Source organism: Argiope bruennichi, chromosome 11 (assembly GCF_947563725.1).
Source record: "Argiope bruennichi chromosome 11, qqArgBrue1.1, whole genome shotgun sequence".
Taxonomy (NCBI): Eukaryota; Metazoa; Arthropoda; class Arachnida; order Araneae; family Araneidae; genus Argiope; species Argiope bruennichi.
The window spans coordinates 93,242,149-93,343,298 of NC_079161.1; the positions used below are offsets into that span (position 1 = coordinate 93,242,149).

Sequence of the window (101,150 nt, forward strand, 5' to 3'; positions counted from 1 at the left end):
ACATGAAAGCATGTAATATTATTCAAACCAAAGCACTTCGCATTGCACTTGGTGTTCCACAGTGGACACCAAATAAAACTCTCTTTTACATCTCCAATAAGGAAATTCTCAGTGAAAAAAATCAAACGTTTATCCTTACAATTTCTCATTAAGCAGATTTCTATCAGTTTCTTCTCCGCCATCTACAAATTAGATTTAGAACATTTCAATCTTGCTCGTATTCAACAGGGCAAAATTTTTTTGGGTAAAATTTTTTCTGATCTAAACATTAATTGGAATCGCATTATTTTTGATCAACATTTTTTACAACTTCCAAGAGAAAATTGCAGTGTTATTAATTCAAAATACCCTTTACAAAACAAATCTTTCCCACACAGCTGTTAATGGCAGTTTTCAAGAAACGCTACAAATGGACTTCAAACAATATATGTTTCTTATCGCAACTGATGCATCTAACTCGCAAAAATTAACTTCAATCGCCGGCATTTCGTATCTGTCTCAATTTGCTTTTTTAATCTACAACATCAACTCAATATTTACAGCTCAAGCTCTTGCAATTTGCAAGGTTCTGGATTATCTTTCCGTTTCTAAGAAAACTTTCCCTCTTCTTACAGATAGTCTTTCAGTTCTTAGAGCACTTCAAAAATATTCCTATAAATCCCGATCCATCATTCATAAAATTGTGGAAAAATCTCAGATTAATCAACAAATTACTTTTCTATGGATCCCGGGGCATTCGACAGTATTATGGAGTGAAAAAGCGGACTTGATCGCAAAATCAGTAACAGAAATCAGCCCATGCATTGAATGGATCGCATTGGAAGACATCACCTGACGTATCAAACAAATCTCAAAAAGAAAAACAACAGACAGCTATAGACAGAGCAAATAGTATTTTATGAAATTCTTGGAGAAATTCCAGACATAAAAAATATTGGTAAATGGGCAAGAAATAGAAGAGAAGACATCATTTGCGCTAGAATTTCTACCAAAACACTCATTACATCTGGCCTTCTACATCGTTTTAACCTGTCGAATCTACCAAATTGCGAAACATGCCTCTCTGAATTATTTGGATCATATCTTACTGCACTGCCGAAAATACGCAAGCACCAGACGTAGGCTCTGGTCGAAGTTGGGCCTCAACTCTCTTTCAACCAGAAATTTTAAACAACTCACGAGTAAAGCATTTGCAGATAAACTATCTCTCCATATTTTCCTCCAACACTTGAAATTTTTTGACATTTATTAACTGGAGATATTGTTGAACGCTGTGATGACAGCCTTTGTTGCCAAAAATCTCCTAACCCACCAATCAAACAAACAATCAAAGTTGTCGACCATTTACAGAATCGCAGGTATAACCAAGATTAAAAATATTTTAACATCATATATTTTTTTAATGCTGTTTACTGGTTTAATAAAATCTTTTTGTGGATTTCTTATATATTGACGTATATTCATGCAAAATTTGTTATTAGTATTGTTGTTAAACAATTAAGATTAATTTTGTTTTTGTTTCCCCAGTTTTTCCGTAACTGTTTGATTTTTGAAATGAAAAATTCAAAAAAATTTCGCAGTGTTTCAAACATTTGAAATATCTTGATAATTGGAAACAGCAAATTCTGTTAATTATTATTAATTAACTGTGCAGGTTATTATGAATTAACTGTGCAAGAGCCAAATGTAGTACCAAAACGCGCCAACCGATGAGTGAGCTTCTTACTTTTAAGTAGTAAAAAAGTAAGTATTTGTTTATACTGTTAAGAGAAATTGTACAGAGAGAAAGTGGTATTTTCGCCAACGAAATTATCGCCAATCCTTCACTGTTATTTAATAAGTACGAGGAGGGTTTCTGAATATTTTTTATTAAAATGAAAAATTTTAAACAACCTTGTAACAAATTTAAGTTTAAACTTCAAAAGTTAAAATTGAATTAAACGTAGTTAAATTTTTTTAAAAATAATTAAAATTTTGCCAGAATTATTGGTTTGTCAATTTATAGCCAACTAACGAAAGGACCAATCACATCACTCAGCAATGAATTTAAAAACGTGGGAAAGAAAATCTCTTGAATGATTTTCTAATTTTTATATGATATAGTATTTGAATACAGTGCCCTTGTGAATCAAATGACGGAAATTAAATTGAAATGCTCACTGTCATTTGTTTATTTGATAATTCAGTATTGGGAATGGCAAATACTGGCTTAGTTAACTAAAACATAAACCTTTATCTTGCTTTATTTCAGCATTTTTCTTTAACTTTTTGAAAAATAAGGGAAAAAATTATGCATATGGGTCTAGGTAAAAATTCAGTACATTAAATTTTGATCTTGAAAAATGCATACTCATGATTTTTTAGCATTTTCCGATTTATAACAATTTACATTTTTTTTCTTCTTGGGCATAAAACGAGAGGTTATTCAAGTATTTTATTTCAATAATTGTTCATATAACGATTTACTTACAGTAAATTAAAAATATTTTATAACAAAAAAAAAAAAAAAGACAGAAACAAAACTTTTATTTGATTTTGAGCTTTCATTTCAATTTTCTTCTTACATTATTAATTAAGTTAAACCATTTCATCATTTGTTTTTATTTACAGGGCTTTTTTTCTATGAAATTCTAAAGATTAACTAGATTTTTTTTTTTTTAAATCTCGCTTCAAATAGAAGATGGTTGAGTGAAACATGAACTAAGAGTGATATATGACTTACTAGAAAATAATAATTCTTTTTTTAGCAACTATTTAGTTTTTCAAGAATTTCTGATTTAGTAAGAATTGGGGAAGCACATTTCTACTAAACTTCTTTACATTTCTACATCATCTACTTTATTAGATGTGAATTATTGACTGCATTATGTGTATATAAATTTTATTAGAGAAATTACATTTGATGTACTGCACATTTCATTTCTGGAAAATTTCCTATGTATAGAAGTTTTTTTATGTATCTTTGTTTTAATATATCTGATGTGATTAAATTTACCAAAGATTTTCAGTAATAAATTAACTGATATGATTAAAATGCAATTTACTTTGAACATATTGGTTTTACTAGTTTACACTGAATATATCTTCTTTGTTTGCTTGTTTTTTAGCAAAAATGAAATCGGAAAAATGTGTATCAAAGTAATTGAAGTAAGATGTGATTGGAAGGAATTTTTCTCAGCTTGCTAATAGTATGTAAGTTTGTTTTTCACCCATTCCTTTTTCTTTTTCATATTCAGATATAACATTGAATCCTGATAGAAAATTTCCAGATGTTAATTTAGTGATATTATCAGAACCTGCTTTGAATATTTAATTATTAATATTTAAAATAAAAATAATAAAAGAAATTAAAGTGTGCTGTGTTATTAGAAAAGCATCTTGCATGTCCACATTTCAAAATTCCAATGAGAAAGTGAAGCAGCTGTTCTTTATTTGTGAAATTTTTCTAATATTGCATCTCAGTTTTATATCCTTTAATGCAGAAAAGACTTTCATATCCTCTATATTCAATTAAGAATTTAAAATTATCATAATTTTCAATTAAATTATATGAATTAAATTTAATATTTGTTACAAATATTTATATTTATTACTAATATGCCTTTCAGTTTGGGAATTTTTTATATTCAATTTAAATGATGTGATTGTCTCTGATTTGTTGCTGTTAATTGTGCAAATTCCTTGATTTTTTTAAACTTAACTGAAAGCAATTAAACAATTTTTAATATTTTATTGACATAGATATAATTATATTTCTTTTAAGAACAGTGGGCATGGTAAAATTGTGTTTATTAATCAGAAATTTTATTGCATAACTATTTATATCAATATTTAAATAATTAGCTTCCTTATCATTTTAATTTTTTTGAATAAAACTTATTAATTTTATTCATACCAAATGAAATAAAGTTTTTATTTTATTTATATAAGTTGTCAATTGTTAAATCAAATATGCATAGTGCATTTCTGAATATTTTTTTTATATATATATTTTTTTTATAAAATATTGTTAACAAATGAGAAAGTTCCTGTTTGAATTGATAATGAACTCATTGAGACAAATATATATATCTAAATATGATTTTAATATTTTATAGGCTAAATACACATTTAAGTTCATTTTTATTTATTTATTTTGATTTTTTGCTTTCAGGTGCTTTAGCTTAAAGGTATCAATCAATAATATATGAAGAAAAATTTTTTATATATCATTTTAATAACATTCCAAATCGGAAACTTTTGCCATATTAGTTTTTAGAGCATTTGCAAATATTTTCTATTTCTTATCGTGATGTTGTTTCTATTCCTAATCGCGATAGGCACAGCACATTTCATTCTATTGATCTTCTTCACCCATATCAAAATTATATGTATAAATCAGCTTTGGTTGTATTTTGTACGCCTTTTTCTTTTGTGCACAAGTATTTCAAGTATTATCTACTATTTTTTGTCAATAGATTTTTAAAAATTTGGAGGATTTCTCAATTTTATATAATTTCTTTTATGTTTTAGTCAGTTTCAACTAAATAGGAAAAAAAAGAGCATTTTTTTTTTTTGCACTACTTTTTTTATGTCTGAAATGTGATTTCTATGTTAAAAAAATCAAACTTTCAGTCTTAAATAATCATTTTATCAAGTCACTATGAATGATTTTAAACTAAATTTACAATTGATTCCTGATTTGGGAGCATTAGCCTTTGAATGATTGTCTTTGAGTGCTGTGTATTTGCAGAATTGAATTGTAAAACACCTGCTATGCTTATGGGCTGATTAATAAGTTTTAATTTGTTTGAAATTAAAATTAGTCCTTTTAAAGAACTTGAAATTAAAATGAAATTGGTATAAGTAAGAAAAGATTTTTTTTAAGCCAATTTTTTGGAAAAGAAGTTGATTTTGTATTTGATATTACTATATGGAAAAAGTATGTGTTTCATGATTTGATGAAGTTTTGTTTTTTACATCTTGACAGACAGGTTTACTATAAGTTACTTGATGAAAATAATAATAGTACAGATATATTATTATTATTATAATTATTTTTGTTTTGTTAATTTGGCATCGCTACATTAAAATTTGATGCCGACATTGGGCTACTATTTATACTGTGTTATTACTAGTATTTGGTGATAAGTGGTGTCAGAAATTTAGCTTTACATTGACTATTTCAAGGCTTTCTTTGAACCTATACCTTGCACTTTAATATGCCTAGGCCAGAAATTTAGTGTCTAGTTTAATGTATACAACCTTGACTTGTGCTCAATATTACTAGATTCATATTCAAGTTTATTAGATTTGTATCCAATGTTATTATAGTAATATAAAATAATACAATAAACATGAATAAGATTATTAAATTATAGCTGAATTTTTTCTTCTACTTTAATCTAATAAAATATAAGAATTTCATATTTTAGAAACATCAAATTTACCTACGCAATACTTCTTATTTATTCTTTGATATTTTTTATTGTAATATTTACTTTCTTCATGACTTTGAATTTAGCATGTGAGTGTGATATAATTCACTATACAAAAATGACTTACCGTTATGAATATTTATTTTCTTATGCTCATATTTTATTATACTGTCTTCCTGTGAATAATTCTTACAGAAAGTTTCACCTAATTTCTTTATTTGTTGAATGATTTTTACGATCCAATCTCAGCAAAGAATTATCAAATTTTAATAGGCTTGTGGCATGTGCTATTTTAGAAGTCTTATTTCTATTCCTTTTATAGTGTTACACTTTTTTCTCCATTCCTATCTAAAATTTTAATTTCAGACTGGAAAAGGAAATTATTAAACTTTATATAGCTAAATATAATAATAGGTAAATAGCTTGCTGAATCAAAACCTATTCTTGATATATAAAGGATAATTAATGAAATTATTTAAAATAAATATTTTTTTGTAATATTGAATGTGTTTAATAATCTTTGAAATCCGTAAAGAATTTTACTTTACTGATTAAATATGGTAACTAAAAAAATGCTGATCTCCAAGTTTAAAGAGTGATAATGTATTTTTATGATGTCAAATATATTACAGAAGAAAAAATAACCCCAATAATATTATTTTTAAAAAAACTATAAAAAACTTCATCATTGTTTAATTTTGAATTTAAATCATATGTTTAATTATTCAAAAATTATAAATAAATTATAAAATTATAAGGAAAATAATCCTATTAAAATAATGTAATGAAAAGAAATCCCAATATGCGGAGAAAGACCCCATCTTTAAACTCTGGCTAGCATGGAATATATTTTTGTAATTGTAGAAATTATTTGAAATTTATTAGAAAAATGAAAAGTGTATTCATAAAATACTGCATGAAATATTTTTTAAAAATAAATTTGGAAATGTATAGCAATGAAATTTCAGAAAAGCAATGAAATAGCAATGAAAATTGGAACCATAATATGTATTTTTATAAGTAATTAATTAAAATTCATTGTTTCAAATTACCTCTCTATAATTGCATTTTCTGGGCTGAGTTGCCATCAGTTCAATTCATATTTTACTGGGTTGTACCATAAAAATTGAAAGATACAATCCAATCCTATATTTTACTGGGTATTGGAATCGGTGTGAAATGAACATTTTTATACATAACCTTTCATTAATTGAAATTTAAAAAAAAATTATTATAATTCATAATTTATTAATGTTTTTAAATTAAATATGCTTAAGGCAGAATAGGCAGGTTTGTAGACTTGTCCTCAGTGGTGTACCTATATAAAAGGTCTAGAGCAAATAATGAAATACACCCCTTTTTTCTTTTTCACTTTTGTATTGCGGCTTTTATGTTTGTTCTCATTTTTTTTAAGACCAGAGGATGCAGAAATTGAGAGTGTAGTTGAACTTGTATAATAATATTTAAAGTATTTTGGAATTGATAGTATTTAAGCATTACAAATGGCTTTGCAATGGTCGTTATTTATGGACATTCCTTGATCATAAAATGTATCATAAGAATATTTAAAAAATGTTTGTTGTTTGATGTTAAATGTGCACAAAAATTTTCTTCATTCCTGTTTTAATAACTCAAATCAGGTTTAATAAAAAAATCAAATAGTTGTTAGTATGTAACTTTTAATGCATTGATGAATACAAATACAAATGATATCTATTTATATCATACTTTACCCTTCAGCAGAATCACCTACTTTTTGTACATTAGCACATGCACATGGTCATTTTGACCCCAAATTTTCAAGCACTTGCTGATTATCTTATCGGTTATTTGTATAAAAATAAAATATGATCAGAATATATAAATGTTTTTCCAAGTAAATATGTTCTTATCTAAGATTTCAATACAACTTTTAATGAGAAAACCCAAAATTGAACTTAGCCACTTTTTGCCATACGCCGTTGTAATCATTTCCATTTTCCATATATATATGTGTGTGTGTGTATGTATATGTATGTATGTTATGATATTTTAAACTTTAATTTCAATTTAATTAATTTCCAAGATTTTATCTTAATTTAGCCCATAATAACTCTAAAATATTCTCTTATTTCTTGATCCAATTCCACTGTCTCTACTTAATTTATTCGAGAGATGCTATGTAAAATTGTTGAATCGGCTTAAAGCCTAACTTTCCCACACTCCGCGTGAAGGGACAAAATACTGCTGACGAGACAAATTCATTTTTAAAACCTCCCTGTGTTTCCTCTATCTTGTCGGCGCGTGTAACGAAAATCCCTATCGAAATCTCATTATTTATTAACACTATGAGGAAATATTTTCCCTATCAATTTCTCTGGTTATATAAGACCAGGGATAAAATGTTCTAATGCTTTTTCATCATTAATCTCTGTGTCGGTCTGTGTTGTGTGTATGCTCATCGTTTGTACATATGCCTGCTTCTTCATAATGAAGTGAAATGACGTCACGAAATCGAAAGTCTTTTCACTGTCTTCAAAACTGCATCCTGCTTCGTGTGCGCGCGCACACACACACACACACACACACACACACAATAATGTGCACAATTATTTCATGCTCAAATTAAATATATTCATTAAAATTTTCAATTAGTTGCATTTAATAATATATCTAACACTGTAACAAATTTAAAATGCACTTATGAAACATAAAGGTATGTAGTTACAAGAAAACTGAAGGATGAATTAAAATTAACACTTAATTAATTGGTCCATGACATATAAAATTGTTCTTCATTATAATTTAGTAAAAAATATTATTTACTTATAAAAAAACTGTACAATACTTCCAGGAACATTTTGAAATGTAATAAATTCCCCCTCCTTACTTTTAACAATGTGAAAGTATTGATGATTGAGTTGAAATAAGTTTATACTAAAAAGGAATGAAACATGGAATTTTTTTTGTGTGTGTGTTTGTCACTGAAGTTCTGAGATATGAAAGCTGAAACGTCTTTCGTAGCGAGCACTTGTTGTTGCTATTGCCATTAAGTGTCAGTAGAGCTGCTTTATGTAATATAAAGAAGTAAATTTCAGAATTTGTATGTGTAGTAAAAATATCTTATTGCTATTTGTTATCATATCTATACCAAGTTCAATCATAGTATAGTACTTTTGTTGTTTATAATTTCCATGATAGGTCCTTTTATTTTTAATGAAAATCATTTTTGGTTTTCTCCTTTCAAAAGCATAAGTAGAAATTCCAAGATATCAATCATTCAGAATGGTGTTGATCTTTTCGAATTAAAAAAGATTTCAAAGAATCAAAGTATGGTTATCTTTCCGGCTTCTAGTTTGACACCACGGTTTTTTCCTGTCTTCTATTGATGCACAGAATAATAAAAACTGGGAAATTTAGTTTTATTTTGAGTATTTTCTATTCATTATTTTGCCTTGAGATGTTCATCTATTTGTATCAGTTATAAATATATTTACTAATATTCATGATTCAATTTTTAGGAACATAGTTTCGGATAATATATTTTATTTTCCAGCTATTTAAAAATCGAATCTTTTTTTTAAACATATTTGATACTCACACTGAAAATTTTATTTTATTTATACAATCTCCAGTTATCTTCTTATTTCTTTTCACATAAATCTGAAAGAATTAAAATATCTACTGTTTGCTTTTCATGCAATAAAGGAATTTATTGAATATGAGTTTTGTTATAATTTTTTCCTGTTTAACATATAAAATAACCATAAGCACTGAATCATAAGCTAATAACCTTAAGTTACTTATAATCCCTTATTCCCAATCAGGGAAGCCTGTTGCCAAAAGCTTTTAAACTTCTCACATTTTGCTGAGCCTGTTTTAATTTTTAAAAATCTTGTGAGTAAGGGTTCATTATAATAATTAAAAATATTCAAAATAAAAATTCAATAAAATAGAAATAAAAACTTTTTAAATACAACGAAATGAAATAAATTTTTCTTTTCAATGCAAAGAAATGATTCTTTAATTTTGTGCACCATAGCAACAGTGCCTAGGGCTCTTACCCTGCTTTGCGCATCCTAATTATATTATTTTTTTCCCTCACTGAAAACACCTACAGTTATTTCGTTTATTGACATGGCTGAAAAAGAGCCAGTCCTGCAACATTTTATTTTTAAATTTACATGTACTTTCTGCTTTAAAAAAAAAATGTAAGTTTTAATTTATATGTCTTGACTCCAACATAGGCTTGTTTATAAAATAGTTTATTATTTTATTTTAGTCAAACGAATTATAACGTATACCCTTAATTTCCGGCCGTATGAATGGTATAAAATACTTTCCGCCATTTGCAGAACCAATTATTTTTGCCTATAATGTTGAGATTTAATTTAATTACAATTAAGCGAGTTTTTTTGAATAGATCTTTCGTATTTCCTAAATTTCGCTAATAATATATTTTTATTATCTTGGCTTTAAATTCAAATATTAATTGAAACTATTAATTCAAATATTGTATTAACCAAGATAAAACCAGCGTACTGGTTCCCCCAAAACTTTTTCACACACTTTCTTTTAAACTTATCCTGCCGGAGAACGCTTTACATGGTATTGGCGTACGATAGTTACGAAACATTTTATGGCCAGAATTTAACATTTTTACTGAATCTGACGTGTCATTTTCGGCGATTAATCTCTGACATGCGATTAAAAGCATAGAGAAATCAGATCTATGCTTTTGACGCAAATTTCCGCAATCGATTTAAATAAAAATTTAACACAATACTACTTTTTTACAAAAATTCCATATAGAATTTGATATATTTAAGCCATTGAGACTTTGAGCTATCATGTTTATATGTTTCTAAAAGTACAGATCAACAAACAGGCAAGCCGTTGCTCAAGTTGGCACAAACTTTGTTAAGTGTCTAAATTGTAGATGTTAAATCTGTGTACCTTATCTTATCCATATAGTTCTCGCCGTTTCTTATTTATCATATTAACGTATATTCGAAATGCTGGACAGACGCACTTCCTCGGAACAGATTTTACTCTAAATTTGGTATAAAGACCGTATACCAAATTGCATTCTTCTAGCTAAAATCGTTTTTGACTTATCTTTGTGAAAGACATACTGTCTCTGAGTTCCAAAAACGTGTTTTTCGAAATCAGGGAATTGTAAAACGTGGAGATTCGACAAAATCTCGAATTTTTTGGCAATTACTATGTTTTCTCTATTCTACGTATACGAGAAAGTAAAAAAGTTGAAACTTTAAAAATTAATATCGTTCACTTGAATTTGGAATACCGACGTTCAAATTTCTCTTTAAAAGCCAATAAAGGAATAACAAATATAAAATATAATTAGTTAAGTTGAGATTTAAGTTAAATAATCTTGTTACATAATATCCGAACTGCCTTTCGATCTTAAGATCTAATGAAACGTTATATCTAATGTTGCCAATCGGCAATGCAATTAAAAATGTGCCTACATCAAATATTTTATAGCGGAATGATCAAAAACTGGGTTAAATATAATTTGAAATATTTTACTTTTCAAATAAGCATTCCTGATTCATCTTTGAAGAATAAAATATTTATTTGTGCACAAACAAAAAGACATGCAGACAAAGGTGAGAAACATGTAGTTAATTTCCCCCTTTCAGTACTCGATGTGTATATTGTAAATTCATTTAATATTATTTTCATTTATTGGCAACAACGGGATGAGAGCTGCAATTTCATCTTAGTAGTATTTCATGAGTCAAAATTATGTACATGACTCGAGATTTTGACGAATCTCCACGTTTTACACCTCCCTGATTCGAAAAAAATGCATTTTTGAAAAAGGGTCGCGTGTTTTCTGTGACAAAGATACCTCAAAAACGATTTGAGCTAGACGGTTCAAACTTGGTATGCGGTCTTTTCACCAAATTTGCAGATTTCTATAAAATTTTGAGTAAAATCCATTCATAGGAAGATCGTCTACCCGGCTGTTCGAATATAAGTTAACACGATAGCTACCAATCGAAGAGAGTTAGATAAAATTCTATCCTCAGAGTTAACGATTACAGAGTAGACACCTATGAAATTCTGAGTGAAATCCAACTAGGAATTGACCGTCTTTCGATCTGTCCTTCTAGAAACATGTAAACACGATTATTGAAAAACGCTAGGACTTAAATGTATCAATTTTGGTCCTGGATTTTGTAACTTCAAATGCAGTTTTGTTCAAATTTTGATTTTAATCTGTTGAGAAAAACGTGTCGATAACACAAATGCAGTTTTTCGGAATCATGAACTGTATGCCAGGACTTTATAGCTAAATTTCTCGCCAAGGATGAAACAAAAGAAAGTCAAAATGCTAAAATCACGACAAAAATTAATATTTCGCAGTTATTGTACAATGCTATGTAAGGCGTTCTCAGAAATAATACCTTTATTAGAGAGTGTGCGAAAAAGTTTGTGGGACACAACGTCTCCTTGATTTTTATATTTTCTTTCTCAATAATTTTGTTTGTTCTTTTTTTACAGGTACCAAGCATTATTGAAGAAAAATGCAGGCGATGAACTTAAAAAAAATGTCTCTCAATATCAACATCTACTATTATATAGACTACAATCCAGAAAAAAACTCCTACTTTTGAAAGATCTAGAAACGACTGTTTTATCATTCAATCAGCTTTTTAACGGCATCTAGAGGTTCACTTACGATTTAGTCCTTAGATAGTCTTAGTGGGAACGAACAACTTTGAAGTGTCAGTGTTTAAAAAAGTGACAATATTTCGATTGCCGGCTATGTCAAATCCAATTGATAGCCAACTCAAAAGTCTTTACAGTCTGTCCCTCGAAGACATTTCTCTAAGAAAAGTGGCTGTCCTTTTGGTTAGTGACCCTGTCAAGTATATATCTCCCTCTACTGTGGTTTATAGAGATGGCGAGGAAAGGTTAAAATTAAAACATGAACTGTTCAAAAGCATTGTAGCCGAACTCTGTTTACCTGAATCGATGAGGGAGCCGTTAGTTAATCTACTAAATCTTATTTTTATGGAAACATATAAATGGTCGAAGTACCACCAGTTTTTTTTAAAATCGAAGCATTCAAGTTTTCAGTGTCCAGAATATCTAAAACACTTGCATTGGACACATATGGGGACTATAAATTTTCGGAAAACAGCTGAGGCAATGATCCGCGATGAAAAGTTTGACATCAACATGCGATTTAAGTTAGCTTGTCTGTATTGCCTTGATGAAGATATTCAAAACATTTGGCAAAAAATGTCCCCGCTGAATAAAAAGTGTTTTTATAACAATGGGCAATTTCCTCCATGCAATGATACGGGAGAAATAATTATTTTTTGGACTTGCATCCTAAAAGGAAGAGTAGATAAGTTAGAAAACTATCTTATGGGATGGGTAGGACACGACTCTTCTATTTATCAACAAGCTTTTGAATTATTTGCGAAGAACGGTTATGAAACAGCGACTCAATATTTTTTTGAAAAGTTAACTAGCGAGGAAAAAGATGCGTCATTGGTGAGAACGGCCGAATATGTAGCAGAAAACGTGAATGGCAGCTTTCAACAATACACCGAGGTTTTCTGTTATTTGTTGACCAAGATGAATACGGAACAGTTTCAGTACGTTCTCGAACATTCATCGTGTGAGATCCTTAGAAGCTTTCTGAATTGGCCACGGCAAGATGCTTTTCTCGAGGTTGCACAGCTTGTATTGCCGTTCTTTGTAGAAGACGATTATGAAATGCTGCAGTTTGTTCTGTTACAACAATTTAAATACTTATATAATCCTTCAAAACTTTTTCGGAATCTTTTTCTGATCACTCCTAAAGGTTTCAGACATTCCATAAATTATTTAGATAATTTTTTTAAACGTAAAGATACTGAAAATATCAAATTTATGTTTACAAATATGGACCCTGAGGAAACGTTGGAACTTGTCTTGAGTCGTAAAGCACTGCACAATTGTTACGAACAAATAAGAGAAGGCAAGTTGGATTTTGTGGAATTTTTTATTCGCGAATCCAGGCTGTCCAAAGAAGACAGAGAGAGATTTTTGGTAGCATTAAATTTTTATGCTCCATCACTTTTTGAGCTGGACGTTGGTGCACATTTCATTAAGCTGGTGAACGATATTCCTTAACGGTACTTCTAAGTATACGGTCTAGATAACTGCACTTCTAACCGTGACTTCTCAATTTGCAATAAAATAAATTAGATGGATCCAATGGATTTTCAAGCACGTAGGCAACCAGATGAAGAACTAATAGAAGAAAGGCCAGCGACGAACAATAAAAACATTTAGGAAGCAAATAATAATAACTGGCAAAGAATTTTATGTTATTTTCTTACCACAGATTATCAAGATTATGAATCAGAAAACATAAACATTCCAATTTTCTAGGAGATAATTTGAAGATTTGATTCAGAAACCGCTTGTCTATTAATTTTCTTTGTAAGATCTGTTTGTATATTGTAACTGTATGTTTGTTGTCTGATATCGCAAAACAAAACTGCACAGTGTTATAAAAATGCTTCGTGATAGTTTGCTCTTTTGGAAACTTTTTTTTTTTCAAAATTGTGAATTCTAAAATGGCAATTGTTAAAAAAAAAAAAAAAATCTAACGTTAAAAAAAGAAAAGAATTGTATCAATTAAAAATTGTTTTGCACCACAAATTATCTAGATTGATGGAATTAATTGACTTACAATTTTCATTTAACAAATAAGAAAAATTACGGCATAAAAAATTTTAGCAATTATTTTTAATTTAATTTTTTAAAGAAATATTAGGATGATTTTAAATTGCTAAAACTCAAAATATTCCTGGTTATTTTTCAAAAGTGTTTTAAAAATGAAACACAGATATATGAGCTTTAATTTCGATTCAGCAATTGGAAAAAAAATGTTAATTCTATAAAAAATGAAAAATATTTCATTGAAAATTCTAATTTTTTTTAATTATATTTTTTAAAGTACACATTTTTTTTCAAATTTGCTGAATCAGAATTAATGTAAAATGTTTAAAAAAAGATATGTTCCGAATTTCATCACTTAATCTGATTACAAGAAATCTTGAAAAAATGCATTATGGGGGGGGGGGAAATGCATTTAAAATTTGAACACCTTTCCACAGATTATCTGTCGTTAGCATTTGAAAAATAGGCATCATTTTGGTGACAACTAGGGATTGCAATACCGGTATTTTGAGCCATTTGTACAATTTTGTAATACCGGTATTCACAAGTTTAAATACCGGTTTCTCGGTATTTACTAGAAATTTTAAAAATTTCTCCACTATATGTTCAGGTATCGCAAACATATCAAAATAGTATGCGTTTTTGTTTTTGTGTCTCCATAACGGGCGAAATTAATTAGCTAATTAACGGCTTAATTAATTGCTTAAATCTAAATTAGGGAAACATGGATTATCCCTGAAAGAAAATATTGTATCCTTAACGACTGATGGAGCAACAATTATGAAAAAAGCTGCAAAGTTGATAGGTGCAAATCAGCAGTTGTGCTATGCACATGGAATTCAATTAGGAGTACAAGATGTACCAAAAAAATAAAGAACAGAAGAATCCAAATACTGGGGATATAGAAATTTCGGATTCCAACTTTGAAAAGAGTAAGAATGAGAGTGATATTGACAATGAAGATAATGACAATGTAATTGTTGAAGAAGATATTGCTAATGAGGATGAAATATTAACCTATCAAGAATTGCTTCCTATAATTTATTGTTCGAAAAGTTGTTAAGATATTTAAACGTTCCCCTTTAAAAAGTATATTTTACTAAAATATATACTAACTGAAAATAAAACAGAATATATGTTAATATTAGATTCTAAAACACGTTGGAAGAGTTTACTCTTAATGATGGAACGATTTTTGAAACGAGAAGTCCAATCTAAAAAGCAATAATCGACTTAAACCTGTAAATTAATTTTTCAGATAGTGAATTCGACATAATATCCAGAACTATATCAGCTCTACTTCCAATAAAACTGACTATTGAGGCATTGTGTCGGAGAGATTCTAATTTTTAACAGCTAATGCAACAATAAATTTCATGTTGCAGTCACTGAAAGAACAGCACACATCACTATCTGAAAAATTATATATTACATTGAAAAATCGCACAGAAGAAAGGCACACCGAAACAGAAAATGTCTTACGGTATTTACATAATTATAATGTTTTTAAAAATGAAAAAGAAGAAAAGAAAATAACCAATTCAAATTTGATTAAGTTTAGAGTAAATTTTCTTAAACTTTTTTACCCACAATCCTATCCACATTCAGAAGAATTCGGTTCAATTATCGAAGATTATGATGTCACTACTGTCGATAGTGAAAAGGAATTGTCTCTTGAACAAAAATTAGAATTAGCGATAAAAAAAAAAAAATTCAACGAACCAAAGTACAATACAGAAATCAGCTATATCGAAAACCATCCGACGAGAAATCGAATTTATTTGAAGATGAGGGATTTAGAGGTAAATACTTGGAAAAAGTATATTCCGCATTGCTAACAGTACCACCAACTAGCGTAGATACCGAAAGAGCGTTTTCGACAGCTGGTAATTTTTACACAAAATTACTTTTCAGGCTTAATGACAGTACAACTGATCCATTATGGTTTTTAAGATGACATTTCAAAAAGTTGTAGAGTACTCCAGACTGAATAGCGATATTTACACTTTCTTGTGATTTAAATAAATAAGATGTTCCATTACTTTTTTGTGATTATATATTGTTACAATTTATAAGTTACAAATTATTTTTTGGGATATTTACACTCTCTAACAAAACTGGCAAATAAAACAAAGAAACATCTGTGTTTTCTTTCTTTTTCTAAAATTTCTAATACCGGTATTAAAACCGGTATCCCGGTATTAAGATTTAAAAAATACCGAATACCCGTATGGAACTTTTGGTCCGGTATTGCAATCCCTAGTGACAACATCATCTCGAAAAGGAGTTTTAATGACTCTCTTATGAGTTGTGGGTCTTTGTTTCAGCTGCAGGGCTCGATTACAGAAGCTCCCAGATTGAGGCCCAGCATGGCATATATGTTTTGTTTTAGAGTCTGTGGAGCTCCAGTGTTGCAGAATCGCATAAATATCCGTCTTTTTCCTTTTGACATTGTCTGTGTTTCTAACTACGCTGTTGCGATACTGTCTGGTAATTTTAGTATGGCTGCATCACTCAGGCGCCTATGCTTCTTAGCTCCGTCCCTTTTCTTTTCATGGTCTACTAGTTTATGGAGAACGTGTCAACAAGTCTTAGGTTTTCAAAAAAAAAAAAAAAAACACCAAAATATCATTTTGTCTCTAACATAGAAACATGATTCAAACGTCATTTTGAGCAGAAAGAAACAGATTATTTTTTATAAGAAGAAAAATGAATAAAACTTGGAAGATTTTTGAATTCGGACAGCTTTAATTTCATAAAATGTGTATGATTTTTTTTTTTCTTTTTCTTTTTTCCTGTAAATTGGTTCTTTGCTGTTTGATAGCACAAAACAGAAAGAAACTGGAATTTTAAAGCTGATTTGTGATACTTTGTTCTTTGAAAAATAATTTTTAAAATCCTTTCCATGAGCAAATTAAAATTTTATTATTACAATACTTAAGTTTTATTATAGAATGTAATTTGAATTTGTCCCATTAAAGAAAGTTGTGGTTAAAAGTTTATTTGTTGTTTGCAAAGTCGATATGTATTGAAAAACAATGAAATGATTTCATAAAATTCGTTTCTGCATGTTTGATATTTGATGTATTTTAGTGTGTTAAAGCATGCAAATCTTGTACATTTTTACTTAATCGTATACATAGTATATAAAGTACAGTAATCGTCAAAAAATTCGAGCTGGAGACTTTAACGAATCTCCTCATTTTTAGAGCTCTTTGACTTCAAAAAACACATTTTTGGGTAGTGTCTGTTCATCTGTGATAAAGATAACTCAAAAAGGATTTCAATAGTCGGTGGAAGTTCGTTACACGGTCTTTATACCAAATTTACTGATTTCTATCAAATTTTGAATAAAATATAAACGGAGGAAGTCCGGATGTTCGAATAGAAGTTAAAATGATAACTACAGAGCTGATTATTTATATATATATTAGTAATGTAATACTCTGTCTAGAAAGCAACTGAGTTAATTCCCTTTGATATTGAGGCAGGTCCACTTCATTTTTTAATCTTTTTTAGCCTACTCGATTTCGAATTTTTTTAGCTAATTCTTTGAGACTCGCAGTTTATCTCATTGCGTCTTTCACTGACACAAATTTTAAAACAGCTTTTCACATTTGCTTTTAACTTTTTATATAATTTAACCGCTTTTATTCCACTGGAAATACTGATTGTGTTTAGTTTCTTTCGAATCTCATATGCCTCTTCTAGATATTTTTGAGTTTATTTATTTAAACATCAGATTATAATAAATATGAAAGCCGTAGTATTTTTTTAGTCTTACAAAGCTGTTTTCTGTGAATTTACTTGATGAAGGCAAATCGCATCCCTCCCCCACCCCCTAAAAATTATTATTGTCTGTGTTCATAGTCTTGTACTGTTCGTTTCAGTGTCCTGAGACGACCATTTTTCGACGATTCTATCTCACAAAGGGATGAGACGCTGAATGATGAGGCGTTTCCGGGGTTGTTCGTCAATATTTGACCTCGAGTTTCGCTTTTACTTCTTCTTTCAATTCTTTTACCTTTTTTTTTTCCCACGTGTATGCAAATATCTGATCCTTTCTGACTGTATTATTGTATTTTAATTCAGTCCGCAAGTAATCCGAATTTATCTTATTGTTAAATGTAAAGATCTCCTCCTTTCATCTTTCCCTCCCCCTCCCTCCTTATTTTGGTGAATTAAACCCATTCTAACTCATGCGCAAGAGCGCAGAGGGTTTTAGAATCCTTTGTTAAACAATAATGTCGCTTCATTTTCCCTCATTAGCAGCTTTTGGCTTCCAGCTGGTTCGCAATGATAGCACGTTACGCAAATGTTATCTATTAATTCTTTTTCAGCGTATATATTACCATTCAACGAGGAGGGCGGAAAATATTTTTAAAAAAAATCAAGAAATTCGGGTCAATCTGAAATTTTAATTGAGAGCAAAAATAAGCTTAATCGTCTCCAAATGGATAATCGCCAAGACTGAACAATCGAAATTGTTACTCGTTTTCTTCCAAAACAATTACCTAATAAAAAATAGTCTTTGTATTATCTTAAGATTCAAAAAATCATCTATATAATTATGTCAATTTGATTTCCGTATGATCCCTTCCTTAATTTTAATAGTATTTTTTAATTCAATTTGATACAATGCTTTTAAAACTCATTTTCAAAATATTAAGTGTCCACTTATTTACTTTATAGTAAGATTTTCAATTCTTTTATGTGTTAATATTACAATTTTTAATTTGCAGGAAACTGATTCAATTGAATTGAAATTTTTTAGTCGTATGAAAGAACAAGGGGGATTTTTCAAAAGTATAAGCTTGAATTCTATGTGAATCGTTTTACAGCCTAAAAAGTCAATAACCTTGGCAAACAAGCTGGTCGTCAATACTGCTATTGACGACCAGCAATATAAGATATGGGCAATATTTAATTCCAACATTGTGTCGTTGTGCAAACGTAAAGAGTTGTAATCTTGCAGATTTTGGATCTTTTTTCTTTAAGAAAGGCAAAAGGAGATGATATAGAAAGTTTTAGAATAGGTATGCTGGAATTAATAGTAATAGAAAAGTATTATATTATGAATATCTCTTCCTGAGCTGCCAGTTTTACGTTTATTTTCTTTAGTCCATATACTTTAATATGTTTTTTTCTTTTTTTTGTAAACTTTATACAGGCAGAAGATTTCTACAAAAAAAAAGTTATAAAAGTAAATGCCCACAATATAACCTATTTTATTGATTTATAAAGAGATAATAAAATTACCATTCTTGATTTATTTTTATTTATTATCTGCATTTTTATTCATTATTTATTACCATTATTGATTATAAAATTACCATTATTTATTTAAAACCATTTATTATATCTAGAAAATATTATTAACTATTACAAGATTGACACAAGCACAGAAAAAAATATTAAACATTCAAGTTCAGAGCTCTATTACACTAGCAAAATTACAATAAAAGTTAGGAAACATTCTGCCATCACATCATATTAAAAGCATTAAATCCATTAAAACATATTAATAAAAAAATTTAAGATTCAATGAAATATAACTAGAAATATTATTTTATATGATTAAATTTACGAAATATGAGAGTAATTTAATAACACAAATGGAATTTTAGCATGTTCTCCAAATAAGGCAATTCTAATTTGTTCAAATTTATTTTCATATTTAATTTCAAAACAATTATTAAACATACCTGCTCTCATCAGAATGAAACTAGAATAATATCAATCCAGGTGTTCCATTATTTTCTTCTACAACAAAGATAACACCTAAATTTGCTCGCAGGGAATTTTCTCGATGATTTATCCGGAGTCACACAAGGTCCGGAGTGTGCATCCATTCAAAAATTATACAAAAAACACAGTACACAAGGACGAAAATTGTAAACAAATAAAAATGGAAAATGCTCAAAACAAGATAAATCCAAGCAAAATAATAATTTCAAATGCAAAAAAATAAATCAAAAGAGAAAAATCTTCAAGATTTCAACAACACGCTTAAAATGGCTGCGAGTTTTACTTTCGTTTCGAAAATTCGCGGCTTTTGTTTAGTTCCTGTATAAAGGCATCAACAGAGGTGGCGCTACAATCGTTTACCATACTTCGAAGTGAGACCTATGGGTCTCTTTCTCTATGGTCTACCCCAATATGACCCGAAAGGATGCAACAACTTGAAGGTTTCTGGGAAGCATATGGCCATTACCTACACTTAATTCATGTATGGAAAGAAATCGGGAAATATCATTGGTTCGTTCCTCCGGTGACGTCATGGTTGCTCTCGCTTAGATTTTCCATTCAACTTGGATTTAATGATCTTATATCTATATTGTATAAACTGAATGAATTCGACTTAATACTTTGCAATATAATGTTCAATAACTTAGTTACGCATACAGTGTTGTTTGCTATCTATATTTTTTATTTCGTTTAATAATACTATTTTTTTACTTAGACAAGAAAGCATTTTTCTGTGGCGCAATTTGACAAAATGCAATCTTTATATAAATGAAAGTCGTGTGTATGCATTTGTACCTCACTTCTCCTAAACGCCTTGCCTGATTTCAGTCAATCTTTGCATACTAATTCTTTATGGCAAGAAAAAAAATGTAGTTAATTTTTCAAAATACAAATATTACTTAATTAATTAATAATTAACAGAAAATTAATCATCTTTTCAGAAGTAACTTTGGTGACATACAAAAAGTATTTTAATATGTTAAAATTCAGAATTTGAAATGTTCAGTAATTTTAATTCATTTCTGCGCAATTTTTTTCTTCAGTTGTAAATTTTGTAGAAATTTAAAACAGACGATTTTAAAATGCGTAAGAGTAAGGCACTGACCTATTCTGCTACTATTTTTTTCTTTTGAATTTTTTATTTATTATCTTCTGGAATTTTTTTATTGCATTAAAGTATTTAATTTAAAAGTGTATAAAAAGCTTAAAGAAAGGATAAAAATGTTATATTTTTCATCTTCTAGAAAACATAACTGACCCAGAGCAGTCAGTCATGTTGTACGAAGTAATAAAATGATTATAAGTATTATAATTTACACAAAATACATTTTTACGTTAATAATATGCATAAATGCCTATTACTGCCAAGCAACAGCAGGTTTTCAGCTAATAATTTACAAATCAAATTCATAAAAAAATGAATTGTCCATATCATAGTAAGTTGTTTATAGCAAGTAGTAAGTTGTAAGGTAAATAACATATTTACCTTGCTTACTTCTGTGTTGAAATTTGTGGTTTCAGTTTGTTTGGGATTAGTTAGTTCCCCTTCCTAATACCAGATGGTAGCGCAGTCAAGGTTGTCTTCGAAGTTATGCAGAAAAGATTCCTTGTTCTGCGTGGCAGTGAGAAAAGAGAGACGTTCACAAGATAGTGTGAGCGATTAGTAGCTCTCGAGAAAATACAGAGCAAATTTATTTTAAAGATTACGCGGAAACCCAGCGAGTTTCTCGTGAAATCAGTAGTTTGTGAGGAAAATCATTTTCATTGTCTTAAAGAAATATTCGTAACTGTGATATGGAATGGCTTATCGAAAATTGTATAAAAATAAGTGAGTGCTTCGATGTAAATAAATGGATGACTAGTAAAAAAAAACAAAAAAAAAACTGTTTTCTGATTTTTATTGCGTAGAATCTTCTATTTTTGCAAACAGGAGCGCAGGGTATGTGCTGACGAACAGTGCAGAAATACTTCGTTGGGAAAATGTCCCCTATATTCGACATTTAGTGGCTTCCGCGACAGGATTCGACAGTTGCTCGCAGCGGAGCTCTTCTGCTTTTCAGTAGATCCATAGTATATCTTCTTCCGTTTTTATAATCCGATAGAACTGTTTGTAAAAGAAAAAAAAAAAAGATTTTTTTTTTTAAAAGAAAGATTGCCACAAAATGGATGTTTATCAGGATGTATTTGATAACTAGTTAAGGGCCGCGGTGGCTCGGTGGTAAGGTCCCGGCTTGTGAGAAGCAGATTTTCAGGTTCGAGGCCCGATTCCACCGAAGAACCCTCGTGTAAGGGGGTCTGTTGCACGTTAAATCTGTCATGCCATACGTCGTCCCGCTGGTGTGGAGAGGAGGGTGCCAGCTTAAGTTTCGTCTTCGTCATCTGACCGCAGTTCAAAATTACAAGGTCTGTCCCAAAATAGCCCTAGTGTTGCTTTACAACGGGACGTTAATATAACTAAACTAAACTTGATAACTGGTTAAAGGATAACATTATAGAAGAGGTGGGAATTGAAGAGACTCCTAATGAACATTATTTATTCCATCGCCTGGTATTTAGGGAGTCTAGTGACACTACGAAAGTCAGGCCCGCTTTTGATGCTTCGGCACATAGCAAAAGGACCATGTCATTGAGTGATTGTTTAGAAATCTGATTGAAATTATTCCTTCATTGATAAATAGTTTTTGTCAGATACGACAATAAATTTTCACCATTTTGTCCATTCATTTTCTTTATTCCAATTAATCATTCTCTGCAAACTTATAAACAAAATCAGAATAAGCTTAAATTACAGAAGCTGTTGCTACTCAAAACAAAAAAAAAGGAAATAATACTACACTAGTTGAGTGGCTAAATATATAGGTAGCTATACTTGACATACTCCCACCTTTTGCTAACACCAGTTTTATCAAATCAATCTTTTAACTGAACGAAAATTGAACCTAAAAGTCACTTTAAAGTTCACCTAAAATACTATTTTTGAAAGTTCAAAGCCCCAGAATCTTAATGTAACTTTATAGCTCGACCGCTTCTGGCAATTATGTCCTTTAATATATCTGGAAGAATTATGGAGATAATTTCCTGTTTAACATCTTCTTTTTCATTCAATTCCTACTATTATTTCACATTCTCCCTATACATCTCCACAATATATATATATATATATATATATATATATATATATATATATATATATATATATATATATATATATATATATATATATATATATATATATATATATATATATATATATATATATATATATATACAAAAGTATTAGAATCAAGTTAATAGGAAAAACAAAAATCAAATAAAAATTAAACCAAAAAAATTATTAAAAAAATATTAAAAAAAGAATCCGGAATTATATATATATATATATATATATATCTTGTTCAAATTTTCAATCGTTACTAAAATAGTTTTTATTCATCCACCCAAGTTCGAATACATTTTTTTAAACTTGTATTGGATGACAATTGATGTCAATACAGTTTTTTTCAGGTATCAATTAATTAATCCAGTAATTTCTATTTGGTCGCCAAATCCGTAACCATGTCGCCAAACTCTGAGATTACTGACGCGACACCCGATCATAAATAATATAAGATATATATAAATAATAAAAAGTAACTAAAATTAAAAAAAATTGTTGGCCTAAGTAGGAATATATATTTATATATATATTATTTGTTTAGGACTTACTTCGGATTCTGGTTTTATTTCTAATGGATATAAGCATTGAAGCGGTCTTAGAACCTCTCCATCCAATGTCGTAACTTTAACCATGATGTTATTGTCCTTCCCGGGATACAACTTGACTATTCATCTCAAAGCCCAAAATGTTCGCCTTTTATCTTCGTTTTCAATTAAAACTATGTCCTCAACTTTTAATTCATAAGCTGTTCATTCATTTGTTTGCTTGAGTATGAGATTTCCATGATATTCTACTTTAAAACGTTTTCTCAACTCTTCTCGAAGTTTTTGTTGATATCTTAATCTTCTTATTAAATGTATCTTGTCTATATGGTCAAGATCTATCATACCAACTTCTGGAATTTCTTGCAGGAACAGTGAAGGGACTATTGGTTTTAACTCGTCTGAATTTTTCGATACATAAGTTAACGGTCTCAATTCACATTCGCAAAGTAAACTAAGTATCTTTTCATAAGTTAGTGAGGCATTCTTCAAGATTCTTCTTAGCATTTCCAAACGATTTGGAATGAACGTTCCCAGAAACCACTCCACCGGCAAGCTGTGGATGAATGGGGTCAATTCACGGTCACGTGTCAGGTACCAAACAAACCGTTTCTGTTCAATTTTCAACCGTTCTGCGCATGTCGGGATGTCTGCCGATAACGTTGATAAACCGTTGTTTAATAAATGTTACGCTAGCCGATCAATTATTAAAAACTTCTGATTTTTTTTAAAGATATTATTTTGAATTATTTTCTTCAAATTTTCGTAGTTTTATAACTTTATTTCTTATATTAAAATTTTAATTAGTATTTTCAATGGAAAATACTAATTAAAATTCTTCTTTTTGTATAATTGTATAATAATTATTTAATTTTGTATAATTCCTAATTTTGTATAATTCTTGTTTTTGTATAATTAATTAACGTCGCTTTTTAATTCGTTTGCTACTGCTTTATTCTTTCCTTTCCCATATCCTTCCCCCCCCCTTTTTTTATTCAAAGGATACATTTTGACAAATGACTATGGCAGTGTTTTTGAAAAATTACATATTATTTAAATATTATTGAATGTTGAATCTTATAAATATAGTTCTTTTTAAAAATAAATTATTACACTTAGATAAGTTAATATTTTAAAGTCTATTAATAAAATTATTACATTTTTTTCTTATGTAATGATTTTTATTAATATTGAGACTTTGATGTTTTCATTTGCTCAGAGGAAAGAGCATGAAATTCAAATTAGTATATATTGAATAAATTATGTTTACAATTTCAAATTATGAAATATAAACGGTATAGATACCTTTTTTTAAATATATGCAACTTATGAATCAATTATTTCATTTTAATTTGTAGAGATCATTAAAGGAAAACAAACAAAATTACAGTTTCATATTTTTTATTTACACATTACAAAATATATATATAAAATATATATGATAATTATTTGAAAAAATGTGATCAAATGGATGTTTTAATATACGCACTAATTCAAAAAACTATTTATCAACATTTATTTTTCTAGACAGAAAAAATATAAACACAGTATGACAAGAATGTCAATGTAAATGCAGAAATCAATTTTATTCAACAGAAACATTCTAAATACTAAACAACAGTTTTTTTTTTTATCACGAATAAAAACTTTATGTTGAACAATATACTTTTAAAGCAGAACATTTATGAAATTTTTTTTAAATGTTAAAGTTACATTGATAAAAATTACATGGAATGAATATCATAAAATAAAACATACAATACAGTAAATTTAATAAACAAGAATAAGGGAATAAGGTCATGATATATATATATATATAACTTAAATAGGATATAAAGATAAGTTAGAGGAAACACTTTTATGCTTTTACAGAATTTTATAATTCAAAATTGATATGTTAAAAAAAATAGAAAAAAAAAGTGAAACATGCATGTAGCAATGAAGTTGGGAATAAAAATTAAATAATAAATGCTGATATGGAAATTGATTTTCAATGAAAAGACCTGTATTTATTAAAACAGAAATCACTGAGGTGCACAATAGTATAACAGGATATGATAACAGTCAATTTCAGTTTAAATACAATGATCTATTGACATTTCATTTTTAACAATAGAAAAGTTGTTTGATATAAATTCACTTTGAATCCATCACAAATCTGCAAATGTAATTAGAAAACTAGTAATAATGCTTTCTAGAGGCATCCATTTTGCTCCTTTGTTATTAGACATGATTACCCAGCAATAACTGAATAACATGAATTACTAAAAGATAAAGAAAACTTTAAGGTTCATAATAAAAAAGTAAAACCTCATAATGCATTTTATTATAATGCCAAAAACTAAAAATCAAATGCAAAAATTATTTGAGGTTAATTAATGGTTTTTATACTTAACTAATTTATATACTTAATTAAATGACATGTGTTTTCAAAATTTAAATATATATACAGTGGGTCCCAAAATTGAATATACACTATACTCTTTTTTATTTAATTTTATTCTTTTTGATCTTAACATTCCTATTTATGGCTAATATTTATAAGAACGACAAAATATACATTAACAAATATATTAGGCATTATTTGGCAAAACGGACTAATAAAACGGACTAACGGCAAAACGGACTAATCAATAATATTTTTATTACAGTAATTTTTATGTCAAAGTTGCAAATTCAAAAGTCACAAAATTGAGTATACAGTTTACAAATTATGCGACTTGACTACCATTATTTTTTTTTCAAATTAATAAGTTAAATAGTGTTGTTACTTTAATTGGCATTCATTGATTTCCAAGTGAAAATAAACGTTTTGGTTATCATAATGAGCTCCAGAAATGAAACAAATGTTGAAATTCGGAAACTTGTTATTCGATTGTCTGAAGATGGTACATATCTACGAGAAATTGCAAGGGAAATTCAACGCAGTCACAGATGCGTTCAAAAAATTATCCAGAAGTATACAATGTATGGACAAATTGCTAATAAACTTGGAAGAGGAAGAAAAGAAATCCTCAGTGAAACGACCAAGAGAAGAGTTATTCGGGAGGTAACAAACAATCCTAAGGTGAGTGGTACAAAAATTGCTACATCTACTTCAAGAACAATTGGAAAGTGTGTTTCTGCAAAAACAATTCGATGAGTAATCCGAAAAGCAAATTATAATGATCGCGTAGCCATAACAAAACCATTCATTTCCAAAGTAAATAGAGAGAAAAGAATTTCATTTGCTAAAAGTCATATTTCAAAGCCTCCCGACTTCTGGAATCAAGTAATATTCAGTGACGAAACTAAGCTCAATGTTTTTGGTAGTGATGGTCGATGTTATGTTTGGAGAAAGCCCAATTCTGAACTTCTTCCTAAAAACACCAATCCTTCTGTCAAGCATAGAGGCGGTTCACTTCTTGTATGTGGCTGTATGTCTGCAAAAGGAGTGGGAAATTTAGTTTTCATTGATGGAATCATGGACAAAATTAAATATTTGGATATGTTGAAGAACAATTTAAAACAAAGTACCCAGAATTTGGGTTTAGGGTCAAGTTTTTTGTTTCAACAAAATAATACACCATAAAACATACAAACATACAGCTAAAATAGTAAAGTTATGGTTGTTGTATAATTGTAAAATGCAATTGCACACCCCTCCTCAATCTCCAGATCTCAATGTGATTGAAAATTTGTGGGCAAAATTAGGAAAATCAGTTCAAAAACACGATATTAGGGGCAAGGAACACTTAAAAAGAGTATTACAAGAAGAATGGTCGAAAATATCCGGCGAAACAACTCCAATTCTTGTCAACTCAATGCCACACTGTTAACAAGCTGTTCTAAATGCAAATGGGTATGCAACAAAATATTAATTTATCTTTTTCTCTTTTTGTCGACAGATTTTGCTAGATGTATACTCAATTTTGTGACTTTGGAATTTGCAATTTTGACATAAAAATTACTGTAATAAAAATATTATTGATTCCTCCGTTTTGTTTTTTAGCCTAATACTTTTGTTAATGTATATTTTGTCGTTCTTATAAATATTAGCCATAAATAGGAATGTTAAGATCAAAAAGAATAAAATTAAAGAAGAAAGATTATAGTGTATGCTCAATTTTGGGAGCCACTGTATATTTCTTATATATAGCATTCAATTTATCAAATTAAGAGCACGTTTAATAAAATACATCAAATATATATATATATTATAACAGTCAATAAGAAAATTCAATTTTCAGTAGTTAGAAAAGATTTCACTTATTAAATAAATCTTTAAGCAATTTATTCACTTCCACCTAAGTTTAGCATTATAGCAGTTGTTATTTTTGCAGCAGGAGTTTGTTTACTTATATTAATTAAATTTAGATAAGATTATTTTAGAAAATGCAATGTAATATTCATGTAAACATTTTAAAACCTTATAAGCATATTCAAAATTATCAGAAATTTCATCAAATGTGAATAAAGTGAATTAGAAATGCTGTCACGATTTTGTTTGATTGTTTTTGTTGGCAAATCGCTTACCAAATTCTTTTTTTCGAAGAATTTTTCTAAAAAATTACTGAAACATTTGCGATTACTGGAATTCCATTTACGATTTAATAAATGAACACACACTGAATGAATTCTTCAAAATGATCGAAGCATATCACCGACTTCAATGGTTTGAAAAAAATCTATACCAAAGGTACCAACCCTAGACAGGATTGTTGAAAGGAAAATAAGAAAACATTTTATCATGACAGTCACTCTTGTGTTTCGCATTAAAGCATCCATCAGCACACCAGTATTTCCTCTCTTAACACATAATAAGAGGAAAGAAAATGACTCAAAAATTATAACTTCAAATGTAAACAAAAAAATCCGCTTCATACTCGGCGGAGAACGTTAATGGCAGACTAATCGACGAAAGCGGTGCGGATGAAACTTAAATGCCATGCGCGGATAGCTCATGGCATGTGACTTTTACGTCACATGAATTGACCCCATTGAACTTCCACGTAATTCTACTTTTAGCTGCTTCACCTTCAATTATTTTCCAATCAATAGCTTTAAAAAAGGTTACTAGCTCCTCTGAAGTTCGTGAGACTATCGCTGTAAATTACTTGAGGATGTCCACGCCTGTCAACAAATCTTTGTAAAGTTATAATTAAGCAATTTGTAGATGGAGAAGTTATCAATTCCAGATGAAAAGCTCTGAATACAGTACAGGTATGCAAAACAAACCACGCCTTTGTTCCATCTTTAAGAATAAGAGGGCCTGCTAAGTCTACTCCTAAGATTTCAAAAATTGAGGCCTCTCTAATTCTATTGTCCAGGAGTGATACAGAAATTGTCCTCATTGCTTCCACGCTGTGTCCTACAAACAATGCATCTAGAAATAGCTGATCTTACAGTTTTTCTTCCATTTATTATTGGTTAAGAGTGGATGAAGTCCAACATGTTGTAAATCAAATCATGTTCTAGGATGAGTAGTTTAACTCATTTATGTGTACTTGTCAATAAAATTGGATACTTAAAATTTTCTAAATCTTTCCTCTCTGTCAGTTTTGTCTTGACTCGCCAAATTCCTGTTTCATCTTTAAACACACTGATGGGCATTAACTTTTTTATATCTTCAGATGAAAAAGAGCCTTGTTGCTTCATCTTTGCTATGAACTTTTCTGCTCTTTCTAGCTCACGAACCTTGAGCTTTCCATCTTCTCTTTTCTTTCGTGAATTTTCTACGAACCTGTACATCCCGACCATTCTTAAAATTTTGGTGTACTTGGAAAAGTAGCTAAAAACTCTTGAAGACAAATCGTTGACATTATTTAATGCCTTTACTTCAAGCTTGCGCCTTTCAAAATCAACATTCTCTTTGTTATCAATTAATTTGGTCTGTGATCTTACAAAAAAAAAATTGTACATTTCTGTTATATTATGGTTTCGGTCGGATGAAAAAAAAAGGCGTAAAACAATATGAACTCAGTTATTTTGTTTCATTTTGTGTCAAAGCTATGGAGTAAACTAGTCTTCGTTTGAAAAAAAAAAAGATAAATGTATTATTGGAACATAGAAATAGTACATTATCACTTTAAACCTCTATCTCTGCACCTGTAGGGACATAAAACCTGCTCAAGAGTTTGAAAATGTTGCTTAGGTCATCGAGTTTACGCAACTGCACGAAATCTCAAATACAATAACAAACAGAAACCAATCAGATTCATTCTGAAGTAATATAAACTATTTATATTCTGAACTTGTGAATCTAGGAGGCAAAATGCTTCAGTTATAATTAGAAGCTTGACAGAAGTCTTTTTTCTAAGTTATAAAGATATTAGGAAACAAACAAGTAAAAAAATAGCAATTCTAAGTTGATGAATCATTAAAAAGGACAGAAATCAACGTATTAAGAAATGGGAATTTTAAGAATGAAATTAGTAAAACAGGGAACAGCAATCGAAAGAGAAAGGTTTTCTTTTTGTGTTGGATTTCAAAAATTCAGAATTATATCTGTGAGGAAGAAATGGAGAGCTATCTTCCTAAAAAGATTGACAGATGCATGTCAAGTTTTGCTCTTTTTTATTTGCTTGAACAAACAAGCAAAAAATAGTAAAAAGGAGAAGAATCAAGTCTACAGGTAACAAAATAACACTTGCTGAAAATTCAAAGATCATTTGCAGAATACTTCATTGAGAAATTTGTACAAGGTGGGTGAAAACATGCCCTCGGCTCATACTTATAGATTGGTTTCTGTATATCCCAACTTAGTATTGCATCTCTGCGTTACGCGAAACTACTTACAAATAAGCTGTACTACTTTGAAGTGGCCCTGATCTACTTAAGTTTTTTTTTTTTTTAAATTTTGTATGGGAATATTTTCATTTATAGATTAAGTAAAAATTGAAATAAAAACCTTGAATTTTAACCACACTTTGTAAAACTTTTCAAAGTTTATTTTTAGAAATTCACTGAACTGTCACAATACTATGGAACGGAAATTGTTCAAACCCATTCATAAAAAAATGCTTAGGTTTGTAAAGTAATAATTACATAACAACAGAAATATTTCAAGATATTTTAAACTTCTAAATTTCAAATAAATGTCATTTTTTATAACGAGTAAACAAAACTTATGAGTACTATGGGCTCCGATTTCTGGAATGAAGGAAGAAAAAAAATCCAACTGTTATTTCCAGGCAATCTTGTAATAATTCTGAAGTTAATGCTTCTTTTTTATGGGTATAAAAGTTCCAACAATATGCAGAATAATATGCAACAATATGCAGTGATCATAATGATGAATTATTTTTATATAAGATTTCTATTTTCATAAAAATACTTCATAAAAAGATAAGTTAAAAATGCAATACTGCTTCCTCTAATTTTTTTCGTTCTTCTTACAGTACTTTATTCAGATAATAAATTTTTAAAAAACTTTCAATTCTTTTGTCAATATTGACGTTAGTTTTATACCGCAATTTGAAATGAAAAGGAAGAGAAAAATATTGATTTTTATAAAAAAATAAGTTTTATAAAAATTGGACGCAGTGAGTGAGTCATACAGGAAAAAATTATTCAATACAACTTAAGAAATAAAACGCTAACTGACTCCTACTAGGTATTTAAAATATATTATAAATTATTGATATGATTGAAAATTATAATATCAATAATTATTAATATAGAATAATTTATTTTTTATAAAATATATTTTTAATTATATAAGTAATTAATTTACTAATTATTTGGAATTGTCAAGTACAAGAAACTTAATACGCATATTACTTAATTATTTTTATTCATTTTTACTAATATTCGTTTTAAATAATATCATTACTAAATGTAACTTTATACCAAAACGGAAGTACAAAAGTGCATTACACCGAGAGCAAAAAATTAAGAACTATTTTCTAAGGCGGCGGCACAAGAGCCGCTTCACACTTAACACATCTGAAAATTAGCACAGAAGAAATGATCGGAGCTGCCTCTAAGTTTGTTTTGTTTACTAGTTGTCGACGTTATACATATTGTTGGAATTTTGAAATTCTAAGATCGCCAAGTTTTTGAAAAAAACGAAGTTACGTTTAAGATTAAGGCGTGTTTTTTTCTCACGTTTACAGAAGGTTTTATTTTTTGTTTCTCCTCATATTTCTACTCTGCTTAAATCAATTTGTCCGAGGTAAGATTGTTCCTTTACATTTTATGCAAGACATTAGTGATGAGTCCTTTCAACTGAATTCTGAATCTCTCCCCTTCAACACGATGCCTCAAATTACTGATATTTATTTTTTGAATGAAAAACCTGCCAAGGACATTGTGTTAAATTTAGGTCAGAATCACTACGAGGAAATTAACGTTATTTTTTCTAATGCGAATGCTCCTTCTCAAATACCGCGCACAAACCCCATTCTGATACAAACTTTCGTAAAGCAAAATATCGACAGGCACTCAAGTCTCACGAACATGAGATTTTCCCGCCAAGGGAAACTAATTTTTATTACAGAGGATCCGGGATGCGCAAAACAACTTCTTATCTTAGAACAAATTAACGATACTAAGGTTACTTCAAACGTTATTTGGGAAGGAGTTACTTCTAGATTTCTGCTTATCGATATGCACACATGTGTTCCACTCAAAGAAGTTACAGACGAACCGCGAAAGTTTAATGATACTGAAATCGGAGAGATGAGACGTTTTCTCAAACAAAATTCGACACAGCAAACTTCCCCAATTCTCGTAACAATTCTGGGTACTTCCCTTCCAGATTCAGTTAAATTTTGGCTTACAATCCAGAAAACTCGACCTTTTTTCGATCGGCCTAGTTCAGTATTCAAAATGTTACAGTTTCCTACACTCATCTAGGATATGTTCGAAAGACCAAGTTTTCCAATTATGTGGAACAGAATATGTCTGAAATTGTCAAAAACCCAATTAAATGCATTGATTGTCAAGGTTCTCATGCAACAACATCTAAAGCATGTCCCTTGTACGCCAAAGAACAAAAAATTTTCTTTGGCGTACAAGGGACATGCCATTAAAATGTCGTAAAAAATTTTGGATCTAAAATGTCGTAAGTGAAGCACGACGCATATTTAATGCATCATCAAATACAACTTATGCGACTGTTACTAGATCGAACTCGGAACCCATAGACTTTGAAAAATCTTTAAACGACAAAATGGAATCCATCATCCAAAGCATCAACAAAAAGATAGAGCAAAGATATTGGAAATATTTTAAAAGACGGTTGAGTCTATGGTGCAACAGTTAATTCATGTGATCGACAAAGGGGAAAAAATTAAAAAGGTAAAAAAATTAAATCTCAATCCAGGAAGAAAAAAGGTTTACTTAATGCTTCGAAGAACTTCGCTAGTTCTTCTAGTCAACCCATGCAATAGGATGCTGGAGTCCCTGCTAAATTTTCGGATTAATATTTTTTTTTTTTTTTTTTGCGTTATGTTTTCTTTTTGCTGTTTTGTGTTCCTTTTCCGCTTTACTGCTTGTTATTTGTTTTATTTTTTGCAAAGCTCTGCTTCAGTTTTTTCTTTTCCAAATGCTTGGGTTTTTCTTTTGTGTGTTAGTGTGTGTGTCACCCCGGTGTTTTGTTGACCTCTTGCAGAGTTTGCATATTGTTTTTTCCTTTTTTGTTGGTTAAATCTATTAGGATGCGTTCTTTTCAGTGGAAGCGCCGTAGTATAAGGAATAAAAAAATCTGGCTTGGTATCCCCCACCCCCCTCTTCTCAATTTTAGATTTCGGGATTTTTCAAGAAAATTTCTTTATGCTGAAGAAGATTTTCGTCTCTATAAAAAAAGGTTTTTTTGGATCTCACAGGGAAGACAGACTGGGAGGGGGCCTTTTAATTGGAATCCCTGAACATTTGTCGGCATTCATAATCCCTTCCAAGGTACCTGAAAATTCGGACGTGGAAATCCTCACCGTTAAAATCATTACAGCTTCTCTAAATTTTTGTATAGTTAACATTTACGCTCCTACAGGTTTTGACATTGAAATTTTCGGAAGCTTTTTTAACTCGCTTTCTGAACCAACGTTCATCTTTGGTGACTTTAATTTACATCACCATTTTTGAGGCTCAACCACTTCTTCCAGACTCAGCAACAATTTTGTCGATTGGTTAACGGATTCAAATTTTGTCATTTTAAATAGTTCGAACCCGACTAACATTACTCCTGCAGGTAACCAATCACTTCAGGATCTTACCCTTTGTTCGAAATCACTCTCCTGTAGCTCAGATTGTTTTGTTGCTGAATCATCTTTTGACAACGAATATTTCCCCATAATTTCCTTTGTTTTACACAACAAGGGTTCCTCACAGAAATTAAATGGCAATCTATTCTATTTTAAACTGAAAAAATTTTTGAAGATACAAATCTTAACCTAAACTCAGTTTCATCAAACATTTCAGAAATTATATTGTTACAAACATGTAATTTTGCTTCCCATCACGAATAGAGTTATCGTTAGAAAGACCGCTGTACGATCTGTCCTGTGTGTGGTGAGCGGGTGCCGCGTCCGTGACCTCAGTGATTGGTGACCATTTGGCTACTTGGCGATGAATTTGGCGACGAAATGGATAACACTGGAAAGTTCGAGAATTTTCATGATTCATCCACTTGGAACCGTTATACGCCATGATTGGTATAGAAGATTCTATTTCCGCCTCCTGCGAATTATAAAAGGCTGGTAATTGGAAGTCGTGTGTGTTGTGTAGTCGGAGTCGCCGACAAGTAACAAGTCTTAGAGAGGATAGCGAAGCAACGGCGGATTGCCAGCGTTTTGTGAAGCTATTGCAGAATTGCTGTGTGCTGAGTCTTGTTATATACCGTGGAAGCAGCGTCATAGCCAGTTGTGAGAAGTAGTAAGTCGGCAGCTAAAGCGAGAATTTCAGCCGTTGGAGAGACGGTAGAGCGAAGCTTTTAGGATCACCTCTCCTGCTGGATTCTGTCTAGCCGTGTGCTGTGGACGATTACTACCTGTGGACTATTGTCGTCTGTAGTGTACTGCTGTGTACTGCCATGTGTTCGTCTCAGCCGTAAATATTTGTCGCATGTGTATTCGTCTTCTTTGTGTTCGTCTCTTCATGTAAATAAACGTCGTTGCTTTCTACTGAGGCCTGCTGATTGTGCGTTCTCTTCACCATACACTCACTATCTAGAAAGAACCCGATGCCACAAGGAAAATCCGTAACATTTGGTGTCAGAAGTGGGGTAGTGGTTAACAGTGTACGATGCTGACGAGATACTAGAGCAATGGAAGAAGAAATGAAAGCCTTTAAGGAAGAAATGAAAGTCGGACAAGATAAACTTTTGCAAGAAATGGAAGCCTTTAATGAATAATTGAAAGCCGGATATGAAGAAATTTAAGAATGAATTAAAGAAAGAATTTTTAGAAGATAAAGGTAGCAAAATCGAAGATGTCCAAGATATCACAAATGAAACTGAAAGAAACGGTGAGAGCCAAGTGGAAGAAGAAGAGACCGAAGACCGAATGGAGACCGGTGTCACTGAGGAGGAACTTAGCCATCCGGAAGATGAACCAAAGTTCAATAAGGAGATGCACGAGCAGGGAGACTGTCAAATAATTGCAGAGCTGAAAGAGTCTTCTCCGAATGAGTACCTTGAATTAGAATCGAAGGAGCAAACATTTGGGGATGGAGAAGATGAAGTCTCTTTGAACGGGTCTGTTAATGGCTACCCGTGCTTAATGCCATGGATGCGGGAGTTAATGCGACCCCGTTTGGATTGGATTCGTCCCAGAGGGTAAAGGGACAACCTCTCTGCAAGCCTCTTGATATTTCCTGGCATAATGATACGGATGAAGACTACGTGGCTTTAATCGCTGATCCCTGCTGTCTCGGCCTCAATTTCCTTCAAGAATTTGGCTACGCTGTGGACTTGGATACAAGTAGGAACCGAGGAATCTCCTATGTTTCCGGACAAATTACGTCGTCGCAGAGAAACCTTTAAAGCAAAGGCAAATGAGCTCTTTAGAAAATCCTGTATAAAGAGCTAAGGAAAATTCTCGAGTGCCGAGAATGAGCCAGGAGTAGGCGGAAACATTCCCATGAAAGCTATGCAGACGAAGGCGAATCCCTGGCTTTCAAGTGGACTCCGGAAAGTACTGTTAGACCATCCTGATATTCGGTTGGTTCGATGGAAGAAGTTTACGACCAACGGACCAGCCAGGCTAGAATTCGTTCCGGAAAGCTCAGCTACGACGCGATTGTTGGCTCCATGGGGCACCTTGCATTTTAAGAAGAGAAATCAAGTCTGGATGTACAATCCGAAACGACGAAGAAGTCCAAATCAAAAACATTGAGAAGGTTCGGATGGATCTTTAGTCGCCGCCAAATTAGTGCATGATGTCATCTTCGAAAGCGCGGAAGTCGCCTAACGCATCATCATCATCACATTGTTGGGAAGTCTACGCCTAGTGTGGTGCTGTGCGCTGTCCTGTGTTCGTCTCAGCTGTAAATATTTCTCGTCTGTGTATTCGTCTTCTTTGTGTTCGTCGTTGTTTTCTACTGAGGCTTGCTGATTGTGCGTTCTCCACACCATATCGCTATCAAAAGAAGACGACTACAAAAGAGAAATCCGTAGCAATTTCCTATAAATCCCGATCCATCATTCATAAAATTGTGGAAAAATCTCAGATTAATCAACATATTACTTTTCTATGAATCCCATTGCATTTGTCAATATTATGGTGTGAAAAAGCGGACTTGATCGCAAAATCAGTAACAGAAAGCAGATCAGGCATTGAATGGATCGCATTGGAAGACATCACCTCACGCATCAAACAAATCTCAAAAAGGAAAACAACAGGCAGCTATAGGCAGAGCAAATATTATGAAATTCTCGGAGAAATTCCAGACATAAAAAATATTGCTAAATGGACAAGAAATAGAAGAGAAGACATCATTTGCGCTAGAATTTCTACCAAAACACTCATTACACCTGGCCTTCTACATTTTTTTAACCTGTCGAATCAACCAAATTGCGTAACTTGCCACTCTTTGAATGATTTCTATCATATCTTACTGCATTGCCGAAAATACGCATGCACCAGACGTAGGCTCTGGTCGAAGTTGGGACTCAACTCTCTTTCAACCAGTAATTTTAAACAACTCATGAGCAAAGCATTTGCAGATAAACGGCCTCCATCTTTTCCTTCAACACTTGAAATTCTTTGACGTTTATAACTGGAGATATTGTTGAACGCTGTGATGACAGCCTTTGTTGCTAAAAATCCCTTAACCCCTCAAGCAAACAAACAAACAAAGTTGTCGACCATTTACAGAATCGGAGGTATCCCCAATATGGAAAATATTTTAAGATTATAATTTTTTTTATGATGTTTACTGGTTTAGTAAATTCTTTTTGTAGATTTTTTATATATTGATGTATATTCATGGACAATTTGTTATTAGTTTTGTTGTTAAACAATTAGGATTAATTTTGTTTTCGTTTCCCCAGCTTTTCCGTAACAGTTTGATTTTAGAAATGAAAAATTCTAAAATATTTCGCAGTGTTTAAAACATTTGAAATATATTAATAATTGGAAACAGCAAAAGTTTTAATTTCTGGTTACTTTCAACAAAATGGGGTATTATCAGTTTAATGTGGAAGAGTCAACCGATGAGTGAGCTTCTTACTTTCAAGAAGAAATTAAGTATTTGTTTATGCTATTAAGAGAAAGTGTACAGAAAGAAAGTGGTATTTTCGCCAACGAAATTATCGCCAATCCTTCACTGTTATTTTATATGTACCGAGGATGGTTACTGAATATTTTTTATTAAAATGAAAAATTTTAAAAAAGCTTGTAACAAAATTAAGTTTTAACATTACAGTTAAAATTGAACTAAACATAGTTAAAAAAATTTAAAAATAATATAATTTAAATTTTGCCAAGATTATTGATTTGTGAATTTATAGCCAACTAACGAAAGGACCAGTCACATCAATCTGCAATGAATTTAGAAATGTAGGGAAAAAAATCCCTTGAATGATTTTTTTTATTTTTAAATGATACAGTATTTTAATTTGATTCTATTTGAATACAGTGCCCTTGTGATTCAAATGAAAGAAAGTAAATTGAAATGTTCACTGTCATTTGTTTATTTGATAATCCAGTATATTGCTTACTGGCTTAGTTAACTAAAACATAATCCTTTATCTAGCTTTGTTGCAGCATTTTTCTTTAACTTTTTGAAAAATAAGAGGAAAAAAATGATGTATTTGGTTCTAGGTAAAAATTGAGTACATTAAATTTTGATTTTCAAAATTACATACTGATGATTTTTCAGCATTTTCCGATTAATAACAATGTGCATTTTTTTCCTTAGGATTAAAAAAAGAGGTTACCCAAGTAGCTTATTTCAATAATTGTTCATATAGGTATTGATTTACTTACAGTGAGTTAAAAATATTTTGTAACAAAAAAAGTAAGAAACTAATTTTTTATTTGATTTGGAGCATTCATTTCAATTTTCTTCTAACATTATTAATTAAGTTCAACTATTTCATCATTTGTTTTTATTTACAGGGCTTCTTTTCTATAAAATTCTAAAGATTAACTGGATTTTTTTAAAAAAAAATCTCACTTCAAATAGAAGATGGTTTAGTGAAACAAGAACTAAGAGTGATATATGACTTACTAGAAAATAATAATTCTTTTTTTAGCAACTATTCAGTTTTTCAAGAATTTCTGATTTCGTAAGAATTGGGGAAGCACATTTCTACTAAACTTTGCATTTCTACATCATCTACTTTATTAGATGTGAATTATTGACTGCATTATGTGTATATAAATTTTATTAGAAAAATTACATTTGATATACTGCACATTTGATTTCTGGAAAATTCCCAATGTATAGAAGTGTTTTTATGTAAAAAAAAATAATATAAATTGTTTTAATGTAATATAAATTGTTTTAATATATGTGATGTGATTAAATTTACCAAAGATTTTCAGTAATAAATTAACTGATATGATTAAAATGCAATTTACTTTGAACATATTGGCTTTACTAGTTTACACTGAATATATCTTCTTTGTTTTCTAGCAAAAATGAAATAAAAAAATGTGTATGAAAGTAATTGAAGTAAGATGTGATTGGAAGGAATTTTTCTCAGCTTGCTAATAGTATGTAAGTTTGTTTTTCACCCATTCCTTTTTCTTTTTCATATTCAGATATAACATTGAATCCTGATAGAAAATTTCCAGATGTTAATTTAGTGATATTATCAGAACCTGCTTTGAATATTTAACTATTAATATTTAAAATAAAAATAATAAAAGAATTTAAAATGTTGTTAGAAAAGCATCTTGCATGTCCACGTTTCAAAATTCCAATGAGAAAGTGAAGCAGCTGTTCTTTATTTGTGAAGTTTCTCTAATTTTGCATCTCAGTTTTATATCCTTTAAAGCAGAAAAGTCTTTCCCATCTTCTATATTAAATTAAGCATTTTAAAATTATCATAATTTTAAATTAAATTATATAAATTAAATTATATTTTTGTTACAAATATTTATATTTATTACTAATATCAATTTCAGTTTGGGGGATTTTTTGAAATTTAATTTAATTGATGTGATTGTCTATGATTTGTTGCTGTTAATTGTGCAAATTCCTTGATTTCTTTAAACTAAACTGAAAACAATTAAACAATTTTCAGTATTTTAATGACATAGATATAATTATATTTGTTTTAAGAACAATGGGCATGGTAAAATTGTGTTTATTAATCAGAAATTTTATTGCATAATTATTTGATATCAATACTTAAATAATTAGCTTCCTTATCATTTTAATTTTTTTGAATAAAACTTGTTAATTTTATTCCTGTCAGATGAAAGAAAGTTTTAAATTTATTTATATTAGTAGACAATTGTTAAATCAAATATGCATAGTGCATTTTTGAATTCTTTTTTTTTTTTTAAAATATTTTTATGGTATGAAAAAGTTTCTGTTTGAATTTGTAATGAATTTATTGAGACAAAAATATAAATATGTTCTTAATATTTTATAGGCTAAATACACATTTAAGTTTGTTTTTATTTATTTATTTTGATTTTTTGCTTTCAGATGCTTTAGTTTAAAGGTATCAATCAATAATATATGAAGAAAAAATTTTTATATATATCATTTTAATAACATTCCAAATCAGAAACTTTGGCCATATTTAGCTGAGTTTATGATGTTAGATATAAAAGTTTAATTCAATTTTGATCAAAAGTTACATAAAAAAATGAGAAAAGTTATGTGGAGGGCAGCATAAAAGACTTTGTGATTGCAACATTTTTTTTCATATTATTATTATAGTTATTTTACTCTACATTCTATGCATTGTCTTTGAATGGTGAATTTAAATAATCATTCTTTTGCAGTAATGCATAAATATTTACTTTTAGTCCTTTGTTGCTATTTGTAATTTGATCCAGCAATCCAATTTATAATTTGATACTAGCGTTTAGAGCATTTGCAAATAACTTCTATTCCTTATTGTGTTTTTGTGGAGATAGGTGCTGCGCATTTCATTCTATTGATCTTCTTCACCTGTATGAAAATTATACATATATCAGGTTTGGTTGTATTTAGCACACTTTTTTCTTTTGTACAGAAGAATTTCAAGTTTTTTCTACTATTTTTTATCTATAGATTCTTAAAAATTTAGAGGATTTCTCAATTTTGTATAATTACTTTTATGTTTTGGTTTTGGTCAGTTTGAACTAAATAGATAAAGAAATAAAAGCAATTTTTATGTTTTTTGTATTACTCTTTTTATGTCTGAAATGTGATTTCTATGTTAAAAAAAGTAAAACTTTCAGTCATAAATAATTGTTTTATGAAATCTCTATAAAGGATTTTCAAACAAATTTATAGTTGATTCCTGATTTGGGAGCATTAGCCTTTGAATGATTGTCTTGAGTGCTGTGTATTTGCAGAATTGATTTGTAAAACATCTGCTCTGCTTATGGGCTGATTAATAAGTTTTAATTTTTTTGTTTGAAATTAAAATTGGTCCTTTTAAAGAACTTGAAACCAAAATGAAATTGGTATAAGTATAAACAGAATTTATTTATTTTTTTATTTATTTATTTTGCATATTGGTCATTTTATAGTACTATTTTGGAGCTAATTTTTTTTATAAAAGAAGTTGATTTTGTATTTGATATTACTATATGGAAAAAATATATGTTTCAAGATTTGATAAAGTTTTGCTTTTTATATCTTGACAGACAGGTTCACTATAAGTTACTTGATGGAAATAATAATAATACAGATATATTATTTATTGTTTTTGTTTTGTTAATTTGGCTACAGCATCACTACATTAAAGTTTGATGCCAACATTGGGCTACTATTTGTACTATATACATATTTTAGTTTTGCATTGACTGGTTCAAGGCTTTCTTTGAACCTATACTTTGCACATTAATATGCGTAGGCCATAAATTTTGTGTCTAGTTTAATGTATACATCCTCGCCTTGTTCCCAGTATTATTAGATTGATATCCAATGTTATTATAGTAATATAAAATAAAATAATACAATACACATGAATACAATTATAAAATTATAGCTGAATTTTTTTTTTCTACTTTTATCTTATATAATAAGAGTTTCATATTTTTTTATTTCATTTTTATATTTCGTATTTATTCTCATATAGAAACGTCAAATTTTACCTACTCAATACTTCCTATTTATTCTTTGATTTTTTTATTGTAATATTTACTTTCTTCATGACTTTGAATTCAGCATGTGAGTGCAATATAATTCACTGCAAAAGAATGACTTATGATGATATGCTCTTATATAATGCTATGAATATTTATTTTCTTATACTCGTATTTTTTTCTACTATTATACTGTCTTCCTGTGAATAATTCTTGCAGAAAATTTCATCTAATTTCTTTATTTGTTGCATGATTTTTATGATCCAATCTCAGCAAAGAATTATCACATTTTAATAGGCTTGGGGCATGTGCTATTTTTGAAGTCTTATTTCTGTTCCTTTTATAGTGTTACACTTTTTTCTTCATCCTATCTCAAATTTGAATTCAGACTGAAGTAGGAAAGTATTAAACTTCAAATAAACTAGTAAATAGCTGCTGAATCAAAACATATATCTGATATATAAAGGATAATCAATGAATTTATTTAAAATAAATATTTTTTTGTGATATTGAATGTGTTTAATAATCTTTCTAATCTGTAAAGAATTTTATTTTACTGACTCAATATGGTAACTAAAACAAATGCTGACCTCCGAGTTTAAAGAGTGATCATGTATTTTTATACTGTCAAATGTATTACAAAAGGGAAAAAAAAAACTCTAATAATATTTTTTAAAAACTATAAAAAATTTCATTGTTGCTTACTTTTGAAATTAAATTATATGTTTAATTTTTCAAAAGTTACAAGGAAAATAATCCTAATAAAATAATGTAATGAAAAAAAAATCCGAATATGCAGAGAAAGACCCCATCTTTAAACTCTGGCTAGCATGGAATATATTTTTGTAATTGTCGAAATTATTTGAATTTTATTAGAAAAATTAAAAGTATATTTATAAAATACTATTTGAAATATTTTAAAAAATGAATTAGGAAATGTACAGCAATGAAATTTTTGATATAGAAAAGATAATTGTTTGAATTTTTTTAGTAGTGTAAGAATCTTTTTTTAAATGTAGTATTTTGGAAGTTATGAAAGGTCAAAGCCAGAATGCATTTTCAAATAAAAAAGAAAAAAAACTTTGAAATTTACTTTTCCACATTCCAAGTATATTTGGGTCCATTTTCATAGCTCTAAGGCATGAGGAGTTTGCCCTCCAAAAAAACTATCATTTATCAAGTCTCCCCAACTTAGCCCATACATTGAGTCTTTTTTTTTTTTTGTCAAACTTTTTCTTGTGAAAACCTGCAGCAATCACATAGCAAAATTGGAACCATAATATGTATTTTTAAAAGTAAGTAATTAAAATTCATTCTTCAAATTTGCTCTCTATAATTGCATTTTCTGGGCTTAGTTGTCATCAGTTAAATTTATATTTTACTGGGTTGCACCACAAAAATCCAAGGATCCAATCCAATCCAATCCAATATTTTACTGGGTACTGCAATCGGTGTGAAATGAACATTTTTATAGATAACCTTTTACAAATTGAAATTTTAAAAAAATTACTATAATTCAACATTTATTAATGTTATTAAATTAAATATGCTTGAGGCAGAATGAGCAGGTTTGTAGACTTGTCCTCAATGGTTTACCTATATAAAAGGTCTAGAGCAAATAATGAAATACGCCCTTTTTTTCTTTTTCACTTTAGTATTGCGGCTTTTATGCTTGTTCTGATTTTTTTCAAGACCAGAAGATGCAAAGATTGAGAGTTGAGTTAAACTTGTACAATAATATATAAAGTATTTTGGAATTAATACTATTTAAGCATTACACATGGCTTTGCAATGGTCGTTATATATGGACGTTCCTTGATCATAAAACGTATCATAAGAATATTTCAAAAAATGTTTGTTGTTTGATGTTAAATGTGCACAAGGATTTTTTTCATTCCTGTTTTAATAACTCGAATCAGGTTTCATAAAAAATATCAAATAGTTGTTAGTATGTAACTTTTAATGCATTGATGAAATACAAATACAAATTATTTCTATTTATATCATACTTTAACCCTTTAGCAGAAACACCTACTTTTTGAACATTAGCACATGCACGTGGTCATTTTGACCCCAAATTTTCAAGCACTTGCTGATTATCTTATTGGTTATTTGTATTAAAATAAAACTTGATCAGAATATATAAATGTTTTTCTAAAGAAATATGTTCTTATCTAAGATATCAATACAACTTTTAATGAGAAAACCCAAAATTGAACTTAGCCACTTTTTGCCATACGCTGTTGTAATCATTTTCATTTTCCTCATTCCATTCATATAAAACTTATTATTTTTAATATAAGTACTTTTTTTCCTGTATAAAAATATCGGAAATATAAGAAAATCAGCATTTTACAAATAGTTTATATTTGTAATTTTTTTAGAAAAAGAAGGTTAAACATACCACTTTGAAAATTCATATCTTTTGTCTTTCATTTCTATAAACATACTCAAAAAATACTTTTATTATTTCTCAATCAGAATAAAATCAATTATTAACATACATTTTAAGATAATTTATTCATATTATACAGGAATTCATTTTATATAATGAGTTGTTAAATTTGTATGAGCAGAAAAGGATTCCATCAGATTTTCTGGTGTGTTCAGAATCTGCATTTTGTTCAGTTCTGTGTCAGATTCACCCTTTAAGATTTCATGAATGCATGATGAATCTGAGCTGTCGTCATTCTGTCTCTAAGTAGGAAAACTTGTGAGAAACCCTCTTGTAAAAAATGAGATATATAGTTTTTTCGATTTTTATTGTTCTAATCTTCTTCTGCTGGCTCCCCCATGAAGGTTACGAAGTAACAAGAATTAACTTTTATAAATTCCTAGAATTTCTAAACAAAAGAGAAAGGATGAGTCAAAAGACCCAGTGCGTTTGATGATGGGTTAAGAACATATAAAATATGTTCAGATCTCTTAAGCCATCAAAAATGAATATATATATATGAAAAATATTTAAAAAAGTTTTATACACACACTCTTGAATAAAATATAATATATTGACTTAAATCTGAAACTATTAAATTATTGAAATAAATTTGTTAACACATATAAAATAATTCAAAAGTCTTGGTAATTAAGTAAGTACCTATAATAATGGGCACAATTATTTCATGCTCACCATTAAATATTTTCCAATAAAATTTACAATTAATTACATATAATAGTATATCTAGCACCGTAGGAAATTTAAAATGCACTTATAAAATATATAACTAAGAAGTTACACGAAAACTTAAGGATGAATTAAACTTAACACATTACCATGACATATAAAATTATACTTCATTATAACTTAGTAAAAATTATTTTTTACTTATAAAAAAGTGTACAATACTTCCAGGAACATTTTGAAATGTTATAAATTCCCCCTCCTTACTTTTAACAATGTGAAAGTGTTGATGATTGAGTTAAAATAAGTTTATACTCAAAAGAAATGAAGCATAGAAGTTTTTTTTGTGTGTGTGTTTGTCACTGAAGTTCTGAGATATGTAAGCTGAAACGTCTTTCGTAACGAACACTTGTTGTTACTATTACCATATGTGTCAGTAGAGCTGCTTTATATAATTTAAAGAAGTAAATTTCAGAATTTGTATGTGTAGTAAAAATATCTGATTGCTATTTGTTATCATATCTATACCAACTTCAATCATAGTATAGTATTTTTGTTGTTTATAATTTCCATGATAGGTCCTTTTATTTTTAAAGAAAATCATTTTTGGTTTTCGCCTTTCAAAAGCATAAGTAGAAATTCCAAGAGATCAATTTTTCAGAATGGTTTTGATCTTTTCGGATTAAAAAAGATTTCAAAGAATCAAAGTATGGTTATCTTTCTGGCTTATTTACTTCTAGTTTGGCACCACGGTTTTTTCCTATCTTCTATTGATGCGCTGAATAAGAAAAACTGGGAAATTTAGTTTCATTTTGAGTATTTTCTATTCATTATTTTGCCTTGAGGTGTACATCTATTTATATCAATTATAAAAATATTTACTAATATTCATGATTCAATTTTTAGGAACATAGTTTCGGATAATATATTTTATTTTCCAGCTATTTAAAAATCGAATCTTTTTTTTAAACATATTTGATGCTCATACTGAAAAATATTTTTTATTTATACAATCTCCAGTTATCTTGTTATTTCTTTTCACATAAATCTGAAAGAATTAAAATATCTACTCTTTGCTTTTCATGCAAAAAAGGAATTTATTTAATATGAGTTTTGTTATAATTTTATTCTGTTTAACATATAAAATAACCATAAGCTAATAACCTTAAGTTACTTATAATCCCTTATTTCCAATCAGGGAAGCCTGTTGCCAAAAGCTTTGAAGCTTCTCTCATTTTGTTAAACCTGTGTTAATTTTAAAAATCTTGAAAATAAGGGCTTATCATGATAATTAACAGTATTCAAAATAAAAATTCAATAAAATAGAAATAAAAACTTTTTAAATACAACGAAATGAAATAATTTTTTCTTTTAAATGCAAAAAAATGATTCTTTTATTTTGTGCACCATGGCAACAGCGCCTAGGGGTCTTGCCCTGCTTTGCTCATCCTAATTACACTATTGCTTTCCTTCACTAAAAACACATGCCAGTTATCTCAGCTAATGACCTGACTGAAAAAGAGCCATATCTGCAACAATCGGGGAGAATTAATTGCTATTCATATTTAAAAACATAAATCGAAAAGCTTATTTTAAATGAACGGCAATGATGCAAGGACGGCTCATATAAAGATTTAAGTCAGAAGATGTTTTCTCCGAGTTAGTTTAACCTATCAATACATAACAAATACTTTTTTTTTTTTTTTTTTTTTTTTTGTATCTGGGTAAAGTCCCTCCCTCCAGATTTCATTTTGCAATAAATCTGTCAGTGACCTGGGGGACGCCGCAACGTCACTTTTGAATGTACATGTACTAGTTCTCATTATCTCATTTGTCCTGAAGTTTCGATTATTCTTTAGTGTTCTCGGGAACAAGGTTTTAAGAGAATGATGATGAACACTTGTGATAAAATTATAAAATTTGCGATATTTTTGTGATGAATTTCAGAAAAAAATGAGGTTATAGGTCTGTGCTCTAAATTGCTTAAAGTGTTATTTTGTCTAATGTTGATAGTTCTAGTATATTTTTTTTTTATCAGCTCTGTGTTTTCATTTTCTATTTTAGTTAAATGGTTGTGCTTTAAATACTAATGAGTTGTTATTTCTGTACAGTGTATTATATCATCCATTGAGCATGGCGATTTTATTTTTAATTTACAAGTATTTTCTGCTTTTTAAAAAAATGTAAGTTTTAATTTATATCTCTTGACTCAAACATAGGCTTGTTTATAAAATAGTTAATTATTTTATTTTAATAAAACGAATTATAACGTATACCCTTAATTTCCGGCCGTGTGTGTTGTATAAAATACTTCCCGTCATTTGCAGAGCCAATGCTTTTTGCCTATAATGTTGAGATTTAATTTAATTACAATTAAGCGAGTTTCTTTGAATAGATCTTTAGTATGGGCTACATTTCACTAATAATATAATATGTTGACTTTAAATTCACATTGTAATTGAAACTATATTAACTAAGATAAAAAAAAGCGGAAGTGTTTTCCCAAAAAATTTCTCGCATATTTCGTAATAAAATTTTCGGGCCGATGAACGCTTTACATGGCATGAGCGTACAATAGTTACAAAACATTAGCTTTTGGCTTGCATTTAGCAATTTTATTGAATCTCACGTGCCATTTTCGGCGATTTATCTCTGGCATGCGATTAAAAGTATAGAGAAATCAGATTTATGCTTTAGACGCAAATTTCCGCAATCGATTTAAATGAAAATTTAACACAAAACTGTACTTTTATACAAAAATTCCATATCGAATTTGATATATTTAAGCCATTGTGACTTTGAGCTATCGTGTTTACATGTTTCTAAAAGTACAGATCAACAAACAGGCAAGCCGTTGTTCAAGTTGGCACAAACTTTGTTAAGTGTCTAAATTGTAGATGTTAAATCTGTGTACCTTATCTTATCCATATAGTATCTTATCCATATTATTATTTATCATATTAACGTATATTCGAAATGCTGGACAGACGCACTTCCTCGGAACAGATTTTACTCTAAATTTGGTATAAAGACCGCATACCAAATTCCATTCTTCTAGCTAAAAGCGTTTTTGACATCTTTGTGAAAGACATACTGTCCCTGAGTTCCAAAAACGTGTTTTTCGAACTCAGGAAATCGTAAAACGTGGAGATTCGAAAAAATTAAAAAAAAAAATTGAAACTTTAAAAATTAATATCGTTCACTTAAATTTGGAATACCGACGTTCAAATTCCTCTCTAAAAGCCAATAAATGAATAACAAATATAAAATATAATTAGTTAAGTTGAGATTTAAGTTAAATAATCTTGTTACATAAAATCCGAACTGCCTTTCGTTCTTAGGACCTAATGAAACGTTATATCTAATGTTGCCAATTGGCAATGCAATTAAAAATGTGCCTACATCAAATATTTTATAGTGAAATGATCAAAAACCGGGTTACATATAATTTGAATTATTTTAGCTTTCAAATAAGCATTTCTGATTCATCTTTGAAGAATAAAATATTTATTTGTGCACAAATAAAAAGACATGTTGACAAAGGTGAGAAACATCTAGTTATTTTCCCCCTTCCAGTACTCGATGTGTATATTGTAAATTCATTTAATATTATTTTCATTTATTGGCAACAACGGGATGAGAGCTGCAATTTCATCTTAGTAGTATTTCATGAGTCAAAATTATGTACGTGACGCGAGATTTTGACGAATCTCCACGTTTTAGACCTCCCTGATTCGAAAAAATGCATTTTTGGAAAAAAGCCGCGTGTTTTTCTGTGACAAAGATATCTCAAAACGATAGACGGTTCAAACTTGGTATGCGGTCATTTCACCAAATTTGCAGATTTCTATAAAATTTTGAGTAACATCCATTCAGAGGAAGATCGTCTGCCCGGCTGTTGGAATATAAGTTAACACGATTGCTACCAATCGAAGAGAGTTAGATAAAATTCGATCCTCAGAGTTAACGATTACAGAGTAGACACCTATAAAATTCTGAGTGAAATCCAATTCGATCCTCAGAGTTAACGATTACAGAGTAGACACCTATAAAATTCTGAGTGAAATCCAACTAGGAATTGACCGTGTTTCGATACTTCTAGAAACATGTAAACACGATTATTGAAAAACGCTATGACTTAAATGTATCAATTTTGGTCCTGGATTTTGTAACTTCAAATGCAGTTTTGTGTCAAATTTTGATTTTAATCTGTTGAGAAAAACGTGTCTATAACACAAATGCAGTTTTGGGGAATCATGAACTGCATGCCAGGACTTTACCGTTAAATTTCTCGCCAAGGATGGAACAAAAGAAAATCAAAATGCTAAAATCACGTCAAAAATTAATATTTCGCAGTTATTGTACAATGCTATGTAAGGCGTTCTCAGAGATAATACCTTTATGAGAGAGTGTGCGACAAAGTTTTGGTGACACCACTTCTCCTTGATTTTTATATTTTCTTTCTCAATAATCTTGTTTGTTCTTTTTTTACAGGTACCAAGCATTATTGAAGACAAATGCAGGCGATGAACTTAAAAAAAATGTCTCTCAATATCAACATGTGCTATTATATAGACTACATTCGAGAAAAAGACTCCTACTTTTGAAAGATCTAAAAACGACTCTTTTATCTTTCAATCAGTTTTTTAACGGCATTTAGAGGTTCACTTACGATTTAGTCCGTAGATAGTCTTAGTGGGAACGAACAACTTTGAAGTGTCAGTGTTTAAAAAAGCGCCAATATTTCGATTGCCGGCTATGTCAAATCCAATTGATAGCCAACTCAAAAATCTTTACAGACTATCCCTCGAAGACATTTCTCTAAGAAAAGTGGCTGTCCTTTTGGTTAGTGACCCTGTCAAGTATATGTCTTCCACTACTGTGGTTTATAGAGATGGCGAGGAAAGGTTAAAATTAAAACATGAACTGTTCAAAAGCATTGTAGCCGAACTCTGTTTAGCAGAATCGATGAGGGAGCCGTTAGTTAATCTACTGAATCCTATTTTTATGGAAACATATAAATGGCTGAAGTACCACGGGGAATTTTTAAAATCGGAGCATTCAAGTTTTGACTGTCGAGAATATCTAAAACACTTGCAATGGACTCATATAGGTACTGTAAATTATCGGAAAACAGCTGAGGCAATGATCCGCGATGAAAAGTTGGACATCGATCGGCGATTTAAATTAGCTTGTCTGTATTGCCTTGATGAAGATATTCAAAACCTTTGGCAGAAATTGTCCCCGCTGAGTAAAAAGCGTTTTTATAACAAAGGGCGATATCCTAGATGTTATCTAACGGAAGAAATCATTATTTTTTGGACTTGCATCCTAAAAGGACGAGTAGATAAGTTAGAAAACCTTCTTGCGCGACGGGTAGGAAACTACTCTTCTATTTATCAACAGGCTTTTGAATATTTTGCAAATAGCGGTTATGAAACAGCAACTCGATATTTCTTTGAAAAGTTAACTTGCGAGGAAAAAGATGCATCATTGGTGAGAACGGCCAAATCTGTAGCAGGATGCGTGAATCCCAGCTTTCAACCATTCAATGACGTTTTCTGTTATTTGTTGTCAGAGATGAATACGGAACAGTTTCAGAACGTTCTCGAAAATTCATCCTATGCGATCCTTAGAAGCTTTCTGGATTGGCCACGGCTAGATGCTTTTTCCGAAGTTTCGCAGCTTGCATTGCCCTACTTTGGTGAAGACGATTATGACCAGCTGCATTTTTTTCTGTCCCAAAAATTTAAATACGTATATAATTCTGCAAAACTTTTTCGGAATCTTTTTCTCATCACTCCTAAAGTTTTCAGACATTCCACATATTATTTAGATGATTTTTTTGAACGTAAAGATACTGAAATGATCAAATTTATGTTTAGAAATATGGACCCTGAGGAAACATTGGAACTTGTGTTGAGTGGTGAAGCACTGCACAATTGTTACGAACAAATGAGAAAAGGCAAGTTGGATTTTGTGGAATTTTTTATTCGCGAATCCAGACTGTCCAAAGAAGACAGAGAGAGATTTTTGGTAGCATTAAATTTTTATGCTCCATCACTTTTTGAGCTGGACGTTGGTGCACATTTCACTAAGCTGGTGATCGATATTCCTTAACGGTACTTCTAAGTATACGGTCTCGATAACTGTACTTCTAACCGTGACTTCTCAATTTGCAGTAAAGTAAATTAGATGAATCCAATGGATTTTCAAGCAAGTAAGCAACCAGATGAAGAACTAATAGAAGGAAGGCCAGCCAAGAACAATAAAAACATTTAGGAAACATATGATAATAACTGGCAAGGAATTTTATGTTATGTTCTTACCACAAATTATCAAGATTTCGAATCAGAAAACATAAACATTCCAATTTCCGATTGAGAAACCGCTTGTTTATTAATTTTCTTTGTAAAGTATGTTTGTACATTGTAACTGTATGTTTGTTGTATGATATCGCAAAAAAAAAAAAAAAAAAAAAAAAAACCTGCACAGTGTTATAAAAATGCTTCGTGATAGTTTGCTCTTTTGGGAACTTTTTTTTTTCTTTCAAGATTGTGAATTCTAAAATGGCAATTGTTAAAAAAAATCTAACGTTAAAAAAAGAAAAGAATTGTATCATTAAAAAATTGTTTTGCACCACAAATTATCTAGATTGATGGAATTAATTGACTTACAATTTTCATTTAACAAATCAGCAAAATTACGGCATAAAAATTTTTAGCAATTATTTTTAATTTATTTTTTTAAAGAAATATTAGGATGATTTTAAATTGCAACAACTCAAAATATTCCTGGTCATTTTTCAAAAGTGTTTTAAAAATTAACACAAATATATGAGCTTTAAATTCGATTCAGCAATTGGTAAAAAAAAAATGTTAATTCTATAAAAAAAAAAAAAAAAAAATGGAAAATTTTAATTTTTTTATGTCATATTTTTTAAAGTACACATTTTTTTTAAAATTTGCTGAATCAGAATTAATGTAAAATGTTTAAAAAAAGATATGTTCCGAATTTCATCACTTAATCTTTAACGGTTCTTGACTTACAACAATCTGATTACAAGAAATCTTGAAAAAATGCATTATGGGGGAAAATGCGTTTTAACTTTGAACACCTTTCCGCAGGTTATTTGAAGCTAGCATTTGAAAAATAGGCATCATTTTGGTGACATCATCTCGAAGAGGAGTTTTAATGACTCTCTTATGAGTGGTGGGTTTTTGTTGTAGCTCCAGGGCTCAATTACAGAAGCTCCCAGATTGAGGCCCAGCATGGCATATATGTTTTGTTTTAGAGTCTGTGGAGCTCCAGTGTTGCAGAATCGCATAAATATCCGTCTTCGTAATTTTGACATTGTCTGTGTTTCTAACTACAGAATTGCAATAATATCTGGTAATTTTAGTATGGCTGCATCACTCAGGCGCCTGTGCTTCTTAGCTCCGTCCCTTTTCTTTTCATGGTCTACTAGTATATGGAGAACGTGTCAACAATTTCAGAGTCTTAGGTTTTGAAAAAAAACCACCAAATATAATTTTGTCTCTAACATAGAAACATGATTCAAACATCATTTTGAGCAGAAAGAAACGGATTATTTTTAATAAGAAAAAATGAATAAAACTTGAAGATTTTTGAGTCCGGGCGCCTTTAATTTTATGAAATGTGCATGAATTATATATATATATATTACTGTTGATTGGTTCTTTGCTGTGTGGTAGCACAAAACAGAAAGAAACAGTGGAATTTTAATGCTGATTTGTGATACTTTGTTCTTTGAAAGATAATTTTTAAAATCCTTTCCATGAACAAATTAAAATTTTATTATTAAAATACTTAAGTTTTATTATAGAATGTAATTTGAATTTGTCCCATTAAAGAGAGTTTTGTTGAAAAGTTTATTTGTTGTTTGCAAAGTCGATATGTATTCAAAAACAATGAAATGATTTCATAAAATTTGTTTCTGCATGTTTGATATTTGATGTATTTTAGTGTGTTAAAGTATACAAATCTTGTAAATTTTTACTTAATCGTATACATAGTATAAAGTACAGTAGTCGTAAAAAAATTTGAGCTGGAGACTAATGAATCTCCTCATTTTTAGAGCTCCTTGACTTCAGAAAACACATTTTTGGGTAATGTCTGTTCATCTGTGACAAAGATAACTCAAAAACGATTTAAGCGATACGGTGGAAGTTCGGTACACGGTCTTTCTACTAAATTTACTGATGTCTATCAAATTTTGAATAAAATATAACCAGAGGAAGTCCGGATGTTCGAATAGAAGTTAATAAGATAACTACAGAGCGAAAAACGCTAGACAGATAAGACGGTACACAGATTTAACATCTATACTGAAGACACGTATCAATTTTTGAGCCAAATCCAACCAATGGTTGATTGTCTGTCGGTCTGTATTGTCAGCAACATGTAAATGCGATAGTTCAAAAACGTAGTATCTTAAATGCATGAAATTTGGCATGTAATTTTGTGTTAAATTTTTGTTTGAATTGATTTAGAAAATGTGTCTAAAGTATAAATTCGTTTTTCTGATACTATTAACGGCATGCCAGGGATGAATCGCGAATTAATTCGCCAAGGATAACACGCCAGATTCAGTAAAAATGCTAAATTTACGCCGAAATATATTTCCTAACAATTATACGCCAATGGCATACAGGCGTTTTCTGGGATGACAAATTTATTAGAGTGTATGCGAGAACGTTTCGGTGGTGGTGGTGGTGGTAGCGGCTCCCGCTAATTTTAAAAAGAGATAAAACCTGAAACCTGAGAGAGATTTTTTTCCAATAATCTTTATATATATATATATATATATATATATATATATATATTAGAAATGTAATACTCTGTCTAGAAAGCAACTGAGTTAATTCCCTTTGGTGTCGAAACAGGTCCACTTCATTTTTGAACCTTTTTAGTTTACACGATCTCGAATTTTTTTAGCTGATTCTTTGGGACTCGCAGTTTATCTCATTACGTCTTTCACTGACACAAATTTTAAAACAGCTTTTCAAATGTGTTTTTAATTTTTAATATAATTTAACTATCTTTATTCCACAGGAAATATTGATTGTGATTTGTTTTATTTGAATCTCATTTGCATCTTCTAGATATTTTTGAGTCTCTTTATTTAAACATCAGATTATAATAAATATGAAAGCCATAATATTTTAATAGTCTTACAGAGGTTCTGTTTTCTGTGAAGAATTTACTTGATAAATGCAAATCGCATCCCTCCCCTCCAAAAAAATCATTATTGTCCGTGTTCATAGTCTTATATTGTTTGTTTCAGTATCCTGAGACGACCACCTTTCGACTATTCTATCTCATTAAGGGATAAGACGCTAAATGATGAGCTCATTTCCGGTATTCTTCGCCAATGTTTGATCTTGATTTTCGCTTTTACTTTTTTGTTCAATCCCCACACACACACACATGTATGCGAATATCTGGCCGTTTCTGACTGTATTATTTTATTTTAATTGAATCCGCGTGTAATCCGAGTTTATCTTATTGTTAAATGTAAACAATGCTTTTTTTCATTTTCCCCTCTCACCCGTATTTTGGCAAATTAAACCCATCCTGACGCATGCGCAAAAGCGCGGAGGATTTAGAATCCATTGTTAAACAATAATATCGCTTTTTTATTCCTCATTAGCAGCTTTTGACTACCAGCTAGTTCGCAATGACGGCACGTTACGAAAATATTATCTATTAATTCTCTTTCAGTGTACATATTGCCATTCAACGGGGAGGGCAGAAAATATTTTTAAGAAATCAAGAAATTCGGGTCAATCTGAAATTTTAATCGAGAGCAAAAATAAGCTTAATGGGGTCAATTCACGGTCACGTACCAAACAAACCGTTCTGCGCATGTCGGGATGTCTGCCGATAACGTTGATAAACCGTTGTTTAATAAATGTATTAAAAACTAGCCGATCAATTATTAAAAACTTCTGCTTTTTTTTAAAGATATTATTTTGAATTATTTTCTCCAAATTTTCGTAGTTATACAATTTTATTTCTTATATTAAAATTTTAATTAGTATTTTCAATGGAATTATTGTTTTTGCATAATTAATTAACGTCGTTTTTTAATTCGTTTGCTGCTGCTTTATTCTTTCCTTTCCCATATCCTCCCCCCTTTTTTTATTCAAAGGATACATTTTGACAAATGACTATGGCAGTGCTTTTGAAAAATTACATATTATTTAAATATTATTGAATGTTGAATCTTATAAATATAGTTCTTTTTAAAAATAAATTATTACTCTTAGATAAGTTAATATTTTAAAGCTTATTAATGAAATTATTACATTTTTTTTTCTTATGTAATGATTTTTATTAATATTGAGACTTTGATGTTTTCATTTGCTCAGAGGAAAGAGCATGAAATTCAAATTAGAATATATTGAATAAATTATGTTTACAATTTCAAATTATGAAATATAAACGGTATAGATTCTTTTTTCTAAATCTATGCAACTTATGAATCAGTTATTTCATTTTAATTTGTAGAGATCATTAAAGGAAAACAAACAAAATTACAGTTTCATATTTTTTATTTACACATTACAAAATATATATATAAAATATATATGATAATTATTTGAAAAAATGTGATCAAATAGATGTTTTAATGTACTCACTAATTCAAAAAACTATTTATCAACATTTATTTTTCTAGACAGAAAAAATATAAACACAGTATGACAAGAATGTCAATGTTAATGATGAAATCAATTTTATTCAACAGAAACATTCTAAATCCTAAACAACAGTTGTTTTTTTTTAACACGAATAAAAACATTATGTTGAACAATATACTTTTAAAGCAGAACATTTATGAAATTTTTTTTTAATGTTAAAGTTACATTGATAAAAATTACATGGAATGAATATCATAAAATAAAACATACAATACAGTAAATTTAAAAAAACAAGAATAAGGTCATGATATATATATATATATAGAACCTAAATAGGATATAAAGATGGGTTAGAAGAAACACTTCTATGCTTTTATAGAATTTTATAATTCAAAATTGATATATTAAAAAAATAGAGAGAAAAAAAGTGAAACATGCATGTAGCAATGAAGTTGGGAATAAAAATTATATAATAAATGCTGATATGGAAATTGATTTTCAGTGAAAAGACTTGTATTTATTAAAACAGAAATCACTGAGGTGCACAATAGTATAACATGATATTATGATAACAGTCAATTTCAGTTTAAATATAATAAACTATTGACATTTCATTTTTAACAATAGAAAAGTTGTTTGATATAAATTCACTTTGAATCCATCACAAATCTGCAAATGTAATTAGAAAACTAGTAATAATGCTTTCTGGAGCCATCCATTTTGCTCTTTTGTTATTAGACATGATTACCCAGCAATAACTGAATAACATGAATTACTAAAAGATAAAGAAAACTTTAAGGTTCATAATAAAAAAGTAAAACCTCAAAATGCATTTTATTATAATGCCAAAAACTAAAAATCAAATGCAAAAATTATTTGACGTTAATTAATGGTTTTTATACTTAACTAATTTATATACTTAATTAAATGGCATGTGTTTTCAAAACTTAAATATATATATATTTCTTATATATAGCATTCAATTTATCGAATTAAGAGCACGTTTAATAAAATACATCATATATATATATTATAACAGTCAATAAGAAAATTCCTATTTTCAGTAGTTGGTAAAGATTTCACTTATTAAATTAATCTTTAAGAAATTTATTCACTTCCACCTAAGTTTAGCATTATAGCAGTTGTTATTTTTGCAGCAGGAGTTTGTTTACTTTCATTAATTAAATTTAGATAAGATTATTTTAGAAAATGCAATGTAATATTCATGTTAACATTTTAAAACCTTATAAGCATATTCAAAATTATCAGAAATTTCATCAAATGTGAATAAAGTGAATTAGAAATGCTGTCACGATTTTGTTTGATTGTTTTTGTTGGCAAATCGCTTACCAAATTCTCTTTTTCGAAGAATTTTTCTAAAAAATTACTGAAACATTTGCGATTACTGGAATTCCATTTACGATTTAATAAATGAACACACACTGAAGGAATTCTTCAAAATGATCGCAGCATATCACCGACTTCGGAGGCTTGAAAAAATCTATACCAAAAGTACCAACCCTAGGCAGGATTGTTGAAAGGAAAATAAGAAAACATTTTATCATGACAGTCACTCTTGTGTTTCGCATTAAAGCATCCATCAGCACACCAGTATTTCCTCTTTTAACACATAATAAGAAAAAAGAAAATGACTCAAAAATTATAACTTCAAATGTAAACAAAAAAATCCGCTTCATACTCGGCGGAGAACGTTAATGGCAGACTAATCGACGAAAGCGGTGCGGATGAAACTTAAATGCCATGCGCGGATAGCTCATGACATATGACTTTTACGTCACATAAATTGACCCCATTGTCGCCAAATGGATAATCTCCAAGAGTGAACTATCGAAATTGGTGCTCGTTTTCTTCCGAAACAATTACCTAATAAGATAGTCTTTGTATTATCTTAAGACTCAAAAAATCATCTATATAATTATGTCAATTTGATTTCCTTATGATTCCTTCCTTAGTTTTAATAGTATTTTTTAATTCAATTTCATACAATGCTTCTAAAATTCATCTGTCAAAAGTGTCCACTTATTAACTCGATAGTAAGATTTTCAATTTTGCTTTTATTTCTGAATATGTACAATTTTTAATTTGCAGGAAACTGATTCAATTGAATTGAAGTTTTTCAGTCGCATCAAATAACTAGGTGAATTTTTCAAAAATATAAGCATGAATTCTGTGTGAATCGTTTAACAGCCTAAAAAGACAATAATCTAAGCGAACAAGCTGGTCGTCAAAAGCGGCTAATATTGTCGAAGTTCATTTGTGAAATATCATTACAACAATTCACTAAATAAATAACTCTGAACGTGAGAGCGCATCTGTATGAGCGAGATTCGCTCCTGGGCAATATTTAATTCAAACATTGTTGGGCAAACGCCCAGCGTTGTAATCTTGGAGATTGTGGAGCATTTTTCGTTAAGATAAGTTAGGTCAGGTTATGATCAGTGTAAAATACTGTTTCAATTCCAAAACCCCATTCTTTAATATATACATATATATATAATGATGATATTTTAAACTCTTAATTTAATTCAAATTAATTTCCAAAAATTTATCTTATTTTAGCCCACAGTAAAATATTCCCTTATTTCCTGATCTAATTCCACTTTCGGTTTAATTAGTTCCTTTGTAAAAAATAATGCGCCATCAGTACTACGTATCAAATGTAAGTGATACTTCCGTTGCCCTTGTCAAAGGTCAACACATATATTCCATCGGTACGTGGCCGGAAATCCTATGTTATATAAGACTAGTGATCATTTGTTTCGGCCCTGTTTGAACTTTTCTTTACTTCTGCTTTTGTGCTGCGCTGCGCCTTCTTGTAAATAATCATGCCTGTCTCATGGAGAGAATAAAACGAAATTAAAAATACAACATATTTTCTATGTCTTCAAACCTGCCTTCTGCTGCAAACAAAATAATGTTACATATATGTATATATCTTTGATATGACAACACTTATTTATGTAATAACGTTTGACATTACCGTGTGTTGTTTGCGATTGGATGATAATATTGCATTCTAAATGATTAAAACCTAGTTATGGTTTTTATAATGTTAATCTTCTATTACAACTGGCATAACATAGGATAACATTTTTATAAGCGTTTTGATAGAGACTTGAAGCCACTTCTATTTGTGGAGCACCTTTGTCTTGGTCTACCCCAATATGACCCGAAAGGTGTAACACCTTGAAGGTTTCCGGGCAGCATATTGCCATTCCCTGCTCTTAATTAATGTACGGAAGAAAATCGGACAATATTATTGGTTCGCTTCTCCAGTGACGTAACGGTTGCTCTCGCTTAGATTTTCCGCACAACTTGGATTTGATGATCTTGTATCTATATTGTATAAACTGAATGAATTCCACTTAATCCTTTGCAATATAATGTTCAATAACTTAGTTACGCATACAGTGCTGTTTGCTATCTATATTTTGCATAATTTTCCATTTGATAATACTATTCTGTTACTTTGATAAGAAAGCATTTTGCTGTGTCTCAATTTGACAAAATGCAATATTTATATAAATGAAAGTCGTGTCTATGTATTTGTGTCTCACTTCTTCTAAATGTCTTGGCTGATTTTAGACAATCTTCGCATACTAATTCCTTATTGCAAGGGGAAAAAATGCTGTTAATTTTTCAAAATACAAATATTACTTTATTAATTAATATTTAACTGAAAATTAGTCATCTTACCAGAAGTAACTTCGGTGACGATTATCTTAAAAGAAATATTTTGATATGTTAAAATTCAGAATTTTAAATTTTCAATAATATTAAATTCATTTCCGTGCAATTTTTTCTTCAATTGTAAATTTTGTGGAAATTTAACGCAGACGATTTTAAAATGCGTAAGTGTAAGACACATGACCTACTCTGCTACTATTTTTTTTAATTTTCTATTTATTATCTTTTGGAATTTTATTATTGAATTAAAGTAGTTAATATAATAATGTCTAAAAAGCTTAAAGAAAGGATAAAAATGTTATAATCTTCGTCTTCCAGCAACCCTAACTGACCAAGAGCAGTCAGTCGTGTGGTACGAAGTAATAAAATGATTGTATGTATTTTAATTTTTTTCAAAATTAGATGTTACATTTAAAATATGCATAAATGTATATTAATTCCTTGCAGCGGCGGGTTTTCAGCTGATAATTTATACGTCTAATTCAAAAAAAAAAAAAAAAAAAAAAAAAAAAATTAAAAAATGAATTCTTCGTATCGTAGTAAATTGCTTATAATCTTTCCATTGGGATAAATAACATATTTACCTTGCTTGCTTCTGTGTTGAGATTTGTGGTGTCACTTTGTTCAGGATTAGTTCCCCTTCCTAACCCCAGATGGCAGCGCAGTAAAGGTTTTCTTGAAAGTTATACAGAAAAGATTTCTTGCTCTACTTGGCAGCTAGAAAAGGATACTGTTACAAAATTTTCCTTGTGGTTGTATTGGAGGCAATCCAATTAGCAGGATCTTACAAAAATAAAGCTCTTTATTTTCACGAAGTTTAACAGGAAAACTCTGAAGAAGCACAAAGCAACAGAAATATCACTATGAACAAATATCGCCAATCAATCGGAATAGCACAGCACATTTAATCACTAGCTCTGCAGTTTGCTTTCTGTCTAATACTCCCATTCCTCCTTGGTCATGAGTGCATGCTCCACAGGAAGTGATGTCACTTCAGGAGATGATGCAATCTTGGGAAATTTTCAGAACTTTCTCCAAGCTTCAACGAAAAACTGGTCTCGGTTGATATAATGTTCAGACTAGGCCTGTTATAATGGGATATAATATTGATATAATGTTCTGGATTCTTCTAGAAAATTCCTTTCGGCGCCAAGATTGCCAACTTTTGTCACCAATGTCGCCAAATTTCTCGCCAAGACTGGCATGTCAGGGATACATTTTACCACTTTGTAATACTGCTCCCTCCTTCAAAGACTCCACAACCGGGGCAGTCTCATTACATAGAACTATGATCAGTGGCCTGGTACGGAGCCAGCCGATTAATGTGGATGACTTTTGGCTTGGTATTCGACGACCTCCGTACCCTGTAAACGACATTGTTTAATCTCATGACAATAGTATAAGGTTCTTCCCAGTTCTGTTGTAACTTCGGACTCGGACCTCTCCGCCGCTTTGGATTATATATCCAGACTAGATTACCCTCCTTAAATTGGTGGTTGGTCGCTCTGGAGTCGTGACGAGTTTTCATTCGTTTGCTGGCCAGTTTAATTCACTCTCTGGCAAAAGCATGTATGCTTTCCAAACGCGCTTCTAAATTTTTCATGCACTCATTCGGCGAGGAAGGAGTTTCACTCGATCGTCCAAAGAGAATATCATAGGGCAATCACAGCGTTCGACCAAAAAGCATTTCTATTGGGATCAGTCTGGTCGCCTCATGTTCTGCGCTCCTGTAGGCCAAGAGAAAGAGTGGCAGATGTACATCCCAATCAGTCTGATTTTTCGAAACAAATAGAGACAGATTATTAAAAATTGTTCGATTATACCTTTCGACCAATCCATCGGACTTGGAATGCAACCCTTTCGTTCGAGTCTTCTTAATCCCCAAAAGTTTACAAAGTTCAGTAAATAGTGAAACAGGGTACAGCAATTGAAAGAGAAAGGTTTTCTCCATGTGTCGGATTTCAAAAATTCAGAATTATATCTGTGAGGAAGAAAGGAAAACTATCTTCCTAAAAAGATTGACAGATGCATATCAAGCTTTGCTGTTTTTTATTTGCTTGAACAAACAAGCAAAAAATAGTAAAAAGGAGAAGAATCAAGTCTACAGGTAACAAAATAACACTTGCTGAAAATTCAAAGATCATTTGCAGAATACTTCATTGAGAAATTTGCACAAGGTGGAGGAAAACATGTCCTCGGCTCATACTTATAGATTGGTTTCTGTATATCCCAACTTAGTATTGCATCTTTGCATTACGCGAAACTACTTACAAATAAGCAGTACTACTTTGAAGTGGCCCTGACCAATTTAAGAAGATCTATTTTACTGAACTGCTACAGTACTATGGAACGAGAATTGTCCAAATCCATTCATAAACAAATACTTAGGTTTGTAAAGTAATAATTACGTTACAATAAAAATATTTCAAGATATTTTTCACTTCTAAATTTCAAATAAATGTCATTTTTTATAACGAGTAAACAAAAGTTATAAATACTATGGGCTCCGATTTCTGGAATCAAGGATAACCACACACACACACACGCTCGCGCACACACACACTCACACAAAACTGTTGTTTGCCTGCAATTTTGTAATAATTCTGTAGTTAATACTTCTTTTTTATGGGTATAAAAACTTCAGCAATATGCAGAATATAAAGTTGATGATAATGATGAATTATTTTTATATAGGATTTCTATTTTCATAAAAATACTTGATAAAAAGATAAGTTAAAAAATGCAATACTGTTTCCTCTAATTTTTTCGTTCTTCTTACAGTACTTTATACGTATAATAATTTTTTAAAAACTTTTTATATCGCAATTTGAATTGAAAAGGAAAAGAAAATATTGATTTTTATCAAAAAGTAGATTATATAGAAATTGGACGCAGTGAGTCAGTCATACGAAAAAAAATTATTCAATACATATTAAGAAATTGTATCGGATTGGTATGAGCGAGGATAGAACCTGGAAACTTGTGGTTCGCAGCCCAGTACCATGACCACAATACAAAAGAAATTGCCCGTGTAGCGTAGCTGTTAACGGGCTTATAAACTTTCACTACAAAATAAACCGCTAACTGACCCCTACTACATATTTAAAATATATTATAAATCATTGATATGATTAAAAATTATTATATAAATAATTATTAATATAGAATAATTTATTTTTATCAAATATATTTTCAATTATGTAAGTAATTAATTTACTAATTGTTTGGAATCCGAGAGCAAAAAATTAAGATCTATTCTCTAAGGCGGATGCACAAGAACCGCTTCATACCTAACAGATTCGCACAAAAGAAATGACTGGAACTGTCTCTGAGTTTGTTTTTGTTAACTAGTTGTCTGCCATTTACAGAATCGGAGGTATCCCCAGTATTGAAAATATTTTGAGATCATACATTTTTTTAACGCTGTTTACTGGTTTAATAAATTCTTTTTGTGGATTTCTTATATATTGATGTATTTTCATGCAAAATTTGTTATTAGCATTGTTGTTAAACAATTAGGATTAATTTTGTATCCGTTTCCCCAATTTTTCTATAACTGTTTGATTTTAAAAATGACAAATTGGCAGTGTGTGAAACATTTAAAATATTTTAATAATTGGAAAAAGCAAAAGTTTTAATTGACTTCCACACTTTCAACAAAACGGGTTATTACTAACAGTGGAAGAGCCAAATGTAGTACCAAAACGCGCCAACCGATGAGTGAGCTTCTTACTTTCAAGAAGAAAATAAGTATTTGTTTATGCTGTTGAGAGAAAATATACGAAAAAAAAGTGTCATTTTCGCCAACGAAATTATCGCTAATCCTTCACTGTTATTTAATAAGTACGAGGATGGTTTCTGAATATTTTTTATTAAAATGAAAAATTTTAAACAAGCTTGTAACAAATTTAAGTTTATACTTCAAAAGTTAAAATTGAATTAAACGTAGTTAAAAGTTTTTAAAAATAATATAATTAAAATTTTGCCAGAATTATTGATTTGTGAATTTATAGCCAAATAACAAAAGGACCAATCACATCAATCTGCAATGAATTTAAATATGTGGGAAAGAAAATCCCTTGAATGATTTTCTAATATTTAAATGATACAGTATTTTAATTTGATTATATTTGAATACAGTGCCCTTGTGAATTAAATGAAAGAAAGTAAATTGAAGTGCTCACTGTCATTTGTTTACTTGATAATCCAGTATTGGGAATGGCAAATACTGGCTTAGTTAACTAAAACATAACCTTTTATCTAGCTTTGTTTCAGTATTTTTCTTTAACTTTTTGAAAAATAAGGGAAAAAATGATGTATATGGTTCTAGGTAAAAATACAGTACATTAAATTTTGATTTTCAAAAATGCATACTGATGATTTTTCAGCATTTTCCGATTAATAACAATTTGCATTTTTTTTTCTCAGGATTAAAAAAAGAGGTTATCCAAATAGCTTATTTGAATAATTGCTCATATAGGTATCGATTTACTTACAGTGAGTTAAAAATATTTTGTAACAAAAAAAAGAAAGAAACTTAATTTTTATTTGTTTTTGAGCATTCATTTCAATTTTCTTCTAACATTATTAATTAAGTTGAACTATTTCATCATTTATTTTTATTTCGTGGGCTAGTTTTCTATAAAATTCTAAAGCTTAACTGGATTTTTAAAAAAAATCTCACTTCAAATAGAAGATGGTGAAAGAAGATCACTTCAAATAGAAGTGGTACATGAACTAAGAGAAATATATGACTTACTAGAAAACAATAATTACTGTTTTTAGCAACTATTCAGTTTTTCAAAAATTTCTGATTTAGTAAGAATTGGGGAAGCACATTTCTTCTAAACTTTACATTTCTACATCCTCTACTTTATTAGATATACATTATTGAGTGCATTATGTGTATATAAATTTTATTAGAGAAATTACATTTGATATACTGGATATATTTTTTCTTATGAAAATCCAAGGTTTCTGGAAAATTCCCAATGTATAGAAGTTTTTGATGTATCTTTGTTTTAATATATGTGATGTGATTAAATTTTCCAAAGCTTTTCAGTAATAAATTAACTAATATGATTAAAATGCACTTTACTTTGAACAAGTTGGTTTTACTAGTTTACACTGAATAAATCTTCTTTGTTTGTTTGTTTTCTAGCAAAAATGAAATCAGAAAAATGTGTATGAAAGTAATTGAAGTAAGATGTGATTGGAAGGAATTTTTATGAGCTTGCTAATAGCATGTAAGTTTGTTTTTCACCCATTCCTTTTTCTTTTTCATATTCAGATATAACTTTGAATCCTTATAGAAAATTTCCAGATATTAATTTAGTGATATTATCAGAATCTGCTTTGAATATTTAACTATTAATATTTAAAATAAAAATAATAAAAGTATTTAAAATGTTGTTAGAAAAGCATCTTGCATATCCATGTTTCAAAATTTCAATGAGAAAGTGAAGCACCTGTTCATTTTTTTGTGAAGGTTTTCTAATTTTTCATCTGAATTTTATATCCTTTCAAGCAGAAAAGACTTTCCCATCCTCTATACTAAATTAAGAATTTGGAAATTATAATAATTTTAAATGTAATTATATAAATTATATTATATATTTGTTACAAATATTTATATTTGTTACTAATTTCCCTTTCAGTTTGGGGGATTTTTTAAAATTTAATTTAATTAATGTGATGGTCTCTGATTTGTTGCTGTTAATTGTGCAAATACCTTTATTCCTTTAAGCTAAACTGAAAACAATGAAACAATTTTCAATATTTTATTGTCATAGATATAATTATATTTGTTTTAAGAACAATGGGCATGGTAAAATTGCATTTATTAATCAGACATTTTATTGCATAATTATTTGATATCAATACTTAAGTAATTAGCTTTCTTATCATTTTAATTTTTTTGAATAAACTTATTGAATTTATTCATAACAAATGAAATAAAGTTTTTATTTTATTTATATAAGTTGTCAGTTGTTAAATCAAATATGCATAGTTTATTTCTAAATTCTTTTTTTTAAAAATATTTTTTTTAAATATTGTTATGGAATGAAAAAGTTCCTGTTTGAATTTGTAATGAAATTATTGAGACAAAAATATAAGTATGATTTTAATATTTTATAGGCTAAATACACATTTAGGTTTATTTTTATTTATTTATTTTTATTTTTTTCTTTCAGATGCTTTAGTTTAAATGTATCATTCAATAATATATGAAGAAAATTTTTTTATATATCATTGTAATAACATTCCAAATCAGAAACTTTGGCCATATATAGCTGAGTTTATGATGTTAGATATAAAAGTTTAATGCAATTTTGATCAAAAGTTACATAAAAAAATGAGAAAAGTTATGTGGAGGGCAGCATAAAAGACTTTGTGATTGCAACATTTTTTTTATATTATTATTATAGTTATTTTACTCTACATTCTATACATTGTCTTGGAATGGTGAATTTAAATAATCATTCTTTTGCAGTAATGCATAAATATTTACTTGCAGTCCTTTGTTGCTATTTGCAATTTGATCCAGCAATCCAATTTATAAATTGATACTAGCGTTTGCAAATAACTTGTATTCCTTATTGTGATGTTATCGAGATAGGCCCTGCACATTTTATTCGATTGGTCACCTTCATCCATATCAAATTATACATCGCAATAAATCATCTTTGGTTATATTTTGCACACCTTTTACTTTTTTGTACACGAGAATTTCAAGTATTTTCTACTATTTTTTGTCTATAGATTTTTAAAAATTTGGAGGATTTCTCAATTTTATATAATTTTTTTAATATTTTTTTTTAGTTTCAACTAAAGAAAAAAAAATATTTTTTTTTTGTATTACTTTTTTTATATCTGAAATGTGATTTCTATGTTTAAAAAACCAAACTTTCAGGCATAAATAATCGTTTTATGAAATCGCTATAAATGATTTTGAATTAAATTTATGATTGATTTCTTATTTGGGAGCATTAGTCTTTGAATGATTATCTTTGAGTGCTGTGTATTTACAGAATTGATTTGTAAAACACCTGCTATGCTTATGGGGGGATTAATAAAATTCAATTTTTTGTTTGAATTTAAAATTAGTCCTTTTAAAGAACTTGAAATTGAAATGAAATTGGTACAAGTATGAATAGAATTTTATTTTTGTATATTGATCATTTTATAGTACTATTTTGAAGCTAATTGTTTGTAAAAGAAGTTGATTTTGTATTTGATATTACTATATGGAAAAAATATGTTTCATGATTTGATGAAGTTTTGTTTTTTACATCTTGACATACAGGTTCACTATAAGTTACTTGATGAAAATAATAATACTACAGATGTATTATTATTATTATTATTTGTTAATTTGGCTACATCATCACTACATTAAAGTTTGATGCCAACATTTTGCTACTATTTATACTATATACATATTTTAGCTTTGCATTGGCTGGTTCAAGGCTTTCTTTGAACCTATACTTTGCACATTAATATGCGTAGGCCAGAAATTTTGTGTCTAGTTTAATGTATACATCCTCGCCTTGTACCCAGTATTACTAGATTCATATTAAAGTTTATTAGATTGATATCCAATGTTATTATAGTAATATAAAATAATACAATACACATGAATAAGATTATTAAATTATAGCTGAATTTTTTCTTCTACTTTAATCTAATAAAATATAAGAATTTCATATTTTAGAAACATCAAATTTACCTATTAGTTTTTAGAGCATTTGCAAATATTTTCTATTTCTTATCGTGATGTTGTTTCTATTCCTAATCGCGATAGGCACAGCACATTTCATTCTATTGATCTTCTTCACCCATATCAAAATTATATGTATAAATCAGCTTTGGTTGTATTTTGTACGCCTTTTTCTTTTGTGCACAAGTATTTCAAGTATTATCTACTATTTTTTGTCAATAGATTTTTAAAAATTTGGAGGATTTCTCAATTTTATATAATTTCTTTTATGTTTTAGTCAGTTTCAACTAAATAGGAAAAAAAAGAGCATTTTTTTTTTTGCACTACTTTTTTTATGTCTGAAATGTGATTTCTATGTTAAAAAAATCAAACTTTCAGTCTTAAATAATCATTTTATCAAGTCACTATGAATGATTTTAAACTAAATTTACAATTGATTCCTGATTTGGGAGCATTAGCTTTTGAATGATTGTCTTTGAGTGCTGTGTATTTGCAGAATTGAATTGTAAAACACCTGCTATGCTTATGGGCTGATTAATAAGTTTTAATTTTTTGTTTGAAATTAAAATTAGTCCTTTTAAAGAACTTGAAATTAAAATTAAATTGGTATAAGTAAGAAAAGATTTTTTTTTAAGCCAATTTTTTGGAAAAGAAGTTGATTTTGTATTTGATATTACTATATGGAAAAAGTATGTGTTTCATGATTTGATGAAGTTTTGTTTTTTACATCTTGACAGACAGGTTTACTATAAGTTACTTGATGAAAATAATAATAGTACAGATATATTATTATTATTATAATTATTTTTGTTTTGTTAATTTGGCATCGCTACATTAAAATTTGATGCCGACATTGGGCTACTATTTATACTGTGTTATTACTAGTATTTGGTGATAAGTGGTGTCAGAAATTTAGCTTTACATTGACTATTTCAAGGCTTTCTTTGAACCTATACCTTGCACTTTAATATGCCTAGGCCAGAAATTTAGTGTCTAGTTTAATGTATACATCCTTGACTTGTGCTCAATATTACTAGATTCATATTCAAGTTTATTAGATTTGTATCCAATGTTATTATAATAATATAAAATAATAGAATACACATGAATAAGATTATTAAATTATAGCTGAATTTTTTATTTATTTATTTATTTTTGCTATTTCTATCTTATAAAATAAGATTTTTATATTTTAGATTCAATAAATTTACTTACTAAATACTTCTTATTTATTTATTTATTTTTTGTAATATTTCCTTTTTTCATGACTTTGAATTCAGCATGTGAGTGTGATATAATTCACTAAAAAAAAATGACTTACTTCTATGAATATTTATTTTCGTATACTCATATTTTTTTCTACTGTTCTACTGTCTTCTTGTGAATAATTCTTGCAGAAAATTTCATCTAATTTAGTGCATGATTTTTATGATCCAATCTCAGCATAGAATTATCAAATTTAATAGGCTTGCGGCATATGCTATTTTAGAAGTTTTATTTCTGTTCCTTTTATAGTGCTATGCTTTTGCCAATTGTTTTCTTCATCCTATATAAAATTTGAATTTCAGACTGAAATAGGAAATTATTAAACTTCAAATAAACTAGTTAATAGCTTGTTGAATCAAAACATATTCTTGATATATAAAGGATAATTAATGAAATTATTTAAAATATTTTTTGTAATATTGAATGCCTTTAATTATCTTTGTAATCGGTGAAGAATTTTATTTTACTGATTCAATATGGTGACTGAAAGAAATGCTGATCTCCAAGTTTAAAGAGTGATAATGTATTTTTATAATGTCAAATATATTGCAGAAGAAAAACAACCCCAATAATATTATTTAAAAAAACTATAAAAAATACATTAACATCAATTAATTTTGAATTTTAATTATATGTTTAATTATTCAAAAATTATAAGGAAAATAATCCTATTAAAATAATGTAATGAAAAGAAATCCCAATATGCAGAGAAAGATCCCATCTTCAAACTCTGGCTAGCATGGAATATATTTTTGTAATTGTCGAAATTATTTGAATTTTATTAGAAAAATAAAAAGATCATTTATAAAAAACTATTTGAAATAGTTTTTAAAAATGAATTGGGTATAGGAATGAAATTTTAGAAAAGATAATTCTTTGAATTTTTTTAGTAGTGCAAGAATCATTCTTTAAATGCAGTATTTTTGAAGTTATGAAAGGTCAAAGCCAGAATGCATTTTCAAATAAAAAAAGAAAAAAAGCTTTGAAATTTACTTTTCCACATTCCAAGTATATTTATGTCCATTTTCATATTTGAGCAGTTTGCCCTTCAAAAAAACCTCTGATTTGTCAAGTCTCCCCAACTTAGTCCATGGATTGATTTGTGTTTTTTTTTTTTTGGCAAACTTTTTTTCATGAAAACCCGCAGCAATCATATAGCAAAATTGGAACCCTAATATTATTTTCAAAAGAAATTAATCCAAATTCTTTGTTTCAAATTAGCTCTCTATAATTGCATTTTCCGGGCTGAGTTGTCATCATTTGAATTTATATTTTACTGGGTTGCACAATAAAAATCCAAAGATCCAATCCAATGCAATATTTTACTGGGTATTGGAATCGATACGAAGTGAACATTTTTATAGATAACCTTGCATAAATTGAAATTAAAAAAAATAATTATAATTCAACATTTATTAATGTTATTAAATTAAATATGCTTAAGGCAGAATAGGCAGGTTTGTAGACTTGTCTTCAGTGGTGTACCTATATAAAAGGTCTAGAGCAAATAATGAAATACGCCCCTTTTTTCTTTTTCACCTTAGTATTGCGGCTTTTATGCTTGTTCTGATTTTTTTAAGACCAGGGGTTGCAAAGATTGAGAGTGTAGTTAAACTGGAGCAATAATATATAAAGTATTTTGGAATTAATACTATTTAAGCATTACAAATGACTTTTCAATGATCGTTATATATGGACGTTCCTTAATCATGAAATGTATCATAAGAATATTTCAAAAAATGTTTGTTGTTTGATATTAAATGTGCACAAGAATTTTCTTCATTCCTGTTTTAATAATGCAAATCAGGTTTAATAAAAAAATCAAATAGTTGTTAGTATGTAACTTTTAATGCATTGATGATACAAATACAAACGATTTCTATTTATATCATACATTAACCCATCAGCAGAAACACCTACTTTTTGGACATTAGCACATCCACATGGTCATTTTGACCCCAAATTTTCAAGCACTTGCTGATTATCTTATTGGTTATTTGTATTAAAATAAAATTTGATCAGAATATATAAATGTTTTTCTAAAGAAATATGTTCTTATCTAAGATATCAATACAACTTTTAATGAGAAAATCCAAAATTGAAATTAGTCACTTTTTGCCATACACTGTTGTAATCATTTCCATTTTCCTCATTCCATTCATATAAAACTTATTATTTTTAATATAAGTACTTTTTTTCCTGTATAAAAATATTGGAGAAATAAGAAAAATCTGTTTACAAATAGCTTATATTTGAAATTTTTTTAGCAAAAGATGGTTAAACATACCTTTTTGGAAATTCATATCTTTCGTCTTTCATTTTTATAAACATATTCAAAAAATACTTTTATTATTTCCCAATCAGAATAAAATCAATTATTAACATAAATTTCAAGATAATTTATTCATATTATACAGGAATGCATTTTATATATTGATTGGTTACATTTTTTATGGGCTGGAAAGGATTCCATCAGATTTTCTGGTGTGTTCAGAATCTGCGTTTCGTTTCAGTTCTGTCTACAGACTTGTACTCAGTGGTGTACCTATATAAAAGTTCCAGAGCAAATAACGAAATACGCCTTTTTTTTTTTTTTTTGACTTTTGTAATGCAGCTTTTACAAGAATTTTTAGTATTGCGGCTTTTGTGCTTGTTCTGATTTTTTTAACAAGAGGGGTTCCAAAGATTGAAATTGAGTAGTTATATAATAATATGTAAAGTATTTCGGAATTAATATGATTTAAGCATTACAAATGACTTTGCAATGGTCGTTATATATGGACGTTCCTTGATCATAAAATGTATCATAAGAATATTTCAAAAAATGTTTGATGTTAAATGTGCACAAGAATTTTCTTCATTCCTGTTTTAATAACTCAAATCAGGTTTCATAAAAAATATCAAATAGTTGTTAGTATGTAACTTTTAATGCATTGATGAAATACAAATACAAATGATTTCTATTTATATCATACTTTAACCCTTTAGCAGAAACACCTACTTTTTGAACATTGGAACATGCATGTGGTCATTTTGACCCCAAATTTTGAAGTACTTGCTGATTATCTTATTGATTATTTATATAAAAATGAAATATGATCAGAATATATAAATATTTTTCCATTTAAATATGTTCTTATCTAAGATATCAATACAATTTTTAATGAGAAAACCCAAAATTGAACTTAGTCTCTTTTTCCAATACAACATTGTAATCATTTCCATTTTCCTCATTCCATTCATATAAAACTTATTATTTTTAATTATTTTAACTTTATTTTTTCCTGTATAAAAATATTGGAAAAATAAGAGAATCTGCATTTTACAAATAGTTTATATTTGAAATTTTTTAAGAAGAAGGTTAAATATACCACTTTGAAAATTCATATATTTTGTCTTTCATCTTATAAACATACTCAAAAAATACTTTTATTCTTGCTCAATCAGAATAAAATCAATTATTAACATAAATTTCAAGATAATTTATTCATATTATACAGGAATGCATTTAATATATTGATTTGTTACATTTTTTATGGGGAAGAAAGGATTCCATCAGATTTTCTGGTGTGTTCAGAATCTGCGTTTCATTTCGGTTCTGTATCATAGGTGTCTTCTATAATTTCATGGATCTGTGACGAATCTGAGCTATCATCATTCGTTCTATAAGTAGGAAAACTTGTGAGATCTCTGAATATATGTTTATAACTGATATACTCATAACCTTCCTTGAATCTGGAATGCTAGCACACGCAGGGTCAGTTTGATAACAATCATCTTGTAAAAAAATGAGATATATTGTTGTTGTTTTTAATTTCTATTGTTCTAATCTTCTACTTCTAGCTCCCCCATGATGGTTATCATGTAACATGAATAAACTTATATAAATTCCTAGAATTTCTAAACAGAAGGGGAGGGGAAAGGATGGCAAAAAGACCCAGCTCATTTGTTGATGGTTTAAGAACATATAAATTCTCATAAGCCGTAAAAAATGATATTATTACTAATATTGAAAGAGTACACTGCTGAAAGAAGTAAATAAGCCAGAAAAAGCTTTCTGGCTTATTTACTTCTAGTTTGGCATCATAGTTTTTCCTACATATATACTTTCTTGCTCTTAGGCATTGTTTGGAATCTTTTCATATTTAATTAAATTTTAAACTATTAAATTATGGAAATGAATTTGTTAACACATATAAAATAATTCAAAAGTCTTTGTAATTAAGTTAATGCCTATAATAATGTGCATAATTATTTCGTGTTCACATTAAATATATCCATTAAAATTTACAGTTAATTGCATTTAATAGTATATCTAGCACTGTAACAAATTTAAAATGCACTTATGAAATATAAAGGTATGTAGTTACACAAAAACTTAAGGATGAATTAAAATTAACATATTATTAATTTATCCATGATATGAATAAAATTTCACTACATTATAATTTAGTAAAAATAATTTTTTCTTATTTAAAAAGTGTACATTAATCCAGGAACATTTTGAAATGTTACAAATCCCTCCTCCTTACTTTTAACAATGTGAAATTGTTGATGATTAAGTTGAAATGAGTTTTTGTGTGTGTGTGTGTGTGTGTGTGTGTGTATGTTTGTGTTTGTCACTAAAGTTCTGAGATATGAAAGCTAAAAGGTCTTTCGTAGTGAACGCTTGTTGTAGCTTGTATGTCAGCTGCTTTACATAATTTAAATAAGTAAATTTCAGAATTTGTATGTGTAGTAAAAATATCTGATTGCTATTTGTTATCATATATATGCTAACTTCACTCGTAGTATAGTATTTTTGTTTTTTATAATTTCCATGATAAATCCTTTTATTTTTAATGATAATCATTTTTGGCTTTCTCCTTTTAAAAGCGTAAGTACAAATTCCAAGAGATCAATTATTCAGAATACTGTTGATCCTTTCAGATTAAAAGAGGTTTCAAAGAATCAAAGTAATGTTATATTTCTGGCTGATTTACTTCTAGTTTGGCATCACCATTTTTCCATGTCTTCTATTGACACAGTGAATAAGAGAAACTGGGAAATTTAGTTTTATTATAAGTATTTTCCATCCATTATGTTGCCTTGAGATGCATGTCACATTCATATTAATCATAAATATATATTCCAATATTCGAAATTCAGTTTTCATGAACTTAGTTTCTGATTATATGCTTTATTTCCCAGATATTTAAAAAATGACTTTTTTTAAAAACACATTTGATGCTCGTACTGAAAAATTTTGAAATTTCTACAATTTCTAGTTATGCTGTTATTTCTTTTCCCATTATTCTGAAAGATTTAAAGTCTCTACTCTTTGCTTTTCATGCAAAAATTAATTTATGTAATAAGAGTTTTATTATAGTTTATTCATTTTAACACATAAATTAACCATAAGTACTTAACTTTAAGCTAAGAACCATATGTTTGTTATAAACCATTATTACCAATTAGGGGCACATATTGCCTTTGAAAGCCTTTAATTTCCTCTCATTTTGCTGAGACTGTTTTAATTTTTTAAAATTTTATGAATAATATCTTATTAGAAACTAAATTTTCTTTTTAATATAATGAATAAATTCCTTAATTTTGCACACCAGCATAATTTAATCTTGCAATTCCTTCATTTTTTAAATTGTATAATTGTAAATTAAATTAGTTTAATAGTAAAATATCTGTTTTTTCAATATAATTTATCAAGTATCAGTTATTATGTTAAAGAAATATTACTGACTGCAATTGATGACAAAATAAATAAAAAAATATATATGATGTGGTAGCTTTTTAGTTACACCAAAAGAATTTATTCAAATATGCATTAAATTTGTTAAATAAATTACTCTCTAAATTCTTTAGATTCTGCCTTCAGTATTGTAAATGTAATCATGGAACATATCTTTTTTTATTTTTAATTTTTTTATTTGCATTATTCTTCGCTGCAAAAACTATATAATTACAGATGCTTCTAAATTTTTAATAGACTTTGAATAAAGATGTCTTGATAAAAGAATGATTAAAATAGTATTTCATAGAATATCCATATATAACATATTCACCCCTTTACATATGAATTTACTTAACTTCCTAATTAGATGGCAGATCTTATTTGAGGCAATTATTATTATTTTAATCCTTAGAATAGTACAAGGGCATATGAGATAATGATGGGTTTTCAAGTGATATTTCCATTTTAAATTACTTAATGCTTTCACTTAATTGCAGATTAAAAATTTAATAATTCAATGCTTGAGTCTTACTCGTTGTATATGAAGCACCAATGCATGTAACTGATAGGATAAAACTCACTTTTTATGAGAAATATTAGCTTGTAGTAGGTTCAAGGGAAAAAAGTACTTGACCATAAGAACACATGCCCCAAAAGAAAGATGGGGAGTTCATATTCAAGATCTAATTTTTTTTAATAAAACGCATTGGATTTTTTTAAAGCCTAAATATGCATTGAAAAATGAATACATGGGAAATCTAATGTTTAAGTAGTTCATTTTTTACGAGAACATTTTTCTTATCCTACATAAAAATATTAAGTTTGTATATAGATAGAATGTATAGAATATATTTACAAAATATTCTTAAGAAACAACATCATTATATCTATTCCGTATTCAATTTTGTTCTATAGTAAATTTACTGTAGAACAAAATATATGCAAATATATTACTATAATCCGAATAGTAATATCTTTTATATATATTATAAAATATATTACTATAGTCCGAACTATAGTAAATTTTTGTTGAGACGCGCACTTATACGAAATACATCGTACGGATTTGTAATGTGTCTTACTTCCTGCTCGTTGTTTTAATCCTTATTTAAAAATTATTTTAGGTAGGTGACCACACACACGCACGCATGCACACACACACACACACACACAAATCGATTTTCGGGGAAAGCATCGAATATTTTTATATTTATTCTGGATTTCCAAAAAGTTTATATAACTTTTTAAATTTAGTTTCATCATTTTATATAGTTTCTGATATAAAATGATAAGAGCATTCATATGTTCGTTTAGCATGATACGTCATTCAGGTGCAATCTGTGTTTTCATCTAAATACTACAATCTAGAATGAAATATAACCATATTTTTTCCAAAATTCAATCTCAAGAACCTCACTAAAAAGTACACTCAAATGTTTTTTGATGGTCAGTAAAAGAAAGAACATTTTTTTTATAAATATCTTTGTAAATTTTAAACAATCAAAGAAAGGACCAGCATCTGAATAAAAAAAGAAGCTAAATAATACTTATTTTCTTCAATTAAATGTAATTGTAAATTAATTCCTATGAGTTATTTTGAAGCCAAATTAGAGAAATTTCGCTTATCCCCCTGTCGGATTGGTCTTGCTCCGCCCACTCCTCGTTGGCAAATCTCTGCCACCGCCTCTGAATGACCTGGTTGAAAAAGGGCCAAATCTACAACAACCAGGGAGAGTTAATTTCCATTCATATTTAAAAACAGAATTGGGAAAGTTTGTTTTGGGAGACGATACAAAGATGGCCCATGTAAATCTTTAAGAGTCAGAGGATGTGTTCGTAGAGTTAATTTTTTCTACTGATACATAATAAATTTTTGCTGTGTTTGATTTTTTTTTTTTTTAAATTCTTTCTGCATAGGATGTTTACAGGCACGATGAGTCAAGCCTTGAAACTGTTTCTATATTTAATAATGTCTGCACTGCTTTTCTGTATTGACTGTTATTTAATTGTAGATAATATTTTTTTGATAATTCCGGATTCATAGCAATATGAGTTATTTGTTTCCTTTAATGTTAAATATTTCAATAAATTCTTCAATTTTGTTTTTCTGGTTCAATGACAATTTCATTTTTTCCCCATTCTTTTCTTATTTCTTAAATAGCAATTCATTTCATCGTGTTCTTTAATACATGCTTTCCTTCGAGTTCATTTTTTTTATATCTTTTTTCAAAATAAATAAACAACTGACAGTTATGTGCTTCATTCCTTCCTTATTGGCTGTGATTGGTGAAAACGATTTTCATAAGCAATTCTCTTATTAATTTACTAAAATGTTTAGTTTCAAATCTTGTATTTTTAACTTGCTTCAGAATAGCTTTATATTTGGGACATGCAACTGCCATCTTCTAAATATTCATGCAAGAGAGCAGGTTTTACATCATCATGGGTGGGTTTTTTGCGTGTCTCTGCAATGTGCTTCTGTTTTTGTATATGCCTTTGTGGTTTCTCGTGTTTTCACACGAGAAACCTCGTGTGAGTTTTATCAAAGTCAGACCCACATTTTTCTGAAAGCCATTTTGCAGCTAACTTGGCTTTGCACTTTTCAGTGTTTCAGTTCATTTTGTTTTCAATGTTTTTCGAATATTCAAAGACCTTTTTACCTGATGGATGCTTAAATTCTTTGGTTCGATTCCTTAAATTCTTTGGTTCGATTTTATTTATTACTAGCCGCCTTTGGCGACCAGCCGGTTCGCCAATCTTAATGTTCGTTAAAATTTTAATAATTAAATATTTTATGCAATTCCAACTTTAATAGATTCTTCAGCAAAATATTTTAAAACTTCAAATTTTGATAGTCATATAATTCACTCATAATATTATAAAGGCCTTCAGTCATAACGTGATATGTATCTCTCTAATTTTCTGTTACCCCTCGTAGAATTTATGCTTTAAATTAAAGTGTAAAGGATTAATCTGCAATTAATATAATAATATTTTCTACTGAAACAAAGCATTTTTTTTAATAATATGATTATTGATAATAGAGTCACTGAGCGTTTAAACTTTATGGGCACTAAAGAATATCTTTCTTAATTTATATAATATCTCAAGAATTTGTCAACAAAATTTTCTCAGATTCATCATGAACGGATCGATTCATTAACAATGTTTCATTTTAAATGCATCAAACACTAAGAAAATAAAATGAATTGTTTAAAATAATCGGCCGAAAACAGGTTTAAAAAAACTACTTAAAAAACGATGCACTTAAAACTATAAGTATATATCAAAAAATATATAACTAACATAAATACAATTTAATTACAAAAGCATTCAATTAGCCTAAAAATAATTTAAATTATTGAAAACAGGTTAAAAAAAACTACTTAAAAAACGATGTACTTAAAACTATAAGCATATACAAAAAATATATAACTAACATAAATACAATTTACTTACAAAAGCATAGAACTAACCTAAAAGTAATTTAAATCGTCCGTTGATATGGTTGCCATGCCAACAATCAGAACATAGTGCGCATGCGTGAATTTTCTTCGCCTTTTACGGTAACGCAAATGCGTGAATTTTTCTACGCCAGTTGGGGTAATGCTATGCAGATTATACATTTTTAATTTCCTTTATTCTGTGTTATTTTAATTCAAAAGTACTTCAGAATGAATCTGAAACATGGATTAATTAACAATGTTTAATTTTAAATGCATAAAACATTAAGAAAATAAACAGAATCGTTTGAAATAATCCGCCGAAAAATCTTAACCCTAGCCTCATTACTGTTGGGAGAAAAAAAGAACTAAAGCCTAAATCATTTGGCGTTGATGAAAATGGAAGATTATTTTGGCGGAAAAGTTGGCGGTGGGGAAAATGGAAGATTTGTTTGGCGGGAAAGTTAGTTTTTAATTAATAATTAAAATTCTAATTAAAATTTCAAAAAAAGGGACCCCAGGTGCACATTCCCGACCTCTAAGGTATACATGTACCAAATTTGGTAGATGTAAGTTGAATGGTCTGGCCTGTAGAGCGCCAACACACACACACACACACACACACACACACACACACACACACACACATTGAGCTTTATTATAAGTATAGATATAGATATAGAATTATTATTTTTAGTCGTTTCGCCTTTTGATTTTCATAAAAAGAATTTTCAGCTAAATATCGTTCTTTAGCTAATATTAACTAATGTCATTATCTATATCTTAGCTAATACTCAGCTAAATATCGTTTAGGCGTTGTTATGAATGTGTGCCTTGCCATTTCTTTCTAATCAAGCATTGGATTCTTTGAATCAGATGCTATGTCTATAGCGTTACATACGGATAAATGTTGGGCGATCTAGATTTGAAAACTAGAATAGCATCCTAACTTTTTTTTTTTCTGATTAAAAAATGTAGCACTCGTTGAAATTTGCTGAGATATTTGGTCTGCTTACGAATTTAAATTAAAAATATGCAAATTGTAGAATATCAGTCATAAACAGGGCCTAACTTTATGCTCACCTTGTTTCATCTTCTCTAATCATAATCCAATAAATAATTTCTAACCCGCTTTCTCTTAATTTAAAGATGAGCGCATACTTCCAGTTGGAAAAGTGCTTTAAATGTTTAAAGAATTATATTTTGTGCTGTTTGAATGAATAAGTGTTTCTAAAAAAATATAAAATAAAATTTTCATACAGCTACCTCTATCCTGTTAGTTACATTTGGGGCAATGTATTGGGGATTTGACGTACATAATTGCTTATATTTGGTTTGGTATTTGGCACTTTCTTAACAAAGAAAAAAATTCCTCGCTTTGACTAAAACTGATCAAATTATAAAACGTTCGATTTCATTAGTCTTAAGTTAATCAATAATTAATAATGTGTTCGAGTTTTGTTTAGAATCATTCATGTCCTGCATCTGATGAAGTGTCATGGAAACAGGCAGGCTCTCCCTACAGATGTCCTGCCAGCCTGATTTGAAGTCAATCAACAGCAGTTTCGATGACATTTCGATCTTTGATTGTTTTGATCTTCCTGCAGGCATTCATTTAAATGGTCTAAAGCTGATATATTCAAAGCTTAGTCGCAGAAAAGCGAAACTTGTTCATTAAAGGAAAACCCAAATATCTTGCGGTGTTTGAGATTTTCATAGCATTTTTTTTTTGTACCACGTATACTGATATTATATTGTTACGAATCTGTAATGCTGCTTCCTAGCATAGTTGGTTCCATCATCAGAAAGAATGTTTTACAGTCATCTGTATTGGACGGAGTCTGGATGTCGCGTCGGAGGTCCCAGAGCTTGGCGACGAATTTGGCGACTTTGGCGCCAAAATAGATTATACCCGAAACATCGAGAATTTTCCCGATCCGTCCATTAGGAGATATGCCTCGAAAGTTCCTGATTGGTTGAGAGGCTTCTAGCCCCGCCTCCTGAGACCTATAAAAGGAGGCGGTCTGCAGCTGCCGGGGTAGTTGTAGTCGGAATCGACGGAAAAGAACTGGCTTTGCAGAGATTAGCGGAGCAGCGACGGAGTCAAGCTAGTGCTGAACTAAGTTGTGCGCTACTGTCTGCAGTAGAGTCTCGTTGTATGCTGCTGTGTGCACGTCTCAGCTGGAAGATAATTGCCTTCTCTATGTTGTAAATAGTTGTCGTCTTTGTGCTGTCCTGTGTGTATTCGCGTAAATAAACGTAGTTGTTTTATTTTCTACTGCCGCCTGCTGATGGAGCGTTCTCCACACCATATAACTTCCACTATCCAAACGAACCCGGAAATTTCGTAACAATATGTATTGGTATACTGTTGCTTTTCTCAAACCGTATCCCCCAATTGAACCACTACGGCAAAGGCACACAGCAAAGGACTAGAGATTAAAATAAAAACAGCACGCTATGGTTTCTCCAAAATTGGCATCTTCAAAATAATTTCTATTTAACATCGATTAACAACTTCCTGAAAAATAAAAAAATTCTTCGAAGAATTGGATGAAGTTTGTTAGGAAATAGTAATTTACGCTGTCTAGCACCTCTAAGATAAAAGAAGGCAAAGAATACTTAAAACCGACTGATTCTTTCTGCACTTGATGCGCAACCACACCTACAATCCAGTTTCACCATCTGAGTGAAACTGCATTGTATTCATATGCTTACATGCATCCACACTGCAGTATTAATTATGCTTTTCTGTAGCTTTTTCACCCCTTTTTTGTACTAATAATAACTAAAAATTATATATTATTTTTATGTCTTTTATAGAATTTCCAGATTTACTGTGTAAATGCATTAGCATTGCCACTTTATTTCTAGCAATAACCACATTCCGTGTTTTTAGAGGCCTCGAGCTGAAGACCATAAAAAAATTCGTATACTGTGAGGAATTCTTTGAAGTTATTGTCCATTGCCCAACATTTTTGCCAGTGCATCTTTCCATTATGTTATTTTACAAATTTAAAAAAAATAATTTGCTCAATAATTTAAATCCTATTATTAGATATTCTTTAGAATGTGTTAATAAAATTTTCTTCATTTTTTTATTATTATTTTGAGTGACATGGCTTTTCAATGATTTAGTTTTTGTGTGAATATTATAGTAGAACCAACTTTTAAAAATTGATTTCAAATTAAACATTTGGTATTTAAGTTTGTAAAAGTTTCCTGCGTAAAGCTGCTTATGTAAAGATTAAACTAAAATCCAGAAAAAAATTTGATTTTGAAATTTTGGAGCGGAAAATTTGTTCCTAGATTCATTGCCTAAGAACCCCCTAGAGGGCTTTATCTCGTCTTACTCATATTTAAGTAATGCAGTGCTTACCCGCTGCTTTACACTCTGCTTGGAAAAGAAAAAAATTACAAACTGTGTAAATCTCTTTAATTTTTGAAACTCGTCTTTGTAAGAACTGCCTGCAAAGCGGACTTTGTAAAATATGCGGGTGGAAATCCTGGTCACGAGAGTCTTTAGCCATGACAAATTGTAAGGGAGGGACGTAAATAAATCCCCCCACGTAAGTCTTGATTTCATACAAATTTCTTTAAAATAAATAACTTCTGTTGTGTTTTTACTTACATTTTTTATTGTATTCTTAACATTTAAATGTGTGATTAAAAAAAAACAACGATTTAAAAATGTTTTTTGACTAATTTTTCGTATAAATCGTGGGAAACAAATTCTTTCAAAGCCATACTTAGTTTTTTAAGTATGGATAATGGCTGAAAAATGATTTGACGTCAATTGCCAACACTAGGTTTTAGTCCAATGTTTATAATAATTACAAATATGAGCACATATTTATTAAAAAAAATTACGGAAACTCTTTTTTATCAGAGGATACTCTAGCATCACTTTTTTTCCCCCTTTTCTGTTATGAAACATCTTTTGCAATTTGAGAATTTGTAGCTCATCCATTTTTCTGCATTTAGAAGCATGTGTCCCGAATTTTCACTTTTGACCAGTTATTAATTTTTCTTATTTCCTTTTCATAACTTTTTATAATTTTTCTTTCTGGGCATTTCGAAGAATATCAAAGGAAAAACAACGGAGTGGTCTCCTAAAAACTTTCTCGCATACATGGAACGCCTTGTATGGCATTACCGTACAATAGTTGTTATTGAACGGTAATGTCGTGAAAGATGTTAACTTTTGGCGGGAATGTAGCATTTTTACTGCATTTATCGTGTCATCTTTGGCGAATTAGCTGACGATTAATCCCTAGCCTGTGTTAATAATATACAGAAATAAAATTTGTGTTTTAGACACATTTTTCTCAAAATATCCACGACAATTGTTCAAATGTGACGATTGAAACTGAAATTTCACTCGAAACAGCACTTTTAGTCACAAAATCCCATATTGAATTTGATATATTTAAGTCACTTTGTTTCTGAATTAACGTGTTTTCATGTTTTCTGAAAGCACAGACCGACAGATGGTCACCCCGTAGTTGGATTTGTTTCAAAATTTGAGAGGTGTATATGTTATAGACGTTAATCTGTATCCCGAATCTTATCTCTACAGCTCTCTCCGTTTTGTATTCATTATGTTAACATATTTTCAAATAGCCGGAAAGATGGACTTTCTGTGAACGGATTTTACTCAAAATTTGATTGAAATCTGACAAGTTGGTGTAAAGATTGTATACCAGATTTCAACCACCTAGTGTTTTATGTTTGTCACAAACAGGCAGACTCTGAGTTCCAAAAATGTGTTTTTCTAACTCAGGGAATTGTAAAACGTTGAGATTCGTCAAAATCTCGAGTTCGAATGTTTTGACGATTGCTATATTTTCTCTTTACTACGTATACAAGACGAAAGAATGTCAGAATGCTAAATTCACACCAAAAGTTAATATTCAGTAACTATTGTACGCCAAAGCCATGTAAGGCGTTCTCAGGGTTGACACTTTATGAGAGTATATGCGAGAAAATTTTGGTGAGCCCACTTCCCCTTGTTTTTTATTAGCTTTTTCAATAATCTTTTTTATTCTTTCTTTACAGGTACCAGGCAACACAGCAGAAAAATATAGGAGGTTAAAAAAAAAAAATTCTATGAACATCACTAGTTTCAGAAAAGTTCCTAAGAAAGTTAATTCCAGAAAAAGAAAGCTGCTTTTGAAAAATACAAAAGAACTACTTTTAAGTTAACAGCATTTGGAGCGTTAACTTAAGATTTTGTTCGTGGCTAGTCTTAGTTGCGAACGAACAAATTTCAAATATCAGTGTTTCAACGACGATTTTGCAATTGATGGCAATGGCAAATTCAATTGATAGCCAACTCAAAAGTCTTTGCAGGCTGTCCCTCGAAGATATTTCTATAAGAAGAGTGGCTGTCCTTTTGTGTAGTGACCCTATCAAATTTATGTCCCCTATTAGTGCAGTAAATGTATGTGGTGGGAAAAAAGCATCAAGAGTTGAAGTATTCAAAAGGACTATAACCGAACTCTGTTTACCTGAATCGATGACGGATAATTTAGTTAATATAATGAATTTTGTTTTCCTAGAAACACATAAATGGTTGAAGTTCCACGAAGAATTTTTAAAATCGAAGCATTCAAGATTTAAATATCCACAATATCTAAAACACATGCATTGGACACATATGGGAACTGTAAATTATCGGAAAACAGCTGAGGCAATGATCCGCGATGAAAACTTGGACATCGATCAGCGATTTAGGTTTGCTTGTCTGTATTGCCTTGATGAGGATATTCAAGACCTTTGGCAAAAATTGTCCCCTGCGAGTAAAAAGAACTTTTATAACAATGGACAACCTTGTAGATGTGGTCTACCTGGAGAAATCATTGTTTTTTGGACTTGCATCCTAAAAGGACGAGTAGATAAGTTAGATAACTTTCTCGTTCGAGCGGAAAGACGCCACTCTTCTTTCTATCAATATGCTTTTGAATCTTTTGCAGGTAAAGGTTATAAAACAGCAACTCAATATTTTTTTGAAAAGTTAACTTGCGAGGAAAAAGACGCATCATTGGTGAGAACGGCCAAATCTGTAGCAGCAAGCGATAGTTCCACCTGTCAAGCATACACCGACGTTTTCTGTTATTTGTTGTCCCTGATGAATGCGGAACAATTTCAGAACGTTCTCGAAAGTTCATCCTATGCGATCCTTAGAAGCTTTCTGGATTGGCCAAAGCAAGATGCTTTTTCCGAAGTTGCGAAGCTTGCATTGCCTTACCTAAAAGAAGACGATTACGAACAGCTGCATTTTTTTCTGTCACGAAAATTTAAGTACGTATATAATTATCCGAAACTTTTCCGGGATCTTTTCCTGATAACTCCTAAAGATTTCAGACATTCCACATATTATTTAAAAGATTTTTTTAGAAGGAAAGATACTGAAATTATCAAATTTATGTTTAGAAATATGGACCCTGAGGAAATATTGGAACTTGTCTTGAGTGGTATAACACTGCACTGTTGTTACGAACTAGTGAAAGAAGGCAAGTGGGATTTTTTGGAATTTTTTATGCGCGAATCCAGGTTGTCCAAAGAAGACAGAGAGAGGTTCGCGGAAGCATTCAATTCAAATTTTGCATCACTATTGGAGCTGGAAATACGCGAACGTCTCACTAAGGTGGTGAACGATATTCCTGCCGGTACTTCTAACCGAGACTTCTCAAATTGCAATAAAGTAAATCAGATAGATCCAATGGATTTTCAACTAAATGGACAACCTGATGAAGAACTAATAGAAAGGCCAGCCAAGAAAATTAAAAAGATTTAGGATACATATAATAATAACTGGCAAGGAAATTATGTTATGTTCTTACAACAAATTATCAAGAATTAGAATCAGTAAGCATCATTTCAATTTTCTGAGAGGTAATTTAAAGATTCGATTTAAAAACAGTTCGTTTATTAATTTTCTTTGTTCGGTATTTTCTTACATTCTAAATTGCATGTTTATTGTATGATATCGCAAAGCAAAACTGCACTGAAATAAAAATGTTTTACTGTATTTTTTATTTACTTAAAATTTTTTTTTTCCCTTTGAAAATTGCAAATTCTAAGATGGCAATTGTTTAAAAATATTCCACCTTTAAGAAAATAAAAGAATCTTATCATTAAAAAATGTTTTGTACCACAAATTATTTGGATTTAAGGAATAAATTGATTTTAAAAATTTCTTTTTGTTGTTGTTGTTGCAGTTTTGAAATTTTTTCCAAACTGCACAACGTACAAACTGCAACAACTGCACAGTATAATAAAAATGTTTTGCGATAGTTTGCTCTTTAGGGAACATTTTTTTTTCTTTCAAAATTGTGCTTCCAAAATGGCAATTTAAAAAAATTCCAGCGTTAAGGAAACAAAAGAATTCTATCATTAAAATATGTTTTGTGCCACAAATTATTTAGATTTAAGGAATTAATTGACTTTACAAATTTCATATTTGTTTGTTGCAGTTTTGAATTTCTCTTCAAAAATGTCTCATTTAATTAGAGGGTCCGGAACACATTAAAAAATTTGTAATTATTAATTTAAATTTGGAAATTTTTTGTACTGATTAATCAATTAACAAATAAACAAAATTACAACATAGAAATGTTAAATGTTTTTTAATTTATTTATTTTAAAGGAAGAAAAAAAGGGGGGAGGGATTTTAAGTCACTAAAACGCAAAATATTCTTGATATAGGATTTAGTCGAATAATATTTGAAATAAATTTTAATTAACCAATACTATAAAACAATTACAACTAGAAAGTAAACTTTGGGTTTTCGCATACACTAAAGAGAAGCACACACCGACTGAAGAAATCTTGAAAAGTTCATTTTATATGTTGAGAGGGGGTTGCCAGCCAATGTCCGCCAAAGGCAGAGTTCTGTTATTCTATTTGGCGACACATTGCAGTTCTGGCGATTGGAAAGAATTATCGCTGCAAACTTCTCCTTTGGTTTAGTGTCGTCCCGACAAGGAGCCAGCAAGTGAAGTTTATAAAAATCAGTTATTTTGGGATAGACCTCTTCTACGTAGAGGCTGTACAGTAGGGTGGAACGAAAAAAAAAATCCATCTTGAAGTGCCGCAATAACTTCTTAAGGAATTTTGCGTGCTTCGATTATGAAATAAAACTATAAAAACAGTTTTAGTATTGCACTGGCATGGCAATGAGTTGTCGTCGGAGCGGTTGTTATTGCGGTAGGACGGAGATTTGTCTGCTTCTGGTGACAAGGACAGGCCTGGTTTCAAATCATTAGCTTTGCCGAATTCACTTGAGTTGGCCTCTTTACTCCGTCTATTGTGTAACTAATTAACGAAACTGATTTGTAAGTTTGTGTGCTTTGCTGTGAGTATGAATGGCTCAGTCTAAATGAGTGAGGACAAAACAAATATCGGAGTGTTTTATTTTTGAGAAATTTACTGATTTGCTTGAAGATAAATTCACTACTTGCGAATCTAGTGCTACTGCTATATTAGACATAAACTCAAAATTGCTTCAAAGAAGGATCCTTCTGTAAGCGAAGTATGTGACACTTTAGTTCCCGTAATAGAACAAATATGGTTCTATTTCCGTTGCTTTTAGCAAAAGAATTTCACGAATGATAAAAGTTATCATGTTAAATGCAGGAATTTATTAAAGTCTGAAAGCAGAAAAAGTTCAGATAAGTTTGATTCCAAACTCACAGAATTTAGAGAAGAAGCTTGACGTTTATTTGGTATTACTGACTTGCATAAACGAAAAAAAAGTGCCAGTTATGGAATAAAAGGTTCTAAACGATCAACGCTCTAACCGGGAAATGGTTATAAGTAATATTGATATTGCTACCACAAATGCTTTGAGGAAGAAAGAAGCAAGAAAGAGTAAAGAGCTACACAGAATAGTTTAATAAAAAACGGACAAAAAATACTAGTGCATCAGAACGATGACTGGCGACAATGACAACGCTGATGAATAACAGGGTTCTTTACAAAAAGAGGCAAACTAACCAGATCCATTAAATAGATAAGAAGAGTAAAACTGCTAGTTTTATCTCTTAATGCTTTGAGGAAGAAAGAAGCAAGAAAATTAAAAAAAATTTTCATGTACTTATTTGAAGAACGTTATAGACCAGATTATTCAAAGAAATGGGTACTTTGCTGCTTCAGATAATATCCTTTTGTCCATGCTAAGTGATGAACGTAAAATTCAAAGAGAATTTGATTTACGACGTGTTTTAAAAGCAAGAACAGAAAATAAAGACAGAGTCAGGAAGTTTAACGTTCCAAAGACAAACTTCGATGCAAAAGATTACATCAACATGATCTCATGGCTTGAAAATGACGTAACTGAACCCCCCCCCCCCCGCTCAAATATGTTTCCAGTGACTTTCTCAAAGACTATGCAGAAGGCATCTGAAGCTGAACCAAATAGTATAGGGGGCTCGGTTATCGACTTTCCCCGGCTTCCTTGTCACATGCAAGCAGTGGAAAGAGCTGTGAAAATGGTGGCCGAATCGGCTCAAAATGTCCGTGGTTCAATCGCAAGAGAAAGATACATAAGAGCAAAAAATGACTGGCGTGTGAATATGTTAAAATTTAATTACAAAAAAAACAAAAACAGTTTAACGTGGCAATGAAGTAGAAGCAAACATTTTGCAACTGTAACATTTGTAATCATTAAGGTTACAGAAGTAAGAAACGCAAAATTGGACTTAAAAATATTTTATTATTATTATTATACCTTGTAATTAATAATTTTTCCAATGGAATGCTTATATATGTATTTAAAATCATCTTTTGTAACATTATACGAATAAAAATTCATAAAAAAATATTTTATCAATGTTTATAATTTATCATTTTTTTTACAAACTTTTAGCTTTTTGTTGCACCTCCAGATACTGCAACCAGAATTTTTTTAAATTGTTTTTGAATCTAAAAGTTAATTTTTCTCCACTATTACCAAACTAAAATATAAGAAAAAAATTTTAAGGCCATTTTCGTTCCACCCTACTGTACAGGTTGACTGTTGGCGTGAGATTCAATGCATGGGCTCAAAGCTGAAGAATGTTATGCTCCAAGTGGGACATTTGGATTGTTGGAGTCTGCAACTTCGTAACTAGTCAACGAGCGTTGGGTCGTTAAGATGTAAGGTCCATGACGTCTTGGTGTAAACTTTGCTTTCTTTCTATTCTGATGAGTAGTTACCAGGTACATATGATGCAGCATTTCTGCGCTTCTTGTCCGTATACTCTTTGCATTGATCTTGCTTTTTCTCCACACGATCTCTTATCTTCTAGTGTAAAAAGGCAAATTTTCTCAAAATTTTTCAAATGGAGTTTGGCAAATTAAAATGTCAAATTTTCTCAATTGGAGTTATCTCAGCTACGTAGTTATGGTTATGTATAGCAGAACGCAGATTATGCTTGACGCCATCTGCTGTGCGCATCTCTCTTCCAAATTGAAGAAAGGTAGCAGAACACTCTGTTGAGCTGCATTTAACAGAGTTCATTTAAAATCGGATCGCTGGTAGTTCTGCTCAGGTTGTATGAGGGTCGTTCCCAACTAGGATTGCCATTCTGGGTTTTAAGTCGCCGTTCTTCCGCTCGACCGGGTTTGCTTGAGGACAGTATACTGGAGTCGGGATTTGATAAAGGTCTAGTAAATTACAGATTTGTTGTATGACAGCACTTATGAACCGAGTGCCATTATCAGAGATGAGACGTCTTTGTAGCCCGTATTTCAAAATAACCTCTTTTAGCAATGTTATTGCGCACTCTTGTGCTGTAGCATCCCTCAAGGCAAAGAGTTCTGCCCATTTTGTTGCCGTGTCTTCATTGATGAATATCCACTTCTTCCCATCTGGTGTTTCTTGGAGAGGTCCGAAAAGGCCGATTGCTAGTGTTTCGAATCGTTGGGAATAAGCTTTGGGTCCTTAATTGTTAGCGGATTTCTGATTTTCTAATCTATATCTACGACATTCGGGGCATTTCTTGACGAACTCTGAGATAAAAGATCTCATTCCCGAACAGTAATATCTTTAAATCCATTGATATGTCCCCTCTTCACAATAATGACCAGCGGTCTGGGCATCATGATGTTCTTCCAAAATGTTGTTCCACTCTTGTTTGGGAACTATTAACTGAGCTTCCTCGGAGTCAGATTCATGTGCGTATCTGTACAGCACTCCTTTGGACATAAAATATCCTCGACTCGTCCAAGGAAGGAAATTCTCGCCTTTTGAGCTTTGCTCGAAGGTGTCTATAATCTTCTTCAAATCTACATCTTTAAGTTATTCCTTTCGTATGTCAATCGACGATCTGGTGGGGTGGTCCACCATAACAGCACAGCACTCACCATGGTTACACACCAGTCGAGATAACATATTTGCCACCACATTAGCTTTCATGAAAGCGTATTCAAACTTCAAATTAAATTACTGTATTTGTAGAGCCCATCGTGCAAAACGTCCTGCAGGTGTTTTCAAATTGATTAATTACTTCAGCAGTTGATGGTCGGGAACAACTCGGATTTCAGCACCCTCGATGTATCCTCAGAATTTCTCCATTGCCCAGACCACAGCTAGAGTTTCTCGTTCTGTGGTTGAGAAATTTTTCTCAGCTGATATAAGAAGACGACTGACGTACTCGATTGGGTGTTCTTCGGAACCTTGATTTTGACTCAAGATAGCTCCTAAGGCATAGGCTGACACAGTAGTTCTGGGGATGAAAGGTTGGTTCTCGTCTAATTGTTTTAGAATTGGTGATGAAATCAGACTTTTCTTCATCAGAACTATTTTGCTCTTCCGAACTCCAGGTCTAGATAGTTCGTTTTCTGGTAAGAGTACTTAACGGTTTTGAGACACCAGCAAAGTTGGGAATGAAATGTCGGTAGCAATTGCAGGTTTGCAGAAAAGACTGAAGCTGCTTCACCTTCTTCGGTAGAGGAATGTCTATAATGGTTGACATTTTGGCAGGATCAACTTCAATACCAAATCTCGTGATGATATTTTACTTTCTGACACATGAAGTGACACTTCTCTCGATTTGCTGCTGAAGCCTTTTGAAAAATAGGCGCGAATCTTCAATGTGTTGTTCAAAGGTTGGGGATAATGTCATCAAGATAAGCGAAAATATTTACTTTTACTCCATTTCGGAAGAGGTCGATTAATCTCTGAAAAGTTGCTACATCTGTTTAGAAATGGAAACGCATACAAGGGAACTCCAAATGGACAGACGAAAGCTGTTTTGTCCATGTCAGGAGAATACGTCTGAACTTGATGACACCCTGTCTTTAAGTCAATGATGAACATGTACTTAGTCCCTGAAGTTTTACGCAACAGATCATCCATACATGGCAATGGATAAGGATCAGTGAGTTTAATTTTCTATAGTCCATGCATAACCTGAATTCTCCATTTGGCTTAGGAATTAACACCACTGGTGAAGCATATGGGGAGTCACATTCTTCTATAATTCTAGAGTCAAGGTGAGATTTGAGTTCTTTTTTAGGTATCGAAAACCACTGGTCGAGCAGGCGACATGCGATAAGATGTTGTTGCAACCGGAGGTGCGTTTCCTGTATCAATTCGATGTTCAATGTGCGGTTTTGGTTCTCCCCTAGATTAAAGTTATCCTGGTATTCCATCAACAAATGGTTCAATCGGGGCAGTTGGAGCGTGGTCAAGCCTTCTTCCTTTTCTCTAAGACGACAATTCTTTAGTTGAACAGCTTCACTAATCTATGATGCAGACAAGTCGTTATGCAAGGCATCGAGTTTTTGATAGGCATTTGGTCAGAGTTCCGTCTCTTGCAGGATCGACTAATAAGAGAAACTCAGGGTCTAGTACAGTTTCTGCTGGCCGTTGGAGACTGACTAGTATATCATCTCGAAAAGGGATCTTCCTCTTTTGATCTTTGTAAAAGTGCCAGTTTTTGGGCTCCAGGTCAAGTACTATTCCAGCCTTTCCAAGGAAGTCGGTCTGTTCGGTGAGCAAAATTCTGTTTCCTTTTGCTTTTGGCAAGCTAGAAGGTCCAACATAAAAAATTTAACCTAATAAACCTTTAGCTTCGGATACCGGTGTATTATCATAATTTACATCAATTAAACATCAATAAATTCTTCTAGGGCGTTACAAGTACCTTCAAACTGTGTATACACTGCTTTCAGCTAATCTATTTTGGCTTCCCGATGAGTATCACATAATGGTTTAAGAATAATATTTAAATGCTTTGCAGAATTTCCCATCTCTTTCCCATTGCAGAAAATAAACAATATAAACGTTGCAATATCCTCCAAAGTTTTTTTTACTCTATATACTGCTGAAGCGGAATCACAAATTAATAAATTAAAGGAATGTGATAGGCAAGAAGCATAAATTGCATGTGGATTTAGAGAAAGTATTCTAGATTATACTCCTTTATGTTTCCCTTTCATGTGACTACCGTTGTCATATGCTTGCCCTCTACAATTCATAATATCTAAATCAAGCTCAGTAAATCTTTTCTATATAGTTTTTTGTTAGTCCTTCTCCAATCACTTAAGTTACTTCAATAAACCCTATAAATGACTCGTTTATAGTTAACCTTTTCTCTTCAAATTTTACATACCTAATAATGATTCAAGTTTGTTCTTTATAGCAAATATCAGGAGTACAATCCCTTTGAATACTAAAGTACGTGGTTGCTTTTATATCATGTTTAATTTTGTTAAGGACTTCATTTCCTAATGCAGAGATAATTTGTTCTTTTGAATTATGTGCTAAATTATGCACGATTCTATTTTTCGAATTTATTATTTTGTTTATATGATCCGTTAGCACAGGGTCGTTTTTACTTAATAATTCGATCAAACATAAAAAATTTCCATTATTAGGCTATCCTTTTATTTCGCGATTTCCTCGAAGTGAAAGATTAGAAAAATAGAATCATTTAACTTGATTTGTTTTACCAAAAGTTGAAAGTAAATTTAGTCGTTTTAGTAATTCTTCCCAAGCAATAAACGAATTAAAATGACAACTCGAACGCTCATGATCTTGGATTACAGTTGACAGCTTTCTTTAATTATTATAGCCGCCTATAAATCGTGTAATTTGGTCATCTCTTCTTTTGGAAAACAATATACAACAAAAACAAAACACGGAGTCTTGCGTTTTTGAATAAATTAACCATCTGCGAAGTTGGGTTTCACCATTTGGCATTTTTTAAAAGTAGTACATAGGGGAAAATGATCTACCTTCAGTATTTTTAGCAACAATAACAACAAAAAAATCCCTTGTGTTGTACAGGTCTGCTTTAACACAAAGCATTCTAAATTTATCAGTTATAATACTTGGCCATAAACCAGGATCATTTATACTCTCTTGATCGTATTTGTTATTGTCATTTCCGTCATTATTTTCAGATTCGGTCATATTTGTATAAACACACGGTTCTTCAACAAATTTCACCGTTTCAACATTTTTATTTCAACTGTGTACTTGGAGTAGAAATTTCTTCCCCAGATGATGCTTTAATTGTAATTTCTGAAGTTGAAGCAATTTCTTTTCCAGAATTACCTCGAAGCCAAGAAAAGTGATCTACTAGTGACTTCTTGTAAAGTTTAGCTTTTCTTCTTTTTTCTTTTCTGATAATTTTCTTTTTTGACACCCAGTGCGATATTTTATTGGCATGGATATGGTTATATCTAACAGTATTAAATAGTTTATAGAACGAATTATCAAATTAATATATGCTATACTATACGCTATTACCTAGCAAGTGAGATAAGTGACTGCAAATCCACTTACCTTATATTAATAATATTTGCACTAAACTATAATATAACTGTAAACTTCGCATATTTCCAAATCCGTCGATTGCTCCATTTAAACTTCTTCCTTAATTCTTCTTATTCCGGTCGTGGCCGGTGAAGAAGTAATGCAGTGTGCATTGCTAGGAGTTGATCGTTTAATTTATCTTCGTTTTACTTTTTATTTCAACAACTTAATATAAACAAATATCCACAGATGCCCACATAAAATATATTACGTTAGATGCAGAAAAAAAAGTAGGTAGTTGATTATTTACAAGTCCTTTTGAACCCAGCATCATCCTCGACTTCTGGGAACCGCATGCGCCCAGAAGTCGCGCCGCTCTGTCTTAACATGTCTGAAAGGGATCTCCTTATTCATAAAAGAACTCCCCCCCCTTTTTTTATAGGTATCACTGCGATCGTTGCCCAGTAACAGCGTAAGTCGAAGTTCAGCCAGCCACGTGGAAACAAACGTATTTAGTATATGTAAACGCTATTATTGTTCAGGACGCTATTTTAATTCCTGATCACATCTTGGCTCCTCAATCACGGAGCCCCGGTGCATAGAATCTACCGCACTCCCCGAATGGCCGGCCCTGTGTGGAACAACAATGCTTCAGAATCCCATAAATATCCCTCTTTATCCTTTTGACATTGCTTGTTTTTCTAACTACGGAGTTGCGGTAATCTCTCGTAATTTTAGTATGACTGTATCACTCAGGCGTCTGTGCTTCTTAGTTCGGTCCCTTTTCTTTTCATGGTCTATTAGTGTATGAAGAACATGAAAACAATTTCAGAGTGTTAGATTTTCAAAAAGACACACCAAAAAATAATTTTATCTCTGGCTCTCATTAAGATAGAAATATGATTCAAACGTTATTTTAAGCAGAAAGATACAGAAATATTTTTTAAATAAGGAAAAAACAAACAAATAAATAAATAAAATTTGAAGATTTTATTGTCTTGCCCCCCCCCTCTCCCTTAATTTTTTTGTATGATGAAATGTGTATGAATATTTTTTTTTATACTGTACATCAAAATCAATTTTGTGTTGAATTTTTGTTTGAATTGATTGTGAAAATGTGTCTAAAGAATAAATTCATTTTTCGGATACTATTAACGTCATTCCAGGATTGAATCGCCAAATAACTCACCAAGTATTCGCTATAGATTCAATAGTACTTCTGAATTCACGCCAAAAGATAAAAAAATTATTTCGATGTGAGATCATAGACTCAGTCGCACCACTTTGGAAGATCCACGAATTTGAATCAACACTTCAAGGATGATCTATTGTCAAAGCATGATAAGACTCCGTTACAATCCGGTTGTAACGACTATCAAAAAGCCCCAAGAAAAAATTTCGCCAATTTGGCAATTTTAATCTTTACTTTTTACTTATTTCAATGGTTATTTCTGAACTAGGAATTTATATACAGGGTTAGCAAGAATTAAGTTACCCACTTCAGAGGGCTCTAAAATGCGTTCTATTGATCCAGATGATGAACTATAGATTATTGAGATGATGCGCTTTACTTTTATTAAATAAAAACAAAATAGTACAAAAATGCATCGTTAGATGGCGTTGTAATACACGTAAAACCATTTAATATGGTTTATAATTGTTAAATAAAGTAAAATTAAAATTGCTCAATATGTCCTCCTTCATTTTCAACAATAAGCTCTAATCGGAGAACCATATTTTCTATAGATGACCGGAGTGAGTCTGCCGGAATATTAAGGATATGGCGCCGAATGTTGTCCTTCGGATTTGCTGGAGATGATGGCCTTTGACGGTAGATATTTTTCTTCAAATAGCCCACAACCAAAAGTCTCAAAGGATGATGTCCGGTGAGCCAGGAGGCCTTTCAATTGTGAAATCATGGCTAATAACTCGTGCTTCTGTGAAATGCTGTATTAACAATCGCTTTACACGACGATCAATATGAGGTGGTGCACCATCCTGCATGAAAATGATGTCTTGAAAGCATCCACGCTGTAGAAGAGTTGACATTACAAAATCCCTCAGCATATCACGGTACCGTTGTCCCGTGACGGAACAGGTTTAGATTCCATTTGAAGTTATCTCTTCAAAGAAATACAGTCCGATGATAAAGGTAGCTGTAAAACCACACCATGCTGTCACTTTTTCAGGATGCAAGAGTTGTTCCTGGATAACGTGAGGGTTTTCATCTGCCCAAATTCGACAATTGTGGGTGTTAAGTTGCCCATTGAGGCAAAAGTGGGCCTCATCACTCCACAGAATGTTCCATGGCCAAGTTGTGTCACCCACCATTCGAGAAAAAACTGAAGTGCAAATGTTTTACGGACCTCTAAATCGCTGTCCTGCAACAGGTTCACAGACTTGATTTTGTATGGATAAAAATGTAAAATCTGCCGTACTATTTATGCGGCGACTTACTGTGGTTTCAGCGAGAGCCGTCGCAACATTTACGACGCTGGAAGACTGTTTTTTTTTTTTTTTTTTTCCGTCTTCTACCTGGAAGAATGCCAGGTTGCCTAGTTTTTCCAAATTTCTGCATACTCTTGCATAGGGTCCCTGGAGACATTGGACCTATTCGTATCTGCTTCATACGACAAAATTCCTTTAGAGCTGCAACAGAGTTTCATTGGTTCTGGTAGAACAATTTCACCAGTTACGCTTTTTCATGCGACGTAGGCATGACGAACAGAGAAGAAACTAATGTTCGTGCAGAATCTGACTTCTCTTTATCCAAAGAAAAATGGTAATAGATATGTGCTGTATAAATGTAAAGCGCATCAACTGAATAATCTGTAGTTCAAATTTTATCATATTTGGATCAATAGAACGCATTTTAGAGCCTTCTGAAGTGGGTGGGTAATTTATTTCATGCTAACCCTGTATATTTATACACTTGAGTATATTTGTATAATTTGGCAAAATTTTTTTAGCACTTTTGGGTCGCCGTTATAACTGAATTAATGAAGATTCCTCTGTAATTTTTTGTTTTTGTTTTAATATGATTTCTCATCTTGCGCTCTTCACAAAATTTAGAAATGGGGCGTCATTCTCCGCCAGCGAAACAATGTGCAATCTTTGTTTCAGGTTTGATGCCACATTCTTCAAAATTATTTGTGGTTTTATTAGATTTCTTCTTTGGTGCTTTAAAGTTATTCTTCGTCGTTAATATACTTTCATCTGGGATTTCTAATAAGAATTTTGCTCTGAAAGGATAAATGTTTTTCTTCACAGTAATTGCTGTTAAAATTTCTACTTCTTTACCAAGATTTGAAATGAGAGGTACGAATGGTTTTGGCAGCCATAACAACATTAGAAGAACAATTTATCTGTCTATAAGACCATATCCTCCATTTGCAAGTTTTCTCTGGAGCTTCCATTTGCCTTCCTATTTAATCTTTTACCCATTCTGCTGTCTTCACAACAGTGTGGCAAAAGTATTGCATAAAGTGTAAAATGGCCAGACTGAATATGTAGTGTAATGTATTGATCTAGACTGATCAAATAACGAAGCAGAATTTCCAGATAATTCTTTATTTTACAGCCCTATATATACAGATGAACAATTTGTTCTAATCTTGGTTAAATAAATAGTTATTTACATCTGTAGTAGGAGCTACAATAGTCGAAGTCGAAGGGTTTCTTGAAACTCAGTTGGTTCACAGACTCCGAACACGTGGGCGTAGTCCAACAGCCTCCTGCAATTCGTTTCTTTTACTCTCCCTAAAAAAAATCTCCGCACTTTATTTCGGCGACAATCTCCGCCTCTTAATTTGCATTGGTCATTTGAGCTCTCTTTTGGCCAATCGGGGTTCAGCAATATGCTCTCTCAGCGACGCCAGTAGATCGTGGGAAGGTCCTTTCACAAAGAAAAACATCTAGAATCCCGATATGTGGACACCCCTTTCTCTTTGAAGGTACCATCAATATCTCTTGGACGAGAAATTCCACCATGTGGTCTTTCACTGTAGTCGCTAATGAACAGATGCGAGACCACCCAGGTGAAAAGATCCACCATCTGGCTATCTCGAGGAGTTTAGTAAGTAACAGCGACGGCACAGCTAGCTGTAAATGTCTTATCAGTATTGGGAAACGGGGAATGTTAGTGTAGCTTCTTCAGATACACATATTTTATCTCTGATATCACCAGAAAATTTTGGTTCACAATAAGGAACAAGAGTGTCAAGGCTTCGGCATTTTTCCTTCCTTCTTCATGAATTATTTCACATCTGGAAATTTAATAGCTTTTTTAAAGCTCCAGCTCCTTGGGTCAAATACTCTAAGAATTGCAGTTATCGCCATTTACCTTTGAAAGTTTAAACTCTTCAACCATATTCCAAACGTCAGGAAATACTAAACACTAGGTGGAAAGGTCTCCGCCAAAATTTCTGGCATACTTTTTAATAAACTTGTCATGCCAGAGAACCTGTTAAATGGCATTGGCTTACAATAGTTACGAAATATAAACTTTTGGCGTGAATTCTGTATTTTTACTGAATTCTATCGTGTTATCTTTGGCGAGTTATTTGGCGATTCATGATTGACATGTGGTTAACAGCATCCAAAAATCAAAATGATGTTTTAGACAGGTTTTTCTCAACCGACTGAAACGAAAATCTGGCCCTAAATTGCATTTGCCGTCACAAAATCTCATACCAAATTTGATATGTATAAGCTGATGTTAAATCTGTGTACCGAATCTTATCTATCTAGATCTCTTCGTTTTGTAATCATCGGGTTAACTTATACTCGAACAGCCAGATAGAAGAACTTCCTCTGAACAGATTTTCCTCAAAATTTGACACAAATATACAAATTTGGTGTAAGGACCTTATACCAAATTTTATCCCTCTAGCTCAAATCGTTTTTGAGTTATCTTTGTCACTGTTCCGTTCTTATGCGACTTTATCAAACGTTTATTACTACAAATATTATAGTAGATTACTACAAACATTATAGTATAGTGGTTAGTATAACATTTTTACTTGTATATATAGTATATAGTTTTCTTGTATGGCAACATTGTGTATTAATTTCAGTTTTGGAATTCTAGTATTTTGAATACAAAGTTAGATATTTCTTCATCTTGGGCAGATTAATATTATCGAACTTTATTTTCTGATATAAAAGTAAAATATACGGCTTGAACACGCAACAGTCAAAGACAAACAGACGGGCATTTTCCAAAAATGTGTTTTTCGAATTCAGGGACGGCTGAAATGTGGAGATTTGTCAAAAACTCGAGTTCGAATTTCTTGAAGATTTCTGTACTTTCTCTATACTACGCATACGAGAAAGTAAAAAACTCATTTTTTTAAATTTCTTTTTTTACTTCGTCACAAAGAATATCCAAAACTTTCCAAATTAGGCTTAGGAAAATGACGTTTCCTCTTTTCCCCATAAAATCTGCATAAAAAGGTGTTGCTATTTCTTGTAATATAAAGATACAATATAGGGCAGCATTTGAATAAATCAACATTTAATTCTAACAGGAGGGTTCGTAATTTTCTAGCAGAGCACTTATTGACGTAGAGAACATAAACTATAATTTTTAATTCATTTAGAAAATTTTCCCAATCGGAAATATTTGCTTATCTCTAACGATTTAGAAATCAGCTATTAGATCATGATGAGAGCTTGCATTTTGTATAATGGGTTCGTTTGCACGTTTTGTTTTTTAAAAATGAATCCATGTCTATTCAACTGATGAAAGCCGAAAGTATAAATTAAGAAAATAATTATTGTAATGAAATTGCAACTTTTTCAAACAATAGCAACCTGATTATTTCTAGATAATCGTGAAGTAAATAAGAGTTAAAAAAATGTGCTATTAATTTAAGATGAAAAATTTTAGATTTTGTTATTCATACTGAAGAAGAATTAAGGGAACCAAAAGCTGTAAGTCAAAAACTACATATTTCAGCTTTATGTGATTCTCTTATATCTCTTGAATATTTTATTTTCATTTTTTCGTAGGCACGTTGGAATTAACCAAATAAACAAATTCTTGTTTTGATGGATAATAAATAGTTTTGCTCGTAATTATTATTGCAATTAAAATATCACTTCTTTTTCTAAATTACGTTTTGCTCTTTTGTGCTGTTTGCATTAAATAGAGAAAAACTCAATTTTTTTAGATGGAGCACTCAATTTTTTAGAAAAGAATATTTCTTTGTCATAATTTTTAACTTTCGATTCACTTTATCTTAGAGATATATGTATTCACTTTAGAAAATTATTATGTAAATAATGATAAAATAGCAACAAACATCGGTTCTAGTATAGATTCGGGTGCCCCTTTGATTGGCGACAAATTTCAGCGATAAAGCACTACTTCTGGTTTCCATAGTGTTTTGTTTTCATTGACGTTACTGTTGGGATACCGACCGAAAATGACCGGGTAAAAGTGAATTTTAGTGTGCACTCAGCTGCGCCAACAATGCCAAGTCGCCAATAAAGATGGCGGATAAAATAAACAAATACTTCAAAGGAACAGTTACGGTTACCATTTCCCGCCATCTAATTAGGACTTTTTACTGATAAGTATTTTTTTTTTTTTTTTCATACTGCCCGGTGCCTTCTACAGATGCCGAAGGCATCTGTAGAAGGCACCGGGCAGAATTTTTTTACTTAAAAAAAACATCCTACGGCTTCGCTAGCAGCGGGAGCGGGAAACTAGTAGCTTCGCTAGAGCATTGAACATAAAGACTGTGTGGATAACAGAAACAGCACATAACCAAAAGAAAAGAAAAAACAGAAAAATAAGCAATCGGAACATTCTCCATACAAAATTTCAAACAAACATACTTTTCCCAACTTCATCAACTCGTAAAAAATATATATTTCACTCACCCTTCATCCATTCTGCCGGTTCGATATCAAACCATTCTCAATACAAAATTTCAAACAAGCATCCTTTCCTAACTTCATCAACTCGTAATATATATATATATATATATATATATATATATATATATATATATATATATATATATATATATATATATATATATATATATATATATGCATATTTAACTCACCCTTCATCCATTCTACAGATTCGAAATACTCCCGACACAACAAATTATGAAGAAATCCAACCGTTATAATACCAAAAGAATTACGAGAACTGCGAAGAATTCTATTGCAGCTGTCTTTTAAAGTGAGAATGCAGACGATTTTTTTACGCGCATACTGACAATTAAAAATTGCAAAAGAATAAATATTTTCTGTTCGTATTCACATTAAAAAAAAAGGAAGAAGAAAATAACTTTTAATTATAAACTTAACTTTCTTTATTTAATAAATTTTATTTATAATAAAGAACAAAATTAAAATCTTTAACCGATATATTTTTAATATTTTAATTTAACATTTTTCATAATGTAATTGTAGTTTATGTACACTCAACCATTGCAAAAAGTAAACAAAAGAGCAATACGGTTGCTATAAGAGGGATCCGATGGGTTGCAATGTTGGCGACAAACAACTGGTGCACACTAATCTTTACTTAGGCCAATGACCGATCTTGGTGTCAAAAGAATCGCAAAAAAAAAAAAAAAAATCAAGGGGCGCCCGATTGTAAACATTTATCCAAATATCAACTTATTTTCTACAATTATTTTCCATCCAAATAAATATATAAATTAATGCGAGTTATAGCTTCAATGAAGGTTTATCTTAATGGTATCGGTTGAACCGGAGTTTAACCCCCTTCTTCGTCAAATTACGATAACGCGCCAAAGCTGGCAACCTCCAGACTGGCAAACCTATTATCTTTCGCCTTTATTATGCGCTATGATTGGACATTGCTCCCTCGCTTTTGAACATTTCGGAAAACACAGCGCAAGACCGTTGTCGTCGAGTTGGCGATTTTTCAAAATTGCGCCAAGCAAGGGGTTAAGCTCCGGTCGTACCATGGTATCTAGTGAACGCATCGATAAAGTGTTTATAGAATCCCGAGTTCATTTCCCCCAACACACGCTTCGACTTATTTCTGTTGAAACCCTTGAAATATAATTTCTATATTTCAAAATCAACTGTAATTGCGATTTAAGACCAGTTGTTGAAAGGGAGTTAGTCAGCACATCTTTTGGTAATAGTGACGTTAACAACAGAATCGTCACCGCTCCTGATTAATAATGAACGGTTGAAATCCGCTCCAGTGTAACCATTCCCATCGCCAAGAATGCCAACAATGCCAAATCACCAAAGTCAATAATAGAGATGGCTGAAAGGCACTTCAAAAATTTTCATATAAATCCCCTTCCATCATTCATAAAATTGTGGGCAAAATTGTGGAAAAATCTCAGATTAATCAACATATTACTTTTCTATGGATCCCAGGGCATTCGACAATATTATGGAATGAAAAAGCGGACTTGATCGCAAAATCAGTAACAGAAATCAGCCCATGCATTGAATGGATCGCATCGGAAGACATCACCTCACGCATCAAACAGATCTCAAAAAGAAAAACAACAGACAGCTTATAGACAGAGCAAATATTATGAAATTCTTGGAGAAATTCCAGACGTAAAAAATATTGCTAAATGGACAAGAAATAGAAGAGAAGACATCATTTGCGCTAGAATTTCTACCAAAATAATCATTACACCTGGCCTTCTACATCGTTTTAACCTGTCGAATCAACCAAATTGCGAAACATGCCACTCTTTGAATAATTTGGATCATATCTTACTGCACTGCCGAAAATACTCAAGCACCAGACGTTGCCTCTGGTCGAAGTTGGGCCTCAAATCTCTTTCAACCTGCAATTTCAAACAACTCACGAGCAAAGCATTTGCAGATAAGCTATCTCTCCATATTTTCCTTCAACACTTGAAACTTTTTGACATTTATTAATTGGAGATATTGTTGAACGCTGGGATGACAGCCTTTGTAGCTAAAAATCTCTTAATCCCCCTCAAACAAACAAACAAAGCTGATAGGTCAACGGTACTTGATTTAGAGTTGCTAGAAAAACTATTCCTCTTTCTTGTTTGAGTTAGCATATTGGTGATAAACACAAAGGGCACATTAAAGTCGATTCCTACCTATTCAATAGTATTTTGATCAGTGCAAATTGCTAGAAAGTTTCTACTCTGGTATACTATACTTTAAAAAAAAAAACCCTACTATTTTAAAAACTTTTGGTTAAAATGCAGAATCAGCCAATTTTTTTACCACGTTTATTCATAAGCAATTTCGCTCTTCCGTATTACCTTCTGGAAAGTCTGCAACTTCAGGAAACAAAAAACGAGTTGGCGCTTTTGAAAATCGCGCCAAGCTGCGGCCGATATTACACTTTCAGCAAATTTTCAATGAAACTTGTTGTTATGAAATATTTATACATAGTTTCTATTTCTTTACAACAGTTTTGATAAGTGTACACATTTCATTAAGACAAAAACTGAATTTCTTTCATAATTCTCTAAATTCGGTAAGGTCAACATCAATAAGATTTCACGAAAAAGAA

General features: G+C 30.5%; 2 protein-coding genes across 10 annotated transcripts; both read left to right on the forward strand.

Annotated features, from left to right (window-relative positions):
• The first annotated feature begins 1,232 nt into the window (after positions 1-1,232).
• Positions 1,233-51,116, forward strand: LOC129956883 (uncharacterized). 7 transcript variants are annotated; one of them, XM_056068895.1, is made up of 3 exons: positions 1,233-1,358; positions 3,108-3,192; positions 48,852-51,116. In XM_056068895.1, the coding sequence occupies exon 3, from the start codon at positions 49,116-49,118 to the stop codon at positions 50,475-50,477; it is 1,362 nt and encodes a 453-aa protein (XP_055924870.1). In that variant the 5' UTR covers positions 1,233-1,358; positions 3,108-3,192; positions 48,852-49,115; the 3' UTR covers positions 50,478-51,116. The 7 variants fall into 7 exon arrangements, with proteins under 7 accessions (XP_055924870.1, XP_055924865.1, XP_055924868.1 ...); XM_056068890.1 differs by lacking the exon at positions 48,852-51,116 and adding an exon at positions 11,931-14,146; XM_056068893.1 differs by lacking the exon at positions 48,852-51,116 and adding an exon at positions 11,931-14,146 and having other exon boundaries at positions 3,108-3,188.
• On the forward strand, positions 35,982-86,662 carry LOC129956878 (uncharacterized). 3 transcript variants are annotated; one of them, XM_056068857.1, is made up of 3 exons: positions 35,982-36,861; positions 63,891-63,975; positions 81,945-86,662. In XM_056068857.1, exon 3 carries the CDS (start codon positions 82,192-82,194, stop codon positions 83,683-83,685), a length of 1,494 nt encoding a protein of 497 aa, XP_055924832.1. In that variant the 5' UTR covers positions 35,982-36,861; positions 63,891-63,975; positions 81,945-82,191; the 3' UTR covers positions 83,686-86,662. The 3 variants fall into 3 exon arrangements, with proteins under 3 accessions (XP_055924832.1, XP_055924831.1, XP_055924834.1); XM_056068856.1 differs by lacking the exon at positions 35,982-36,861 and adding an exon at positions 61,989-62,105; XM_056068859.1 differs by lacking the exon at positions 35,982-36,861 and adding an exon at positions 62,296-62,572.
• The last annotated feature ends 14,488 nt before the right edge of the window (positions 86,663-101,150 follow it).

Coding starts and splice junctions, on each gene's coding strand:
- LOC129956883 (XM_056068895.1), top strand. CDS start 49,116: ATGTCAAATCCAATTGATAGCCAACTCAAAAATCTTTACAGACTATCC.
- LOC129956878 (XM_056068857.1), top strand. CDS start 82,192: ATGGCAATGGCAAATTCAATTGATAGCCAACTCAAAAGTCTTTGCAGG.